At 40.5% G+C, this 127,577-nt stretch overlaps 9 protein-coding genes across 13 annotated transcripts; all 9 read right to left on the reverse strand.

Annotated features, from left to right (window-relative positions):
* Nucleotides 1–34,306: 34,306 nt before the first annotated feature.
* hoxc1a (homeobox C1a) lies at nucleotides 34,307–43,438 on the reverse strand. Its single transcript, XM_034208832.1, is given in 3 exon segments — nucleotides 34,307–39,458; nucleotides 42,758–43,393; nucleotides 43,396–43,438. Coding segments are annotated over 3 exon segments (1,074 nt in total). The 3' UTR covers nucleotides 34,307–39,063.
* A 9,086-nt stretch (nucleotides 43,439–52,524) lies between these two features.
* On the reverse strand, nucleotides 52,525–55,340 carry LOC117541732 (homeobox protein HOX3-like). Its single transcript, XM_034208881.1, has 2 exons — nucleotides 54,910–55,340; nucleotides 52,525–53,705 (listed from the first exon to the last, which is right to left on the reverse strand). The coding sequence occupies exons 1-2, from the start codon at nucleotides 55,244–55,246 to the stop codon at nucleotides 53,158–53,160; spliced, it is 885 nt and encodes a 294-aa protein (XP_034064772.1). The 5' UTR covers nucleotides 55,247–55,340; the 3' UTR covers nucleotides 52,525–53,157.
* Nucleotides 54,996–108,775, reverse strand: hoxc10a (homeobox C10a). Of its 4 annotated transcripts, none has more exons than XM_034208875.1 (6): nucleotides 107,935–108,775; nucleotides 104,937–106,215; nucleotides 84,826–85,099; nucleotides 70,177–70,222; nucleotides 55,406–55,555; nucleotides 54,996–55,076 (listed from the first exon to the last, which is right to left on the reverse strand). In XM_034208875.1, exons 1-2 carry the CDS (start codon nucleotides 108,635–108,637, stop codon nucleotides 105,938–105,940), a joined length of 981 nt encoding a protein of 326 aa, XP_034064766.1. In that variant the 5' UTR covers nucleotides 108,638–108,775; the 3' UTR covers nucleotides 54,996–55,076; nucleotides 55,406–55,555; nucleotides 70,177–70,222; nucleotides 84,826–85,099; nucleotides 104,937–105,937. The 4 variants fall into 4 exon arrangements, with proteins under 4 accessions (XP_034064766.1, XP_034064767.1, XP_034064768.1 ...); XM_034208876.1 differs by having other exon boundaries at nucleotides 55,018–55,082; XM_034208877.1 differs by lacking the exons at nucleotides 54,996–55,076; nucleotides 70,177–70,222 and having other exon boundaries at nucleotides 55,426–55,555.
* hoxc4a (homeobox C4a) lies at nucleotides 63,512–70,063 on the reverse strand. Its single transcript, XM_034208882.1, has 2 exons — nucleotides 64,995–70,063; nucleotides 63,512–64,489 (listed from the first exon to the last, which is right to left on the reverse strand). The coding sequence occupies exons 1-2, from the start codon at nucleotides 65,428–65,430 to the stop codon at nucleotides 64,131–64,133; spliced, it is 795 nt and encodes a 264-aa protein (XP_034064773.1). The 5' UTR covers nucleotides 65,431–70,063; the 3' UTR covers nucleotides 63,512–64,130.
* Nucleotides 73,981–77,121, reverse strand: hoxc5a (homeobox C5a). The gene is made up of 2 exons (XM_034208887.1): nucleotides 76,224–77,121; nucleotides 73,981–75,021 (listed from the first exon to the last, which is right to left on the reverse strand). The coding sequence occupies exons 1-2, from the start codon at nucleotides 76,699–76,701 to the stop codon at nucleotides 74,813–74,815; spliced, it is 687 nt and encodes a 228-aa protein (XP_034064778.1). The 5' UTR covers nucleotides 76,702–77,121; the 3' UTR covers nucleotides 73,981–74,812.
* hoxc6a (homeobox C6a) lies at nucleotides 77,595–80,230 on the reverse strand. 2 transcript variants are annotated; one of them, XM_034208886.1, is made up of 2 exons: nucleotides 79,151–80,230; nucleotides 77,595–78,691 (listed from the first exon to the last, which is right to left on the reverse strand). In XM_034208886.1, exons 1-2 carry the CDS (start codon nucleotides 79,545–79,547, stop codon nucleotides 78,387–78,389), a joined length of 702 nt encoding a protein of 233 aa, XP_034064777.1. In that variant the 5' UTR covers nucleotides 79,548–80,230; the 3' UTR covers nucleotides 77,595–78,386. The 2 variants fall into 2 exon arrangements, with proteins under 2 accessions (XP_034064777.1, XP_034064776.1); XM_034208885.1 differs by having other exon boundaries at nucleotides 77,595–78,694; nucleotides 79,151–80,224.
* On the reverse strand, nucleotides 88,757–92,441 carry hoxc8a (homeobox C8a). The gene is made up of 2 exons (XM_034208884.1): nucleotides 91,679–92,441; nucleotides 88,757–90,379 (listed from the first exon to the last, which is right to left on the reverse strand). The coding sequence occupies exons 1-2, from the start codon at nucleotides 92,112–92,114 to the stop codon at nucleotides 90,033–90,035; spliced, it is 783 nt and encodes a 260-aa protein (XP_034064775.1). The 5' UTR covers nucleotides 92,115–92,441; the 3' UTR covers nucleotides 88,757–90,032.
* Nucleotides 95,811–104,910, reverse strand: hoxc9a (homeobox C9a). Its single transcript, XM_034208883.1, is given in 3 exon segments — nucleotides 95,811–96,562; nucleotides 96,565–96,615; nucleotides 97,665–104,910. Coding segments are annotated over 3 exon segments (786 nt in total). The 5' UTR covers nucleotides 98,209–104,910; the 3' UTR covers nucleotides 95,811–96,371.
* Nucleotides 108,776–115,949: 7,174 nt separating the features above from the next.
* Nucleotides 115,950–119,004, reverse strand: hoxc11a (homeobox C11a). The gene is made up of 2 exons (XM_034208880.1): nucleotides 118,244–119,004; nucleotides 115,950–116,927 (listed from the first exon to the last, which is right to left on the reverse strand). The coding sequence occupies exons 1-2, from the start codon at nucleotides 118,959–118,961 to the stop codon at nucleotides 116,695–116,697; spliced, it is 951 nt and encodes a 316-aa protein (XP_034064771.1). The 5' UTR covers nucleotides 118,962–119,004; the 3' UTR covers nucleotides 115,950–116,694.
* Between the last annotated feature and the right edge of the window lie 8,573 nt (nucleotides 119,005–127,577).

A 127,577-nucleotide genomic window follows, 5' to 3' on the forward strand; every position in this document is an offset into this window, starting at 1 on the left:
AGAAAACTACACTAAGCCTTAGCTCTGCATCCTTTGCTGATAACAGACGGTAAAAATAACCATATGACATATAAGTTAAAGGTCACTCACATATGTAAGACTAAAGCTGTTTAAGGTGGTAGTGGTACTACTGCTGTAGTGAGACTAACATTTGAACTTGTTTTTTAGAGGAAAATGTTTCTGGAGCATCAGCTGCTATCACCCAGCAGATGGTGCCACTGATCAACACCAACGTAAGTCACAACTCCATTTTCATGCAAGTCATTCACAGTTCAAAAACTTGAGCACTACTCATTAGTAATTTTTTTCTCAACAGCTATTTTAAAAGTATGAATCTTTATGAGGGGTATGGCTTCATGTTGTGTTTACTGACTAAAATCATAGCTTTCTTCATGTCGTCAGTTGAGTCACCATGGTTCCTCTTAACATCTGCTGAACCCACCTGGTTCACAAACACATGTTGTGCAGTGAAGCATGCAGCGTTCAAACTCACACATTTATTTAAGATTCAATGTTTTTTTCCCCCTTTTTTGTTCATTTTCTTTCATAATCAGCAACAGATGTTCTAAATAGAAGTGAGGGGAGAGAGAGCGAGATAAATTGAGAATGACATGCAGTAAGGGTCCCAGGCCGGATATGAACAAAAAACATTATGGTTCATGCATGGTGGCGCCTTAAAGCCCCAGGACATAGGCACCCACTTCCGATTGATGTAATGATGCAGCCGTAAAAAACGTTGAAGCACCTCATAGGTTAAAACTTAAAAAACGCACAGAATGTAATACTGCATGCATATGTGAGGAAAAGGTTTTTGTCCACTGGAAAGTGACACAGCATATATAACAAAGGAGGGAGAAAAAGCACTAATGGTGGACTTAAAAATATAAGGACTAGATCCCACTTTGTCACATTCTGGCCATCATGACAAAAACAGGAAATGAGTTGGTCTGTTAGTTAGGCCCTTTAATGGGGATCCGCTGCAAAATCGGTAATAAACTGCAGTTAAGGTTGAGTCTAATCCGTGTTCTTCTCTCAACACCCTCTTTTTCATCTTGCTGCCTTTATAGTGACTCTCTCTCTTTCTTACGGACACACACACATGCACACAAAGTGCTGCTCAGCTACGTCTGAAGTGATGGAATTTTCCTAGCAAAAAGGCTTTTACACTCCAAATGGAATGCAAAGGTCACTAGTAAATTTCCAGCCCCTGGGACCATTAAGCTGGGCAAAGGGAGCGAGCAGCAGGCTGTTTTATGGAGCCTGGAGCTGTCTGCTGACAAACCCAAGCCAGTAGGTTTCTGTTGGGAAAGCCACAGTGGCACTCGTGGGAGCTCTGCCTGTGACATGTGTGGCAAATAGAGGCAGTTTTGGTACGTGGTCAATGGGTGTGCACTGTGTCTGTGAGTGAAAGTTACCGGAGCTAAAAATCAAAACAAGGAAAATCTGATTCAAGCCTCGAGCTAGAAATGAATATATGCAGTGTATTATGGGGTGAATGCTAAAGATGCTTTGTTTATCTAAAGAAAGTTTTTCAGGATGCATGTGGGTTTTAGGCATTGTGTTGAATCATTATTTGATTACAATATCAAATCTACACATTTGAGTGTAACTTGCAGTATATTATTTTTAAAGGAAACTAAAATACTTTTTTTTGGTTGGGTGTGTCTTGCAAAGTATTATCTGTGTCTCAATGGGAGTTAAAATGCAGTTACATTTTTGGTGCAAATTTATTTATTTATGCAGCAGCCTCCCCTGCACTTCAAACCCCTTACCAGTAACTCCTAGTCCAAATGAGTTCCTCGGGGTATTGCCCACAGCAGAGGTGGGTCGTCTTGCAGCACATAACAACAAAATGGGTGTCAGGGGAGCAGTGGTGAGGAAAAGGACTACTGCAGTGGGCCTCATCAGTGTTACACAGCTTGTTCAATGATACCACTAAAACAGAAAACAAATAAATGTGCACCCACACAGATAAAAACACATGTGCGGCACAAAGTACTATTATCTTCTATATGGAAGAAAAAAAGGATTTGTAGTCTTCAGTTAGTGCCCAAGAGGAACTGTGAAAAATGTCTCTTAAAGTGTTGTAAGTCACGAGTATCACAGAGGCCGATGTAATTTCATGTGGCCTTTCCTCATGCTGTGATCATGCAGGCGCAGCTGCCCAACAGCTGTGTCTCCATTTTCTTGTTGCAACCAGATAAAAAAAAGTCTGCAGTGATGACTGCTGCATAATTTCTCTGCACAGTGCACTGATCTGTGTGAAGGTGATTGCGGTGTGATGCTCTAATTTGGGTGGCTATCACACTTAATGTGCAGTAAAGCCCCATAGACAAAGCTTCTTCGTTCTAAATGCCCCCTCCACTGCGCCACTGCTCTCCCCGCCAACCCTCTGCTGGCTGTGTTTCCCCTTCACCCCCCACTCCTCCCTTCATCTCCTCTCCCCACCAGGGGAAAGAGTTATAGCTGCCATAAAAGGCAGGTAATGCATTGTTAACTAATTCTGTCTGCTCAGAGCTGATATATCCTCTGCTCTAAATCTCTGTGCTTCCAATAAAATGCAAATGCTAATGCTTGCCCTCCATGAGCTGATATCATTTTTAACAGTCCATAGGTAAATGCTAGAGGAGGGTGGTGTGGGCAAGAGGTATTCAGTGGCACCGTGAGGCTCTGAGCCTTCATGGTATATTCTGGTGGAAAGGGGACCTCCAGACCTAATCCACACACCCCTGGCCCACAGTATGCATGCGTGTCAGTTTGCACATGAGACCTCAGCGTAACATTTGTGTTAATCTTGGGTTGAATGGGAGTGGTTAACTTGAGATAAAGCAATTGTGTATCTTTGTTATTGAAAACCAGCAGAAGCATTTCAGTCAGCAGTCATTCAACATCAAATAATGCCAATATGCCTCTGGATGTAATGCATCGTATTTCCATGTTAATAGTATTGTCATACTCCGTGTAACCTTGGGCTTCTAAATATTGATCCACTTCTAGATTTTCAATTATCCTGTGCCGTTTTTATGCCATCTGGTAAGGACCAGTGATTTGTGTCCCTTCATATCTGGAGGCTTGTCCTGTAATTAGACCATAAATTAATTTGCAGAGAGGAGAGTGAGCAGAAAAGATTCAAGGCATTAAGTAAGTCCTCCGTGGTTGGAGACAGAAAATCATAGGAAACCACCGCACAATGTTTTATTCACTAGAATAAGATAATTGGATTACAAATTCCAACACCATAACTTTGCTGTCCCTGCATGTGTCACTTGTTTTTCTTTCAAGTATTTAAAACCATGCTGCTGCTAATGATTGCTTGTAAGTCAGTTCTTCAATAAATGGCTAGAAATCATCCTCTGACATAATTATACCTAATCACTTGCAGTGCAGCAGCAAAATCATTAGGAGAAATGAGCCATATTAGGGTCAATATGTGTGTGAAACTTTGCAGTGAAATGTGCTCTTAATCCATCAGTGGATGTGAAATGACCCCCCGTGCAGGCAGACAACCATTGTGCAATCCGAAGCTAGCTCTTATTTACAGCACAGCTCAAGTGGAGGTCCTAAAAATCCAAATGCATCTAGATTGATTTTAAATTGGGAGTATATGCTCTCCTGCAAGATTAGCTCATTGTCCCCTGCTGCTAAATTACACATAGTGATTGTGGCTGTCGCTGCACGGTGTCTTAGCAATTCAACTGCTGCTCTCTTTGCCATGTGGAAATGTGCATTAGACAAGCTTAAGTTACTCATTAAAGCAATTGAGATAAAACTGATATAACAGAAGGGGCTATACTTGGTGGGAAATGCTAAATCAGCTGGATCTGAGTTTAAAACACTGTATACAGACTACAAATGTTATAAAGTGAATGAGGGTGCATTTACAGTAAGACTAGCACAGTAGTCGGACAAGGGAAACTGCACTGGTGTACCTGCTTTAAATGATACCTTGGGTGTTATTTAGGCAAGGCCACAGCTGCCATCATATAGCTATATAGCTGATCATATCTTGTGGGGCTTGAGAGGCAAGGTCAGCCAATGCAAAGCCCACCTGCTCCCCCATTCTCCATCACACAGTCCCTCAGCCATGGCCTCCCGTAGGAAACACCCCTGCCTGCTGCAATGCTACAGACAGCATGTGTCCCTGAATTTATGATGGCGACTTATTGGCGGCCTTTCACGTTAAAAGTCATCTTAAGTTTCCCAGTCTAGCTGTATGTGTGGCGAGCGTTAATCCATTAACATTCAGAGCAGACACGTACAGAGTCTGGCTTCCTGCCAGCCCTGAGCCCTGACAGTATTTGACCCACCGCTGACCACAACATTCCCCTGTCCCTGCTTAGAGCCACAGCCAGCCACAACATAATACAGCGCCATAAACTATCTTATGTTACACTGTATATGAACGTTAGGTATTTTACGCTTGAGGTCCAATATACCAGGCTTATGACTGAGTGAGAAGAGTCCAGCTGGGACAGCCTCTTTTTGGCAGAGAAGGGGAAAGAAATCACATCTGTCGACAGAAATCTACACATCTTATATTTTAATCGTAGAATGTCAAATGAACATTGAGTTTCAGTCCTTTCTATTTCCATCAAGGATTAGAGTTCAGAGGGGCCATGAAATCCCTCGGATTTTCTGCAGTGGTATTTATTTCAACAGGAGATGTTGGAGTTCATATTAAGTGATCCACAAGGAATAGCTCTGGCAGAATTTAACATGCTGCAAGGCTTGCCCAGTCCTCGGAAAAGAGAGCTTTCAACAACATGGGCCGGTCTGCTGCCGGAGGTGGCTCCTGGACTGATTATAATTTTAGTGGCTTATAAAGCCTTGATAAATACTTTATGAAGCCACGTTGCATAACAAATCTAACACTGGATAAAGGGGCTCTTGACAGGTTCTTGAATAGGTTTTATAATTCAATATTACAACTACCATCCTTGTAAGAGCCCTGTCATCTCCCGAGGCCCACAGGATATATACGTTAAACACACATTCAAGCGCTCACAGTGTAGTCCATTACACTGATTAGCAGTAAACACATTTGTAATAAAACTTAGTGAAATAGGGGAGGATGGCCTGTGTGCTGATTCATGGTAAAATCTTGTTGAAATATAAAGTGTCTTAGGTGTCATACTTCCGAGGGCGTGGGAGTGATACAGGGCTTTCTGTAAGGCTAATCGAGCCAATTTAATCCAAACAGCTTAAGTCTACATTGAGTCCTTCATCTCAAATGTTGGCCAGAAATAAACCCAGGCAGAGCAGTTTGACAGGGTTTCAGTAAACGTGAGAGAATGTGGGAGGCACAGTCTCACGGCATTTCGTGTTATAGTCACAACATTTATCTATTGATTTGTGTTCACCAACACGATTTTCGCATTTTTTTCGTGTCACACAGAACGATTTTAAAAGCAATGTAAATAATAACAAATTAGAAGGAAAAATAGATAACCAAAAATACAGATTTCAGTATTCTGACACAGAACGATTTTAGAAGCAATGTATTTATATTGGTAGTATGCTTCGTGCCTGCACCAAATAATAACAAATTAGAAGGAAAAAAAGATTACAAAAAATACAGATTATTCTGAGGCTCTGAGCTCCACTTATTTTCCTCGTGGACGGCAAAAAAACTCTGACATTATACTATTTAAAATAAAAGGGTTAGGCTTAGGGTAAGATATTGAGTAAGACATTTTTTTATGAACCACACAGCTTCCGGTCTTCCAAGACCCGACTGGACAAAAAGACGTGCTGCAGTTACGAAACATAGGCCTACTACCAATAGAAATACATTGCTTTTAAAATCGTAATGTCGTGACTATAACACGAAATGCCGTGAGACTGGGTTGGAGAGGCAGAGCAGAGCAAACAGATGTCTTTCCACAACAAAGACCCCTCCTGCTCTCTGCTGTCTGTCCCTCACTTTACCTGACTGTCCATTTATCTAATTCCCTGTCTTCTCATTTAACTGCACTTGTAGGTTGTTTGCCCTTGTTGGAAATCTGTTCTCCATAAACTGAACCACACATTACATAAGCGTTGTTGGAAGGTTCAATGGTCTATTTTAGCACAGATTAGTTATTAAAGGAGGAAGAGAAAGATGAAGAAGAAAGGGTGGATCATGTGTTTCCACTTTTGACCTCCCCACTGCGGCAAGTACACACCTGGTTCAGTTTAGAATGCTGTTTCTGTGGAATAGCTGACGGAAAAGCGGCTGGTGGTTTCATCTGCGGGGAGCAGGGAAACATTTTTACACCACCAATTCTCTCCAGAAGACTATTCTGTGTGGATTCAGAAATGTGTTTTCATGTCAGCAGAGAAGTGCACACAAAAATCAAAGACGCACAGTTAGTCGTAAGCCAGGCAATCCTGAGTATCCAAGTTAAAACCTCAAAAAAACATTTTCACCTTAAGGCAACAATGTTGTTAAAAGAGAAAGTTTCTTGAAGATGTTAGCAGGCCAAGAAAAAATTACCTTTGATAATGTTTGTTAGCGAGGCTGCATTACTTAAAAATGACATCTTTAACAGGCATACTTAATGCCCAACTATGTGAAAATGCATTTCAGATGTGTTGCCTTGTTGACTTGAAGGGCAAAGCACGGTCACCTCAGACTTGGAGCTACTCATCTGTTTCCTATTGGAGGATTGAAGTGATTCTGGCAGGAAGGCAGGGGCAGTAGATGAAGGCAGGCTGGGATAGAAGGATGGTAAAAGGAGAGTAAAGGCTGGAGTAACAGGAAACGGCAGTGTAACCCACTGGGTCCACTTACCACCTTGCCAGAACCCCTTGGCCACAGCCAACCTACTAGGCCAGCAGTTTCCATCACCTGCCGCTTCTGGTTCCCTGAAAAACCCAGGTGCTCCTGCATAAAGCTCTCTTTCTCCAGGAGCCACAGGGTGCCGGAGGGGAGGCTGTGTGCTGGAGGGGCGGTGCTGTGCCTCCTTGTGAGAACATGTTATGGAAAATACTGCTCCAAATAACGCTAAACTAAAAGAGGCAGAGAGCTGGGGAGTTCCAACCAACCCCCCTGCTATTTCAAAGTTCCATTCTTTCATTTTATTAATGCTGTCTTCTAATTAAAATAACCTGGATCATTCAATATAAATTTGCTGCATCTTTTTATTACTGTTTCCTACCTGCGTGGGATTAATATAAACATTGTCCACTGGGAGGTAGACTGTCAGCCCTCCTCAGCTCCTCACTGCCGCCTGGCATCCTGAATGTGCGCAGCAGCCTCTGAGCTGATAAACCCTAGAAATCATTTCCGACTCCAGCCAGAGCTCTTTACAGTACCTTCAGCGCTCCCTGGTGATGGATTAATGCACTGTTGTTGTCATTTTATTGCCATTTTATTGCCCTGGTGCAATTTACCAGGCTTTATGTGCCTCGGCTGTCCGGCAGCGCGCAAGCGCATGAGTCCAGCATTCCTAGACAAAGGCTACCGCTCACCCGATCACTGCGCATGCGCATCACACAACCACCACTCAACAGAAGACACACACACACACACACACACACACACACACACACACACACACACACACACACACACACACACACACACACACACACACACACACACACACACACACACACACACACACACACACCTAAATCAAAACACGATTCTGTCAAGCATGAATGGGGTACTATTCACGCGAGCAGATGAAAGCATCAGTAGTGAATCTTTTAACTGGCTGATGGACTTCACATTCATTGCTGCTGTTCCCCACTCTCGCCACCGGAGGGCAACATCACCCATCATGCTTGCAGCTGCAGTCTGAAGCAACAACACGCTGTCATGAATATTGTGCAGTAGAATCACTGTGCTTATGCTGTTTGAATCCGGTCCGTGCGTAAGGTCATTTTGAGTTACTGTTTTTAAGCAGTAAAAAAACTTCATTATTGTGATTTTGCTTCGAATCTTGCCTTTTTCATAGTTCTTAGTTTCATGACAAAACCTTTAGTTTTTAGGCCTTCACATTTTTACGTTCAACAATTATAAAAAATAGAAGGTATGTTCAAATAACCTATTTACGCTTACAAACATAGAAAAACACATATGATGTTACTACTATATATACTTTGTAAACATCCCAGCACACACACACACACACACACACACCACACACACACACACACACACACACACACACACACACACACCACACACACACACACACACACACACACACACACACACACACACACACACACACACACACACACACACACACACACACACACACACACACACACACACACACACACACCACACACACACACACACACACACACACACACACCCCAACTGCTGATGTAAAGTTTGTTGTTATAACATGTGGAGAAGTTTTGTCACATCTCTTGCCAAACTTTGGTCTCCCTCATGCTGTAGGAAGACAGCCAACACTCACAGCCAAGTCCTGAGCTTGAAAAACACATTCTGTTTACCGGTCTTATTGCAATTAGTTTTTATAGTAGGCTATTTAAATCTATACACTTGCAATACACATGTATGATTGCCTTCTTTGGTTATTTTAATTGCTAATGGGATATAACATTTATGATTGATGCAGAAAATTCTCTTGTAGTCAATTTGAATTATTATTGCCTGAGACCAAATGAAGTGAACAGAGTAATAGCAGAACTAACTATCAGTTGACATACCGAGTGATCGTTGCGGGGAACAGCCACCAGAGGGAGCATAGATGCTGCTAAATCCAAAGGAATTACCTGACAATTAAAAACCACAAGGCTGCAACTAAAAGCATTAAAGAGATACATCATTGTCGGTACCCATTTGACAAAGAATTAACATTACAGGTGCTTATCAGCTTCAAGGAAATCATTTCAACATCAGACATCTCCAACAACTCCCCCCTCTAACCTAAATGTATTTCATGTCTCATGTTGCCTGTTTAGTTTAAGGGCGTATGTGGAAGTATGCCTGTGTGTATATTTCTTACACATTTGCAGTGTAAAGTACAATCTTTGCAAGGACCTGTAACCTCAGAGTCTCTTACGCCCTGAGAGGTGCTGATCCATCACTCTTAATGGAAGAGGATAAGTTTCAGCCAGTGAAAGAGAGAACAGACAAAGGCAGGACGATTTATGGCAGACGTAGAAGTGGAACTCCTGGCTGTGGGCCTTGATCTGAGCTGAGCTGTGGCTATGCTAGGTTAGGCTACGCCTCGGGCCAGGGGCATTCACATGAACGCTCACACACACACAAAAATGACTCCAGGCCCAGAGAACTTCAATCCTCGCACCACCTCCCAAAATCCAGTATACTTTCTCTCAAGCTTTTGAAGTTCCCCTGCCCCCTTCTTCTAGACGCTGCACTTCTATCTTTTCTATTTAATGGTGAGCTCTGGGTGGTGAAATATGGAGTGGATACCTGTTACATGTTAGCTTAGGAGATAACCAAGGTGTAAATTATGTGGGAGTGGCTGGCCAGTCTTATTTATGAGCAGCCTGTCAGGTGTTTAGGTGTTGGAGTGAGATGTGCGGCTTAAAGTGTTTACTTCGCTGTAAATCTGGGCATACAGGCCACGTCTGTTATGATGTGTGCCTGGGTTGGAGGCCTTGTTTTCTGTTTGAGGCCAGGTTGTGATTATGTCAAGGCATAGGTGTTACTGCTTTCTTGTGAATGTGAGGGCATGTGCATGGGTTTGTAGGTTTGTTTAGTCTGTAGGCCATCACAGCTGATACAGATGGGTTGAAACAGTTTTATGCTGTGTGACAAACTAAAATGTTTTTTAAAGATCCCCTCAAAACCTACATCTGCCGTCACCATTTTTGCATTATGTGCAAACCCGGAACCTACCCAAGACTTTCCTGTCTCTTTGTGATGTCCCTGTCTGTCTTTATCCCATACCTATCATGTAAAGGTGGATAGCTGTAAATGTAGCACATCTGAGGACCTAAGGTATCACTCAGCAGGTAGTTAGAGCTGTCACTGGATGATGGATACTGGCTCTCAGACAGAGGAACTGCAGCAAACGTTGCATAGAACCTGTATTTGTTACCATTATTCCCCCACAAGGTGCCACCTATAGTATGAGCCATGTCTCCGCTTCTGTTCGCCCTATTGTATGTCCTCTAGCTTGGCCTTGTCTTGGCACACAACAATGGCATGGGACTCTGCTGAAGCATTTTATTCCCCACAAGTGGTACAGTGTCAGTCCTTAAAGGGAGAGTGGAGGAGAGATGAGCCGAGTTAAGGTTGAAAGGGGTTAAGAACATAAGACAGGGAACTCTGGAGAGAGATCGAGAGGATAAAATGAAGGGGAGGAGAGGGGGAGAATGAGGGAAAGGAAGAGGGACAGAGGATGATGTGCTGGAGGCAGGTACATCTGCATTCTCTCCAAACACAGCATAGGCCTGTCTTAGGTGTCTCTCTCCCAGCAGCACTCAGTGGCAGATTTACGGCCTCTCTTTGTGCATGTGTGTCTATGCATGTGTGTGTAGGAGCAGTAGGGATAAATTGATAGTGGGAGACACAGGGTACTAGAGAAAGAGTGTATGTGAACAGAGGCGAAGGGCGGCAGGCAAATAGCAGCCATGTTGCATTCCATCGATATCACAGCACACCCCCCCAATCTCTGCCATATTTCATGCATCCTCTCTCCCTTTATCCTTCCCTTCTTCACTCTCCTCTCCCTCTCTGTCTCATCACCCTGCTCTTCACTTGGCGCTCGTGGCCCCTCCATTGCTCTGCCGGGTCCCAGGCTGTAAAGCCCTCTCAGAGGGAAGGGTGTAAATCTGTCTCCCTGTCTCAGGAGATTTCCTGCAGCTCAGCAGACTCAACAAAGCCTATAGCTGGTGTGGGGGACCAAATGTTACACACACACACACACACGCACACACACACACACATTGTATAGGCCTAAAATAAATTGTGCAGATTATAAATACAAACAGCATTCACTGCTAAACGCTTGGCCTTGTTTGGAAGCTTCTGTGAAAACAAACAGGTATGTCTCTTCTGTGTCTAGCCGTTTGCTTGGGAAACCAGTGTTTGTATTTGTGTGTGTGTGTATCCACAAGACACCCTACCCCCAAACCTTTTGTCAAGGGGGGCTGTCCAGACGAGCTTGTTGTCTGTCTTTATTTTCCCTCTTCCCCCCTTCTTTTTCTCCACTTCCCTCTCTGCTTTATTGCACTTGATTCTAAGCGCGTCCATTCCTGAGATGGCTCAGATAGCAGCTGAAGCTAAATTGCCCGTCATAAAGCATCTGCAATAGCAATGGAGCTCTCAGGGTGGGACTGCTGCAAGGGGGTACAAGGCGGTTAGGGCTCACTATGAAAATACAAGGTCCTCTTTTTAATCTTTAAATGTGGAATATGAACTCTGTTTCAACATCCACAAATCATAAGGCCCTTCCTCAAACATTAAACGATTCTGTTGCATGATCGATTTCCTGAGTGCCTCCTAAATCAGTTTTATGCATATAATTTTCAGGAACATTTGGCTATTTGAGCGTGTGGGTTTTGTAGAAAAGTGACTGAAAATCAAAAGTAAAATGATCTAATGGTATTTCGGGACGCCAAAATGCTTCTGCATGATACTACTAATTACTCATACAAGACAGGCTAGTTAGAGTGAGATGCTGTGATTTATGTGGGAGTCATATATTTGGCTGTGCTATGTTCCTGTCAAATGGTTGACGGATAGATGACTGCTGGGCTGTAATTGGCCTTCCTGTTTGTATCTTTTCTCATTTAAAAACATAGACACTTCCCAGCCTTGACTGTAGAGGGTGCACATGTGAAAGTGCAGCCCTGTGACAGTGTGACAACCACAGATTATACACAGGAAGAAGAAACAAAGGATAAAGTAAAGGTTGAGGAATTAATAGTTTTGCGGGAAAGAAACCAAAAGGTATCAGAGTGCAACAACAAGGGTTAAGCAAATGTGCACAGAAGAAAGAGAGAGAGACAGAGAGCAGGTTGGATCAGTTATGTTCCTGCAGGGCTCTGTATTGACTCATCTCTGAAACAGAGCAGCTGCGTGTGGCATTTCTAGAGAGTAATGTCTCATCATCCAGCCAAAACAATCCCCTGAGCTGCCAAATGTTTCTCAACAGTGATTTGGAGTAGTCAACACAGCACTGGTGCCAAAAGATGGAGAGATAGAGACATAGAGCCGTAGTGTATTAATAAGTGGGAAAATCCCTCTCTGCCTCACACTGCTGTCTCGTGTTTTCCTTTAAAGAGGTAATATTTTTGCTTTGGAACTGACTAAGAAGGAGAAAAATTCCAGGGGACCACAGGAGCAAGACAGGGCCAGCAGCCTGCTTGGCAGGAGCCCCGGTGTGATCATCATCTGTGGGAGGAGTGACGCCCCTCGCTCCTGCCTCCCAGCTAGCCTTGCCCTATGACAGATGAGCCCAATGACAGCAGGACGTACCAACCTGCAATTGAACATTCCCCTGTGATCTGTCAATGTCCTAGTGTCGTTTCACTCTCAGTAAAACACACAGGGACACGCGTACCTTTACACACACCCTCACATTAAGTCATTCCCCAAATATTAGAAGAATCATGGCCTAAAACGCCTTCTCATACCTGGGAAATGCTTCAGATGCCTATTGCAGGTGTCCTTTGAGGTTTGTGAGGTGGTGTGCGTGCCTTGCTCTTGTTTCGCATTAGGCTCCTTCTTTAAGTTCAACATTGCTGATAATTGAAGGCCATCTCTCTGGTGGAGTTTTTGCATTGTGTCAGCTGGACCCCCTTTTTGTTTTTGCTGGGTTTCAGCTGGAGCCGCGGTTCTCTGCTTTGACCACAAGGTGTCACCTTGTTCACAAAGAGCAGATGGCTTCAAGCATGATAGGTGCTTTATTTTCCGCTTTGGTGGCAGTGCTGTGGCGTATCACACAAAAATGAAATAGGACAAATCAAAATAGGACATAAATGTGTTTGCCACATGCAGGGCTTAATGAAGTCAGCCTTGCCAGTACATTAGGAACAAAGGCAGCAGAGAAAAAGGCATTGAAGGACAACTCACAAACAGTTTCAAAATAAAAAAAGGGAGATAAAGTATGAATGGTGAGCCTCTTCAATGAAAAGCAGTTCATCTGTTGTCAAAGTGGAGATTTATTTTCCAAGCAACTGGCTTTTTATGGTCAAGCTCCTCCACACTGGAGAACAGCAGTGCGTTGTAATATGGCATGTAAAGAATGGGATTCAATAGAAGCGGTCCTCCACTTGTCATATTTAAGAGGATAGAATAATGACTATAGGCTGCCTTGTGCTTTAATCGCTCAAAGTGGCTTATTTTTGTGTAAAATTGTGGATGAAGACAGATGGATTTCATAGGCCTCCATGACTTTGAACAGTCCAAGCTTTCATATCATGTCATATAACTTAAACCAATAGCTGGTAGCTTATCATTACCCTAAGCCTGGAGCAGTAGCTGTGCTTTGCTATGTTTCAGTGGAAATTATAAAACAATCCGGCTGTCTTCGCTTGGTTGTTGCAAACTAATGATCGCTTGGCTTCTCAGCCATAAAAGCATGGTGCAAAATTAATTGTTCCAATCAATCAATTGGTCAATTTCATAGCCATCAAGCCTTGCCCAAGATCATGTGCATTCTCTACCCTTCTCCTTCAGGATGAGCCTGGAGAATGCCAGATGATTTATGGCCTCTGTGTGTGCTGCATACATATACAAATACTATACACACATGCTGGCAAGAATACAAACTCAAGAGGCAAACACATACAAACATGCACATAGACATGCACGTAAGCACATATATTCACACATTCCAAGTGGATGACACTCAGCAGGGGGCAGATCACGTGAGGAAGCAAGATAAGCAGAGGGAACTCTTCATGCTAAGCATGCCGGTGACACATGCAGCTAAACATAGCAGCACATGAAACACGACCAGCAGTGATAAACTCTCTACAACCTTTTTACTGTGTGAGTCCAACATTCAACATGCACACATTTAAAGTGCAATACATGCACACTATCATGCATTCAAAAACATGCACAAACATATGCATGCCTGTGCATACATGCACACATATACATACACTGAGAGCCAAGTGCAAAGGCTTGTTGTTAGCGTGTTGTTCCTGTGCTGTGGCTTGTGGGCCTGTCTGCAGGGCTGATCGATGATCTTTTACTGCTTCCCCAGGATTATCGGTCGAGTTCACCGGGAGGGGAAGGCAATTCATCAGAGCAGCGGAGAGAGAGAGAGAGAGAGAGAGAGCGGAGAGGGGACAGAGAGAAAAGGAGAGAGGGATGGAGGGAGAGAGAGGCGTCGGGGGCGTTAGTATGAAAATGGAAGGAAAGATATGAGGAGGCAGGTGGGAGGAAAAACAGAAGGAGAGGAAAGAGGGAACGAGACTGGTAGAATAAGAAGAGCAAGATGGAGACAGAGGGGAGAAGGAGGAGATTTGTGCAGATGTGGAAATGTATGAAAATGATAGAGGAGTAGACATAGATGAATATCACCAGATAGACCGATGGAGTGTTAGGGCAACCCCAGGTTGAACCCTCTTTATACTGTATATTCAACATCAAACAAATAGTTGTCAGTTCATTGTAGAAATGGTAGGAGCAATGCTGTTTTTATTGCAGTCAGATGTTGTGTTTTGCATTTAGATTCATTTATTTGACAGCTGAGCAGAAACATAGCTGTCATTTGAAACCTCACTCTTACAGATGGCAGGGTAGAATCTCCAGAATTATTGTTCACTTACTGCTGGGTGTTAACTTTGAAAAACCCTTAAGAGTGTATAATCACACATCACAATTTAAATTAAATCATTAACTTATAATTTGTCAAACATGATTACAATTGTCTTAACCGACATGCAAAATGCATTAAAAAAAAGCAAGGCAAATTCTGAGGTAAATATCACACATTTCAGCTTTTGTTTGCAGACTTTGTTGAATTGTTTTTGCCAGACTGGAACACCTGCAGAATAAAATGCAAATAGCCAACTGTTAGCTCAGCTCCCAGAGGTCTTAACTATAGTAGTAACACATTTTACAGGGGCCATAACACACGTGTTCCAGTTCATTCAGCCCACAGAATGGAAGTGGGGGGAAATGGAGAGGTGATTCAGCATCACTAGCTTCACCTTCAGTGGGAGACGGATGATGAGAGGACAGAGACAAACAGATGAAGTAAAACACTGACTTTCACTTTTCAGGGAAAGGGCAGCGACCAGTCCACCTCTCAACAGGAGTACATTATCACTAATCACATTACTGACCAATAACAATGATAGGAAACATGGATCCAGGCATGGTGCTGCATAGAGAGTATTCTTTTTCCTAAATATACATTGCATGTGTTGTGTAAACATATTACTTTGAATGTGTTTATGCTTGCATTCTCCTTTCCAATTCCTCACCTTCTCCTCACGTCTCTATCTCTCTCTTCGCAGATAGACATCCACTTCTTACTCTCTCTCTCTCTCTCTCTCTCTCTCTCTCTCTTTCTCTCTCCCTCTCTTTATTGATGGATGGACAGATCATGTATATCCAATCTAGCAGTGCTCCTGATGCGGTTAGGGGCTGTGACAAGTCTCCGGGCGGGGGAACTGAGCGTAGCGGAGGAACGGGGTGAGGAAGAGGACACGACATCTGGAGAACATGCAGAGAAAAAAAAGATGCAGCAGAGAGAGTGTAAAGTGTCTGCAGAGTGCCGTGAGCGAGCGTGTGTGTGTGTGTCTGTGTGTGTTCATCTGTCTTTGTGAGGACCAATTTGTGTTTTAGACATCAGACATTTCAAATTATTTTGGAAAGACAGAACGTCTTTGGCTGCTCCTCATTCCTTCAACTGCATTTTTGAGGGTTCAGACTTAGGTTCAGGATAGTGTGTGTTTGTGTTTAATGTGTTGAAAGGAATACACTCCCTGCCATGCCCTTGGCTACTGTGTGGGTCTCTTGTTGACAGTCCTGACAGTCCTGACCCCTGTAGTCCACACCAGCCAATGATAATGGATGAAAATTATATAGTTACGTCTGATAGCGCTGACATATTGTGTGTATCAGATGAAATAGGCAGTCCAAGAGTCTCCCTCTTCCAAAGCTACTGTAAGAACCACAGAGTGTTAGGGATGGAGATTGATTATATGGTTGGCTGTTGACATTCACTCATACCCCTGAGTTTCAGGGTGCAGTTATTAACATTAGCCACTAGGGGGTAATGTTCCTCACAGTATTCAAATAAGCCACTGTGCTCTCCAATGAAACTGGTGCTTATCTCAGGCAGTAGTGGGTGATTCCCTGGTCCATGTTGGCAGCAGGGTTGATGATAATGTATTATCACAGGTTGTATCATTGCAGGTGGTGGTGTTTGTCTGTAGGTGGGGGTTGTCTTCTCTGCCCCTCCTTCCTGGCTCCTAACTCCCAGTGGATCCGTTTTCTTTCTTGATTTCTCTGTTACATTTTTTACCAAACCAGTCATATGATCCGAAGCACATTCAAATGGAAAAAGATTTGAAAATAATTCAACCTCACGCACGTTCAGGTAAAATCAGCTAAATTAAAACCACATTTCATCTCTAAGTGTAAAGAAATTGATGTCAAATCTTTGCTCTGGGATATTGTGTCTGAACAACGATAGTGATCAACTGCATACTTTTAAAGGCCTCAAGATATGAAAGCACACTTATCTTCAGGTGAGGAAGTTGTGTTCTGAGCTTACCTAAGACTGTCTGACCTCTCAAAGGCAGAGAGGTCAGAGGTCAACTCACTTGACCCCCTCGACGATATCAACTCCTTTCACTTTGTACTAAACACACAGATAACAGATGCCTTCATACATACCTTTACTCTCCCCAGCCGAGTTGTGCACAGTTTAGGAGAGGAACACTTTCCCTTGTGTCCACACAATCAATAAACAAAATGTAAACAAATTGTGGAAGTGATTGTATATCCATCCCCCCCTCCCCCCATCTCAAACTTCCCTTTGCCCCCTTCCCAATAACCCCCCTCAGCTCAAAACTCACAAATAAAACAACACACAATAACCAAATACTAAAATAATGGAACAAAAAAAAAAGACAATCGGCATTCCACCTCCATTTTAAAGACAACGGGCAAAAGCGCAGCCATTTTCTAAAATGCGGAATGGCCACCCATCCACCCCCCCCACCTCTTGATAGTAATCAAATTTGGTCTCATCTTTTCATTTTCTCATCTCTCCTCCCCATCTGTGTGGTGTAACTCCTCTCTTTCTCATTCTCTCCCTCATCATCCCTCACTGTCACTCGGCAGCTCTGAGCCATTGACCTCCGACCCCCAGGCAGGTTCACCAGCGGGTCAGGAGCCTGGCGGGGGAGAGAGGAGGGGTGGAAGGTCTGTTATTGGGGGATGCCAGCTTCCTCCTTTGGCCATGGATACAGCCTTCACTGCTGCTGCCATAGCAACTGGACGAGACGGCAGAGAGAGCAGACTGTGGAGAGCTGCTGGGATGGAGCTCTCTCTTCTGTGATCTGGCTGTAACCTCCATGGGCACTCGCACATGTTCACACACACACAGTCACACTCATATGCACACATAATGACAAAGTGGCACACAGGCTCACACACAATCCCATACGTGCTTGCAAAATCTAATCAAATTTCTTATTTGGTCTGCCAGGCTGTGCTGGAAAAGACTTTTTCAAGTTACAAGATTGATGGGCATTGCATGTTGGCTGCAATTAATTGCTGCATAATTAGACTTACAAGTTATTTATTGAAGCAATTTGGAGAATACAAGAGCCTGGGGATATATAAAAACCATTTGATCACGCACCGCATAAACTTTAAAAATGTCCTCTTACAAGCATTATTTGGATAGAAATTAGCAATGCAATCTACCCCCAAAATGTTTCCCATGTTAATAAAATTATAAATGATAATAAATCTGGACCAAAGTGAGTGATGTGCTGGAAGCCTCACAGGGTCAAATAAAGGTGAGAGTGAGCGATGCAGATAATAAAAATGATACGATGAAGAGAGAGATAGTGTTTTGTGCACATATTTGGTGCATGCAGGTGTGTGAAGCTCTGAACCAGCATGCTTTGCTTGGAGAGCCTCAGGGGTAAGGGCTCAGTCCAGGTGGCCTCCCACTTCAAATGTGATGTTTGAAAACTCTGTTGCTGCTTGCTATTAATACTCAATCTTTTGACTCAACTACTTTTCTAATCACACACTTTTTATATTTGTCCTGTTTGTGTTTTGTCAATCTCAATTCAAAGGATTTATTGGCATATGCACAACTGTGTCAATTACAATCTTAAGTTCCAGGCTCTTCCAACAGTGCACCATGCAATATACTAAATACGCAGTTGCAGTTGCTTCACTCTCATTGCTCAAACAAATATGATAAATGAGGCTATTGGTGTCTCTTAAGAATGAGCTGTGATCAGAGAGGCTTTGATGTTTGACAGCTGAAATGATGTATCTTGATGAATCGATGTACAGTAATGTTCACTTCATGTGACACACTGTTTAGCTATTGAGCACATTCTTTTTTTTGATCCTGTGAATGACACATGCTATTGAACTGGGTGTGTGTGTTTCTCCCTATTTATCGTCCTGCAAAGCCATGCACGTTTGGTGACAATGTCAGCACACTTAAGCTAGCAGGCTTATCTCAAGTGTTTCAAGAGGCTCTTATCAGGCTTCTTTCTAATAATGGGATAAACTACTTTAAGAGGCACATACAAACTTACTGACACACAGGCTAGCACATGTTTGCTCGCCCACACACCAAAATCTGCGTGCAGGTCATTGTGTATGTCTGTATCTATAAACACATACACGGGTTTACATACATCTGGAGAAGTATACATATACAAATGTATAATATTACATTTTTGTTTGATTATGTATATTTAATATGATATTTCAATCATTTCCAAATGTACCATGAAACCCCACTCCTGTAGGTATGATCTTGTATCATTCATTACTTAAGGTGTGTGGGAAAGCGGCGGTCTTGCTTGTGAAATATTCTTGGATTTGGCCCTGTGGCTAAATTCCGAACACAATGTGAGTCAGACCACTCAGGCTTGTTCTGCTGTGTGTGCTGTTGCCTGACTTCCCCAATAGGTGGAGCTCTGTACATGAAACAGACGATGAGGTTGCAATGGCCAAATGCCCTTAAGCAGCAGGAAGAGCTAATCAAATTGCCAGTGTGTCTGTGTCAATTACAGAGGGTCAACTTCATAAGAGGAAAATGACCAAATCATATTTGCACCTGTATCCCCTCTGTAGTTCCTGGACCAGAAGCAGAATAGAGATAGGGAGAAGCCTCTTAGTATATGGCAGCAGATATTCAGGCCGATAATGATATGGAAATGATAGTTTTCACAAGCACACATTCTTATGAGATATTAGCCCTTCTTTATATTCTGTAGATAAAGGCTGTGTGTGTCTGCCTTGAGGGATGAGCTTTGCCATTTGTAGATCTTGGTGAGATGAATAGCAGAGTGAGGCTGATACTCTTAGTGCCGAGCCACTATCTTATCACTTCCTTCTATCAGACTGATAAAGTAAATGACTTAGCTATAGGTGTGAAACTCTTCAAATTCATTATGAGCCTGCTCAGCCGACTATCGACATGGTTGTGTGTGTGATGAATGCATGGCTGATTGCCAAGATGCGCGGGGATTGCATGGTCGGGACACACTCCAATGTGAGACAAATTGGACATGAAGATGTTATTGGAGGTGTAAAGTGGAGCAGAGACTCTTGGCTGTATAGCTGTAGGATCCCTGAGCCTCATTGAATCAAATGAAAATGCAAATTGTAAAGGCTTGTTTAGGTTAATATAATGCTCAGGGAAGCTGGGAACTTAGACCAGTTATCTACATTCTTTTAATCAATGCACTTGGAAGGAAACATGCATAAATGAGCAACGGGACTTATTTGTGCAGAATCTAATGAGGGAGAGCCTCGCTTGTAGTTTAAAGTTAGAGGGGGAAAATATATCTTGCAGGTTCTCTAACTCTGTACAGACTGTTAGCAGGCCCCATGAGGGTGTTTTACTAATGCTGCGGGACTGGGAATTGTGGTCACTGTTTGGCACCAAAATGAACACACAAACCTCTCCAAGAGCACACACACTCACCTCAGCGTTGTGTTCAAAGGTAGTTAGATCAGCAAAACAAATGACTCAATGAAGGAGGTTTGGAATTGTCCCAGGAGGAGCATCCATCTTCGTGGTGAGTGGCAGTTTTGTCAATGAGCGCCAGGGCAGTAATGCACTGGTATTTGGAGGGCAGGGTGTGTGTGTGTGTCTCTGTGTATGTGTGTGTCTGTGCATCGTCCAGCATCCAGACAGTTGGCTCTCCGAACCAAGCGATGCTGTTATGGAGGATGCTGTTAAGTGTAGCTGAATGGGACTGTGTTGCACCCATATCAGAGTTCTGTCTCCTGTATGAACATTAGATGGAGACTGGATCCCTCTTTCCTGCCCCTCCACTTTGCCTGCTCTTCATCTGCTAGTGAAGGTATCTCTGTCTCTGTCTCCACTCCGCTCATAATGGTCCATAATCCCTACCGAGCCAACCTGGCAGTACTGCAGAATTTACAGTTATAATGACGACTAATAGGGGCAATATCAATCCATTTGATCACTAAATCAGAACTGTTGCTGAGGTGGGTGATGGATGTAGCCCCCCTCCTCAATTTTCTGAAACATCAGTGTTGGAATATGTCTTTGAGATCCAGATTAAGCTCCACTTTGAGCTCAAACGCATGTCCATGTGGAATCCCATTTGAAAAACAGTCTTGAGTTATTCAGTTTTCCTCCGGTCTAGGGATTCTGCTGATGATGGTAAATATTGTACAATTTAAGCGCAAGGAGCAGAATTCACCACTATCTCAAAGCTTACCACCACAGACAGTAAAGAAGACATAGTGATAATACAAATTTGATACTTTTAAAGTCATATGAGAAAATTCTCTTTTCGCTGACAGGGTATTGAGCACACGGATAGTAGGGATTCAGGGCATTCTTATTTGACACAAAGCCTGAATCCATGTTCTCTGCTATGTGCTTCAGTAGAGGAAAGTAAATGCTGTTCTCAAGGGCTGTAACTCATGATTATTTGTATTGGTATTATTGATTATTACAATTTCTTATGGCCCAAGGTTCAACTTTAAAATGCTTGTTTTCTCAGACCAGCGGTCTAAACCTAGTTTTTTCAGCAGTCCAAAACTTGTTTTATTTGTGTCTCTTAGATCCAGATTTTAGCTTTAAAAAATCAAACCAATGGTCAAAAAGTTGTCAATTAATATTCTGTCATTCATCATATCGGTTTTTACTGTTCATGTACAATTTCAGGTCTTTGTACTAACCATTTATTCTACTAAATATTTTTCCTACACTTAGTTCATCTGACATCTAAACTTACTGTCACTTTGCAGATTCAAACTTTCTAATCATACAAAATATGATACTATACTTAACAATAAACGAACACACATCATACCATTTGTACAAATATGTAACCTACCTCCAGCTACAACACCTAAAGTCAGCTTTGTGTTAATGCAAAATAAATAAATAATAATAATAATACATTTGATTTCTAAGCGCTTTTTCAGGTGCTCAAAGACACTTTACAGTGGTGATAAAAAGAAAATAAAACACACTTAAAACATTAAAACAGCAACACACCATCATTCACACATTAAAAGCCAGTCTGAAGAGGTGTGTTTTGGTCAGTGTTGTGAAGGTGGGGGGGGTCAGTGCAGTCTCTGAAATAATAAACTCTAATGCTAAAACATATAGCAAATTCCACTTGAGGGGTACTTTGGTATCTAAGGTCATATACCAAGGTCATATACCTTAGATACCAAAGGGAATTCGGAATACAGGGTGTTGAAATAGAGCATTTCTTTGTATTACTGTATCTGTATTCGGATCTGAATACTTCTACCACTACTAGTGTGCCATTATGTCATCTTGTTGCCCACGACTAGTGCCATCAAGACCTGATTCCGATTAAACCTGTACTAAAAGAATCCCATTCTGTATGTATTGGAGACATTTGTAAAACTCTTCAGGAAAGTCTTGCTGATTATTGTCTTGGCCAGCACTCAGACAGCAAAAGCCCCATGCCTGCTGCAGAATTTGCCCTGCAGAGAGGAAGTCCTTGCCAGCCTCCTGCATTAGTGATGCCCCTCTGCCATGCAGTTCCACTCAGGAAGAGAGAGGAGACACACATGGCTGTGGCTTCTCCACGGCTGTCTGCAGGACGCAGCCACATGGTCGCACCGTAGACGCTGATGCTTCCCAATGAGTGAGTGAGTAGGAGACATTAGTGCACAAGCAGACACATAAATGGCACCAAGATGAGATCAATTAGACTGAGAGGAAGGTTGTTAGGCCCCTGTATGGCCAGTGGTCGGAGTGCAATGTTTGTATGCTGTGTGGTGTCAGCTGTCAATGTGAGAGTCTGTTTGTCAGTGCTGAATTGAATGTTCCTGTGGCTGTATGAGTATGTGCACATTTGAACACCACTGTGGTACAGTAAAGCAGCATTTCCCGTGGTGACTGTAAGCTCGGTAGGGTCAAACCTGCTACAATACCTTGTCGTGTTTGAGTCCCCGGGGCTGTGACGCAGGGTTTTGAGTAATCGTGCTGTGTCTGTGCATGCGTTGCCATTGATTTTGTCTCGGCTCCTAGCTCCCCCAATTACCTCCTACTCCAGGCTGCCAGTCCCTTTGCTGTCAGGGGGGAGGCTGGAGACTGGGGCCTCAGCGAGCTGTTTGTTTACACTGCTAATTGCTCCTGTTGTTTCCTTTCATTAGCCCAGGCTGAGCTATTGGGCTGCCTCACACAACTAAGTGCTTTTAGCCTTCTGGTCCCCCAGTCTATAGTAAATATTGGCGATGTATACAGCGCCTCCTAACATATGGCTTCAGACTGGGAATGATAGGCTCTGCTGGTGCAGTAGAGTGTTTTATACAGAGCCTGGTGGAGCACTGCTCTGGTTGTGTCTGAGTTACAGTGTGGTCCAAACTGAAGTAACACACAGAATTGACTTCAGTGATACAAAGAGAAATCCTGCCCAGCTGCACTCTGGCTGACCCTCGCACGATTCCGACTGAGTCGAAATGAAGTTTCACAGTTTACAGTTAATGGTGTTAAGTCTACAAATCTGAGTTGTGTGCATGCATTTATATCCATGATGAATGTGTGTTTGCATATGTGTCTATATAATGGTGTGCTTTCATGTTTGCTTGGCCTCTGTGAATTATGAATCAAAGGGTTGCAAGTCCCTGTGTCTGCAGTGCCCCCTCCCTACATCCACCCGTACTTCCATCCGCACCCCCCTAACACTCACATGCGAAAGCTAACCAATGCAGAAGCCCACAGCATCTCAGCACACACAGCCGTGGCTCCTTAATGACTGCCATCCCTCTCTGTGCCACATTATTAATTAGCTCAATGATCCTTGCCGATGGGACCTGCACCGCGGATTAGAGCCCTCAACACCCGCACCCCTGGCTGCTGCCTGGCCAGGATAGTTGGGGTAAGACTGGGTGGGGGTTGTGAAGTGTAAGGTGTGTTTGAAGGTACTGTATGTGCTTATAAAATGCAATTGTTTGGTTTTTTGTAGTTCTGAATGTGTGTGACCCGCAGGGCCTCTTGTTCATCCCTCTGTCTGTAAACGTGCCTGTATGTGTGAGCAGAAGGGGTCAGGAAAAGGACTGTGGATTGTAAAGAGCACAGGGATGAATAATCTGACCGTGAAAGAGGAAGAAGGGTGAGTGCCACCTGGCCCAGCGCAGTGTGCAGCATGTTCAGCGCCCCAGTGCACCACAACTCCCAGCACCACTCAGCAGCATCACATGATTCATGGACTGGTGCAAGTTCACTGCGCCACTGATCCTTACTATGTTCTGAGTTACCACACACAGTGCAATGTATATAAAACAACAGACACCGAAATCATAATCCTCAGTCTTTTGCCCTGTATAATTAAAAGCCACGCTGGTATTGTGTTTCACATTGTGAGGCGGTTGTAGTTACTTTGCTATGTGTTTATATGTCTTTCTTTCTGTGGACAGATATTGTGAACTTGATTGCATCGCAACCAATCAGGAGGCAGTCTCTCAACTCAACAGGTGAGTAGTTTAATTCAAAACTCAAGTTGAGTTAGAAGATGAGGGTGGTCTGCGTAAGGGGGACTATGGGGTAAATTACTTTTTTTTGGACTATATAACATATATTTTTGGTATTTTCTTAATTACGTTTTACGTCATCCTATATTATGTCCTATTATATGTTTGTTATATTGTACTATACTATGACTTTCAAAACATGCTCTTTTGTGATGTTTTAGTACTTTTGTAATGGAGTAAACTAAGACTTTCTATGACATACTATACTTTGACATTTTGTGAGTCTGTCTGTCTGTCTGCGGACAGATGTGTTAATTGTTTAACATGCTTTCTCAAAACTTTACAGGTATATAGTTTAGTTCAAAATGAAGGTCGAGCTTGGATAAGTATGTGGTCCGAGCTTGATTTGGTGATGCATTTGTGGTTGTAGTTTTGATCCCATTACAAGGTTTCTGGTTTCAGAGGTGTCTTTCCTCTGGGTTCCCAAAAATCGAATTGTTCATCAAGGGCTTAGTCACTGTGGCATGCAAATCTGCGTTAATATTTCTGTCAGGAGAGAAAAAAGGAAAGAGGTGAGGGAGGAGGAGGGGAAAAAAGAAAACCGCCCCTCCAGATGCCTCACAATTGCACTGAGCAAATGAACATAAATGTCACTGTCAAGCTCAAATGAAGAAAAAATGTATCACGGTGGCAAACTGTGCTGGAGTTGGAGGACAGCAGGACATGTTTTGCATATGAAGAGGTGAATGCCCAAGGAGAGAGAGGGAGACGTTTCACCTGTAAATGACTGTAGCCCCCCCTCCAAAACCTTCTCCTTCAAAATCCAAGTGTGAGAGCAAAGTGTAAATTTGATGTTGTATATGACAGAGACCTACTCGAGAAAAAACACAATGCGGGGGATTACAGTCAATCTTTTTGACATTGTAGGACTGGAATAATCCACCTCTGTTTAATGGACCAGAGTACATGATCACATATTTTGATCACTAGTGGAGCAACATCAACACATCCTCTGCTCTGCATGTCTCCTGTGGTGCTGCTCTAACTCTACCCATGGCTTCTGACACCATAACAAATGTGCACGTTGCTGGGTACTAAGCAGAAAAGTCAATGAGGAGCGTGGGCATGCACGAGGAGGATAGATATGCAGGGCATGCAGTCGCTCCAAGGTGACAGTGAGGTGTGTTGTGATTATTGACTGTGTGACCTCGCGCTGACCCCGGCTGTGAGCGAGTAAAGGGCAGGGAGTTAGTGTGTGCCGCACCGCCTGTCATGCCCGTCAATACACTGATGAATGGAGCTGGCGGTTATTAAAGCAGAATTAGAGCGGGGAGGGGGAGCGGGATAAATGATGGCGCAAATGGTTGTGCAGTGGAGACTGTGGAGCCGGATGGCACAGCATCACTGTCATCAGTCTTTATTACCCTCCAGGGAACAGAGGGGGAGAGACAGGGAGCGGTCAGCACCACGCACCCCTCCACCCTCAGCCTCCACCAACACCTAGGTTGCACCTCCACATCCCTCTGCTGGTAAGACATCCAACTAATTCTGACTTATTATGACTGGATACATACCTGCATGTCGGCTCAAGGCATGCACAGACTGTACTTTATCTTCATTCCTACACAAATGCATTGTACATAAGCATGCACCATACCAATAGATGGAGACATACATGTGAGCAGACACGTACATATACAAATACTGCCTCTATTTTACTCTATTTTATTCTACCCATCATGCGCTCTCTCTCTCCAGGTTTTTCTGCTTTGCCCATTCCCCTCTCACCCCGTATCCTGTTTTACGTCCTCCATTTTCTCTCTCACCAAGGGAGTGGAGGACCCCCACCACTATCAATCATGCTGAAGTCACAGAGCACAGCGGCACTCTCAGGGCATAGCGCAGATAAGCTGGTTACAGAAGAGAAGAGAAGATAAAGGAAAAGACAAGAGAAGAGGAAAGAAGAGAAGAGAAGAGAAAGAAAAAGAGAAGAGAAGAGAAGAGAAAAGAAGAGAAGAGAAAATAAGGACATTTGGAGAAACTGGGGGCAACAGTAGCTGGGAGGCTTGGGTGAGGGGGAAGGGTGCTCTGGGTTCACTGCACAGTCAAAGAGTGGGCATGCTCTCCGCCAGGGCGGGTTGGGAATGGATGGGTGAGCTAATACCATTGGTGAAGCCCCTGTGAGGCCCAGCCCCTCACCAGAGAGCTGTGCCTGCATACAGATGTGAGCGTGCCATTGATATTCTCCCCCTGTGCTTCTGCTGCTGCTCCGCTTCGCTTCTTTTTTCCTAATTAGAGGTTTATTTATTGATACCCCAGTTAATGTCTCTCCTAATTTTGCAATAGTTCTGTCTCCATTACCCTGGAGAATAATTTGCTGCAGTGTTCGGAGCAATGCCTCTACTAGTTTGTGTGCACCTCCTAGCTCACCTTCCTTCTAAATGTGGCCCCTGCCCCATCACCTCCCACTTGGGTTTGCCTCTTACCTTAGTACAGCACCTGCCTGGGACAAATTCAGTGGTATTGTGAGAAGATTTAGAGGCAAGGAGCTCGAGTCAGTAGATGGTTACTTGCTCCTATTTCCAATATTTCCAATAATCCACAAACAACAAGAAATGTCAGCAATACGGTATGTTTCAATTTTGCACAACATACTTTCAATAACTTCCAGTGTGTTTCACTGGGACAAATGTTGATGAATGAGGTCCAGTACCAGCCGTAGAGTGATGCAATTGCAGACACGCTGGGTATATAATGCATTTAAGTATACCCAACATTTAATCAAATAAGTTTATTGTATTACTTATGCAGTGTCAGACAAACTCATCTGTAATAATCCCATCTCTTTGCATTCTGTTGAAAAATAGCTGTCCCACTGCTGCTAACTCTCTAGCATATTAAGAGGGGAGCTACACTAAGAGCCACTAGCATCTCTATAGTGAGGATAAGGTATTTCCAGCAACTTCAAGGTTGGGTAGTCAGTCATCAATTTTCATTAGAGGGCCTTACATGTTATGCATCAATAATGAATTACATTTTGAATCCTAGATATTGATTTGAAGGGTGCACCATGGTCTATTTATTTTTGCTGTTGACATTGTTGTGTATTTGGTTGAATTAAACATTCCTTGCTTATAGCAGAATATTCCATCATATGTTAATAACAACAATAATAATAATTGGATATATTTTGTTCTTGGAAGAAACCCCTAAAGTTTTATGAAAAGCAGTTTATCAGGGGCTCTGAGCAACAGATACAACCAGGGGTTAGAGGGCCTGTGTCGGAGATGTTTTTTTAAATATCACAGGAAAGTAATATAAAAGCATGTCGAAAAAGTCACAGTATATTTTGTCAAAGAATTCATGAAAAGTCATACTATAATATCTCTAAAATATAATGAAAAAAGTAATAGTATAGCATGTATAAAAAGTCATAGTATTTTTATGTCGGAAAAGGTCATGGTATAATCTATTGAAAAGTTCATGAAGAAGGTCATAATATAGTCTGTTGTGTCATAGTATAATATTTACAAAATATATTAAAAAATACATAGTATAGCATGTAGAAAAGTCAACATATAGTTTGTCAATAATATAATGAAACAAGTCACAGTATAGTATGTCTTAAACATCATGAAAATACTATAGTGTCAAAACCGTCATCATATTGTATGTTGAAGAATATGAAAAAAGTCATATTTTATGTCTAAAATATCATCAAAAAAGTCAGTTTGTTGAAAAAGTCATATGCCGAAAAAAGTCATAGAAAACATGTCAAAATATCATGAAAAAGGTCAAGGTACAGCATGTAGAAAAAGTGAAAGTATAGTTTGTTAAAAAATATCATGTAAAAGTCATAATAGAGTTTGTGAAAAAAAATCATGAAAAGTGACATTATTATATATATCTTAAAATATGAAAAAAAGAACATAGCATTGAAAAAATGACATAGCATTGTCTGTCTAAAAAAATTGAAAGTGTTTTGAAAGATTCACTTTATAGTATGTCAAAAGAGATGGGAAAAAGTCAGTATGTCGAAAAAGTCATAGTATAATCTGTTGAAATATGAATGAAAAAGGTCATAGTATAGCATGTTGTGTCATAGTATAATATTTCCAAAATATAAGGAAAAAAGTCATACTATAGGATGTGGAAAGAATGTATAAAAAATACACGTTGAATAAGTCATAGAATGGTATGTCAAAAATACGCTTTTACTTTTACTTTAGTGTAATATGGCGAAAAAGTCATTAAAAAGTCACAGTACAATATGTTGAAAATATTCATTGATTGATGAAAAAGGTCAAAGTATAGTTTGCTGTGTCATAGTTTAATATTTCATTTAAAATATAATGGGAAAAGTAATATTAGAGCATGTCAAAACATATGAGAGAAACATCATAGTATAGTATGTCTAAAAATGGCCTAGTATAGAGTCAAACATTTGAAAAAAGTCACAGTAGAGTATGTCAACATTTTACCAAAAGTCATTGTCTCGTTTGTTGAAGAATTTGAAAAAAGTCAAATCAAAGTATGTTAAACTATAATTGTAAAATGTATGATTAAAGTAAAACAAATATTTAAAGAATCATCGTAAAGTATAGGATAAGAGGTCATAGTATTATGTTATTGTAGTTTTTGTTGATGGACTTGCTGAAGGTGCCTCTCGGCCCCCTCCCCTTACCTGAGTGATGCAATGACTCCACTGCGGTTTCTTGACCCTTCTTGATACACGGAGCCTGTCTGGTTTTAAATGGTTTGGAAATGTCTGCTTTATGTTGAGTCATGAATCAAAACTTATGACCTTTCATTTCGAACATATTTGTAATAATAATAATGGGTTTAATTTATAACGCACTTCATATCTGAGTTCAGATCCCGAAGTGCTACAAGCATTTAGCATGGAACAAAATAAAAACAGTACACAATACAGTAGAATGAATAAAAAGCAGTACAAAAAAAAAAAAAAAAATTAAAATAAAAGGGTAGTAATAAATAAGATAAAAGGTCTAGGAAAAGGCTCTATTGAACAGATGGGTTTTTAGGCCTTTTTTAAAAGCCTCCACGGTCTGTGGTGCTCTCATGTGCACAGTCGAGCAGAAAGCCGAGGAGGTTGGTATTGCTGGAGCGAGAGGTCCGCAAGGAAGTATGAGGGGTGAGGAGTTCCTTGAGGTAGGGGGGTGGGGGGCAGTTCCATGGATACACTGGTGGGTGAGGAGGGAGACCTTGTATTCAATCCTCAGTTCTACGGGGATGATCGTATTTGCGCACCCTCATCAGGATCCTAGCAGCGCTGTTTTGAATGTACTGGAGCTTCTGGATACTTTTGTTAGGGATCCCGATGAGGAGTGCATTGCAATAGTCCAGCCTGGAGGAGATAAATTAGTGGACTAGCTTTTCGGCGTCAGACAGAGTGAGTGTGGGGCTGAGTTTGGCGATATTCCTGAGGTGATAGAAGGAGTTCTTGCACAGCTGTTTAATATGGGCCTCAAAGGTCAGATGGGCGTCCATTTTCACATCCATGTTGGTGACTATTGAGGAGAGGATAATGTCCTGGCCGGAGAAGGTGATGGTGGTGATGGTGATGGTGGATGACCGAACCTGGTGTGGGGTGCCAACTATAATGGCTTCGGTCTTGGAGCTGTTCAGTTTCAGGAAGTTTTGCTTCATCCACGCCTGTATCTCCTCCAGGCAGGCAGTAAGTGTGGGTGAAGGCAGGGCTGCAGAGGAGGTAGGGTTGATCCTGAGGTACAGTTGGGTGTCATCAGCGTAACAATGGAATGATACTCCATGTCGGCTGATGATAGAGCCAAGGGGGAGCATGTAGAATGTGAATAGAGTGGGGCCAATAACTGATCCTTGAGGGACACCACAGGTGACATCATGGATACCCGACTCTGCATCACCCAAGGAGACGTACTCTGTTCTCCCGATTATTATTATTATTATTATAGAACATATTTGTAATTACATTGTTTACAAGTGCTAGCCTAATCATGCCTCTTATTGTTGATCTCAAAGTGTGGTGAACATGTGTGTATATTAAGATAAGCTAAAGAGAAGGGAGAGTAGCAGTAACAGAGTAAGAATAGAACACAGGATAGTACAGATAAGAGTTCACAAATGGATAATAAAATGAAAAAGAACATTAGACATGTAAGTAACGGTTTGAATATAAAAATCACAATAACAAGTTAAAACATTGATCAGTTGAATATACATATATGACTTGGATTGTTAATTTCCTTTACATGTGTGTGTGCAGGTGTGAGGAAGTTACATCAGTGTAGTATTGTAAGATGCAACACCCTCCATATCAAGAACCCAATTTAACTAACACATTTAGCATTCACCTGCAAAATCTGCCAAATTGTTGCTTCAAAATTATACTTTGGTTATTTGTCTTTTCTTTGTTCTGCTTCTGATTTGTTTTCTTCTATGCCCCACATCCCTTCTTTTGAAGTAAACTTTCTTGCACACTTAATTTTTGTGAAGACCTGCCAATTTCATGTTTTGGTAAATACCATTGTGTTTCTATTTTTCATTTGGCTCATTAGTTATAATCTGTTACATCATTACCAGACCATGATAATAAAAGTCCTGTCCAAAGACAGTGCATTTATTTTTAATCATTTCATTTATAGTCTTATTTGTAGTTCACACACACGTATAGCATTACATATTGGAATCTAACTGGATGGTAATATGCCTCAAAGTTATCTGAGGTAAGTTCTGATTCTGGAAAGCTTAGCCATAATGAATTAGCGCAACGGTCTCTAACTCCATTATGTTTATTTAGTGTTATAATAAAAGCTCAAGTAAAAGAGTCTAAATATCTCCCAGATGATCTATATTAACCTCAGCATTTCACACAAAACATGTAAAGGAATATCAATTAGCAGGAATTTCTGTCCTATTTGGTGAATTGCCTGTTCTTGGGGCTAAATCTGGCCTGACTAAATGTGTGCAGAGTAAACACTCATACAACATCCAAAGCACCCACTGCACGTCACCATGTGTGTCAATATAAGCTGATTGGCTCATCCCTCTCATTTTGAACCAACTCTGTGTCGTCCTGCCCATCTCTCCCAGCTGCTGCTCCAAGCCCAGGTGCTGCTGCGCTGACTAACTCATGGATCACAATCAGGCCCCTCGTTCAACCCGGCAACATCCCTGTCAGTCTCTCCTGTCTCCCCAGGGCTCAGTCTGATCCCTTTCCAGCCATCACACTGACTACAGCTGCCCGTGGCGCCACACTGGAATTGGATGGGCTGATGACTAGTGTGAATGGTCGATAACTGTCTCTACAATGTGCACAAAACAATGAAACTTACATCCCTGGATATCATTCTGTGGTGGCATCATAAGGTTGGTTTTGCAAATGTGTCAAAGGATTAAGAAGAGGCGTTAACAACATACAGAAGCAGTTCATTTGGGAGTGTCTTTATCATAATGCTCTAATGCCCTTCAAATAGGGAGGATGAGCTTTTGTGCAGCAGGCCTCGGCACCAATGGGTTAACTAATGATGGCATTAGTGTGTGTGGGTGTGTGTGTGTGTGTGTGAATGAGTGTCCCTACGTGCACATGTGCTTCTGTCTGTGTGCTATCATTTGTGTGTATATGTGTGTATGTGCCTTTCACAGGTGATCAGTCAAGGCTATCCACTCAGCCCTTCTCTTGCAGCCCCCTCATTACAGCCCACTATCTCCTCTAAACACCTGCAGTCCCACAGCCCACCTTCAGCTCTCAGGCCCACACGCTGCCTCTTTTTGTCCCAGTGCAGAAAGAGCCTGCCCATCACATCAATCTACTGCACTGTTTATATTTATGTACAGGAGAGAGGCTAAAAAAGGCCCCTCTTACTGTGGGCTTTATTGACTAAGCATTAAGCGGACATTATCAGGCGATAGCCTAGTTATTTATGAGGCGGTGATAAAGGCTGCAGGACTGAGTTATGTGAGAACCAGGGGCAGGATGAAAGCTGCTCATACAGCAGCACTGATACTCGACACTTGCCTCTCTCTGTTTGGCTGGAGAAGCACAGCAAATGCGCCAAACGGAGCTGAAACACCCAAGGATTTATGGGCGGTAAATTTATGCTCTCTATAGGTCAAACGAGGGGCTGTTTATCTGGGTTTCATTGTCACTGTCCCTGTGGCATGCGCCACAGGTACTGAAATGTTCATATTTGCCTTAGGCCTGTAGCCAAAAAAAAAGGGGGGGGGGGGATTCAGGTGCAGTATTCCATTGACCTTCTGAACTTTGTTTTGAATTTTCAGAGCAACACAGCAACATTATTTGAAGATACTGACATCAATTATGCATGACAGGGTACACCCCTCCTTAACTGTTATGTTGAATACTTGTGTATTCCAGTGATATGCTGTACCCTTGCACAAGAGGTCTGTGGCTGTCTTTCACCTTAGGTGGGAGGGTTGCATGTCTTACAGCTTCCTGACTGCCATTTGTTAGCTGCATACCACAACTCTTGAATCCTTTACATGGATTTTTTGCACGGTGCCCAAAGCACATTTGCATCTTGTCACTTGTATCTCCTCTAAACACACCTTCCTGATCACAGTTTTGCAGCTCACATTGATTTGAAACACACACTGCCAACCACATTTTTAACATACATGCATCACCTCTCACCTCTGTGTACAGTAGTACCATCTTTGCCTTGCCAAGACCATCTTTCTCCTCAATAAACCAGGTCAACAAACAAAAAGCAATTATGTTGGGCAGCTGCCGCCTGGGAGTAGGTAATTACAGTGCGGTGTGGACAGCTTCATTCTAAACAGGTACTAAAATCATCATTAATCATCCTCCCTCTGATGCCTCGCCCTGGTCATGTGACACAGGCTGCTGATGAGTTGGGGAGGGGGATCCGCCTAAGGGGGGAAGGAACAAGACCTGATTGGCTCCTTCCAGAAGTCCTTTTAGAGGTCAGCCAGTCAGCAGTGATGACCCGCCAATGACCTTGTATCACTTGACCCCCGAGGGCCCAAGGGTCACTCTCTCATATCAGTTGGAGAGCAGAGGCAGGAGGGAAGACGAATGACATGCAGAGAGGGAAGAACAGTAGAAGAAACGGAGCGAGGGAAGACACACAGAAGGTTTGTGCAGAGGAGCATTGGGAGGGGTGAAGATGAAAAATAAAACAGTAGGCGTGAGGTTTGATTGAGCACCTGGTCTACTCCTTTTGCATAAAATGGCTGATGAAAAAAATATGTTTTTATAGCAGGGAGGCCAGCCTGATGGCTGCTTCATTGCTACCCCCCTCCCTTTCTCTCACATCTCTTCCTTTCCCTCTCTCCTTTTCTCCTGGTCCATTGTCAAGCTGTCCTCAGGTTGGCTGAAAGGTTGATTACATCATCTGAATTTAATTAGTGAGTAGCAAAAACATCTGTATGTGTGTTTATCGTTCATCAGTGTAAAGACAAAATGGCCAGAGATTGCAAAATATGAACACAGCCTTCCAAATCAATTTATTAATACACTTTTCCACTGAACTATTTGCCTATATGGCACCACTGCACATATTGTGTTTTTAAAACTGTGAAGCTGGCACGAGAATCAATCCTTTCTCTGATGAAATATAGACAAGATGGCGCCTGACAGAGACTTGATTGAGAAAAGTTCATGAACTGTTCGCTCACTGAGCGCAGACTGACACGGATGGCTGATTGACAGATGAAACACAAAGGCACATCTGAAAGACAGAGCGCCAACGTCCTCAAACTGTAACCCATCCCCTTCTCCTCTGTCCCCCCTCTACCTCACCCCTGCAGCCCCGCCCCTTCAACTCGGCTTTCCCTCTCCTCTCTCTCCATATGTCTATGAATCTGTCACTATGGCAACCTCACCCCAGGGGCAGAGGAGGAGGGTGTAGTCGTCGTTCAGACAAATAAGCATCGCTGGGCTCATTTATGATGGTTTGTTTAGGGATTATAATACACTGATGAGGTCAAAATGTGTCTACTTGCACATGTTTGGACATGAGCGTTTGTTTTAACCCATTCATGAGACTGTGCAGCATATTTCCGAGCACGTGGTAAAGCTGCAATGTAAACCTATTGGAAGCAAAAAGGAATCAAAATCATGTATTTATTTAAGTCTTTTAATATGCTTATGTTTCATGATATTTGAGTAACACAACGAACATTTTGACAGACAGAATTCTTTTTTTTAAATGTAAAACAAATGCTAAAATGTAGACTGAAGGGAGTACATGCAGCATGCCACCACAAGACTGGTGCCATTAAATCAGTGGATCATATTAATGGCATCATTAGCATCACTGGTTCTAGGTTATGGCTGATGTCTCAGATGCAGTATCAGCAAACTCTGTTAAGGCTCATTCCAATGCTTCCCCATTGTTTCCCTTCACTTTTTGCTTGTCTGCAACTTTTGAAAGGACAATTCAAACTAGTGAGCAAACAGGGCTTCATGGAAGAGGTCAGAGACTCCACACAATCAGATATGTAGTAGGGCCACCTTGGTTGATTTTACTGATGCGGCAGGATGCCACTGGGAGATACTGTGTGTACACTGAACATAATGCTCTCACACACTGCTACGACACAGCACCAGTCGGAAACAGGGAATTATCCTATGCAACACACTAGCAACCTTGACACAGTTTCACCTCTACATGCACCCCTTCTCACTCTATTCTCCCTACCATCCTCATAATACCTTACAATGACTTAAAGCCCCCCACCCCCCCCTTTTCAAGAGCACATTTCTCTTTGCAGCCAGAAGTGCTGAGTGCTGCTGTTTGCTCTGTACACAGAAATTCGCTGAGGCTGTAAGCTGTCCCCAAACATCTGCTCCCTGGAGTGGAGTAGGAGAGGAGAGGCAAGGACTGGATTGGTGTGTAGCTTGTTCAGTGTAGCTCTGTCACAATGTGTTATGTATGGATTTGTAATTCAGTGTGTGTGTGTGTGTGTGTGTGAGCATGAATGCACGTGAGAGTGAACAATTATTTAAAATAGCTGCTTTGTATTTTTTTTAACGCTTTATTAGTAGCACCTCGGAAACAAAACACATATTTGAGTAATTGTACACGCAGGGCACCCAAATATGCATTGGCACACACACACAGTGACACACACACTCACATAGAAACAGGTGCACTTCATTTCAACTTTCTTGATGCACAAATTGTTTGGTAGTCAAATATGTGAATGAGCTCGATCAAAAAGACTAATAGTGCATGAAAGTCTTTGCAAATAAATAAAAACAGTCAAATCAGACGAGCAGAAAAAACTAAAAAGGGAGGTGAACATTCAAATGGTCTGTAATTACAACAACAACTGAACTATCTATAAGTGCTTCACATAGAGTGAGAAAGAGCTTAACTTGATACATTGATTGTATTCCCCTGAGCACTGGTGAGGATATGACATGCATATTATGCATTAAGTTAATTTTAGGTCAACTTAGCATTAATTACAATGAGTTAAGAAGGAACCCACAGCATATGTGTTAATTGAAAAAAGTGTTTAAGATATTCTCTAAACCGTATATGTTCTCTCATTCCTCATGCCATGCACTCCTCAGGAGATTTGAAAAAGCTGCCTTTGAAATAGAAGACAATACCGAATATGGTCAATATTCTTCTCATGATGAACCATCCCATGATTTAATTTAATATCTCAATTAGAGTGTTTTACCAGAAGAAGACAAATTAACAGGTAACTTCACTGTTATAAATAATGTTGAGCTATTGTATTTCATTATAAAAATATTCCTTATGGATTAATTAAAGGAGTTTAATAAAGTACATTTTGTAAGGAATTTCATACAAGACATTATTTCTGCAGGAAGGAAAAAAATAAAAGGGGAAAGAAATGTGTTCAACTTGTTCAATGTCACCATTGTTTCTACCTGTGGCAGTAATACATTTACAGCTGAGTTATTTTGGTTTTATTTTCCTTCCATTTACCATGTGTTTGGCCCCGTATAAGCAAAGCACAGCTGTCAGTCTCGTGAACAAACCATACATCTTCAGGAAGAAATTACAGAAGAGCACAAATTCATCAGAGTAGAGTCACACTCAAATGCTTTCGAACTAAATGTCAGGTCTGAACAAACAATGCGGTTCGCCTTTCATCAATTGAGAGGCAAATGCTGAAGCTGCCATGGAATGAAATTAAAGTGATAGTTCACGCAAAATAAATCAGCTCTTCTTTTCACCTTCACCTCAACCCTATAACTCAGATTACGTTTTCTTTCCCTCCACACATTTTCTCCACTATTTTAAATGAATGTGTATTTCTAAGTGAATCTATTATACAGTAGAGTCTCTGATTAAGTAAGGTAAGATTTTTTTTCAAGTCTGACTGCACACCTGCTGCAAGCATCCTCTACACATTAAAACCTGTAACTTGAAGCCCTGTGGCAAGGTAACATATTTGCACCAGATGATTAAAGAGTTTACAATAAGGTCAACCAAACATACTTCTCAGTAGGAAGGGAACATGAGGGACCATTACTACAAACTTTTCCTCACATTGTTTCATCATCCTTGTCATCATACTAACCTTCACAAGTGCACACTCATTTGCATTAAAAAAGGACACATTTGATGGTTTTGTTAAACATTCCACTTTGTGCTATTTTGTTTATAGTAAAGCGACCTTAATGGTGTGTATTTTGTTTATATGCAAATACTAAATATATTGGGCTTACATTATTCGTCTGGCTTGCATGTAAAATCATTCATATCAATTACAAATAAAACTTGCAAAAAATGTTTGCACTGTCAAAATATCCTCTGCAGACCTTTAAGTGTATTCCTTTCTACCTTTCAGTTACTATTAATGAGAAGAACATTATAAGCTATATTGTTTGTAGAGGATTAATGTCTAAATTCATCAGAAATTATTTAAGCGGATATGCATGAAATATATAACCAGCGAGGGTGTTATGAATAGTTGTTCTAAATCGTGTTTATAGTGGCTGAGACATGGAATCATATTAGGTATTCAGCATGCTCAAGTAACTTTAATTTGTCAACTTTGTTATTAACAATAGGTCTGTAGTTTATATCCAAAAACATATTGGGTGAAAAGACTCTTTCTTCCAGTTCATAAAGTGAGCCAAGAGCATATTTTTTGGCTTATTAAAATAAGAGATTGGGCAAAAATTAGGTTAGCTCTAGGTGTAGAAATAATGCATTATGTGGACGTATGAAATTATAATATGAACAATTATCATGGCCCAGTCGCCCCTCTATTCAGCTGGATGAAATATCGTGTGTAGACACAGACACCCAGAACAAAAGCGTTCCGAGTTTTTTTTGGGGGGGGGGGGGAAAGAGAAACATATATAAAGAAAAAAGTAATCTCAGACTTCGAGGTCATCCAAATGAATGGTGCATCTTTCTCTCTCCGAGCCGCTGACCGGGTCATCGTTATCCCGAGGCAAGACAAAGGTCAATAGGTGAGAGGTGAACTCCGGTGTAACTGCATATTTTAGCTTCGTGTCTACTCCTGCGCATTGCAGAGGAGCAACTGTCTAATAATTATCTTATTAGTATTTTTTACACGCCAAATTTTAATGAGGACGCGTAAAAAGGGGGTTGAAACGGACCTAATTTATTCATTTTGTTTCTCCCTACTTATTTCTAAGCGACACCCAACTGGTTTACGGTTTAATTCCTTTGTTGTCATTAACATCCGCGGTGGATCTACTAACGTTCATATCCCGAGCAACACCGCTAATTGAAAGCTAAACAAAAAATATTCCCACATATAGAATTAATGTGGCTGATGGCCTCATATCTTGATATTTGAATAGACATTAACATGACAGAAACGCATTGCGATCCGGGAACATAACAGTGTTTAAGGGCCGAGTTTACAATCATTTACTTTATATGAGATGAGATGTGAATCCGGAAGGAATATTTAGCAGCCCGAGCTGCTGGGGCAACACAATTTATTGGTTGATCTGCAAAACAGCACAGACAGCGTTTTATTGTCTGCTCTCCCGCATGAGTGTTCAGGCTAAATTATCATTTTCTGATGCATGTATATAGAGGTAATAAAAGACGCAACAACTCCCGATCGTGATGTTTCTACATCCCATTAACATGCAGTTACAGATGCATGCAAATGCTCGCATGTTTGTGCCTCGAATAGATGGATCACCACCACGGATCAATAGTTCGAATACGAGCGATCAATAAATCTATCAGTCAATTATGGTTTTAATCTTTCCGTGGAGGAAAACCTTAAAACCTGTCAAAATACACAACATTAAAGCTCTTTTAAATTAGAATGATAATTATTGTCTAACATGTTGAGGATGTGATTTTTCTACAACAGGTGCATCTGACTTTTTCCTCAAATGTGTCAGAGACAAACGAATTTCAAAGCAATGGAAAAAGAAAGCTCCATTAAGCTGCAACTTAAATTGATTGAGAAAGCAGTGTGCGATCTGGTGAAATAAATAGTAGCCTACAACTGACTTAATATATAGTTCCTGTCTTAGGAAACTGAAAAAAACATGATCAAATGAAGACCTTAAATAAATAAAAATAATATACATTTTAAACAAAACTAGGAGCAACGTGTTGTTGATCATATATAGCCTATATACGTAAATTCAGTTCCTGGACAAATTGTCCAAAATAAATAAACAAATAGTCTGCCACAGTTTCTATGGGCAATTAATATAATTTTGTTTCCTTGTTTACATTGTCTAGAGAGGATGCAATGACTCGAATTTTAATATTCAAATCAGAGCGCCAGACTGAAGCCGGGGGAGGAAGACAAATTGTTTTGACCCGTTCTTGCATGAAGAAACTTGGCATTGCGCTTCTTGCGATAAGCATCCATCGTGGTAAGCAAATAAAGGTGAAGCCTGATTGAAACTGATGCAAACTGGAATCAAAACATCTGCAGGCAGGCGCCCGTGCATGTGTGACGCGCTGTGCAGCTCCTGCGGTTCAGGAGTTCAGGGGCAGGTGTTTTGGCGGGGTCGGTCCAGGAGAGGGGCAGGTGTCCAACAAGTCGGCGTTTGAATGCGCAGCCGCTGGCCCCGGGTCGGAGAGCAACCCGTCTCTCTGTAATTTCTTCTGCTTCATGCGTCTGTTCTGAAACCAAACTTTCACCTGCGTCTCGCTGAGCTGCAGGGCGCCGGCCACCTCCACCCGCCTGGCCCGACTCAGGTACTTGTTGAAGTGGAACTCCTTCTCCAGCTCGGTCAGCTGCTTGGTGCTGAAGCTGGTCCTCGGGGCCCCGTTCACCGTGGGCTGGCCATCCGTGCACATGCTGCTGCTTCCAGCCTCAACAGCACCGAGGCACGAGCCAATACTGAACCCACGGGTCATGTGCATCCTGACTGTGAACAGAACACATGAAAAGAGTCGTCAGCGCAAGATCAATGAGGTTACACAAAAGAAGCACAAAACCCTTTTGAATACAATTATATACGCACTTTTCCAGGAAATAAAATGAACAATTATTCCAGGGCTGAAACAGAAACCAGTCATTTAAGTCAAAGCCATTTATAGTTTTAACTTTTGTATAAATCCTCAGAAATGTTATTAAATGTTTATTATGTCTAGACTGCTCTCGTAATTTGCGTTATAATACAAATACAAAATACAAAAATAATATTAAAACGTTTTTTGATATTGAAGAAATTAGTTCAAACATCCATATATTTTCCAAGATTTTGATTTGTAGGAATTGGCGCAGCCAGTTGGTTGATTTAAAGTTGTACCCATAAGTCATTTTTCTGTCTGTGTAGTCGTATTTCACCGAACTATCAACTTTAGCAGAAACCTATGGCACATTGTAAAATATTTTGCTGCTATCAAATAGGAATTGTGTGTTATCTAACAACAGAGAAGAAACAAGTTGCAGACAAGATGAGATTTGAATCAACACCTCTGACTTGGAAACATTTTAAAGGGTTCACATTTATATTCTTAAGGTATTGCTTTTATAGCGGGTGCAAGACAAGATCACCAAATAGTTGAACAAAGTATGTCGCTATATTGCAGATAAAAATTGTCGAGTCAAAACAACTTTGTATCGTTTCCAGTCCATTAACTGTATTCATCAGAATCATTAATAATTTGCCTTTAGGCCTTTCTGTCAATGACAGTTTAACAGTTTACAAATCCTTTCAAACACTGCATTAATGACAAATGTCTCCACTTTTTCCTTTGAGGTTTCTGGGTCACACATTAAAGTATCATCTGTGCTACTTATGTGCAATGAATGACAGGAACCGCAGCTATATCTTGATTTTTCATTGCTGACATTGTGGCTAAGTCGCCAGTGTATCTTTGCCTCTGAGAAAATGTGCTGCTGCTGCATAATGGAGTCAGTGTGCCAGGTGTAGAGCAATGTCTCCCACCACAATTCATAGGGAGGAAGGTTAACAGGCCTCTAGCCACTTGGAAAAGCATAGCAGATGGAAAGGTCAGTTATAGGATAAATGTCAACATCTGTGTTTTAAGAAAATGAATGTCAAGGTAACCAAGCCTGAGAATTAGAGGGCAGTGTATATGAAGAACCAATACAGACAAACTGTAATTAAGAACTTCAGCTTTCAGGAGTGCAAATCACATGCACATTCTGATTAATGGCGCCAAAGATAATAGAATTGATGCCGCCAGAAGGCATAAAAGAATCAAACTAAATATTTGAGAAATGACTTGCATGGTTAAAAATAGCCAGGCTGCAAAGGGAATGGAAGGGCCTTCCAAGGCAAGGAGAGGGAAGAAGAAAAGGGATAGATCGATACACATTGCCTCAGTCATCTGGGCATCCAGCCCACAGTAATTCAGGTGCTGTCAAAGCATAATTGAAGAATGACGCACTGGGAGTATATACACTGAGGTTACTGCAGGTCTGTGGAGGCCTTTCAACGTGGAAAGATACGTGAGACTTTCTTTGGTGCCAAAGCCAATATAACCTCAGAGGAAAGCGTACTTTCACTAATGACTCTTTTACAAGTTACACAGTAGCTCTAATGAGTTACTCCTACAGATGATCCCCTTCAGAGACATAGAGAAAGAGGTTAAACAGATACTAACAGTACCGAGAGGAAATGTGTGTGCGTGGGTGGTTGTTAGCAAATGGCTCGGATTTGGATCAGATGAGTGGCTAATGTGTTTTATGAATAAAATGACTCCTCGGCCAGTGAAATGTGTTATTGTAACCTTTTCCTCCCTCACAGTGGCATCATCAGAGTTTGTTGCATGTTACAACATTGCAATTTACAGTTCATGATTTCTCCATCAGATAATATTGATATACTCAAATGAAAGGCAATGTCTTCTTTTGCCTCTATACTCCTGCCTTGATATGAAATGATGTTTCACAAGTTATATGAATGTATCATACATGACCATGCAAGAAAGGGTTATCAAAAGGCTAAAAATCGCTTTATGAAGCCACATCAAATGTTGTGAGGTCACATTTTGGGCACACTGACTTAAATATGAATCATTATCAAAAACAATGCGTTTAGTCCACATCATTCAAAATATTAATGTGAATTTGGCTGCAGTGTTTGTTTATTGCTTCCCTCACAGAGAGGCATGGCCTTTTCTGCATGGCCTCAGTCTAGTGCTAATGACCCGCCTGTATCTTTGGTCACTGAACATTTGGGTCAGCAGCACCCTTCAGCAGACAGATAATGTGCAATGGGAAAAGAAAAAACTGGACCACCACTGTAGTAAATCTTTTCACATAAAATGAATGAAACCCAACCCAGGTCCAGTGGCAAGTCAGTCAACTGACATTATTGATCGATTGAGTGATCTATATAAGATGCTATTACTCATATAACATTGATGATTGATAGGCATTTTTTACATTAGCAAGCTATTGGTAATTTTTAAGCCTGGGATATGTATTCTTCTGTGGGCTCTGTGCCCAGGACTCATCAGTCAGGGAAATGATGATCTGTGACAGCAATTATGTTAAAAAGGTGGACACATGTAAAGGTGCTGCAAACTGAAATCAATACGCAAGAGCTTTCATTACAAACAGACAACTAATCAATACTCAGGGAGCACTCCAGATTACAGGAGTAAGTTTTACTCAACTTCCTGTGAGTCTCGACAGGCAGTGCTCTGTTGCATTATTCAAAGTCTACTGGTTAGTAAGGGCAAGGGTAAATAATTGATCCTTTTCAAGGGTTGAATATACAGTGAGGCTAAGCAGGCCTTTGACTATACTCCTCCCTCCTTGTGTGCACAGTCTAACTCCTGCTTGTAACAGCAGATGGAGCGACAATGTTAAAGAACACATGACTCACATTAACATGGAACCGTTAAGGAAATAGTGACCGACTCCTCATGTGCATATTCAAATGTGTCCTCGACTAAACAGCTAGTGCAGCCTCTCAAACGTTTTGATATGCCTTCAAACGTTTTACATTATTTATTTTCAATGTACCTTCAATGTTGTGGACGGAGGAAATTGTGGACGATGACGCACAAAACACGTCAGCTATTCATTCTCTCTCTCTCTCTCTCTCTCAAAGAAAACTTCGACCAAAGTTTCCCCAACTATGAATTGAAGTTAACCAAAGCTAAATATTAAACATAAACTCAATCCTAAACATGAATATCCTGAATACATTTAGTAACTTTATTCCTCCTCTTGACAAAAACGTACCCGCTCGGTGCTGACTCCTCTTCACTCTCATCCACTCAAAAGTTTTACCGCTTACATCCATATGAGCTACGTTACAGTCCGAGCCAGCTGATCTCCCCATAGCGACGTGAATCTCGGGGCCATTACGGGAGCAGCTTTGAATTGTCTCAGTAAGTGACCCAAAGCCGGATTGTGGCGTTTCGTTGTTATTTGACGCGCAGTATGATCCGCGTCCTGCAGAGCCCTGCCCCTGCGCCCTGCACCGCCAGGGGACACGGGACGAGTGGGGGCAGGCCGGTGTCGAGAAGCCCTCGAGAGCCTCACACGGTGGTGGAGGAGGAGGAGGAGGAGGAGGAGGAGGAGGAGGAGGAGGAGGAGGAGGAGGAGGAGGAGGAGGAGGAGGAGGAGGGCTGTCCAAAGAGGTGCACAGAGTCAAACTGTTGGAGAGAGTTAAGTACCGGGGATGCGGAGTATTAAATCCTGAGGCTACTTCCACCTCCAGGTTCCCCTCCACATCATGACTGTCGAGTTCAGGGAGAGTCCTGCCGTTCAGGTCCCGGTTTATGACCTCTTTTGCTCGGCAGCAGCCCGTGAACAGAGGGCTACTCTTCCCTTCGGCCGTTAACTCTTGATAGGAAGTCATTATCACCTCTCCCCTGCATAATCATTGGACGGGGTTGCACTTCATGCCCGGCCTCTCATGCATCCAAGTAACGCATGGTCAGGCGGCTGGACAACCGTGGGGACATTCCTCAGAGGAGCAACAGCAGTCCCTGATTGATGGAGATGACGTGCCCTCCTGGTCTCGGCCAATAGCCGGACATCTCTGTCATCAGAGAGGACAACACTGATTAAACCGAGTTGAGAAACTCACTTCAGGTCGTCATTTTAATTGTGTCCGAGCACAAAGAGTGGCAGGCCATAGCTAACACTACAAAACATCCTTAAACAGCGAGGAAGTTCTCCAACAGCAGCAGCAGCAGCAGACGCTAGGGCCTTCATGGGCCTCACCTGCGTTCAGGTAGGAAATTACGTCAGGAGTGTTTATTTCACACACAAAGAACGAGATACATTTTCAAGACAATAAAGAACATTTATTTGATCCCAAAACTAGATTAGCATACTATAGGCCTACATTGATGCAGCTAATGGATTATGCTAATGTGTAAGGTTTATTGAAAACCCGAGGCCCTATTTAGCGAAGGGTTTAGGTCATGTGAAAGGCACACTTAATGGGTTCAGAGGTCGTGACAGCTGCTATTTAGAAGTTCAGTGGCAGCAGATTTGTAATTAGCCTCGAACAAATACAAAAATGGCTTCGAGCAGAGATCAAGATGTTGTAACGACAGAAAGAACGTTCATATCGAGGTTAAAGTAGCTCCTCCGCTGGATTAGCTTGTCCATGCGCTAAAAACATAGAGCCCCGAATCTGTTTTAGTCCTGTGCCTTTTTTCTTCTTCTTCTTCTCAATACAATTGCGTGTTTACTCGGTCCTGAATCGCCGTGTGATACTTTTCATGCATGTGCAAATAACGCTACATGCGGCTATTCAAACTTGAGTGACATAAACAAACACAACAAAAAACTCTCCCTAACTACATACACAAGAAGAATACACCAAGCCCACGACTTCACCTGCACTGCCCTGAAACACATGCAAATAATAAAAACTGGCCTGTGCTGCAGCACACAGGAACACAGCAGCCCAGTGTTATCACCTCCAGCCCAGAAGTGAAAATGTCAATGAGCTCCACAGCAGCAGAAGTTTTTTGTTTTTTGTTCACGGAAATCTGGTGACCTACTTTCCAATATACACATGTGTCGTAGAGCCTCCAAGCATTCATTGAAAACATACGGAATTAATGGAGCTATAACATGTCAATGTTTAATCCACAAACCTTTTAAACTGTTTTGCTTTCAGTCCAAACTGAAGAGACTTTGTTTTATATTTTCAGAAATGTGTATACCTTAACCATTTTTTTTACAACCATTTATTGTGGTTGGAATACAAATGATCACTAAAGCCGTAGCCATTTGAAATTAATTTTACTCAAAGTAAATGTGTGTTATTTAGATATTTTTTCTGAATGTTTCCTGTCCCAATCAATTAAAAACAATACATACAGCCAATTAATTAATTAATTATTTTTAAATAATTACATTTGAATTGTAATCATTGTTATTTTCTCAAACTGAGATAACCATACAACACTCCCACCCATAGCATTTAACAACAACCTAAATATTAAACAATGACAGGTTACTGATCTTATAGTTTTATTTGAACAATATCACCTATTTATTTTAAGTCTGCAGTAATTACAAAATAATTCAGCGTAATGAACAACTTCTAACTGCATTCTTACCACACAGAAATATGGTCCCAGCTGTGGGAGTTAATGGGATTCTACAGGCAGCGATGTGCTGAATGACTGAGTGCAATATATCCCTTCTCTCCATGCATTTGCAGGGCGCACTGATCCATCTTCATGTCAGCTCGGAGGTTACTCAGGGTTCACACGCTAGCTTGTTTCTCTCCTCCACACTCAATAAATAAATCTCTGCAGCTTTCTGTTTACCGCCTGAATATAAATTTGTTTGCAGTCGATCGAAGACCTGTGCGGAGGTATTAGAAATGGTATTTCTGTAATGGCTTTCTGCAGAGGGAGGGGGGTTGCAGATAGGGGAAAGAAGAAGAAGAAGAAGAATGAAAAAAAAACTGAACAATGTCTGTTTTCCCCAACGCAAACAAATTGTGTGTTTTAAAATGCAGCAGCCTCAGCCCATTGCAGCCCTCGGACATATTCAAATTACATTTAAAACCAAGTAACCTTTTTATCATGTAGGAAGACAACAGCAATCCGTGTTTGTTCCCTAGAAGTGCCATATGTTTGATTAGCATATTTGAAGTGTTTTTCCACATCACTTCCCAACACCTTTTATGCAACAGAAGTTATATGATCACATTTAGCACACAAAAACAAGACATCTATAGCTGAGGCTCATTCCTCTGGACAGCTTGTATCCCTTAAACCACAAATTCTGCATGAAAAATAAGAAATAGAATATTCCTACAATTAAGTGAAGTAGATCCAATTCTAAAGGAAATCCCCCTCAAACCAAAGTTTGCATGCTATCAACACACAGACCAGAATTGTGAACATTCTGCCCCCAACCCTGAAAACATCACTTAAGAAGTCAGCGCAGGTGTTTTCCATCATGATCACTATTGTCTCTTTTGTTTTGACTGGAGGTGAAGCAAACACGGCAGCGGGTGGCTGTGTCAGGAGGCAGGAGGAGGGAGAGAATATTGACTGATGCTAATTTGTTTTGCGTCCATGCTCTGATGTGTGTCAATAGGCAGTTGAGGCCCTGGGATAAAGCAGCCATGCTCGGATTACCTCCGTGGTTTGAATTAAACCCCTCATCCTTCTGCTGCTGACATGATGCTACTGGCCGCCATTGACACCAGACCCTTGTCCCTCCAACACTGTCAAGCCTCATTATATGTCAGCTCTTGACCCTCACAAGACTGGGAATTAACCAGCGCTGACAGACGACTGTCACCAGCACCCGGAGAGGTCACTGCCGTTAATGCAGTTCCAGGAGGGGAAGATGACAGCCATCTTTGCCATGTTTATGGAGCTCAGGCTCATCAATGTGGCATCATGATAGAGCTGTAATGTGGCAAAAAGAAATAAAGAGAGGGAAAGGGTCAGAGCACTGCTGAGGCAGAGGCAGACAGATATTCAAGTGTGGCACATTGACCGGTTGAAAGATGGCTATCTGTATGATTGATAGAGCATGTCTGTGTTTTTCAAATATTGACATTTTTGAGAAATAGTGGTGTCAGGAGTGAGGTTTGGCTCAGTGTATACCCAGCCCACACACAATTTAGGGAATAACATCTGAAAACAAAAAAATCCATCCAGTCACATTGTAAAATTCTAATAAGTGTCCTTGCTACGTTGTTGAATGGTTGGAAATATGTCCCGGTTCAGGAAGTGTAATCATAAATCCAATGCAACTACAGTGTAAATGGCTAGGGACAGATAACTGCATTCTGCACAGGCTCAACAGTGTGACAATGAAGCAATACCTTGCTAATACCGGGACTTTTCAAACAATAGCCTGTAGTATGCACTGCAGTGCTTCACAGCTTCAGTGAGCCAAGAGGCTTCGAGTCGGCTGAATCCCAAACATCATGACAACAAGCCATCAGTCATCCTCCCTCCACACTTGTGTGTTTCCGGAGTTCTTACTGTGGGAAATGAGCGGGGTTAAACATGAAACAGGAGGAAATGTTCATCATTGCAGCACACTGTGTACAATTCTCCCTCATGCAGCATAGTTTTCGCTGCAGGGAAAGAGTAGGAGCGGTTTTTATTTTTTTGTATTCAAACATCCCCTGCTTGTTCACAATGCAGATCAGTAGTCTCCTGTGCATGCTAATCATGGTTGATAGCAAAAATGCTGATATCAAAATGACACTGTATTAATAAAGCACTAATCTTCTATTTAGGCTCAGGAAGGATTATTCCTGCAGTCATAAGAGGAGAGATGTCAACCTTATAACATATATAGATGTCTATCTAGATGAATGAAGTACTGGATATTTACAATATCAAAATATTATTTTAATGTCTGGTTGAGTAGCTTTACAGTTGCGCATTTATCACTGTCTGACAGTGTCATATAATCTGTCTCAGCATGCCCTTCACTGACGCTATATGATGTTTACATTGAAGAACATTTTCAAACTCAAGACTCCATGAATTTTAGGTGGAAATATTTGATGTCTTGTGCATCATTTCTACATGCTAACCAAAGATGCAGACTGAAATATTTTGTATGAAACTTAATGTTTGGCTTCACAGCATAGGTTTGTAACAACCACTGTCGAACACTAATATGATACTTTGACGTCGCAATATTATTCTTTCAAAAGTTTAGTTTTAACATTTGAGGTTCAATAGGGATTCAAAATGTATTCAAAATAACAAAATGTCGATCTGGATTTCTTGACAACGAATTTCTAGATCCACCTGCTGTATGTGTAAAAAAGTCATTTCCAAATGTATTTTTTTTTTTTCATATTTGTTGTTCCATATTTTATGATTTGACAAATATACAAAGGCTATGCAACACTCAAAAAGAGACAAATGTTATGTGTCATATGTTATTCTAATATTGGTCATATTTTAAATGTATTAGACCCCAGACACTTGTTGCTGTTTGGAAGATCCATGAAAAGAACTGTCAACACCAATCTCAGATTTAGAGCAGATGAAATTCAAAGTATTTCGACATACATAGAGCTGGGTTTCTGTGGCCCAAAAGTTGGTTAACAGCCAAATACCATTTTACTGTTTTTTGAGCTGCAAGAGGGTCAAGCTCTCAAGGACCTCAAACAAAAAACATACACTGGACATATTTTAAATGGAATATCAGTATTCTAAAACTGTTGATATTTGCACATTTTATTATGTGAGATTTTTTCACAAATATTTTATGAGAGAACAACCAAAATAAAGCGTACATTGATTAGATTCTTTGTGATGAAGCCGTTCGGTGTTAAATAATTCCTGGGTGATCGATAACGGTCAACATGTGACATTTAGCGGGGTGACTGTTGTGATTACAAGTTCATTCATTTAACCGAAGCCCATCAGAGGGAGAAGTGATCTCCAGCAGGTGACTCGCTCCCTGTGCACACTGCCGCTCACCACAGCTGAGACAGTTTCATCACCAACTTACCTTTTTATTGTCACCGATCATCCTTAACTGGGAAGCATTTAAAACGTCATTGATCTTGATAATGCTGTGCCGTAATATGACAGTAACAGTTGTATGAGATTCAGGAAGTCAAATTTCCAAGATTGATGAGTCGTAGCAGTTGAGTTATAATCCATCTACCTGAGTAATGCTCAGGCTCTGTTTCACATGAAGGGGCAGACAAATAAATAAAACCCATAAAGGTGACACAGGAAATTGATACTTAACAATCATCTTGAGCAACAAGCACCTGGAGAGACTGGTGGGCAGCCGTAACTGCTGTGGAGGGAAAAGGCTGAGAAGGTTAATAGGTCATAAAAAGAACAAAACCTCCTAAAGGCCGGGCATTAAAGTTCAGGGTTTTGCTCAACAATGTAGCAAAGTATCCCATGTAACAGTCACACTGTAGTAAGGTTTATTACTATTATTTTCATCTTACAAATCATTTAACTATCAAACATAATGATTATTAAAAACTATATTTACAAACTAGTCACCAAATATATTGAGATTGTAGCTATTGAGGTCTTGCCCATGGTTGTGTTAATACTGTCAAAGAACAAGAATTATATTATTTGAAGGATTTTTTTATTTACAAAAGGAGTCTCTGTTGTCATGAACTTAAACAGGCTCGGACCAATGTGGTAATAGATTATGGCAGCATTAAGTGATTTTTATAATACTTCGGTCATGTTTCATTGTAAATGTAAACTCTTCGGACACAGTGAGAGCTAGCAGTTAGTTCTTTCATCAAACTTTTCTTTGTAAGGATAGTGTGAGTTATTTTACAATTCTGGTTTGTATATATAAAGTCCCTTCATCGGTCATCTATAAATCACCATGAATGATTGATACAAGACAGCACCCGCATCTTTTTAGAGTACCTTGTACAAAATACCATATCGCATTTTATACGATGTAAATTACCACAAATACAAAAAACATACAATATTATATTAAACCTTAATCATCTTAAGTTGTTGAATATTTAATTATTACAATCTTCAGGACTAAACTGTTGAATTGTTTTTATTAATTTGCTGCTTTCTATATAATATTTTAGGCTGAAATGAGACGTAAAAGTAGGAATTGAGTGTTTTCATTTGAACATTTGTGCATTTTATATGTTTGTACATATTCGGTGATATATTGAGAGAATAAATCAAAGTTACGTGAGCGTAACAGGTTCATTTAGTGATAAATATTCAGTCAAATTGATTCTCTTGTTTGCCATGGGCTATCTCAACCTTATATCCTGTTCTGAATGTGTTTTCTCTCTGTGTTTCAGGAGCCTCGGCCCTCTCTCAGCGCCCAGATGACCTGAAGTTTATTCAACAATCAGTGAAGCTGAATACCAGTCTATCCCCCAGACCCATTGCACTGAGCTGTCTGTTTCTGGTGTTGCCGTTATTGAAAAACTCTGATGTTTTTTTTGCTTCGATTTCTGCATTAGTTGATTTTCTCTGTCAACTATTTTCTTATAAATAAATCACATTGAATGTTACTGTAAGTGATTCAGCAGCTTTTTCTTTTTTATCTTTTTTTCTTTTGCAAAGGTTGGGTCAATGTGGTATGTTGCTCATTGCGTCCCCAGACATAAAGTAAAAGTGGAAACAGCAGTGCTTTCAAAATGCTTTAGAAATGTGTAAATCCTGGCAATAATTAGTGACGTTGGGATTGTAATGATGAAGATATAAAAATAAAAACAGAGACTAAAGCATTCCCAAAGTACTGTTCAAGTGATGAGAGAAAGAGGTGTCAATGTTGCATGGATGAATCTTTGGGGACTCAGCTCAACAGTCTATGAGAATATAAACAGGCAGAGCAAACACACACATAGATGATTTGCATTTATTATTATTATTATTATTATTATAATGTTTTACTCTAATAGTGATCTCCAAATAAAGGTTGGAATACCTACATCATAACATTAGACTACAGTTGACACCAGCAGCTTATGGTTATAGTTTTCAGGCTTTACATTTGTTTAGTACAGGGGCAAATGCTTTGAGAGATACTTAAAGCTGCACGCCGATGTTAAAGACACAGCCGTTTTCTTTTCATGGCAGCTTAAGAGAGTCTTGATGCATAGAACATGTTTCAAGTCTTACCCCAAAATCAGTTTCACAACAGCTGCAGATTGGACAGTGGTACATCAGTCACTGTAAAGGACATCACGCAAAATCTTGAAATTAATGATGGACCGTAACCAAAGCTGGTTTCATGGCACCATGACTGGCATAATTTATCACTTCAAATAACCTCTTAATGCAATGCTCCAGTCTGATCAAAGCCCAGAATTTTTCTAACAAAATAACAAGGATTTTTGGCTTTCAAGCTCTGCCCTCATGAAAACAGATGTCATCACACTGGGGTCAAGTGAGCAAAAAGGAAATAATGAGTTTAGTTGCTAAGTGGGAGCGAGCCAATGTGAGAACAACTGGCTAACTTAATGTTCAAATGGAAGTAGACTGTTCCCCCTCGCACTGGGGCCCTTGGGGGGGCGGGGGGCTTTCCTTGACCCTTGGGGATCCCCCATGACCCCCAGGAGGATCCATGCACTGAAGTGCAGTAATTCAGTGGACGGGGGTCCACTGAATTACTGCACTTCAGTGCATGGATCCTCCTGGCTTCAGCGTCTGGAAAGAGAATGTGGTGAGGAACCAGAGGTAAAGTTCCTATTGAGCCTCGGCTCCATTAACACCATAAATCACACCAAGAATCTCAGGAATCCAACACTGTGCGCTTCTCCTTCTTCACAATCCCCCCCCCCCCCCCCCCCCTCTCTCTCTCTCTCTCTCTCTCTCTCTCTCTCTCTCTCTCTCTCTCTCTCTCTGTAGGCGACTTATTTAAAAGGGATAACTTTTTCTTCGTCTATTTCTCTTGCCTTTATTGCTTTTCTCTAAAATTACGCCACTGTCACGATCTCTCTGATACAGTTAAAGTGTAGACCTCATTTTATTTTATTCAAAATGTCCACAGAGTTATAGCAATGTATAGCTCCCATGATACCTACTGAGTAAGGCTGAAATGGTGTCAAATATTTACCAAAATGACAGCTGATCCACGGGCTGATTAGCTAATGAATTAGGAGCGAGAGGTAATTCTATCCAGGACCACCCGGGGATCAGCTTTCTCATTTCATTGCTGTCAGTAGTTCTCTGTGACAGCTCATTTACTGTACAGCCACTGATATAAAAGTGTCAGCATGTCCAAAAAATGTGTGATGTTGTGTTAGGAGTATTAACACTCCTGCTCACATTATCAAGTGTAAGAGGAGTTTCACTCCATCATGAAAGTTGTTGTCTGTGTTTGACGTGTAAAGCTGTCGAGTCCCAAGAGAACCTGTGGCCTACTTCTGTCAAATAAACGCACAATTCCCTGTGTGAGTAATTTAGCTGAGTGGAAATCATGAAGTCAGATAAAGCAAGAACATTTTTTTCTCTGTGACATCATTTACATGTGAGAATCCCCTTGTCTCAACGGCACAGTGGATGCTGTTAAAAAACAACGTCTGATTTTTCGCTAAGATAATATGTTGTCATTAGTGATTGAACCTCATTGGTCTGTTGTGGCCTATGGGCTGCTGGAAGGACGTCTAAGCTACACAACTAACATGGCCCCTGAGACGGAGGCCAGCCCCGACTTGCAGCACTACAATTTGGCTATTGAAAAGGCAAGCCTTGGGAAGGAGGAGGCAACAGATCTTGTCATGGTGCCCAGTGGGTTCAGACTTGTGGTTGGAGTGCTGGAAAGACTGCCTTGTCTCAGTGATTAATGGTGGGGAACTTGGAGGCAGGAGCGAGGGAGAGGCTTATGTGGCAAGATTGTGCAACTTGAATGCACAATACTGTAGAGTTTTCAATGAATCTAAAGCATGCTTTAATTTGATTACTTTCCGATTTTTTTTTCCCCCTTTGGGATGTAGTCCAGGAATCCTTAATCATGAAATACTGCTAGAAAAATGTAACTCTAATCAGCGATGAATAGGGTAAACATTGCACAAGAGCTACAGTTTTCCCAAATGCATTTATTAAGCATGTACAGTATATGACATCTCAATGAATCAAGAGCTGTATCAAAGACTTGCTGTACCCTTTAATGGCTTTAACAAAATATAACATTGGTCGATATGAACATTTTATCACAGTTAAAACATTTTACACAAATTACCTTTTATTAACAGTAGATAATAAAAAAGGAGCCAAATGTGACACTTAGAAAATATGACAACCACTTAGCTATTCTCTGACAACAGAGGGAAATAGAAAAAAAATACTGTTAATATGATTCACACATGCATTTAACATGCAACGACAATATAAATGAAACAACGACAAAATTACAGCAAAGGGTGTCATTTGAAAAGCTTGAATGTCTTGTTCATGCAGTGTACGTACAAAACGAGCAGCAAGTTTAACCTGCAGTCTTCCACGCCTGAGAAACACAAATGATATCACTGTAGCTCTGCTTTAATTAAGATATGTTCATAGTTTAATTAAAATGTTTCATGAATGGCGAACGTTAAGGGGATTTCAACCCAGGGATGCTAATAAGACATACCCCAGTCTTTCATAAGTAAGTGAAAGTGGATGTATCATTGAGATTTGGATGAGCACAGGAGGGATGGCCATTATGGGGCCCTAGGGCCAGTTTAAAATGCCAGCATAGTGATGATTATCTACAGCTGTACAGGAAGGAGGTGGACCATTTGCAACAGATGGAAGTATGCCGCATTGATGGGACAGGTATGCGGGGTGAACACACTGACCACTGCCGACCTCACTGTAAGGGCCATAAAGAGAGGAGGACGTAGGAGCGTGATCCATGAAGTGCAGCTCTGAGGAGGAGGAAGTTCTTACAACACATGCACCCGGAAACCCCAAGTGATCCCCACATGAGCTCGAGCTGAAGGAAGGTTTGCAGGGAGACCCCTGTGAGGAACCTGTCACCTCTCCATCCTTGTGCTCCTTCTTGTACCTCATCCTGCGGTTCTGAAACCAGATCTTGACTTGCCGATCGGTGAGCTGCAGCCCGGCGGCCATCTCCAGCCTCCGAGGACGACACAGGTAGGGACTAAAGTGGAACTCCTTCTCCAGCTCCAGCAGCTGGCTGTTGGTGAAAGCCGTTCTTTCCCTCCTGACACCCAGCCTTCCTCCGCCTGTCAGACCCACCGCCACATTGCCACTGACTGATGCAGGAGGGAGCACATAAAGAAGAGAGGGTGTTAAAAGCCACATTTCTAACAAGTCTATCAACCTCCACAGAAGGACTTCAAGTGCCAGTAAGGTCCACGTTAATCCTCAGCCAATCAACCTGGGACAAAGTAGGGCCCTCAGCTCTTCCTGTGTATTCAGTCATGCTTGAGACGCTATACAAGACTGGCTGTCTACTGTGTCATGTGTTCAGGGAAAGTTACCTCCCGAAGAAACAGTCTGGGGGAAACATCTGACGCCACTACGGCTGCCTGACAGGCCACATTAATCACAGCTACACACAGAAGCAGACCTGTCAAATCCCCATCTCAGTCACTTAAAAGGTACCTTGAGACCACCACTGAAAATAACCACAATTAGAGATTTTATTTGACATGTATATGAGCAATACCAGGGTCCTGTTGATAACAACATAACACACTGGGGTTAATGGATACTTAATAAGGCCTGTGGTGACCTTAGATTGTAAAGTGCTGTCCTTATCACCAGATAATATCACCAGTCTGTAGCTTCCTGGTTGTATGCTAGCTAATGATGTTTATATATATCTCTGAAAAAAGCATATTGGGGAATCATATACAGTTTTCTTTTATCCATTTAAATCAATTTTTGTAAATATAACCATTTGTCGTAAAAATAACTGACATTTTACACTCAAAATAAACATATTTTAGATTTTTACAAGACGCAATATAATAGAATTAGGGTATTTGCAGATACAGGTTTATAGTTTTATTTAACAATAATTCTTTACTGCAGCTTGTGATCATTACTTTGCCTATACCGACCCCGAAGTACAAACAATGTGAGTAAGACTGATATTTATTTAATGCTGTAACATAAATACTTATTGATGTATTTAACTTAATAGGGAAGAAAGAGCCTTTACATCTGATAAATGTGTTTGTGTAAGACTTTTGCTTGCTCTGTGTGTAAATGTGTTAGTAGAAAGTTTTAACAACCAGGAGCTGACTGTGTAGTTTCAGCATGTGTCTTTGTGCAACAAAGAGTCTATAACAGCTAAGGTCAGATATCAGTTATGCACTCAATGAACAAATGATGGAAATGCTCATTAAATTCAAATGTATGGATTCACCCCATCAGAGCATCTAATGAAGATTATGTAGACTCATGTATAGCTTTAAAAAAGTAAATGACAATAAAGGAAAGCAGAGTTACCAGATTGTTCAGAGTCAGCTGTCCGTTGATTCATCCAGGGAAAGATAACTCCTGAGCGGCAGATGGTGAGTAGACTGCAGCTCCTGCTCTTCATGTCCTGCCTGCCCTTGGCATGGCAGTGAACCAGAGGCTCCAGTGGGCACCCGAACTGTTCACCTGGGTTCAACCTGCAACTGACACGAGCAGAGGAGGTCATGGTTTGCTGATGAAGAACAGCATCTTGGCCTCCTCCTCCTTCATTGTATCCAGCACTTAGTTTTGGCACTTGTCCAGAGCTCATAGCAAAACTGTTGCCATGCAGCTGCAGTGGGAGGGCAGACGGTTGGGGGTCCATCATGGACCCAGCTCATCAAACTGTCTCAAATAAATCCCTCAACAGTACTAAAGACTTGGACTTCTGTCTGTCTAATATCAGATCACAATTAACATGAATGTCTAAGCCCATGCAGGGTTGAGCACTTGGAGTAACCATGTGGAATATTTGAATAATATTTACCAGAAGGGTGCCGTATAGTCACGTGTGACCGTCCTCCAATGGCAGAGCTCTGGACTTCAAAAGTATTCCGCTGGCAATTTGGGGCGCCGAAAGAAGCTTTTGCGATATTTCTTCAGACAACATTGCTTTGAACAGCCTGCATTTCTTTACCTAGGGAGGGGAAAAAACAGAATATGAGTAGAGGCCAACAACTGTAATCCGTGTGAGAGAGAGAAAGAGGGAGAGTTGTTTATACGGAGAAAGAAAAATGGCAGAGGGTGGAGACAGAGATTACCATGTGTGGTGAGAATCGCCTCATTACAAACAGGGTTAGTTTCTTGTAACATTGTAAATCTTTTGACAGGACGCATTTTTTTAGAAGGAGCTATCGCTTGCAGCTGCACATCCTGAAGTTTTTGTGGTAGGATTTATCAACGCGACGACTTCCTGCTATAGTAGGCTGCTCGAGTAATATAGCCTACTGGATAATAACACATTATCCACTACAACTCATTATTCTGCTGTATTCTTTCAGATGTAAAATGGGTTTTAAATACATCGTGTTCCAGATTTATTTTTGGCCAATTAACTCTAATGATAAATAATATATTTATTATTTTCTTAGCTGCTCTATAAATGGGCACTCTGCAATACACCTCCTTTTTGCCTGTAAAATAAATCTTTGCGATTATAATGGATAATTTAGTTTGCATCTCATTTAACAGCCCAGTTTTTAAAAATCGGCGGGATTATTTTTATTTTCTTTAAATAACAATGCTTATAACTGTCTGAGTGGAAGTGTAGCTTTGGCTTTATAGGATTCACGGGGAGTGGTCAAACAAAGGCTTGACAGTCATTGCCACACAAAGACAAAGGAGGCAATCATTAGAGATTTCTTTTTTCATCACATTTGCATTAATCAGGCAACCCTGTACAGTATCAAGTGTCCCTGTCTATGGCTCTGTGAGGCAACAGTCAAACACTGCGGACGTTTTGGATGGTAAACATCCCGCTTGCTGCACGGCTGGTGGACAAAAGAGCAGAGGGAGATGTTCAGCAGTGCCCGTATGTGCGCCTGTTTACGCTCACCACACAGAGCACACAACACCAGGAACTTGGGAATACATTTATAAAGGTGCAAACCACTTAAATCAAATGGGATTTTTGTAACTTCATTTAAAAAACCCATAATAAATATTTGTAAGGGTAAATTATGTTGGCTAAATACTACATCAAGTGTGGCCTAACTGAGTTACACTTTGAAAAAAAAATCTCATAAAACATAATTGCTTAATTTTCACACATACAATGTATGCAAAGTGGATAAATAACTAGAATAATGAAGCCATCACATTTTTTTAAATTATGCACCCAAAAGTATCTTCCAAAACTATAGGGCTCTGTATATTTTGTGCGTATTAATCTTAGTTAAAGCAGGCTTTGGATATAAGTTCCATTTGGTGATTCTCTACAACAAAGCTGTCGAGAAAACCCTCTTTAGATGTCTCTCTGCGTGATGGATTATGCACTCAGGGTTGCATAGCTTGGAAGAAAAGGAGCCTTCCCCCTTTTTCGTTTCACCCCTGCTGCCACCGTCACTGAGGTTTTACCTGAACACATCCACAGTGGAGTCACGTCCTTGGATTTGTTTTTAAATAAATGAAATATTTTTGATTTGTATTTCCTTTCAGTTCAGTTTGGATCAAGGGCACAATACCACAAACATGCCCCACACTTTGGCGTATTATTGGTAACCATCGACATTAAAATGACTGCTACATGATGTTATTGTTGATCATAATTAAAGTTTAAACATAAAAAGGCTAGCTTGGAGACTTGGTTTTAATTTGGAAATAAAAACAGGTTTTATTTTTTAAGACTCTCCATTAAAATAGCAGTGAAGTGCTAAATGTCTCTTCTGTTAATCTTGGTATTGGATGAATGTAGGCCATTAGAGCTAAAATAAATATACATTTAAATATAATGGCATCTTCTTGTGTCTTGTTTTAACACCCCCCAATAAAAAATACAATAACAGTTATTATTATTATTATTATTTACAACAACAGGTGAATCAGGCCGTATCAGCGGTGACAGAAATGGAGGAAAGTAATTAAAGTCGTTTTGTTTTTCTTACCTCACACCCTTGAACACACTCTCTGAATTGGAGATAAGATCTATGATATACTAGCTCAGCAAGATCATAATTTAGCTCCTCCGCGCCTCCACCACAATTCTCCGTGAACTCTGTTTGAACCGCCTCAGTGGCAATAAATCATTTTTTCCTCTCTCACACAAAAGCGAGCCGGTCGCTCTGGGTGTCAACCCTTTTACAATTCCTCCTTACCTTCTGCGCTCTCTCGCCTGCTGACACAAACAACCGAGGAAATCGTCGATACACTTTTATTTTCCATACCAATAACTAACAGGGGAAACGGTACTGATAGGGAAGTAGGCTATATGCAACCGCAGGGGGAATCTGTGCAATTCAACACCATCTTGCATTTTCTACTCGTAAATTATATATTCCTTACACTCAAAAAACATAATTGTTTTTCAGAGCTTAAGAATCGCACGGATGATCAGTTAATGTATTTCCAGGGGATAGAGCTGTGCAGATAAAAGGAGACTGAGAGAGAGAAGGGGAGAAGACGTTAATGGGCAGAGGATGCTGTCGGTTAAAACGGTGCATACAAATGGCGCTGTCTTGGCAGAGCAAGGCGAAGATTTATGAGCCCGGTGCCCTATATTGCTGTAAACAATGCAGAGTGAAATGAAAGGACTAGAGTTTGCAGACTGCACTTCATACGTGAGGAAAAGACACACATTGTCAATTTCCCAGTCCTGACTCTGCATTAGCATGTGCATTAACATAGAGTATTAATTTGGGCCTGTTTAAAGCACAGCTCACTGTAAATCCTGGCCTGTCTCTGCAGAGTGCACACAGCATAAATCCTGCAGCTCTGGGCCAGGGAATATCTGAAAGTGTCACATTTTGATTTTTTTTCACTCAGGGAAAATATGTTTTATTCTGAATATTTAAATGTTTCGAATGAAATAATGCTGCAGCATAAAAACAAATATGTTATATATATTTTTCATATGAAATCTGATCATAAAAACATATGCTATCTGTCTTCCTAAACCTTTAATGTTATATATTAATATTAATATCTTGAATTTAGCAATCATTTTATCAAAAGGTTTATGCAAATCATTATGTGTGGGAAGGCAGATTGTGTTTAAAGAAATGGAAGGGAGTTTCCCCTTTTGTGTTTACATTCAGATGATGCACTTTGCCTTTAACATTGAATTATGCATGCTATTCAACAATATTTAACTATATGTTCAAATTGAATCCAAATGCTGCAGCATCTGTCTTCAGAGTGTGAGAAGACTGTTGTAGAAATGCAACTGGTGGTCACACAAATGCACAAGATAATCATTTGAGACAGCAAATAAAATAAAAAGAGCATTTTCACTTAGCTTATAATTGTGGATCTATAGTCTCAGGATCCCATATTCAGATCATTTTTGCTAATGAAAAGTGGGCCCCCAGTGACACCTTGAACTGAGGGGAAATTACTTTAATTTCTAAGGTCTTCAACGATGCAGCAAATAGGCTAATGACACATTTCTCAGAGGCGTTATGATGACATAAAGTATTACTGGCAAGTTTACACAGGCCATCATTTCCTATATGATGTGATGTTGGAGTGTACAGGATATCAGGGTGTTGATCCAAGCTGCTTTGTTGTCCCCCTGCTTGAAATGTTTGCCAGCTCTGACAGCAAATCATTGTAACATGTCTGATGGAGTTTTAAAATCTAGTTTTATGTAAATGCATTAAACAGACACTAAACCACACACACACACACACACACACACACGCACACGCACACGCACTACGCACACGCACACGCACACACACACACACACACACACACACACACACACACACACACACCACACACACACACACACACACACACACACACACACACACACACACACACACACACACACACACACACACACACACACACACACACACACAGACACAGACACCACAGACGCAAAGGAACAAAAAAAAAGAAAGACATGGTGCATCTGCTCTCTAGAGTGAACGGATGGGAGAGAGATTTACGGATTTATGACACACCCACTGCTGGTCAATGCGAGAGAGCCTCTCTGGCCCTGGAAAATAGCAGCGTGACCCCTGTTTCAACTCTCAGCCTTTATGCAACTGCCATGGCTGCCGTTTAAACACACTACACACTAACAATGCACTGGCCCCGGACCTTTCATCACACACCAGAGTGGCTAAAGAAGACACTCACCTGAGACGAGTGGAGAAAAAAAACACATTTGTACTCAGACAATACAAAACAGGTAATAAACCACACCAACGACACAACATCTGATCATATTGGTGTCATATTCGCCTCTTGTTCAAACATTTCGATTGCTGTTTGTGTAAAGTTTGTATATCTTCCAAGAGAGAGTCCTCGTCTGAGGTTCTCATAAATCACAGAGAGCCTGCAGCGGTGCAATGTGAGCTGAAAATCATGTGTGATTCAACAGTCTCTCTCCAGTCAGAAAATAAACCAGTAAGGACTGAGTAAGTGTTGAGGAATTTAAACACTGCATTTCAAACATATAAAGACCATATTCCGGTGCTGAGGTTAAGAACAACTACAGCCACTCAATTTTTTCAGATTAAACCGAGTGAAAGCGGCTGCAAAGCTACAGGACAAAACTAGAAATAAAACAAACTATTTTAAATTGTAAGTTTAAATAGATAGCCTACTATGCTGATACTTTTGTTGTGTTGATCTTCTAGGTTAGAATAACTTTGACGATAATGATTTAAGGTATTATTTGCTTAGTTAAATCATGTGTATATGGTGTGCACTTTCTATCATAGTGACGCATATCTGTGCAAATATTGAGTTTAACTAACTGCACATAATCTCAAAGTTTAGTATCATAAAGCGAAACAATCCTGATCTATGACTGACAAACGACACGAGCTTTTGTTTGAATAATAGCTTGAAATCACACGTTCTGTTTATTCTCGTAAACCAAACAATGCCTTATAAAGCCGTGTTAAGTAAATAATTTTCCTTGGCATGGAAAACAAAAACATAATACCGACAAAGTATGCCTAATATTTTTACTTCACAAAAAAAACGTTTTAAACAAAATAAAACTACATCCGGTCCGTGTTTAGAGTGCAATTTTAAATGTTCCAAGGGAAGTTGAACAATCACTATACTATCAGATGAGTTGTTTAGGTTTCAGTGACAGCTGTTTATCTTAAAAGGCATGTTGTCGAATATTTTTCTCTCAGCGTTGAATATTATTATCATGGCCACAGAAGTGACCAAACGTTTTCAAATAATCAAAATAAGAATATTTAAGTTTGCTTGCGAAAACAGTAAACATAGTTTATTATCTAAAGACAGTAGCATATATATTCTGTTTTTATTACAAACAATGATGCTGTTGAAGCGTAAGAAAACATCTTTCTATCTCATGTGCGTAAAAATGTGCATTTGGATTAAAAATGAAACTTTGGCTGAAGAGTGGGGTGTCAGTAGAAAGTTTGCAAGGTTTTTTAGTAACTACAGAGAGTTGAAGGTCCCTGTTCATAAACTAATCACAATGACCAACTGTCCCAGTACTGTCAGAAAGACGTGGCTATAATTGGCAGCTTGCTTTTGAGAGGAAGTACTGACCTGAGGCCAGTTATTCTCTTAAACCACACAGAAGTCAAGTGACTATTTATGGCCTAATGGTTTTGGAGACTTTTGGGGATTTAATTAATCGCTTGAAAATAGGACTTTTTTTAGAAGCTTTGTGCTAATTTGACTGGAATTGTAATTTATCAGTTTAAAATAAGTGTATGACTTAAAAATTCCTCTGCAAAAAAATGAATTATTATTATTTGTTTTAAGGTACCAAACACACACATCTGATTGCATGTACACTTCTGTGGTCACTGCATCAACTCCATGAAAGTCAGCCCACACGGTTGCCAGCTCGGTGTCAGATGCTCCAAAGAAGGTGCATGTTTGGAAGCCCGTCTGTTGGATGCAGAGAAGATGACTTGTCCGAGAGTTTAACACTGTCCTGGGTCACTCTGACTAACAAAGGGAGCAACACTTTCAGTGATGCCCCACCGCAGGCCTCCCTAAAGGCACCATGCAGAAAGTTCACAAAGAAAACCGAGGCCAAGGGGGACCAGTTAGGGTGCTCAAAGAAGGTATACGTATAGAGAGGGAGTCAGGTCACAGGGTGGGAGAGGTCGGCCATCCAGACTGAGATGAGCCTAATGGGACAGAAAATGTGTCCTCGAAGTGAACTCGGCCTTCTCCCACTTCGCCTCCTAACTTTAATAAAGTACCTTTTCAGCTTCGCGACATGGAGGCGACAGGGCCTATACGGGGTTGGAGGGATGCTGCGACTCTGGAGAGAACATTAATTTCTCTAATCTGTCCAGCAACATAAAGGCTTCTAGATTCATTTCTCAGAGCCGTCTCACCACCATTCTAGTGCCTTTCCAAAAGACACGTCCAGAAAGCAGATGTTAACCGCTCTGGTCCACTTAATGTGCTATATTTCAAAATCAATTTAAACTCTCACGTTTGGGAATAATGTTCAAGGATAAGGCCGTGTACATAATATTTGGTAAACTTAAAACTTGCTGCTGTCGGAGCTGTTTTGCAGAATAACACAAAGCTCTGTAGTGAAAGATTGATGATGGAGAATACCTCTTCCCTTTGTGCTCCTTTGCCCCCCACTACGAGAGGCATTTTATAAGCCCTATTCATGTCACAATTCAATAATTCATCAAATTCTTGCGTGTCTTTGGGTTTAGTCATGTTAAAACGGAAAACCTTCTGTCCAGAAAGAACGACAAAAAATGAATGCATCTCTGTGAGAAAAATAACATCTTAAGACACTTTAGTGGAGGAGTTCAGATTAAGAAGTATTTCGTCAAAATGTTGTATGAGTCCAGCAGATCTAGTCGTAAACAGTTCTGCAGTGTTTTGGTCCTCCTAGACGATGACGTTGCAGTGAGACGCTTCGTGTTTTGTTTTTTTATTGTAGTTTTTATGAATTCTCGCGAGCTGCTGCACACTCTGGAGGCAAAGTGCCCACATGGGAGACAGGAGAATATGTTACAGAGTTTACACAAGCACAAGTCAAAGAGTGAACATACAAATAAACATCAGCATTCCTTTCTTTTGGCCAAGGCAATGCTACAGAGCCTGATAACAAAGGTCAGCCAGTTTACTCCCAACACCACATGACGCATTACATTGAGTCTATCTGCACGACTTAATTTTTTTAAATTTCTTTACATTTGAAAACTCAGCCGCATGAAGCAGTGCACTATAGAAAAGTTGGGAAGCTACTCATGTAACAAAATGAATAAGAATATTTTCACAACAATAATCTCTAACAAATGTCCTATAAATTAAACGCATGCAGCTTTGTGTTCAAGTCAGAACGAAGGGAGCAGAGGCAGTGCAGAAGGCCTCAGTGCTTCTCCATGGAGCTAATTAATGCCCTTCAGACTGATGAGGTTGCACATAATGCACAGCAAAAACTATTTCACTTTTTAGAAATAACTTCAGTCATAACTTAGGCTTTAAAATACACACGCACACTCACAGACATACACACACTCTCTCTCTCTCTCTCACTCACTCACTCACTCACTCACTCACTCACTCACTCACTCACTCACTCACTCACTCACTCACTCACTCACTCACTCACTCACTCACTCACTCACTCACTCACTCACACACACACACACACACACACACACACACACACACACACACACACACACACACACACACACACACACACACACACACACACACACAACACAAACAAACAAACAAACATACACTGCCTGTACACATTGCTAATTCAAAGACGCAAGAATGAGCTGCAGGATTTACAAACACAGTTTGAAAACACAGTGATTCTTGTTACCCTCATGAAATGTTCTAGTATTCATCTGTACATTTTTTAGGGCAATCTCACAAAAAGAGAATCCAAAACAATAGCAGACCTCATCTTGCCTAAAATGAAGTTCGACCAAACCTATTTAAAACTAGTAGACACTCACTGTTTTATTGACCAATATGATTATCACAAGTACACTACACTCCGTTTATTGCATTTCACAATAATCTGCTTTTTAACGGTCTAATAAACACAACATCAACACCACAAAACTAAATTGTAAATCAAAATCCTGTTTCTGAAATACACGAGGTAATTCACACATTGGTTTTATCCAAAACATACAAGTTCAAGATCAATGGTGTGTTCCAGCATTTTTATACCAAAAATAACTATTATTATATTGATTTCCTTCCAGTGTTGTTTGAAATAAATAGATTGTGCATTTCACATTGGGCAGCAGGGCAAAACAATGGCCCACAATAACATTTTGATAAAATGTATATTTTTTTCTACTTTTTCATCCTTCATTCAAAACATTTTTTAATAAAAAACATCATTTTAATTCAGCTTCAAATAAATTAAACCCTGTGTCACGTAAAAATAATTCATCGGTATTCGCAGTAATCCATGCTATATAACATGCATTTTATATAACTGTGGACTTAAAGGAAACCGCACAAGATAGCTACGAAAACAAAATATATAATTGTTCTATAAATAACAAGTTCTTTTTCTACCCCCGATCTTCTTGGTTTTATAACCTGGTAATATCCTCGCTTTGCTGTGCTCCGGAGAGTTCGTCGGGGGCCCCAGTGTTAGCGGCCGAGGCAGCGGCAACAGCGCCGGCTGCTGAGCTTGTGTTGGACCCGGAGGAGGAGGAAGAGGATCTCACTTTGGTGTTGGGGAGCCTGTGGTCCTTTTTCCATTTCATCCTGCGGTTTTGAAACCAGATTTTAATCTGTCGCTCGGAGAGAACCAGGGTGTGGGCGATCTCGATGCGCCTCCGCCGAGTTAAATATCGGTTATAGTGGAATTCCTTCTCCAATTCTAAGACTTGCTGCCGGGTGTATGCTGTCCTAGACCGCTTGGTCTCCGTCCCATTGTAACCCGAAACTGGAAAAAGGATAAGTCGAGAGAAAGGAAGACAGAGAAGGGAGGAAAGGAGGGGTAAACAAGAATGGCCTGAACTGAGATATGGCTAGAAAGATTTATTGGATATGAATGTTTAGCTGTTTGAGAAATGTAAATGGGAAGTTAAGAACTTCTCAGGGTAATGAGAGGACACTCACATCCAACTATGAGCTAAATTATTAATGCAAGATTACAAAGCTCAATTTTTTCTTATTCATTTCTCCCCCTCTCTCTATCGGGCAATACATAACAGCAGAAGCCACATGGTGATACGGCTGCCCTGAGTATACCTCGGCTATAAAATTTATGGTGGGTGTAATTACCAATGCCGAGTCGTAAATCCGCCTCAATTGTGCCATTTCAAAGGCTTCCCTGCTATCGGAGCAGGGGCTGGCAACGAGATGGGAGTCAGAGGGACTGATAAAGGGAGGGAAAGGGAGAGAGGAGCATGAGGAGTGCAGGGAACATAAACACACAAGTTGCCTACCATTGCTGGCGTGAATTTTCTTCATCCATGGGTACACCACAGGCTGCTTGGAGGAGGCTGTGCTGTTTGGATGCTCCGGGGTAGCTTGGTTGCAGGCGGAGGTTGCGGCCGGTGGGGTGGCGGGGGACATGGACAACTGTGGGGTTTCACAGGAAGCAGGTTGCCCTTTCCCTACCACCAGGTGCGCAGATTGGGGTACTCCATGTCCCCTTGGCGAGTCAGGTTCAGGGATGCTTGCACAGTTAAACTGGCGGTCCTGGTAGCTCGCCCGCGGAGGATATAACTCCTGATGGTGATGCTGGAAGCCAGACTCCCTTGCGCGGCTGTAATATTCTGGACTATGCTCAGGGATGTAGTTATTTTGCGAATATTCCTCGCATGGAGGAAATTTCGGATCAATGTAGTTAGACTCCATCAAATACGAGCTCATGATCATTAATTTCTAGAGTGGAAAATAATTTTTCTAGCTTTGTCGTTTTTCTGCTCCATAAAGCCCTCCTACTTGCGAGCAGCCCTGTAAAGTTACTTTTACCACGTGACCCAATGGCCCAATAGCAGAGTAAGAGGTAGTTCCCGGATAAGGAACCAGAGGTATTTAGCATACCTACAGTCGCCATTGTGGGAACAAATCTCTCTCTCTTCCCCTCTCTCTCTATCTCACTCACTCCCTCCTCTCTCTCGTTGTCTTACCAAGGCAATTGATCTTGGGGACAAAACTAGTCGCTAGTTGCTGACCAAGGAAAAAATAAAATAGGCAACATCTACTGGTCTCAATTATTCAAAGGTAGAATGGGTGATCCGCCAAGGATAAGGCACAACAATAGCAAACCAATCATGTTGTTAGCCTGCTCCCTATATAAAGGTTATCTTCTAATTAATGAAGGCACATGCTTTACCAACAGCTCTTTAGCTGTGAAACTTACAGTCCATTAATACACGTAGGCATTACAGCTGCATCAGTTTTGTAAGATTATATAAGCATTTCAGCACTAATATTGAATAGTGAATCTAAATGTCATAAAAGACTGGAGTGTTGAGATGCTCATGGTGTGGTTGATTTTTTTTAAGTAGGGCTGGTAATTAATAATGTTGCAAAAAGGTGGACAGGAAGAGTCAGGCTGCTTAAACAAAAGCCTTCATTCAATTATGAGAGATTTGTCTATTTTGAAATGATGTCCATTTTCTTCCCAGGCTATCAATTAAAAGTCTCAGCCTTCAACTTTTAATTGGAATTTGGTGAGAATAACGAAAAAAAAAGTGCCTGATTGAAAGTGTCAGGCATGTACTTTCAGTATAGCTGCTTTGAATGTCAAAGCAGCATACATCAGCTGGAACCAAAGGGGTTGGCTGATTTACAAAAAAAACAAATAAGGTGATAAGAATTAAGAAAAGCCATGTTCTAGAATATGGTATAAAAGGATACAAATAGAAGAAAAGCCAAAGTGTAAGATGCACCTTTAACTTTGAATGATATTGTTATTCTGTAAGATACAACAATTATTAAACAAAAGCTTTGAATAATTACATTTAAATATGAATATGGTAATTGTGATGACACCATCAAAACAGTGTAGAAAAGCTCACAATACAATTATAACATCAGACTCCAGTGGATCAGCCAACAGGCCAAACTTACTCTATATGCTGTGAAATCACACCGTTCATAAAACAGCAGCCCCACTGCAGTGTCACAAACCTGACAACTGTTCAGAGCATCATGATGTCACAGACCAGCCAGCATGGGAACACAGGGTGTCTCAGAACCAATATCATAATAGAGAGTGTCAATTATCTGCTGATTTAACTGCAAGGGAGTCGTATTGTGTCACAGAGAAGTTAAATGTGGTCGCTGCAGACCGGTTAAAGCCATTGAACTCCCTCACTTTTAACTAAAGAGCTCACTACATGCAGCAAGTCCTGCTTAAAGATACATATGAAAAAATACCAAACACCATTAAAAATCATTTAAATTCTGAGGCTTTTTCTAACAAAAGTGCTGCTCTTGTCTGTATTATGTTCATCTTCTCCCGGCCTTCTGTTTTAACAACATTGGAATGTCATTACCTTTTACTAGCAAGACTTGTTTGACCTTTGTTATGGCCTACAATAAAAACATGTGGCTACAATGTAATTCAGCTGACTGTGTGTGGACCTGCTACAACCCATATTATCTGAAAGAAAATGCTGAGAGGAAGTATTTGAAAAATTCCATACAGAAATACATGCAACTGATTTGTTTACTCTTTAGTTTTCTTTAAACTATATAGTCCTACTTATTTCAACTTTGTAAAAAGAGGGAAAAAACCGATTAGAAAATTAGCATAATATATGAGTCTTGCTGCCTTCAAATGTTACATGCTATTCCTGGCTGAAGCCCTGACCACATTACTGGAGGTCTGCTGGTAAATGTAAACTGATCCTGCCTGGCTGTGTAAACTTGTCATGTGCTGTATGCTTCCCATTCTTATCTCAGAGTCAGCTGTGGTTGAAGAGAGTAAGGTTTACTCCCTTTATTAGCAGCTTCCCAACAACATCTAGATTATAATATATTTGTAATGCTTTTTAAAAAAATGTTATTGTGGTTGTTTTCGCATCAGCAGCGAAAATAACAAGGAAAATATAATGATAATAATAATACTAATAATAATACTAATAATAATGATAATAATGATAATAATAAAAATAAAAATAATAAAAAATAAATAATAATAATAATAATAATACTAATAATAAAGAAAGTCATAGGCTCCCACTTGGAGAAACATTAAGCCTGAGCAGAAGTAACACTTAATCTATATGGGTCAGTTAATATGGGTTTCAGTATGGCCAGTTAACCGATGTATCTATTTTCACAGCAATAACTAGCCTACATAATATGGTTAAAAACGAGACGTGAAATGACATTTCTGGCTGTCCTGTTTGTACAGAATGCACACGACATTTCTATTACCCATAGCGAGGATGTTAGAGGCGTTTTATAGAGCAATAAAAGCCGTAAATCAGTCACTTTTAAACGACCCCTGGTTCCTACCGTGTTTTACAGGGTCTGAGACAGTAGCCGCACACTGCACACATGGGTTTGCTCTCTGTGGCGTACCTACGCAATCTACGGCTGTCTGGACTATGAATACACTTTGTGACAATGTTATTGCATTGCTAGTGCCTGGATATAGGCGGTATGTGTATGATGCTTGTGGTTTCAATAGCAGGGAAAAGGAAGCCAGAAGAGACGTGAAGAGGAGCAGAAGCAGAAGAGTCCATGGCGTGGTATTTCAGTTGCCCATGTATTCCTGTAGAGACGTATTTGCGATTGTTTGTACTTCACACAAATTCGGTTCTACAGGGTACATATAGACAACTAATGTGTTGTAGGGTACACACTGCAAAGGAGATATCTCAGGCAAACCTCTATGCAAGCAGGGTCTGAAAAAAGTAGTGTCAGAAGAAATATTCAGGCTGCGAGAAATACTGCACATGAGATGTTGTTTATAAAAGAAATCATATAAATGGTGCTTTTCTGTCCAATAAAATGTGATTTTAACATGTGTTGCCCTATACAAAAAAACGCATATGCCTGCACACGCACACACAAGCGCGTCGTGTGCAAAAGGGACAAGGGGGTCTCTTTTCTTAACGTCCAACCTCTGCCTTTGAGGTAGCTCCTATATATGAATATTCAGTCACAAACACGGCGGATACAAAGGGACGGCGTGACAGCACAGATGAAAAATAAGTTTCCATTGTTCCCAACCATTCCTTCTGCCCTCCATTACCATACTGACCGCTCGGTAACCTTTCTTCCTGCCACTCTGGAAGCTAATGAGAAAAGCCTCGGATGAAAAATGCAATATCAGACATGTGACCTGTTTCGGGGTTATTAAAAACAGCAAACATGCTCAGATTGTGAATCAATGGAATTGATTACAGTGGAAATGCACAGGGGGCTTCAAACACCGTCAGAAATGATCTCAATCTACATATTTCTCCGAGTGTGTATCAATTTCACAGATTGCTTGGATTGAAGAACAAATAATTTTTAGCCATATAACAGTGAACAAACGAACATTGTCACAAAAAAACAAACCCATGTTAATTTGACTTTGTCATATGCTCATCTAAATGCATGCAGTTTGTTGTGCACGCAGTCAGTGTGAAGGAGCTGCACGCACACCACATACTCCCTCTCGCTCGCGCCGGCGCACGCATTTTAATATTAGTTAGACAGCCTGACCTGCGTTTCACCCCTCGCGTTTGACTGATTCTAATAGTTCACTGCCAAGGATTATTGATGGGGGGACAGCAATGCATTCTTTCTCCCCACAAATGGCTTTCAGATCGTGCACCTAGTTCAATAACTAGTTATAATGTAGAAGTACAAAAAATGGGGCCCTCAGGCGAACTAATTTGATGTTTCATTTGTTCATCTGAGAAATTGTTAAACTCTGTTTTTCTCCCCTTTGTAAAATAACAGCAGTAGTATCGTGTTCACACATGTTCATATGTAAACAAAATAAATCTGTGCAAAACTATGAGGAGGTCGTGGTTGTGTCCATGTATGGCACGTTTTTCATTTGGTGGCTCAGCAGCAACTGACCTGGATGCAGACAGTGCAATAATCTGCTCCCTGATGAACATTGTTACGATGCGCTTTTAATCAAACCCTTAACCTAATAGCCTTTACTCTCCCCAGGTGTAATAATGTTAAACTGGATCGTCCAGTTAAAATAAAAAGTTTTAATGAAGTGCAGACAGACTGGAGACTAGTTGGATATGAATACCCTCTAACAGCAGCCGCCAGGGGAGCAGAGGTGCTTTCAGATACCGGATGCTCACAGAAAACATGGGTAGGTTTGCAGTTCATTAGAGCAATGCTGTGGTTCATTAGACTCACACTGCAGACTTAAATCCAGTTCACCTGTGCAACTAGAGTGCAACTTTTGGCTGGCTATTAAAGTAAAAGTACTCTGCAGGAGGACAGTAATTCAATTTTTAGAGTTTGAAATAAAAGCAAAAAAAAACAATGTGATTTTTAAAACCGCTGTCTAACCAGTTCGCTAAGAGTGCAGACACCAGTACCCGGGGTTAAGCCAGCTGTTTATCAGACAAATAACAACCTCCACAAAGTGTCACTTCTCTTGACTAAAGCCAGGTGGAAAGGCGTGGGGAGATTGAAAACACTTACTGATAAATCCACGGTCCCATGCATTCAATTTGACCCGATGGACTGCCTGAAAAAAAGAAAAAAGAAAACGAAAATCAGGAGCAGTCTTTTTTTTTGTGAACATGAATTTTTTTATCCAACCTGCACAATTAAAATGTGTGACAAAGAGCCCAACATTCAACACATTTTAAAATGTATATTTACATTTAAACAAATACATTTTGAATATCTACTGACCATTCCTGAATGAATCGAGCAAGTAGGTCAAATAAATCATGCTTACAACGTTGAACTGAATGAATGCATTGTGGTCCATATTTCGTTTTTGCTACATTTAAAATGGCCACAATATCATACAAAGGTACTATTTCACAAGAAGGGATTTAAATCAAATCATGAGCAACAGATGATATAAACTAATCGAAAACTCTATATTTACATTTCCCCTACAACTTGACTAAAGTTCACCTTGCAGTGAGAAAACACAAGGAACTTTTTTTTTTTATGTTTCGTTATAATTTCATTTGAATGATGCTTCAGTTTGTCCCTCTGCGCCTGGTCTCTGTCATCTATCCTAATTGAAGGGAGGCTGCCCTAGAAAAGCTTTGACATGTGTGGGCTCGTGCAGAACTGGGACCGAGGACAGAACAATTTAGAATGGGTCATATTCAGACAGTAAAAGTTAATTTACAAGCATTTTGGTATTTCCTTGGGCAAATGTTCTATGAATAGAAATCCCTGGACTTCAATGGTGCTGAATTATTGCGCACAGTCCATAAAAAACTCACGACTTTGTCTTCACATTGTAAATACATTTAGGCTGTGTTGGAAAACGATGTAATGAGACTTTATGATTCCTTTTTGGACTGAGACAAAGGGAAGTCTGTGCCTACCCGGAAATGACCTCTGTGGATTGAATGATGACAGTGTCAGCTCCACAGGTCAAATAAAGGAATACAACAGTACAGAACATAGCAGTGAAAACGGATGTTTAGACTGTTACACTTTTACTGAAGTGCTATCATTGTTTTAGGCTGGAGTGACTTTGATTCAGAAGCTTGATTCAAGCTTCCTCTGAAGATGCAAGGACTGAAAGTCATTAGAAAAAACACAACATCGGTTATAATAAAAGGTCCTCTAAGGTTTCATATCGCATAATACATTTGTTCCTTGGTATTGTGGCAGAACTACTATTTTACGTTGTTCTGAAGGAAACAACTCTTTAAATATTATATTATTCTTTTAGTTTGGGAGTTTGATAATATTGTTTCCTTCTGATAACAGTAAAGAGTACAACGCAACTGCTAAAAAAATAGGCCAATATAAAAATAAAATGATGCAATGGACAGAGCACTAATCCATGCTTTTACGTGGACACATTACCCCCACAGTATGTCACCCACACAGGAGCGTGTTACACAGTGCCCCCTATTGGCGGTGTATAATTCATTATCCTGCACACTTGAAAACATACTGAATAGTTATCCTATTGTTTTAGTTTAAACAATAAAGAAAATAAGGTTAATCAGGGTTTACAGATTCTAAAACATCTGAACCTGAAGCCTGGACACCCATCATTTGATTAAGAGTCAAATCTGCTGCACCTTGCTCTGCCAGCTTAACTAACATACAAAACGTAATACCAAAATGAGCAATTTGCAATTCCACACATTGATTAATAAAATGGAGGTATTTCCCGTCTGAACAGCTTTATAAGACACATTGAAAAGTAAATAGTGTAGCTACAATAGAGCAACAGAAAGATTATAGAGATTAAAATCACATCGCCTCATCAGTCTCCAAACTGATCAAACTAGTGATATGCAAAGAAGACAACAAGTCAGAAGGGGTATGCGGATGGAGAACACATTTGCGTTGCGTTTGTAAAACATGCAATAGTCACACTCACATCCTCACTGTGTGTTTCACACGCTCTGAGTTTAAACATGCCATCATTACACTGCAAAGTGCCTTTGAATCAAACCTGACTGTTGGCCCAGACATGACCCTAAAACAACAGATGCTCACCAGGACAAACACGAACCTCAAGGTGACACAGTGAGATTAAGCAGTTTAATAAGGAGCGTATGTACTTTATAGCTTTTATGGTGCAGTATTTCAACTAGAACAACATTTTAGCATTACACACGGAACAAAAGTCACATTATATTTTAAATAAACTGTGTCGGTTGCACTATATGCACCCTTGAAAATAAAGGAATTAAAACAAGAATTACTCAAAAAGTGCATTGGTAAAAAAAGTGTCCGTAAGTCTATGTTGAGAGAGAAGGAGAGGTACAGTGGACCGTGAAGCTGATGAAGATTTTTAATAGTCCTGTCTGACTTTTATTTCCCTCGGTCACCTCTCAAATATGTGGCTTGTTATTTTACGCCAAGCAAACTGTTGAATCAAACCGACTGCCACTGTGTCTCATATCTTTTGAGATGCATTAAAATACCCTTTTTTGCATTTAATAATTTAACTAGCATGTGCAAATATAAAGAGGATTCTGCACAAACAATCATCCTCATTACAAAACAATAACCATGAGCGGCATTAATTCCGTTTCTTCCAGACTAAATATGCGACAACAAATCTCCTTAAAAATGCCTCAAAACAACAGTTTCACCAACCTTTAAAAGACAAAAATAATAACATAATAAAACGCATATTCACCATCAATTAATACAGTTAATTTGGACGGTAATGGTATAAAACGTACCCAGTATTTCCCCATTTAAATAACGGCAGAGTCGCAGGCCTGTGAAAGCGAAGTTAAAAGCAACTTACTGCAGTAGCTCGCAGTCATCCGCACCGCCGACTACACAGTCCGGAGAAAGGTACTGCATCCTCACTGCCACAAAGCCCTTTCTTCCTCAGATAAGGGGAAGCCAGCAGCTGCGATTCCGGACAGTTAAGATTATATATGATGTGTATATATCGAAGGTTTGTCAGCTCTTCCAGGCCATAAAACCCACTTAAATGACACCACGTGCTTCCTGCGCACCATTCACAGGCCCTGCTTGGGGCAATTGGCATGTGTAACCTTGTAAACTTTAAAATACCCAAAAAGAAAGACATTCAAAAAGGGATTCAATACATTGTCCATATATAGTTATAGGCCCAACAGAGCGCAGAGAAAGTGGACGCTGTGCTGACCGGTTCTCATAACCGTCAAGGGAGTTTAATATGAAGCTATTAGTTGAGAGGTGAGTTGATTTTTATTTTCTTTAAGTAGTAGCTTATAGAGAAATTACCTCACAACCTTGGGCTATGCTGCGTCATACTACTACTAATTCGACGAAAGCTGTTGGATACAGACACCAGGCAAAAGCATGATAGGCTACAAGGTCACTATAGTGTTGTTTTAACTTCAGTGTAATGATGCCAGAATTAAAGAGCATGGCGATATCATAAAGTTGCCATATGGCCTCAGCATTGATGACGCGTTTCTCTGCGGCCACAGGAAACCAAAGTTTTGCATCCATGTCGTGGGCTAGTGTTATCACAGGCAAGTGTCCCTTCCTTCCCTTGCAAAACAGGAAACGGCAGTCTGCCTATAGTTGAGTGCTGGAAAAAGGGGCAATAAAGTTTTATGAGGGCCTTAAACTTCAGAGCGCGTTTGTCAGTCAATGAAATTGACGCAAAGAAAACGTGATCTGTGGAATAAAACACAATAATATTTAAAAAGCGTAGTCTCCTTTTTTTAGGGTACATTTAGTTAAATTCAGTAAAACTTATAGCACACAAGTCATTAAATATACGCGAGCTTTGAGATTCGAATACCTATCCCTGATATGAGAAAAATAATGAGACAAAAGTGCATACTGACCATAGGAAAATTTAATTTAATTTGATGAGACTTTATTGGTTACAATCGACAATCGAGCCATCTATCAGTTATTCCAGGCACCGTAAGTTTACAGAGGGCAAAATAAATGGCTTCATTGCACATCACAATATTATCACAGTGACTGAATAATACACAATGATTCAAATTCACAAGGATATAACAAACAACAGGGAAGATGCCTTCACAGAAACCCACTCACAACGATATTATCTCACAGGACATTATCTCACCTTCAACCGCTGCAACATGGTAGAGTGAGTTCCAAAAGTAGAAAGAAAAAGTATTTTTACTGGAGATAAACTATCTGTTTATTATTTTGGAAAGATTGCAGCCAGAAATATTTGTGTCTTTCTATATTGATTCACTGACCTTAACGTTTTATCACATGATGATGATATTTGAAATGATACAGGCCTTTGCCCAGCCTCCTCCACTATTATCCTAATTAAAAACATATATTAGTAGCATTGTGCCTTTCAGTGCACTGCAGACCACACAGCCTTGCAGCGTGAAGGACCCCAGCTCCCCTCAACCTCTTGTCCCCTTCGTGCAGCAAAGTGAGGTTATCATCGCATGGGCTGCAAATTAATTTAGAAATGTAAACCGATTGATCAAAGAGAGTGATATTCAATACATTAGGTCCCAAACTCCAGCAAGTGACACATAATTGGTGATGAAGCACACAGAGCGGTGTCATGATGTCATTGCTCCTAGCAGTTCATCCGGAGGTCAGGCGGCACTCCAGCACTGTGCAGTGTGGGGCTGAAAACGTGCTGCATGCACCCGGGTCTCTCCTGCACTTTTTACTCCTTCACTTTGATCTTTGAGTCCTTCTTCCACTTCATACGTCTGTTCTGGAACCAGATTTTGATCTGCCTCTCGTTTAGACACAGGGTGTGGGCGATCTCTACGCGCCTGCGGCGGCTCAGGTACCGGTTGAAGTGAAACTCTTTCTCCAGCTCCAGAGTCTGGTAGCGGGTGTAACTCGTCCTGGAGCGTTTACCCTCCGATTCTGAAGTGGTATTAAAATCAGTTAGGAGCATTATACTGTTTAATAAATATAATAATAGCAGGCTTATAGTATTACATTTATTTTTAAAATATTGACTATCCATACAAAAATAACATTACAAGCATACATCTATTAATTTATGACGAAACCCCCTTCACTTGTTTAAAATACGCATATGTATTTAACATAATTTAACCTGATATCGACTCACTGTAGATATGTGTATTAAAAGCGTATGTCAGCCTCATGAAGATGTTAGGATGCAATACATAAACTCAGTTTTAAGAAAGGAGGCCCCTCTTTCTTTCCTGGCATTAACACAGTACAAAAAATAATAATATATATATTAGACTTAAGACATTTTATGTTATTGTGATATGTAAAACAGGATAACTAATAATGTGCTGGTCTCCCTGTAAACACTGGCCTTGGACTAATACGCAGCAGGAGTATAACATCGTGGGAGGAAAAACGGATGTGTAATATTTAAAGAAGTGGGATTAGAAAATGGAATCTGATGATTTCCAGATATGGTTCCCTATTTATAGACTTGTTCAGCGTGCTAAGTAAAGCAACAGGCCTTTTTCTGCAAATGGACTTTTTTTTGTACGTCCATGCTGTGTGCTCCAGGATGTTTGCATATGGAGCACAACACAAAAGTATTATTTTCGCAGCTAATGTGTTCACTGTCCATCTGCAGCATAAATTGTCAAGCAGAAGGCATATTCAAATTGTTTAGAGGTGAAAAGTTCATGATTGGGTCAGGGCATTGGTGTTTCCCAGAGTTCAATTTAAGGCTAAAGCACCCCCCCCACACACACACACACAAACACACACACACACACATACACAGTGAGTCTGATAATGTAAAACATTAACTAATAATATAAACTCAGCAGGGCAAAAACTAATACTTGGAGCTGAATTTGTGAATATTATTTCATAGTTTTATCAGTTTTGTTCTCTTATCCAATTATACCTCCATAAATCAGCCCACAGATCACCTCTCCACCGTAACAGAGCAGGTTTACGAGCAATGGATGCCTTTGTCATAAAATTTATGACCGAGTTTTTATTATTTCCTGCGTTTGGCCTATAAAACTCAAGAGGGAAACTGGATTGGGCGAAAAGAAGTGTTGCAGCGTAAAGAGTGAATAAGGGAAAGCATCTTAGTCGCACTTTAGAAAATAGACAAACTTTACCGTGGCTCATGTGCAGTTTTGTCATCCATGGATAAATCTGTGGCCGCTGCTCACTGTCCTGACGCTGGTTCACATTTGTGTGTCGTTTCACCGTTTGCGTGTTCTCCGCGTTTCTCTCGCTGTCGTGGTTCTTGTTGCCGACGGATTTTGCGCTCCTTTCCGGGTCTCTGTCCACCCCTCGTCCAAGCAGAGTGCTGCTGCCATAGTTCAGCCCGCTTGAGTCCATGGACGAGCTGCTGGAGACCATGGTTATCTGTGGTCCTGACGGGAGAGGAGTATCCGTAATGCCACGCAGGCTAGTTTTCATCTCCTCCCGTTCAACAGAGGTCGTGGGGACGGGACAAGTGAATATCCCGTTCACATTAACACCTTCATAGTGGCTGGACGGGCGCCCGGAAAGATCGAAACTAAACATGGTGTTAGGAGAAGTTGTCTCGCTTGTTTGCCTGAGATTGCAGCTGTCAACATAAGAGCTCATTTTTTTCAAACTATCACCGACAATTTCTTTTCTAAACTAGCGATAGTTGCGGGATGCAAGTTGCGGTTATTTCCCTGTTTTTGTTGATCATTGCGTTTCTTTGTAGCCGCTTTTGGAAAATTCAGAGCTGTCTTCCCTTAAAAAATAATCCACGATTTATAGGTGGAGTAGGCTTTGGTATCTTTTTTTTAATTCTTGATCCGACGTGCGCTGCCCAAATATGGGGTATTTGTATGGGATCACGTGCACATGTTGGCCAGTCATAAATTGGCTTTGATACTCAATGGGGATATTGATGAATAGCAGAAACGTGTCCAGTAAACTTTGAGCTGTTGTTGAGGACCAGGCAGGGATTTTTAGCGCAAAAAGGGCAGGACAGTAAGACAAGAGCGTCATCTGGTGTCTGGTATGGGGCAGGACGGTCAGAACCGGCCAGAGATCTCTGTCCTGACACACTGCGAGTGCACCAACAGCCCCATATCATACTAATAAGAACAATGACAACAATAATACAAATAATAATAATGACGATTACACTTTAAAGTGCTCATTTGGTAGAAACATATTTACGCATATGGAAGTGAACATTTTACGTGTCTGGAAGTTATGTTATAGGAGCACAACTAGAAAAATGTAGAGATATTGGAACATAGCTCATTCTCGGGCTCCTATGAAGCCAATTAAGCTGCATTTTTCATATTAAAGAGGCCAGCATTTGCTTAAAAATCACTTAATTAGCTTATTTGTTTCCCAATTGCCTTAACAGCCTCAATTCCCCATAAAGGTAATGATGATATTAAAATGTAATAACAAACCAGATTCACGCTCTGAGTTTGGTGCATAAGGAGTCTTAATATGTCATCTGAAGTGCAATGTTCCATCACAAGACAATGTTTAAGTTTTTACAAATATTTTATTGCATGATACACAGTTATGACAAAACATGAATTCGTAACTCCCAAACAAATGTGAAGAATTACTAGTGTACAAATCTATCTCACAAGGAAAGCCTACTGTGTCAATTATCAAACAAAAGAGGGATAAGCGCAGTTTTATGTTATGCAGCGTCTATCAAAGCGGCTAAATGCAGTCTTCATTGGATTTACATAGTATACTGTTACTTTGATTATATACAGGCATTTCAGTTGTGTGTGGACTGTAGTCTATATCCGTGCAACTTTCATGTTTATGCAGGACACTTTTCAACAGATGATTCAAGTACTAGTTATACTAGGATCAAATAAAGTGTCCGTCCAGTCCTTTGCTTTGCTTCCGTGGAATGTGCATGTACAACATTGAGTTAAGTCTGACCAACACTGTATTTTATGAGGTGATCAAAGAGTTCACAGTGATGGATAGGGTGTTGGGGGATAAATACATAGATTTTACTGGCATGAGAAACAACGTATAAATGAACACTTCTTTTTATTTTCACAATACAAGTGAGACATTGCAATAAAAAAATCAGCGCTCCAAATGTCAAAGGGGGCCATATATGGCTGAAATAATCTTGATATCTAAGGCTCAACACTCTTGTGGTCAGCATGGGATATAAGTGGGAGAGCTGCGGGCTAGCCATCATGCAGTGAAGTCGCTCTCAAGTCCATGTCAATTTTTTTTTAGGTAGTTATGTTGGGTTTTAATGGTCATCAGGTGTTCTTTCCCATCATCTTTAAAAAAAACTATTATTTCTTCTTGTCCTCATCCTTTTCTTCTTCAATTACGCCACTGCGTTCCTCTTCCGGAGAGGCTGCTGTCTGTTCACTTCCAGTCACCGTGGATGTCAGGTTGCTCTCTTTCTTCCATTTCATGCGTCGGTTCTGAAACCAGATTTTGATCTGCCGCTCTGTTAAACAAAGCGCATTGGCGATTTCGATGCGTCTGCGCCGGGTCAGGTAGCGGTTGAAATGGAACTCCTTCTCCAGCTCAAGTGTTTGGTAACGAGAGTATATTTGACGTCCTCTGCGTCTGTCTGTCCCGTAGCCCACTCCTGCTGAAATACAAAGTGAATTCACTGATTTAATTGTTTATAAAGTTAAGAACATTTTAAATAAAAAAACGCATGCTTCTGTCTGTGATCTAATAATACTTTAATGCAGTTAGGAATAAGTGTTATCTCATTTTTATCATCGTAATTGTTATTCAAATCCACTAAGAAAACCAAACACATTTTAACTGATAGAGAAATCCTATCCCAAAGGGCATCTTTGCTTTATTATCTAAAATAATGAAAGCATCATAATGTATTCTCTCTGTCTCACGCTACTGATTATATCTACTATATCTCTCTTAATATGAAAGCTGTTTGTTTGCACATGTAAAGGCCCATCTACAAGTCTAGGGGATACAGTAATGTTTTATGGGGCCATAAAAAGTAACTTACTCTCTTGGTAAGACATATCGTAAAACTGGCCCATTTCCTTAATTTATTTGTCGTAGTAAAACTCACCGCTGTGTGAGTTCATTCGCTGCATCCACGGGTAGATCGGGATGTTGGTTTTCTGATCCTGCGCTCCTGCTCTTCCTTGATCCAAACTATACTCTTGAGCAATGTGGCTTTGTGAATTGAGTCCCATGTTTGTTTGCCGGCAACTAGGGAGCACGTCCTTGTCTTGAAGAAACACGTTTGATCCATATTCATATTGTGCCCTGCCAGAGCCAAAAACGACATTGTCTTGAGGAGAGTAGAAAGGTGCATATATCCGATTCTGGGTCACAGCAGCACCGTACGACGAAAAATGTCTGACTGTGTCATAGGTGGTGGAGTTCAGGGGTACGTTAGGCAAAACATCTTGACCACCGGATAAATGGCAGGAGAGCGAAGGGTTTGCGAAATAAGAATTCATACCTTGCCTGTATCCCTCTCTCCAACTCTCCCCACTTCTTTATCGGTCGCTTTTCAATCTCCTTCTCAGTAAATCTCCTTCCCGTCTGTGTCAACCAACCACACCTTTCTCCAATGTCTTCTTTTCCCCCCTCGACTTTCTTCTTCTCTAACTGGACGTGGACTAGTTTGAGGATTCTATATTATTAATTTCCAATCTCCGGTTAAGACGCACAAACCCGAGTGTTATAGCCGAGGCTTGGCTCGGTGAGAGACAATATGACAACGTCAGCTGACCGTTCTCAACCAATTGAGAGGCAGGAGTTAAGGAGAAACTGTAGCTTTTAGCTCAGAGCTTGAACATTAGTGCTAAATGCCGATAAACACAACGTAGAGTTGGATTGGCACTCTGTGAGCGAGGCTGGATGAGAAATGTTTGACTTGAAGTTTAAGAATATTTGCTATTTGAGGAGTAAGAATATGCTAAATGTGGGCAATGTCAGTCAGTAGCATATGATCACATTCAAAGCAAGGCACAACATTTGCATAAAAACACATGTGAGCACAACTCCAACGGTGTGTTAAAGGGTTTATTTCAGAAAATCAGCAATTACACACATTTACTCAAATATAAGTCAGAACCCTTCCCTGCGATTTAGAATTTTCGAGATTTCTGGAATAGATGTAGTGTGTGTGTGTGTGTGTGTGTGTGTGTGTGTGTGTGTGTGTGTGTGGGTGTGTGCGTGTGTGTGTGTGTGTGTGTGCGTGTGCGTGCGTGTGTGTGTGTGTGTGTGTGTGTGTGTGTGAACAAAAATGCTGTTTTAATTTCACAACACCATTGCAGCGATGGGCTGCATCTACATGCCCTCATCCCGCAGGACGGACAGGCTTTGTGTGGATACTGAAATTAATATTGGCATTTATTGTTTATCTTGGTCATATCGACGAGTTTCTAACACTGTTAATGTTTCCGTATGAATTATCTGGCATGTGAGCAATTGCAATGCTTTTGCAGTGAACTGGGGGAGGGTGTAGGTGGTAAGAATGCGTTTATGGTCTCTCTTCTGTGAAGGCAATAAAACAAGTGACGTTCCACAGCACACCATGCAACAACTATCTCTGCAGCAAAGCCCTGCAACACGAGCAGCAATCTCCCAGATCCAGAAATGAACGCACTGCACAGCACGTGGAGGCATAAAGTAAAGGCAAACAGCGTGTGTAGGTCCGAATTACTAGTAAAGAGCTGCGTTTCAGAAGATCATTTTTGCATTTTGAAAATCTAATCAGTTATGCGACTGTCCAGCAAACGTCAAACCAACTGTGCCCGGCGATAGCCCTCAGGTACAGTCTCTTTAACTCATAACAATAAATCATCCTTTCCTTTTTACGCATCAAAATAGGAGTAAAATGCAACGTGTTAAAATGCTTATGCATGTTCCAGTCTTTTTCCACTGTTCTGATCATACTTCGACATTCCTCAGACACACACAGGGGGAAGGGGAACCGATAATTATCTCAGTAGCAAATTATGGGTTACAAAATGACTTCAGAGGTGTTCTGCAAAAATTTAACAAGACGCCTGACATAGAGAAATTTGCTACCTCTAAATGCGTAAAATTCCACATTAATAATATAAAAGAGACCAGCTTCAACCACTCTGTTTTTGTGTTCAATATAATTAAATTACTTTGTGTACACCTAATAAAAACGCAGGTTTCCACCATCGGCATTTAAAAAAAAATAAAATAAAACAAGCGCGTTTAGACAGGATAAAACAATGCAGCTCCACATATTAATTTAAAACAATATCATTCACATTATCTTCTTTTTTCCGCAACAGGCAATAATAGATAACAATAAAAAGAATCAATACAGTTATTGAATAATGTCTGTTCAAACGCAGCAGTCTATTGGTCCACATCATTGATTTCTTCAATAGGGTGAATACTTGCAGCCTAAACGTGCAACACTGTTTGGTCTGTTGTTTGGGATCCTGAATAGCCCATAAAAGAGACAAGAACAAAGAGAAGGAAGTAGCTGGTGCAATAAAAGTTTCCCTTCACCTTATTCGTGGGCATATGTGACATCCTCGTCGCACACATTGTAGACAAATAAAGCACTAAAGTTGCTTTCCTGGCATTATTTTTTTCATCCTCCCTTTCATAATAAGTAACGAATCAGTTTAAGATGGGACGCACAATCACTCATACATGGCAGAATACAACTTCTGGGAACCCAATTTGTCTAAATACACTTTTAACCCACAGTGTTGCTAAATGTTACTAAACAACAATTTACAGAAAACTAAAAAAAAGTAAATTCGAATTTAATTGTCCACAATTCAAATGAAGCTCAGAATGTGATTCATTTGATGAATGGCAGTCAGTGTTACTTTCTTGATTTGTCATACTCACTGCGCCAGAAACAGCATGAGAACACGATGATTATTTGGTTTATTATAACACTTTCTGTTGTCGTTACTAAGCAATTGGTGTAATTTAATCAATATAAAACGAGTTTACTTTTTTAATTAATATACCTGTTAAGCTTTATCTAAACTATATATAGAACATATTTGGATTTCAAAACACAGATCTTCCCTAATTGTTATTCACAGCCCCACTGGTCCATAAAGTTTAGGTTGTAAATAAAGGCTGAACACTAAAGTCAATGTGTGGACTGGAGAGGCAGGAATGCAGCAGAGGCTGTGGCAGTGTGCAGAATTAGAAAGGTCATTCTTCCCCTCGTGTTTTAGTGTTTTATTGCGGCCCGTGAGGCAAATCACATGCACGGCTTTTGATGCAGGAAGGAAAGGAGCCGTTTGGTCCACGTTTCCACGATCTTTAAAAGGATCTTAAGAGCGGCGATGAACGAAAGTAGGAAGGACTGAGACAAAACATATAAATTATTAATAATAGCCTGGTACTAAGTACTAACCATGGATATTATTAATTGGAATTAATAATTCAATAATGAATAGTGTATCCTCTTCATTTGTAGTAGCCTAGGTGAATGCGCAAGGAAGGCTATACGCATGATGGAAATAGATCATTGGCAACAGGGCTATTATTATGAATATTATAATCATTTATATTATTATTGTTATATCTTTGAGGGATATTCGACTACTATCATGCTGGATTGGTTTTAACGTGGCTCTTAATTGGTTATTCAGCCGAAGGCCTTACTTTATCAGCCTGCTCCCCATACAACACAACAGGGCCCATCCACGTCCATGAACCTCTAACTTCTCTTTTGCATTCTTATACATCAATATCCCACAGCACAACATCACTCAGAATTAGTTATATGGGACCTGTAACATTTCTACATTATCGGCCATGATTAAAAACACAGCAAGGAAGGCAAAGCGTGGTCTGCCCCTGATGCTTTTTCCTCTCCCCCGCTTCTAACCTTACTAATAAGGAGTAATTCACATACTAACAATGTAAAGCCCTCTATAAGCACTTTACCATCGCTGGCTAGCCCAATTAATGTCCGGAAGTGTTCGACTTTATGCTCGTTAAGCACTCAGGAAGCTGTTGCCCAATGAGCGCATGTTGATCCACACATCATAAATTATGACCATTAGAAGGCAAAAAATTTGCCCTGTCGGGATTTGTAAGTGAGGTTCTAAATGTGGTGATGCGGACAGATTCATGACTTCATGGAGTTTTATGCGAAGCTATCTCTGGTTTTTAAAACGCTGCAGGGCAAAACAATAGTCTGTTTCCCCTCTTATATTTAAACTAAGATTTACCTAACAATCCAAATGTCATGTATTAAATGGACTCTCTCTCTCCCTTTCCTTGTTTCTCCTCTCTCTCTTTCTCTCTGCAGGCATATTGGGCAGCAGCGACACGATCCATTGCAACAGCAATGTTTCATAAGGAAAAGCAAACAACGTTTGTAACAGTAGGTTATAAGACTTTAAAGGCTTCCAGAACGAGGCTTGCCAATGAGTGTGTTTTACAACATTGAAACACAGAGACTGTTGAGCTTCAGCAGGGGACACAGACGCATGAAATGACTTTACGACACTAAAAATATTTGGTTTCTGCACAGACAATAATAAAACCCAGAGGGCGCTTTTCAGCAAGCTGAGCTTTGAAAAAACAAACGCTTTCAACTTCAAATGCACACAAAAATGTACTACTGCCACACACACACACACACACACACACACACACACACACACACACACACACACACACACACACACACACACACACACACACACACACACACACACACACACACACACACACACACACACACACACACACACACACACACACACACATAGCGAAAAACATCTGACATTTTTAATAACATTTATTTCAGTCAAAAATAAATCAACGAACTGCAGTGCATTTGATCACAATCTAATTTGGTGTACTACAATATGCTGTTCAATGATATCACCCTGTCCCTGTCCACTAATGTTAAATTGTGTGTCGTTATTGCTGGTGGTTTGGATGATAATGAAGATGATATTTGTGATGCTTTTATGCAATGGGGTGAATACAATCATAATGTCGTCAGTGGTTATGTCACAGCATCTAATAACACATCGCTGCATCTCGTTATATCAGAACAAAACCATAGAGCAGACCAATCTCTCATACTTCGAGGTGACAACAACAAATCAGACACAGGAACCCTCCTCGGTGGCAGCATTGTAACAGCTGGGTCAGCTGACATCCGCAGTGAAACGCCGCCGAAAACCAGCAGCCATAAACAACAAGCCTCAACATCCGCCCACTTCCACATGCCACGCTTCTGATCGCTAGGGGGCACTGCCGGGATCTGTGTTTCAGTGGGTGCATATGTGTGTCTGCGTGCATGTGCGTGCGTAAAAAAGCATGTTATATCCAGGCCCTTGGCACAGACTAAATATAACAAGTGACAACAACTATGGGAACCAGATCTAATAAGAGCAATTGACTGCAATTTGTCACTGCCTGGTCAGCAGGGCCTGTGAGTGATGACAACGTGTACTGTCATTAGACAATTCATCACCACACATTGGCACAGCATCTCTTAAATGCCTCGCTAATGTAGGCTTAAGCGGCCAGTACACACATGCAGGTGCTTCCACATCAGCCAGTAAAGCACAATGCAAATTGCCGTGGGCATCAGCAGCCTCCCAGGCTACAGGTCAGGTCACAACTACACAGAATAGACATCTCACTCACTCTTCTACATCATTCATCATTTCAACCCGGCCAACACCGAAGGATTGCCAAACACAACATGAAAACATTAAGAAAGAGTGATAGAGATATGTGTAATCTTACCCCAGATAGGCTCGCCGTAGTTTGTGGCTTCGCTGTGGTCCAACAGAGCAGCTGAGGGGTCACGATGGTGAGAGGGAAATATCAACAGAGTGCACATCTCCCGCGTACTGTCTTCACACCCTGGCGATAAGGAGCCCGTGGAGGCAGGCTGTCTGTTTGCCGAGAAAAGTCTTTTCTAGCATGGCTCCTTTTTTCCTTCCCAGTCGCGGCTTTATTGCCTCCGGGGGGGATACACGCAGCGGCTGGAGAGGCGGTGACTGTCCCGAAGATCCCTCTGTCAGGAAGTCGGAGAACGGATGAATATCACACGAATCAGCGCCAAAATGTCTGTGCAGTGATTATATATGAGAATAAAGAAAAAAATACGTTTCTACGCCCCAGCTTAGTCTGCTGCTGATACAAGGGAAGGACCAGAGAATAGACAACAGCATAAAGTTCATGTTCATAGAGCGTGGGCCACGTGGCTCGCTGCAGCCAATCGCAGAAAGGATTCAGTCGTAAACTTTTATTACTCAGCTGTAAATTTCTCCCTTTAACAACCAGGAATGTTTGCACCCATCTCTTCCCCTTTCTTTTTGTCGATTGCACAAAACTAAAAATGGCCACACGCTAGCACGATGCTGAGATTTCCCATAAATCACATATCAGACGTGCGTCAAAAAAATATGACAGTTCCCCTGGTGGACAAGCAGTATGCTATAGTGTACCTATCCAAAGGGAAATGGGAAATAAAGTGTGTGAGAAACAATCATAGGGAGGGAAGACGGGAAGAGAGAGAGAGAAGAAGAGAGAGAGAGGAGAGAGAGAGAGAGAGATAGAGAGAGAGAGAGAGAGAGAGAGAGAGAGAGAGAGATAGAGAGAGAGAGAGAGAAGAGAAGAAAAGAAAATCTACTCTCATCTCTTCTCCTCTCTTCTCTTCAACTCTCCTCTACTCTTCTCATCTCTCTCTCCTTCTCCCTCTCTTCTCTTAACTCTTCAATTAACTAAACACTTTCCTATCAGGGCCTCTGTGTACCTGACTGACTCTCAGGATGGATATGTCAGAAAGCAGATATCATGTTACCTTCTTCACATCAAACATTAACTACATGCCCGATCTACATGCGTGATTACATGAAGAGTATATGTCAATGTGAGTGGCTGCAGGGTATTATCAGTTTAAACTTGAAAAGCAAGACATGTAGAGATTGTAAACCTGCAGAGAACACACACACACACACACACACACACACACACACACACACACACACACACACACACACGCACGCACGCACGCACGCGCACACACACACACACACACACACACACACACACACACACACACACACACACACACACACACACACACACTCATAACAGCAGCTTCCAACCTTCTGAAAACAACATATATATTGTAAATCCGGTTCGGATTTACAACAGGATCAAAGACCGACACCGACAAGGACAAAATACGTACATTTGTACATTTTAGAAACAAGGACAACATAAGGTGGCCACAGGGTTTACAGACAAATGTCTTCACCTTCAACAAATATATTGCAATGAAATTTTTTTATTCGAAAAATAGAAAAGAAAGAAGATTCCAGATGAAAAAACAATAGAGGAGAAATAATTTAAGCGCAGTTGTTGTCTTATAAATCCACTATAGAGCAGGAGCTTTTAGTTTTAAAAAGAAAAATGAAATGATGACATTTAGTCTGCGTAACTCATAAAATAAATGTTCTACATCCAAATATTAAAAAATATATGAGTTACCTACTCGGATGAGCGGTGCATCTTGTCCTTGCAGGCCGTGATCTCCACACTGAGCCTCGGCACACATCAGACAAAAGATGCAGAGCCATCCAAGCCGAGCCTTTACACCGCCAATAAAGTTTACAGCAGGTACACTAAAGTTTATTGGTTATGTCAGCCCTGTGGTAAAAGTACACACACACACACACACACACACACACACACACACACACACACACGCACGCGCACGCACGCACGCACGCACACACACACACACACACACACACACACACACACACACACACACACACACACACACACACACACACACACACACACAATGGTGCAGAATAGCTGTTACTTGGGGGACACATCCGGAATTTTCTAAAGACTACACGCACCTAAATAGAGCTATAAACACCCTGGGTAAAAAGGCTGCGTTTTGACGCAACATTGTTTCATTCAGAAGACACAATTGAAGGGAAAAGCCATTTTCAGCTTGGATTTAAATCTAGAAAAAAATAATGAAATTAAAAAGCAGCTTGCTGGCAATCTGCCTTTTATTACAGAGACAAAATGCAATCGAAAAGCCTGTTGGTAACACGGGGTTTTCGTTGCGATATTGTTTGTTCGACTACACTTCAAAACTCACCCAGATTAAATGTTTTACCTTCTATATTTATCTAGATGTTCGTTTTGATTAAAAATTATTAAACTATTAAGAATCAATTGTTTATTGAAGAAAATGCATGGCTTTGTTCATATTTGTCCTGTGTCTAAACAATATGATTCCGTTTTGGTCTTACTTTTTCAATTCTCCTAATCTACCTTTAATTATAAAAAATATACAACTTTGTAAAACATGCTAAGAACCCAATAAATAAATAATTGAATAATGTTTCAATGTATTTGTATTAAGTATTTGCTTTCCCAATGTCTCAGCCTACAGTTTATTCAGCTATTCTCTAACTGAGCGGATAAAAAGCAGACAGGCAGATGCACCAGGAGTGTTAAATAATTTAGCTTCATGAAACTGAAACCACCACAAGAGACGTCCATAATCAAGAAGAAAAACTAATATTACATTAAAGTAAAACAAATATATATTTTATAAGCCTTCAAAATAAAAATAAATAGAGCTCGTCTTTCAGTTAAAAGTGGGTAAAATGATGTTGCAAACATGGAGGAAAGGTCCAATTACTATTGCAAAAGAACGATTACATTTATGTGTATAACAATAATAAAGCTAGTAGCCTATTGTATCTGGTCAATTCGTATAAGAAGACTTTAGGTGACCTACATTTCTACACCGTCTGTGCTTCAATGATATTGGGATTTTATGTTGACTCCTCATTTCCTCCGTTAATCCTAAAGCGTCATAATAAACGCAGCAGCAGCTGGGCAGGAGTGGAGGAAACACAAGGTGTTACCTGCACTTGGCCTCTTATTTCCGCTTTGATTTTAACGCTCCGATGCGTTCCGGAGGTTTGTCTGGACACCATGGATTCACACAACACATTGCATGGTATAGACAGATAAAGTCTCCCTTATGCATTGAAATTATTTAGTCTCATCATTAATATCGCGCCAGATGTTTGTTCATCTAATCTCAAACAGCCATTATTCATCCCAAGATTCATTAAGAAAAGCTTCGTGTTCTCCCTGAGGAGAGGAAGTGTGTTATTAAGAGGATGAATCAAACACGACTGGCTTTGGAGAGTATGCATGCTGTGAACCGACGGGATTCGCAAACTTTCCTTAAAAGGTAAAAGGATACGTTTGCAAACGCACGTCTGCCGTGTTATTTTTATCGAATAAGTTCTAAAGTTTAAATTAGTCAATATTTAGCTTCCTCTTCCCTCCTGTCGCCGAGAGTAAATGTTTTGAGCACGCTAAATATCAAGTGATCATCAAAGCATCAACATGGTTGCACGTTAAGCCACCTCCTCGTTGAGTTGTTGGGATTGTCTGCATCAAAAGACTTCTGGATATGAAAACTAAGGCGCATATTTGCCTCTACAGCCTTCCAAAGAGCATACTTCGAGAGAAAAGCAAAGAAGAGGCAAAAGAATGACATGTAAACTGCATATTAGATTGTACTCTTTGTAAATGTATGTGTGTGCACTATACATGACATTGCGTGGGGGGGAAAGATCATGACAGTAAACGAGGCTGTAATATCAATAAAAAACAGAAATGGTAGTGAGCCATCTTGTTTATTTGTGATTTTACATCAACAATGGTGGGGACACACAATTCTGTCTTTCACAGGAGAAACACCAGGAAACGAGCATATTGTTAACATCAATATATAACAAGACGTACATAAAGATTATATTCAGTGCAAAACAACTACGCTATGTCACCAGCACATTAAAATAAAATAAAAAATCCCTTACTTTAAAATCATTGTAATTGTATGGTTTTATCTTACACAGTTCATGTGCGTTATAGGCAGTTTTAGTTGTTGGGGAAATAGCTTGCAATCAAGTCAGAGCAATGCCACAAGTGAAGAATATAAATTCAGCAAAGGCAAGGCTCTGAGTTTAGGTAGTGCCGTAGTACAATCTCAAAATTGTTTGCTTGGCTTTGAGCTAATTGTCTTTCCCAAGACTCACAAATTGTCTTCAACAAGTGTAATATTGTATATTGGGTAAATGCTACATACATAACTTAATAATATAATGTTGATATAGAACACTTTTAAAACCATATGAAATCTCTATATTTAGAAATCTCTATTGCAATTCCCCCAGGTTTAGGTAGCATCAAAGGATTTCAAACGATTGCAATTCCCTGGTAAATCCTAGAAAAAGATGTCTGAGGAGCTAATGGCTATCTTTGTCTAGGCCATTCACATGAAAACGAGTAAAACAGTAACAGTAACAATTATAATAATAAAACTTGTGGTTTCTACACAGGCCGTTAGCCGATGCAACTGCTGCGATGATGTTTGAACACTTAATACTAAGTTATAGGCCTACATTTCGCTTACATTTTCGGAAAGGCTCTGAAATGACGTCCATGTTCTTTTAAATGTAAGCTATAATCTATTTACAACAAAGGTCGGCGTTGGTCATGTTTTGATATTAATTATCTCAATTGGCTATGCTTTTGACGCAGTTATTCAAAGCAAATTGAAAAAAATAGCGAAGCCATTTTCCATCACATGCGATTTAATTTACCCTTTTTTTGCAAGGGCGACTGTTCTATCAAATAAAGTATGCTAAAGCTTTGAACGTTTGAAGCTTCTACAGAAAAATCGAAATGCAACTCATTTTAGAATAATCGCGAGAAGGGATAATTGTGTCTATTTATGACAGCAATATTAAGAGGGATTCCTGTTGCCTCTTGACAAAATGAAAGGGTGGTCATAAAGTGGACGCTCTCTGCCTCCTTGTGACTCTTCGTCTGTTTATGGGACCTCTTTTTTTCTCTTTTTCAGCCATATAGCCATAAAAAGGATCATAAAATCACTCCTTGGTCTCTTCTTTCTCTTCCACATCTTTCTCTTCTGCCTCTTCCACTTCACCGTCCTCGTTGCCCTCTTCTTCCGCCTCAGCCTCAGCCTCGGCTTCAGCTTCAGCTTCAGTTTCAGCTTCTCCTCTCTGACCCGGAAACTTGTCTTTGTTGTTCTCTTTTTTCCACTTCATCCTCCTGTTCTGAAACCAAATCTTCACCTGCCGTTCGGTGAGGCTCAGGGCGTGAGACACCTCGATCCTTCTCTTGCGAGTCAGGTAAGGGTTGAAGAGAAACTCCTTCTCCAGTTCAAGAGTTTGGTAACGACTGTAGGTTTGCCTTCCATTCCGTCTTCCTGGGGCTTGAATAAAATAAAGCCAAAAGGTTAGCTGGGCTGACCACGGTCCCCCATAAAAAATATATTCAGATGACTTGTAATTAATTCTCCATTTGCTTCCCCTCAGCATAAATTCTAGTCGTTCAGCTTTCACATTCACTCATACAGAGCGGGGGAAGTCCTTATTCAAAGTGTGAGATTGCACTACTACTACTACTCAACAAATATAAGTCATATTGTACAAAATGTGTGTAAATATCTCAAATTAATGTTATGTTTATACCATTTACAGATCTATCTGCAGGAGCTGCGATTTTCACTTCACTAAGGGGTTTGTGTGTAAGTGATTAAGCTACTGTGTTTATGTAAAATGCTATCAATTATTAATTCATATACCTGTAAGTTTGGGTCAAAGTGTCCTTAATTGCCATCTGTTTGTTGATGCTAATACAAACAAAATCAATATATTGTATTTTAAATAAGTAGTCAAACTACATGTAGGGGCACATAAGAGTATGATTTTCCTCACAAGGGCCTATACAAGCCTGGATGAGATTTTAAGTCTCACACACAGTGACACACAGAGGGAGGACACGAGAAGAGGGGGGAAAAGTATGCGAAAAGAGGCAGATTAAGCTGCCTTGTAACAACAGATGGGAGCAGGCTGAGGATAAATATATCTGTGAGCAGATAAAAACGAAGCTTACACCTGTGTGGAGTTAATGTAGCCTGATAGCCTGAACATGTGATCCATGAATGGAGGAGGTAATATCTACAAAGCCCTCATGATTATGGCTAATGTCCGGGGCACATTGGGCCTGTGGGTCAAATTACCCCCAAACCCCTAAAACCCGGATTCTGTTTAATCGTGGCATGTTGTGTTTCAGCTAACCCTCCTGTCACTCTGCATGCTGGTGTGTGTGGCAACACCATATTTTAAACTATGACTTATTTATCCTTCCCCTAGTGCGTTTACAGTTTGTGAAATATCTTATGTCAACGATAATTGACTTCAAAGAGCCTGTGTTATGAGCTGTGATCAGCAATTCAGTGTTTAAAGGCACTTTTGAAAGCAAAAATTCAGCCCTGTATGGACATGTACTGCAGAGTAACAGCAGCCTGCATTACAGGTTGTATGTGCCCCATCATGTTCCCTGACTTATTTCGTTTTATAGTTAAGAGATACACTGACTGTATACTTAAGCATATTTAGAACACGTGCACACATACTTACAGACACACACACTGACGCTCACACACACACACGCGCCCGCGCACACACAGTAACACAGAAAGAATAGGAAATAATTGTATGATTCTGACCGTGGGGTCTCATCCAAGGAAACATAAGAGTGGGAGAGGTGTTTTGATTTAAGTGGCCTTGTCCTTCTCCGGGGTTAGAGCTGCTCGACGATTTACAGTCTGGGTATTGCGCTAGGCTTGCGTCTTGCTGGGTACCATAAAGCGTTTGCCTCGGAAGGGCTTCATATCCATAAAATTTCGTTGCGTCTCCATGGCAAGCCAAAGCGCACGGGTTCTGCTGGTATCCGGGGTTGGAGATCCCGGTGGTCCCGTGGTGGAAAAAGTCCTGCACATGATGGGACGGGTGCTGAAAGCCCGGTGCGGCTGCTCCGGGTCCGTAAACCAGCGTGTGGCTGCGGGCAACGCTTTGTGGAAACCTGCAGTCGTAGTAAGTTGGCTCCAGTGACTCGCCGCCTTTGTACTTAGAAAAAAGAGGGTTAACAAAATAGGAGCTCATGTTTAGTTAGCATCAAGCAGACGGGCTTCTCGCAGTAGAATATCTCCTTTAGGATGATGGCAGCCTTTTGTTTAGGGTCCCAACTCGCACAGCGCGCACAGGCAGACAAACCGGAACTAGGAGAAACGCTGCCCCTTTGGACAATCTACGGCAGCTCACTCTCTCTGAGCCGTTCCTCTCATGGATTTCGCTCGCAGTCGTGAGTGTTTTTTTCAGGTTTGCAGGCTCAAACCCGGCTCATGGCATGTGCTTTAGATGTGTGTTAGCTTGGGTTAAAGCTTGCTTGCTCAAAGCGGCACAGTCACAGTCGCTGCTCTTTTCTTTCTTTTTCCTTTTTTTAGCTTCCCACCGAACCACCCCCACCACAAGCGCCCCCCATCCTCCTCCACCCCCACCCCTTCATCTTCATACGACCGGTCAGACGTGGGCCCTACGTATATCCACCTTGAGAGGAGCTGCACTAATCATAAGCAACAACCCAATAGGCTTTAAATATGATCAATGATATGTTTATCACAAAAAATGCTTTGTTGTAAGATAATCAATGGAGTTATGGAGTGGTTAAAATATGAAGAGACACATGGTAGAACATTTCACAGTCTGACTTGAGCTAGTTGTCTTTGCATGGAGGTTATGAGGTGTTTAAAGCAAGGAAGGTCCCCTCTTTAAAAACGGATAAAGCTGTTATGAGTTGCTGTTTGTCATGTCAGGCCCTAATGATGTTTTACACTAATTTCCAGAAACTAGTTTATATGTTATGGGCACTAGGGGGTCAACATAGCATTTCATGTTCTTGAAACCCAAAATGTTGCATTAAGCACTACACATATAAAGCAAGATGCAATTCTAGCCATCACACAATAGTAAATAATGTATGAGAATAAAACAAACACATCCTTCTCGTGTAATCGAGTAAAGGCTATAGGGCGACACACTTGCACCATGCGCTGTAAAACACCGACACACGCAAATATAAACACGACCTGTGAATACTATGGTGCCACTTACTGACCCCGTAAAAACCGACGAGGATACGCAGTAAATCTCCCACGTGGAGGAGTTCATAAAATTGTACATCGGATGTTTAGCTACAATGAGCACCCGCACAATTCCCAGCTCAATAGTTGTATGGGCTCTCGCTCCAAATATGCCAGTGCGGTTTTTGTGGGGTTACTGACGTTTTATACACATCATCGTAAAATATGAAGGCGCACTGGGTGAATTTATAGACCTTTCACACTCTATAAATATGCAGATTGCCAATCATTGTTGCATACTTCTTGGGGACTTTGAGCTACACACGTCACAACCAACACATATTAGGATATACAAAATAAGCAGTTAGATGTTTTTTTGTGTTTAACAAACAATGCAGAAGACACTTGAATTGTTGTTATTATTTTTGGTATTATGATATTTATTATTGTACATATTCGTATTATTAAGTATTATTATGGTTAACATGTCAGTGTATTATGTAATTGTTTATTTCATTTAGCTGTTTATGCTGTTGTGACTTCTCTCAGTTTTGATTCTTTGGTATTGATGTAACTGATGCAATTTTCATTAAAGTCTTTATATATTTAAATATTTTTTTCTGGCTTTTCATTTAATATTTTATGATGTTATTATGTCAATTATGTATTTATTTTTTCCCCACTAATATTATTTTAATGAATTTCATGACCATTAAATCCTTAAATACAAAATTGAAAAACAAATAAAGACACAGGATACAAACGCATAATGCCAAATTACTAATACTACTACTAAATGCAGATATTATTGACTTTTGTCAAAACTAAAACATGTCGGAGAAAATTGTTGCTATATTAATGGGAACGAAATTCTTACAAGAAAAACTACATTTTCACATCTCCAGTAACTTATGAATTCAAGGACATTAAAGACGTTTCAAAGTCTAAAAAATGGTGCACAATGAAAATGTAGCTCACAAGACAAAGGAAAATAAATAAATGAGAAATAAGTAGAAAATAAAAATCATGTTTATGCAAAAACTCTGTATTTGGAGTACTGCTTTGTGGCCTATTACATATAATGCGGTGAGGGACCATATCTGTCATTTTGTCATCGATAGGTTACTCTTCATTTTTCAGCCAAGCCACAGAGCTGTAAAGAAGCCCTTCAACACACAGATCCTGCTCAAAACATGGACCAACAGCGTCATCTAGTGTTCAGATGTGGGCCTAAACCTGAATGAATCCACCAATCAGAAACTACTGCGATGTGGACCTAAAGGGTCTCCCCATTTATCCAAACCTTGTATATATCACGTTGTTTTCCTTAAATATGGTAGAGTTAAAGAAGCAGTTAACCCGATCTGTAACCAAGTGCCTTCAGTCTGTTTTACAGCAGTATTGAATTCGTTGTTTTGCTTTTTTTGTTTTTTTGTTCGTATCATGGCTGCTCTTCTATAAGAGAGATAGCAGTGCTCTGCAGCACTCATATTTATGCACAATAACTATCGACGTTTCCTCATCTAATTGTAGGCTAATAGACCACTCATGTGATGAAGTGCGGGGGGGGGTTGAGGCAGGCCTATCAGGCAAAAGTCCCCTGAACGGTACGCATGACTCTCCTTTGAAGGAGTCCACCACCAACGTCCATTAAAACCATAAAGTAATTTAGCCCAGACGTCTAGCCAGTTAGTCGAGTTTGCTTTGTTCGTTTGCATTTGAGACAAACAGCCGAGCTCCAACAGGGGCTGTAAAACTGGCATTTTTGTCCGAGCAGAGCGGAAATGCACTGGATTAGGCTTTGAAATTACAGCATCCTGTCCGTATTGTTTGCCACCACAAAAAGGCAATTTAGGCCTATCCCAGGAAACAAATGGGAGACTTGGGAAATTGTCTCTCACTTCGACACTCAAATGTTCAAATTTAGACCCAGATTTTGAGACCGCCATGTGGGCCTGGCGAAAGGATACAACTATAAATCTAACAATATTTTCTAGAAGGTTATTTATGAAGAAATATACTTATTATATACCAACGCGTTCTCTGAAATGGGACTAACGCACACACAGCTTTAAACACAAAGGCATATATGGCATGGAGCAATAAAACAAATCGCACATGCCTGATCCAGAAGGTGTTGTGTACGATTGAAGTAAACTAGTTGTTATGGCTGCAGATTAATTGTGTCTGAAAAAACGTACACAAAACAGCAGAAATTAACTTTTAACTCGTTTTCCCATTAAAAGACCAGACACGGCTATTTGTGCCTTTATTTCGTAGTGGGTGCACTTTTACCTAAATATATGTTCAACTTTAAATGTACGTGGCTGGGGATTAAATAAGGATAATTAAGCCCCAGTTTAAAGCTACATTAAGACAGTGTAGCCTTTTTAAAGCCTCGCTGACAACATATGTTAGACCTCACCATTATTTTCGGTGGCAGATCTCTTATAGGCCTTAGCTGTATTTGGAGCAATGATCGTCGGGCAAAACATGTTAGACGAATAATTGCGATGGCATACTTATTTAGCATACTCTCTGTTTGCAATATCTCGCTTAACCAATTAGTGATTTGGTAATTAGATTTTCTGCAGTTTTTTAATCAGGAACACATTTAAACTGATATTGAATGAGATTCAGTTTGTTCTTAAAAAGGCCCAACCAATATGCGTTTACATGCATGATATCATTAAGTCACAATGAACACAGCATACAACAATTTAGTGATTAAGTTTATATTTGCAGAGGTCTGTATCTACACTCTATAGTTAAACTCGTTAGCTACAATAAAAAAAGAGATGCACAAATACAACAACTATCACAAAATACAAGACAAACAAGTCCGGTCGCAGATGCTCTGTGTCTGTACAAAATACTACACTTGCACAACAAAGTACAAAGGAAATAAACAAGAGAGAAAACATTTACATCATAAATTATGGATTTGTGAAATTCAAAAGAATTCAAGTATTCTCTTTCTTCAGACAGTTGTAACGTGTCTAAACTGCACTAATTTCTCTTACAAAAAACACAAAGGTATTTCGAAGTGAAAGCAAAATGTAATTATCTCTTCAGAAGTTTTTCTTTTCTTTTTTCTTATACGGTGGACATGTAAATGTAAACTGGAAAATAACATAATCAGCATCAAACAGTTTCGAAGATTAAGGTTAATAAAACAATCCAACTATAAATATGAAGAGATTGGGAAGGTTGATTTGGTAAATCTGTGCTGTCCATGTGACTAGTGGTTATTATTGTTGTGTTGTGACTGCAGTCCACATTATTGTTCTTTTCTGTCGTTCCTTTCTTTGTTCATTTTCTTCATCTTCATTCGCCGGTTCTGAAACCAGATTTTGACCTGCCTTTCGGTCAGATTCAGGACCCTAGCGACCTCAAAACGGCGGTCTCTAGTAAGGTACATATTGAACAAAAACTCCTTTTCCAGTTCGAGAGTCTGGTACTTTGTGTAGGGCATCGCTTCTTCCTCGTGGAGCGTGCGTGTATCCAATTTGCCACAGGGTTATCTGCAATTAAAACCATAATATAATATTAATAATAACAAAGACAGAACAACAACGTGGGACATTTAAAACACGTAAGCAATGACTAATGAACACCACATTATGCTGAGCATTTGAAAATGTGCCTCTGCATTTACAGCATTCATGTGGGCTAATTCCAATGTGCAATCATTAAAAACCATGTCAAATCAAACATAGCTTTGATGTTTACCATTGTAGCTTAGCTGATAGTAAACATTTTAAGGAAGTATTCTAGCTTCAGACTATCCAACCTTACACTGATTTGCTTCCTTGTCCCCTTGACTTGTGAGTAACACCGTCGTAAAATACTCAATGCGCTTATTCACTTTATTGGCCCATAAAATGGCCCGTGGTTCAAGCCTTTACAGGTCCGTGGTGAAAGTCCTCCAATATGTCCCTACATTCCTCAAGTTGGCTGGAAGAGTCATGTGAATTAGTTTTGGACCCATAAGAATATGCAACTATATGTAGTCGAGCATCTTATTATCATTATTATGTGGGGGAATAATGCACATCATTACTGGGGATAAAATAGAGCCTAACAGTGTCTTTCACTTAGAAGACGGGCCTTTAATATAAGGACTGAAAGTCATCTTGTAGGGCTGCATGTGCCTTGTGTAATGGCACTGGGTCAAAATATGGTCGTAAAACTGCATCATAAAGCATTTACTGATGAATATTATTTCATATGTCAGTGTATGTCGCTCGCTTAAAGAGAGCACCTTGTATGTTTTTAACATCATGCAATAGCCTTCCAAATTCAACGTCTTCCTGTAGGTTTGAGTCCATGTTTACAACCCCGTCTGGTTTTATAGCCCCAATATTAGCCTAGTAGCGTTTGTCTTTTATAGTTCCTAAAGCTTTCCCCCTAGCAGAGGTTACTCTGGGCTGAGATTAAAAGGGGGGATGAAACAGATTATAATTTTACTTTATGCATGCCGTTAAAATGCTTCACGTCAAAAGCAGATTGACAGATTTTCAAACCAAAACTCCCACCCGGTTGTAAAAGACCGTATGGAGCTTGAACTTACTCGGATCTAGCTCCGGCTTCTCTTCTTTATGTTTCCCTGAAGCCATGAGCTCCGACTCGGGAGAAGGGATACTCTGCAGCGCCTTGTCTCGCATGTCAGTGGATGAGCAGTACAGATAATCCGTGTAGGTACGTCCACTGGAGCCGAGACACTCCGCGGCTCTGTGCTCCTGAAAGGCGTCGGGCTTCAGCCCAAAGTGCCTGCTGTTCCCCGGATAGGCATGGAAAGGCAGGGCGCCTGATATCGGCTCCAGCCATGACCGCATATACCTCGAGTCTGTGCTTAAGTGAGGCTGGTGACTGTATGGATGGTAAACCACTGAGGACTGGGAGTGTACAGGGGTCCATGAGGTGGAGAAGACGGGAGGCTTGGGTGCGAAGCTGCAGGAAGGATAGTCGGCACACTCCGCTACTAGGGACGTCGTGCGAGAGCCGGCTGGGTGAGAACCGGGAGCCGAAAACCGAGCTGCAGCAAGGACATCCTCGTTTTCATGGTTGATCAAGGAGTCCACATAATAATTACTTATGGGACCCGTGGTCGACATGTCGAAGCTTCCCCGACTCTTTTACATGCATCCGATTATTATATGGAGTGTATGTGTACTTTTTTTATCTAGCCATAGAACAATCAAGGCAGGTAATTATTTCTCAACGCTTGTCTGGCTGCGATTGGCTGCCTCACCGACACGTGATTATATTTACCCCCACAAAAATTGTACAGTGGATCAATGCGCCACTTATCCTCGGATCCAATGCACATAAATCGGATTAAAGAATGTGCTCTTTTGCTCTCTCTCGGACGTATTAGAGGTAACTTTAACAACCATGCTTCTTTATAAGGAAATGTACCTCTGTAGAGCTAATAGTGGACCTTTATCTAGTCGCAGCACAGACCTGCGCACATTACGTCTAAACCCGAGCAAGGCACTATTTGATGGTGTAATCAATCTCTGTCTGGTGAAATCCGTAGCCCCGTGTTATTCCAATGGATAGTATTACAACATTAAAGTGTTTATTGAATCGTTTGCGCCTTTTATCTTTATCAAAGCAGCACATTTTATACAGTGAAGGGTTTATAACTTCCGGTGGAATGCTGTGTACTTCTTAATAGAGAGAGAAGGCTTCACAGTAGCTACATATAGACTCGACAGACGGGAGTGGTAATCATAATACGGGATGCAGGATAAACCAACAATTAAGTTTGCTCCGTTTTAACGAGGACGCAACAGACCAACCATGTTCTAAATGGGATCTGCGGAGATAGGAGAGGAGGGGATTTGGATTCCTGACAAGCAGCCCACTACAGCGGGTTATATTCGGCGAGTGACCGTCCATGTTTTTATGCCTATCAATAAATTTTAACGAGGACCATTTGATTGTTCATAAACGTGTCGTTAAGGTTGCATCCGAGTTCCTCGCTTAACATAAAACCACCACCACGTTATGCATGTGAAACGATTCTTATGAAACAGAGGCCGAAGACAGGAAACAGAAGACTGCAGAGAGCAGAGGAGGTAAAAAGGTTCGTTAAAGGGCTAACTATGAATGTTTTCATAACAGGGATAATGTTACTATTGTATCTAATGGCAGGAATTTACTGTTTTTCCCTGCGATACAGTGTAGCTTGTCAGTCAGTCTGTGAAACATCCAACATTGCAACATGTAACATTGGGTTGCAGCGGCAAGGCAACAAAAGACCAATATAATTTATACTAATGTCACAGGTAATACAAATCAGACTAATTGTGGTTTAATGCACATTTGAATTAAGGATGAGGTCCAAAACAAAATAGTTGATGCATTATAAATACAAAAAGATGCACAAATCATATTTTTGTGACGTGGTGACTTTGGTGAATTTGCACATTTTAAGAAACTGTGATGCTGACGTTCTTGCGGATCTTATCTGGTTTATGTGTGTTTTAGGCCATTTGTTTTTGTGATGTAGCCTATAGATGTGCGTAATTGCCATTAGAGTACCATTAATTGCCATTAGATGTGTTTTTGGATTAGTAGTAGTACAAAAACGGAATTTAATGATTGTAAACTTTAAATTTAGCTAAATATGGAGCTAAATATGAATGTGTAGACCTCCAAAAGTGAAATCAGTAGCTGCCTAACAAACTACAATTCGCTACGTTCACATTAACTGAAACTGAGTGCACTGAGTTCCATAAATAAGAAATGACAGTTAAGTCAGGGACCTAATTTCAAAAATAAACCCTAATTTACGAGTGATAATTACTTGCTTTGTAGGAAAATAAAAACTGTAAAGTCAGGATTTGAAAACAAATCTCCCCTTTGTCATCGCCAAGCTACAAGGGTCACATGACATTACAATTTATTGCAGACTAAATTGAACTTCAGTTCAAATTCATACTTACACATGGAAATTATCATAATACTTAATATTTCGAATCCATTATGCTTAATGGTATCAGTATACGCGTTAGGATGTGCGATGTTTGTCATGGCTGCTGAGTTCAGATTCAACCATGAAATGTAAAAGGCCAGACGCCAGACCTTAACCCGGTTAACACCAAACGGCGTCCTGGTGAGCGTTGATGAATGCGCAAGTCTGCGGCTAGTCCAACATTTCCCCAAATGTTCAAAGAAAAACAGCCGTTCAGTATAAGCAAATCTTACAATCGATTTTTCAAGAGTCCATTTATTCTGCAGCTGCCATAAAAAAAGAACACAAATGTGCATGGTGGCCATTTATTACTATAACATATGGTCATATAAAAACGTTATATAGCTCGTATCTATGTCCAAAGTAATCCATTTAATAATCCTTTGTGTGACTCTGGTGTGTGTGTGTGTGTGTGTGTGTGTGTGTGTGTGTGTGTGTGTGTGTGTGTGTGTGTGTGTGTGTGTGTGTGTGTGTGTGTGTGTGAGAGAGAGAGAGATATATAACAAGTGAGAATGTTTGTTTCTTACAATGTCTTACAACTCTTTTATCCATATGTGATATGTGTTGTGCTACAATAAAAAAATGCATAATTAAATATTCCTTTGTTGTTGGTTCTTATCTCTGATAGGTCTGCCTTTTACTGTTGTTCTCCGTAAATACAAGTGAACTTGCAACATTTCTTCGGCAGTAAAATCTTTTTTGCATCGCTACATTTGTGTATTTAATATCTAAGTATCTAACTTCTTCTTTAACATTTCCCCGACACACCAGCCTTATTTGGCAAACAAAAGCACTGTTCAGACAATTTTGTTTTAAACATTTATAATCCAGTATCAGTTATGTATGAAAATAAATCATGTAAATTGAGAAATAAAGCAACAGTGCTCGTTTAGAATAAGACAAACCATACAAAGTTGGGATGATTTGCATTTAGATGAGGTGTTTGATCGTATAGTCAATGCAAGTCCATTTCTAACATACATTACCAAATCACAAATGTGCCTATAGGCTTTTTTAATCTCAAAAAGTATATGTAGCACTTTGTGTTTTCATATTCACGTATGGCTTCTGGTTTTAATGTACGGGATCAGGGATGAGCTGGATTTGATCAAATGCAAATTCATTCATAAGCTTATAACCAACTAATCAATTGATGCCAATAACAATGCTTGAAACTGGCTCTCATATTACTCAGCTATACCATTCGGTTTTTCTCTTGATATACACACATACACACATTTTAATATAGACAACTCTTCTTGTGCAATATAACGTAAAATATATTAGTATAGGCTACTTATCGCATGATCACAGCTTTACTGAGGTTGACAATGTTTTTTCTGTTTAAACTTAAATTAAGTTATAAAGCTTTTTGCCTATATACATATGGTCGACGCTAACGGGCAAAAACATTTAAAGTAAGACTAAGTCTTTTTGCATGAGCGCCGCCGTAGTGCAGTGGTGTTTGAATTTGGATGTATTGGCAAAAAGTAGTGTTTTAGGACATATGCCGTTAGATCTACATATTAAATATAATTTCGGTTTAATTGCTTATTTCACCTACATCGGTTTATAGGGTGAACATGCAAACAAATATAATTATTGAAAATTGTAGCTTCAATTGAGATGATTAATCTGAAAATAGATTAAACAACAAGTCCCATTCCTCAGACCAGCCCAGTAGCATATGCATGTTCAAATGTGACATTATCACATGCTTCAGATTTCTCTTTGTAGGCCTACTATTATAATCATAAAACAGATAAAGAAACAGCTCGACATGCTGTTAAAGACCAACACACCTGTTAAGGTATCTATCTTCATTGCCATGGGAGTCTGAGCATTGTTTGTTTTCACCTCCGTCCTCACAACACGTTTGTGTGATTGCTGGTTACATGAACAACAAACAAAGAATGTAAGCTCTTAGTTCGTTGCAACATGACTTCAGACACGTGCGGTCATATTTGCTAGCTTGACGACATGCAGGGCGGAGGCGTATTATTTAGCTACTGTCAATAATGAAGATATTAAGTGTAATTTCCTCCGAGAAATAGTCACAGCATTTTCCCATTAAAGCACACAAGAAACAAATAGTCTCTTAAAACAAGCTCACGGTGCAATTTAACCAAATAAATAAATACAAATGTGTGCAGCATTTGGATCATATTATACGCGCTGAAACTCTACATATAAAAAATTCAAAGTCGATATGAAAAGTTATTTATAAAGACCCATGTGCTCAGCAGAACCTTGTAATCCAAACTGAAGCATCAATGTCCTCGATAACCGCTGCATTTAACAGTTTCATCATAACACTGCTCCTAGTTTATTTATTGAGATTGTCCTAAAAAGCAAACCCCTCCCTCTTCAACACATGTGCTGAGAAATAATGCTGATCAATAGGCCTGAAGATATCCTCATGGTGATGACTGCCGCACATTTTGCATTTTGGTCCTAAAGTTTTTCTTAATTAAAGAGGCGAAGTAAGTCAAACCGGCAAGTGATAATAATCCATTGATTTAGAATTTTAAAAAATGGCTAAGTATTGTTTCTGCTGCACAACTGATCGCCAGTTTCAACTAACAATAACTTCCTCATATATCCTAAAATAAAGTTAATAATAATAATGTCAAAATAGAGAAAAAAAAGTAAAGCGGTTAGAATATTTGGCTCATGTCTGATCAGTGACAGTAACACATCTTCAGCTGTCCGGAGGAAGTGGCTGACTAAAGCCTTTAGTTCCTGTGCGCCACTACAAAGTGAAATAAATGGCTTTATGTGTATATGGTTTTAGGGTGAATCTGCGCAGCTCTCGGGGCTGTTTCCAGCGCTGTAAAGTCTTTGTCAGTGATGCATTCCAAGGGAGACCCTCATTCACTGAGCTGAATGAAAGTGACTTTGGATTCCAGACTGTCTCTTCCAGTTGCACTACGGGGAGGGGGGCTGAGAAAACAAGGGGAAATTGTGACCAGGATAAACACTGGACTGCCTTAGGAAAAATGCTGACTGCGACACACAAACAGACCTTTTACGTTTTCTTCCTTTTAAAAATAAACTCATCACTTTCTGAGGACTTTTATTTCACATAATGGCCGATATTAATCCACTCCTGGTTAGTAGGCCTACATCAATTATCTTAATAATCAAATGGAAATATGAGGCGAGGCTTAAATAAAGTTAGGCCTATACTTGTATTGGTTGGTGGCTCACTGACGTGCTATCGATAACAATATATATGTTATTTTCCGTTAATCAATTAAGTTAGTGCTATTGGACTACAATATCAGTGATGCTATTCTAATCAAAAGAAGATAGAAGTATTATTATCTATACACTCCGCCAAAATCTTAAAACTGTTGTTTCTTTATTGATAAGAATCAGGGTAATATAATATATTTAACTAAATACAAAATAAACGCAGCATCAGCCCGATAAAGGTTCGTGCAAAAGCAATATAAAAAGAGAAAGTTTAAATGCAAACATTAAACAAGGTAAAGGACACCTAAAGCATGACACGTCGACTTAAACTGCTTGATGTGCAAAAATAATGTTTGCAGGAATTTTCCTGAAGAGAAATCCAATAGGCCTCAATTATCAAAATGTGACTTCTAATGGGACGATTGTTGCGAGTGTAAGTGTTGTTATGTGTGTTGACATTTGTGAGAAAAAAATACGTTCAAAGTAAAAATTATTTTAAAATAATAAAGTATCAAATATTTTTTAATTGTACACCACCTCACACTGCAACAAAGTGAAACATTTAATTGCACGACATTTTGGAATAAAACATTTAAAGCAGCAGAGTAGCATTAACAGGAACAAGACATGCTCAAACACATACAATGATGGAAATGTCAATACGCATCCATTTCCTGTTGTGGAGTCTAATTAATTTGTCAGATAATTGAAAGAGTCAAATATGTGGCATCTATCTACTGGTATCAACCCATCTCTCTATTCAGATCATCATAAAGCAGCTGAAACCACTAAACCACAGCAGACAGCCAGTGATGACAGATGCAATACAACGCAGTCTAAAACTTTACCCCATGTTGTTTACAACCTATTCTCCTTCTGAGAGCCTCGGAAGGGTTTACAGCCCGCCACAAAATAACAGCAAAGAAAGAAAGCGTCTCTGTCCAAGGTATTGCAGCTCAGTTCATTTACAATGCTATTTGCGGGGACATGGGTGAGGGGTAATTCAGCGGAAATTGTGCCCTTGATGAAGACGAACTGACGTAATCAAGGCAGTTTCTTGTTGCCGAGCCAGGAAGCCAACCCCAACAACATGAAACTACCTAAACCACGCTTCAGCTTCGCGTAAAGGGGTTTAAAATCCATGGAAAGGACAATATGCAAAATCCAAGAGAGGATTAACACTATTCAGCACAAAGAGAAAGGCGAGTACCAACACAATAAAACATAACATGATCCACAAGCGCTAGATATCATACTTTCTAATAACAATTTGTATAGCTCGGCATGCCTTTACTCGTTTGCTCATAAAAACAGCATCAGTTTTAAAGTGTTTTTGTTCTAAACCCATAACTAGCGCAGTAGCAGCACACCACAGCAAGTAATTCGGCAGTTACAAAATATGAGAAAATACAATGTTTTTGTATACCCAGAAACATAAAGCAAAAATATGAATCAACCAGCATTGTAAAAGCAGAATAGAGGAGAGGAGAAGAGAAATAAAACGGAGATCAGCAGCGCTGATTGATCAACAACTTATAAACTATCGACATGTGAAGGCGTGCACCATGCGTGCACAAGAGCTGTCAAGCAAGCTCCCCGTGACAGATGTGGCATACTTTCCAAAACAGGAAACAACAATATTACATCAAATGTGAGTCCTACCTTCACTCGCTTCCTACAGACGCTTTCCCGGTGTGTTTAGTTATCCACGTGTTTGCCGTGATGCCTGTTGTTATTGTTCCTGCAGCCGTCGCGGTCCCTTTTATCCACCATCTTTCTTATCTCCTGCTCCCATGAAGATCCATTATCCTGGGTGGAGGCAGCTGCTTCTTCCAGCCCAGCGCCCCGGCTGGATCCTGCACATTGCAGTCTCTGCTGTGTGAATTAGCCTTCCTCCACACACCTTTACACGCATCTTTACTGCTGCAGCACATTATATTTGCAGATCATAAAATCCACCCCCAACGCTTTCCAGGGCGAACCTGACATTATAATTTTATGACCTTGACTTACTGTGGTCACCTGGATAATATTTAAATCAACGTTATGGTCTCTCTCTTCTATTAAAACTGCCATGATCTACCTTTTCTCATCCGCAGTGTCTCTCCCTCCCTCTCATTTGCACCACTATGCCAGGGGAAGGACAAAGTTGGTAATACCTTTCCATTTCCCCCTCCTTTTATTGTTTTTGAATGGTTTGCCATGAGCTTCATATCGTCTTGTGCATGCACATTACATTGCACGGCTATGCCAGAGCAACAGACGCCAACGAAGAAGCGGCACAAGTGGCTTAACATTCATTATATCTCAGCGAAATAAAACTGCTTAAATGCCAAGAGTTATTTATAGACTGATTGGTATTGCCTCCTCCTTTCGTTTGCTTCATGTTATATTATAATTATCATCGGAAGGTAATTGCACCTCATCGTTCCAACGCTGTTGCAAGTGTTCACTCTGCAGCGAGTTCAAGGTATACGCTGTGGATATGTGAATGTGTGTTCGGTGTATGTTTAGCGTGTAAGTGTGCATATAAATTAGATAGATAGCATATGATAGCCTACTGAATGCATAAGATTACACATGCATGTCTGTATATACCTGTCATGTAAATGCATATGTGTGGGTAGTGTATGTGTGTGAGTGTATGTGTGGTTTAAATGTCCTCAGGAATAGTTAAAAACTGCATTGTGCCCCCTTTCTCGGCTCTCCCTGCTAAGCTTCTTCAGCTTCATGCGTCTGTTTTGGAACCAGATCTTGACCTGTCTGTCGGTCAGGTTGATACTCCGGCTGATCTCCAGGCGGCGCTCCCGAGACAGATACATGTTGAACAAGAACTCCTTCTCCAGCTCCAGCGTCTGGTGCTTTGTGTAGGGGCAGCGCTTCTTCCTTCCACTTTTGGCTTTTAACCAGCTTCCCGGTGTCTTTTCCGCGGATAAATCATCTACCGGAGCAAAAAAAAAGACAACGATGAACAAATGTGGCCAAATCCGGAGAGTAATTTTGTGCAGAAATCATGCAGCCTCCATGAGTACGCTAGATGCTATGTCCACGCCCATATCTCACATGCCCATTCACTAACGTTGATCTGGATCAAAATAGTTTAGAAGACCAGACTAACCAGTGTGGACCCTCCGACACTCTCCCTTGAACAAATGAACAACGTCGAACATCCCAGCTTTTGCTTCAACTCCTACTGCTTTCAAATTGCCTTTGTGTGATGTACAGCTATAATTAGATCAAATCAAGCTAGGGTGTGTAAGCACTTCTTTTGTCTGTGTTGGACCTCAGACTCCCATAAAATGTTATTACCTTTGCACGCCGGAGTCAATTTTTTTTTTGGAGGTTCATCCCAAACAAAACAAAGTCTCTGTAGCATAATATCAGATTGAGCAAAACAGTTATGTCGGTATTAGCAGGTAATTTCTTGATTAGGTTGCAGGCTCAAGGGAATAACGCCCCTTTTGCGTACACAAGCAGAGGCGTACACACAGAAACAGAAACAGAAACACACACACACAATGCAGGTTGCAGTAATAATTATACTAATGTGAAAACTCAGTGTGTGGCCCAAACATAATCATTAACAAACATTTAATTCGGTAATATAACACACGCACGCACGCACACACGCACGCACGCACACACGCACGCACGCACACACACACACACACACACACACACACACACACACACACACACACACACACACACAGATCCTATTGCATGCATGTCTTTTTCGCAAATTACACATGAAATTGGAACTCATTTTTAAAAAGAGTTAAAGAAAGGTAGCAGAAGGGTGAACTTATTTCATAGCATAGATTACTAGCATCCATTATAAGGGCAGTCTAATGGCAACAATTATTCTAACGGTTAAATGTGTGTGTGAGGTGTGTGTGGGTTTTAATTATTATCAACCAATCGTTGCAGTTTACTAAAAAAAACTATTTAAAAAAGTTAATAAAGTTATTATTGCTAAAGTACATATTCGTAATTTTTTCAAATGGAAGAAGACAAATGTGCCCGAATCTTATTGAGCCGCTGTTAGCATGAAGGAAATGATCATGAAAGAAAATGTCTCAGACGTGGACAATTATGTTTTAAAAATGGGACTGATTTATCGTTAATTATCCGTACAGCGAATTACAAATGTATTTCTGATGAATAAAATAAGGGAGAATTGTTCTCTGCGGTTTTAAAAAAAACAAGGTCATTTTTACAAAGATTTTTTTCTGATGGAGTTAAGCTGTATAGTTTTACGTTAGCTAAATACCACAATTTTGATGGGTAAAATTGGAAATGTTAAAATAGTTAAGTTTCACAATGTAATTGGCCAATGTAACAGAAACAAATAATGTGATAACGTGTGTGCGTGCGTGTGAGCGTGTTTATTTCGACGATAACTGCGCATCTCACATTCTCAAATGAAAGGAAAGGTGTTAAATGCCACGGGAACCATAACCCCTGCCAAGCAGGCCTGTCAAATGCCCATACAGCCAATATGACTGATTTTAAACACAAGTCTGCATGGTCATGACACAACACAGCATGCACAGCACTGATACAATTAATGCAAGTGTGAAAATTGTTTTTGGACGTTTTGTATGTGTGTGAGAGTGTACGTAAGGTAGGAGGAAGAGGAGGGGGTAAAGTCGTCTACCTTTTAATTCCCCGTCCGAGTTATCTGAGCAGCTGTCACTCTTGGTCTTCTCTTCCTTCCTGCTCTGACTCTCATCTGTGTTTAAAACCTCTCTCGCTGTATCCTGCGCCGATTTACTGCAATTTAGTGTCGATTCTGAGTCAACAGATGTCGCCAAGTGGGTAAGAGAGAAGCCGGAGAACTGCTGCTCGTCTTGCTGCGGCCTCTCTCCGTTGAACACCTGGAAACAGCCACTGGACGAGGCGGTTTGCTCAGGCCGGGAGCTATTGTCTCCGAGCCGGATGTAAGTGGCCGAGTCTGTTGTCTCTTTGGCCTTATTGCTGTCATCCTGATAGAGGCAACAACACGCCTCCTCTTTGACGTTGCCCGCTGGAAACAAGCAGGGTTGTAAACACTGGGCAACAGGTTGTTCGTCCCTACTGGTTTTTGAGCCTGGGGTCCATGTGGCCAGCTGTGTTGACAGGTAGGACGCATCCTGGAAGCCGCTGAGCGACACACCGCCCGGAGGAACCTCGTCTCTTTTGGGGAGTGAAGATGGTCCAACCTTCCCAATGTTTCTCATCACTGAATATCCGTACTCTGCAGCTGTGTGGATGTACATCCCGGGGTTGCTGGAATAACCCTCACCTCTGAAGGAAGATGATCCTCCCATTAAGGAATCCATCAGGAAGTTACCGGGAGCTATGTTATTCGGACATGACATTTTTGCATTTGGCAACACGGTATCGTTAAGTGTGTTCCACTGAGTCTGAACTACGGGATTTCTCCTGGAGAATAAGGACAGTAGGATGCTGACATCTTTTGGAGGGGGGTGCAAAAATATCAGTAAGATAATTATGGATGCTGGGAGACATGTCATGTGAATTCTAGGCCAATAGCGTCGTGGAAGTGGCCTTGATGCTCCAGACTGACGTGACGTCAGCTCGGTCAAGTTGGAGAAGCTGGAGGGTTTTTAATGGAGCAAGAGCGCCACCCAGCGACCAAACGCTGGCCAAGACAGCAGGCCAACACCAGGGGAACAAAGGGCGACTGCTAGGATTTTTCTAAGGCATTTCCTACGTGGCTTTTGCTAACAAAAATATATTCGGTTTAAGTTAATTAAGAACTTATTTTGATTTGAAAGAAAACGTGTCTTTTCTTCACTGCGCTAGCGACGTGGAGAAGCCATCGAGGAGTATTCATTTGAGAGTGCATTTCGTGTCTGTTTTTGTATGTTTTGGTCGATTTGCTCTGTTGTTGACACCGATTTAGAAAGGTAAGTTGCACGCAGGTGTGTTATTAAAACAAATATTAACAGAAATACCAGAAATGCGAAGTACTTTATGAATTTTTAATTGAAAAAAGTCGTTGCAGACTAGGTTTAACCCTTGACATTGTGGAGTAGCTTCTAAATAAAAAAGGTTCGCTTTTGCCTAACCAGTTAAAATAGGATTATATTATCTTTTGAAATGTGTTACTGTCTTCCTTTTTAATATTTACAACAATTGATTTGATTAATTATTACGAAAACCGTTTACTTCGGTCAGGTGTTTTCTTTTGACTTTCGGATTATTTATATTTTATTCATATGACTTTACTACTCCGACAGAATTACACCATAGAATTCGTTAACAAGCAAACATATTAGATCTTGGTAGACCAATTAGTTAACTTTAACTAGACTGGGCTGGGCTTACTCAAGAAGCCGCAAACGGTTGTTAAACTGCTTTTCTTCTTGAAATGAGCAACACAATATTAACTAGACTGTGGAATCTGTGCGCCAGTGGATGAAGGGCCTATAAGGATATTTGTTATTGTGGTGTAAAAGGAAAACCATACAGATCTACGTCAAGAGTAATGCTTCCCTTTTCTTTTTTTTACAGTTCACACAAAATATCTTACAGGCTTATAAATAATTCATTGCATACCTGAGCTATTGTTATATACAATTATGTATTGTTTTCAGGATGTTTTCTCAGTATGTGCTTTCATTTTGGTAAAGATATGAAATGGTGTTTACTGTTTATTTTTGTTATTTTTTTTAATTAGGTTTGTACCAGAACAGCTGGTATGTCGATTAAGTGCGGCTCTCATTTAAATGAATGCGTATTCATGCACTGAGACTTTATTTAAACACGCCCTGTGGATTAGTAGGCCTATCTATTGTACTTCTCCTTAAAACTATTTAGACGTTGCCAACATTACCGTTTGAGTTGTTCTGAATGTGTCCTGTTCAGTTGAATGTTTTTTAAAATAGTTGTCAGTAGCAAAAGGTTAACAAATGTGCTGTGCGGCAGTCAGTGGACGATATTTAAGAGGTAGACTGTTGCGAAATGTGAATACGACGAAATGAGAAAACTATAAACTTATCTCGAATACGCGTATATTGAAACACCTAAACTAAAACTCACGAAATTACAATAACGTGTGTGTAATATTTAATTAATTTGGACAAACATTAAAGGTTTTATTGAATATACCATGGAAGTGTGAATTGTTAATCTTCTTCTGTCAATGTTGCAGGTTAAAACTATGAAGTGCGTGTCTAACCTCCATTATTTTTCTCACCCAGTGTTGTGTTGGCTATCTTTGTTTCGTGTGTGTTGCTTTGTGCCAGGCCTGTTTTCTGTATTGCAATCAGTACGTTTTAAGGACGTCCAAACAAACCCACAGAATTGAACGATAATCACACTGCTGCAAAAACCTCACAGCCTTATAATTGTTGTTTTAGTTTGATAACGTGATACAAATCTCTACCGCACAAATACAACAATGAATGATGATAGAAGCGGACACTGTTGGATTATTTTTCGTATTTGACATAAAAACGACATTTTATAAAACTAATCTCATATCTTGTAGATATTATCTAAAATGTTCCATTTGAAAAAGTCCTCCAAACGGCCATTGAGGCTGCAGTAATGTAACATGTCTAACACGTATACGGTTTTAGGACTGAGTCTCAAAAGCATTTTGGTCTTTAAATAATATATTACTAACAGTTCTCAAGCAAACACTTCCAGACGGATGCAGGCAGATAATGATGGCATGCGTAGCCAGTTTTAAATATGCTGCTGTCCTAGTTGTGTTTTGTTTGCACGCTCGCCTGTCTGTCAGTCCGTCTGTCTGTGTTCAGTTCACAATCATTTCCAAAGGCAAGGGCAGGATAGGCCGAATACAATTAAAATTGTATTTCTTTACATATTTGTTATATATGTGTGTGTAACGTTTCCACATGAAATAAAAGCTGTTTTTGCATGTTGTACTTTAAATGTAATTGAAATAAATAATAAGCAAAAACCGATAAAGAGTGTATTTCATGTTATCTCAATGACCAACATCCTACAGATTTATGAAATAAATAGGGCCATTCATAGCTAAATATGAAAAAGCGTTTTATATAGAGGGATGTATAACTTTGAGTGTGCAGAACATGTTCCTCTTGAACCATTTTAAAACTAAAAATATAACACTATAAAACTGGCGTGTTCCGATGCCTTATATTCCTTACAAATATTATTTGGAGAAGGACGTTTTCCCTCCAAATAACATAAAAATCCTGAAATAAAGGATTATTAAATAATTCTGACATATTTTGTAATCCACAGACGTTCTGATTTGTGTGGGATTAATTAATAAAACACACCCAATATAGTATACAAACTCTTTCACACACAAAATCTGCTTTATGACACATTCACACTTCGACTATAGCACGAAAAAGGCATGCACATAAAACAAATTATATACAACTTTTCAAGAAGCACAGAGCTCGAAATAACAACTATAGGCCTACATTTCAAATGAGACGCAGAGAACATGCCCTGCTATTATAATCCTGCATGGCGGGGCAGGTAAATAGGTATTATTATACCATGCCTGTAATGACGAGTGGGACAGTATTCTTGTTGGAATTTCACACACATGAGAGAATTAGAGAATAAATATGGCGATGTCGCAGTAGAGTGTGTGTTGTGACGGCACAGTTAGTTTAGTTTCAGAATGTCCGTGGCAATTACATAATATTGTGATGTCACTGACCGAACTATTGGCATTGTGAGGCCTCAGACGTAGTAGGCGAGTTTGTTATCAGTATTGCCAGTATAGAATAACTATTATCATGGCACATGCATAATAAAAGAAGGTCTGAGACTGTAACACGCACACGAGATTGTGTATCGGCAATACACAAAGTATTATGACACAGGGTTGAGAATAGCTAACAGTTGCTTAAAAAAACGACTTTGATGTTGTATGCTCAATAGCGGGCAATTCGTGAATATATATTTGAGTAGATTGGGCTTGTTAGCTCTACAGTTGTATATGATGAGTTATAAAAACAACACGGCTCTTCCCAAACTATAGAAAGATTTTGACTGAGCACACAGCTTTTTTCTCCATACAGTTGTACTTCAATCATTGAAACACAAACGCAACCATGTATACCACAAGTCCATTCCTACACAATTCGTAATGTGTTTTCCTTGCAGATGTGGTGTTCAGTAAGCGTTAAGTAAAGTTTAACACACACACACGACTGTATTTTACCACGGTCTTTACACTTGTCTAAACTAGAGCCAACACTTTCGCCACTAAATTGTCGACCAATTGATTGCAAACCTGGAGGCTGTTCTTATATTGCAAACAGGTATGGGTGTTGAATGCTGCAGGGCAGAAGGATGTTGTACTAATCAGGATCCACTGCGACACAACTAATTTGCTCCTGCATGGCAGCCACTTTGAGATATATTTGCAGTTGGACGTGAGGAGGTTTTGCTTTGTGTCCTTTTTCATGCTGCTGTCCACTCCATGCGCAACTGCAAATGTATGGTGCCAGAATCATGTAAGTTCTTAATTAAAACCCAGAGTGGTAACCGCCTTTAAAGTAGAGCATAGCCTACTACATTATTGCCACTGACGACCACACCAGATACACACACCAGCCGCCATATCTGACTTAAAACTTACACAAATTACAGTCACACTAAACTTGGTAGCATCCATAAATAAATAGAAGCGTACACATGCACCAATGTAAATTCAAGCGTTTTGAGTTATTTGGTTGCAGCAATAGCAGGAGCTCGTTTTACAGCGTCGAACTGTTTTATGGCCCTATAGAACAGGATAGGTGCTGAGATGCGAATAGTGTATAAAACCATTCAATAGCCTATAACCCTTTTGATTAGGACGCGTAGAGAAAAATAAAGGAACACCCCTACATTTACAACACAATAACATTTTTTTGAAATTATAACCGATGAATAGTTTCCTCAAATCAACAACAAAGAAATAGAAATGTTACAAAAACGAAAACACTTCACATTTTTGCAGATTCCCCCTATAATCTAACGTCTTTTGTATTTATTTTCGAGGTATTTTTTACATTTTAATATTTATATATGTGTATAGTTTATATTTTGTATGTATATTTAAACATTTGTTTTTTTCTATTGCTATGGAAACAAATTCGTTTTTTATATTCAGTTAGTAGGCCTACACGTTTATAATTCTTAATGTTGCCATACCATTTTTGTTATATTGTAAATTATCTTACACATTTCAATATAAATACACACCTTTCCCTTGACTCAAAAAGCACATATGTTTTGTTTATAGCCTAGTTAAATTCCCAAAAATAAAATAAAGTCTTATTGATAGTTTATAGCATCATATCGAAAACTGAGATTCTTTCAAACTATTCCTCAGATTTTATGGAGCTGAATCAATCAATTTCCCTTTTGCATTTTAATGGCACCAGGCTTCATCTTTCCCTCCTGGCTCGCCTCATCTACATAAAACACACCGCCATTTTCCTTCACCACCACAACAACTAAACAGGAGTGATCTCAGGAGCTGCATTCCAGCAGAGTGGACTGTACTTCTGTCACAAAACACACCTCGAAGTGAGTGTTTCGAGGACTAATAATACTACTGTGATGTCACCGAGGCATCCATCTCAGGAAACGCTTTCAAGATCCCGTTGAGGAAACAAAACAGTGCAGAGGCCGGGATACTCCTGGCCCTCATGTGGTTGATAGACAACATTTGCAGGAGCCTCTAGCCTTATACATTAGTGACGTTGTGTGTTGCTGACACCTATAGGCTACAAATTACCCACGTCACCGTCCCAGGGCCAAGGTTGGTGGAAGTGGCGAAATGGGGGCTCCTATAGCCTTGATCTCTGCTAGTGTGCATCGCCTTTCTTTTGTCAGAACAGCCACCTGTCCTTCCTGATATTACACCGACATATGCAAATTGAGCCTAACCTTAATTCCTGTAACATTTCTGCCAGGTGTTCATTAATACATGCACTAAAAAGTGTGTATTACGTGGATATCCACCAGTTTTCTTTCCCTTTTATCTTTTCTTTATTTGCATTCAAATAATGTAAAACCCTTGGCCAGAACCTTGACCGAGACAGATCTAATTAAACACTCGGAAGTAAATAGAAAGCCATGCAACAGTCTGCGCTGTAAAATGAGCAGGTTTCACATCTAAAGACAGATATCAAAGGATAGACTGACTCACGTATACCCACGCACGCACACACCGTCATGTTTGCCTAGGAACCACCCATTATGACTTAACACGGTGCGACAGGCACACAACAACAACAAATTGTCTTTAGAAAAACAAATATCTGTTTACCAACATGTTTTAAAACGTCTCATGCGTGAAAACGTATACATTTTACAAGGACAATAAAGTGTATTTACTGGGCGTGTTAAAGCTGGCCAAGTTACCTGCTGTAGTTTAATGCGAGGGGTCAAAGTTGGGCTCTGTACACATTCCATTTTCTGTTCCCACTCACTCCCATTGGCCCATTCCGCTGCTGCACACATTTCCGGGCTAAAGGGGCTCCTTGATTCCACTTTATTGCAGCGGGTTAAAGGTGAAGGCCTTGACATTATTGAAGTTCAAAGACTACATTTAATTATAAATTGTAGTTAGTGCACACGTGCAATCATCATGCACATATGTTGGGGAACACATAGGCTACATGCGCTCAACCCAAGGGACACACGCACACATATTGCATAAAAAGGACATGCTAATTTTGATTTCCTTTCCCCTCGCTATCTCGTCTTAGAACTTTTACCAGTGTTCCAATTAGTCGACAATCATTTATTCATAGCTGAGGTTCGATGTCAGCTCAGACAAATAGGCTATATCTCAAATGCGTGGCTGAATCGGAGAAGCAAAACATTACAAGTACACGAGGTCTCTAGGCCAAATCCAGACAATTCAATAAATAAATAAAACTTACTCAATGGAAAATCTGTCCTCTGGAAACACTGGATTTGCCGCGGTTGTCCAATATTGAGATTAGAGGAATAGCGGACATGCATGGCGGTTGTGAGCAGAGGGGGTTGGGATGGTTTGACGTTACAGACTACACAGACCTAGTTCATGTCGAAACCTCTTTCCCCCCTCTTGGACATCCAGGGTTGCTTGTTTACTATTTACTGCGGAAGTGGACGCCATTCCCTCCGAACAGACGGTGCAATTAAGAGGAAAAAAAAGCCATTTAGTGCCTGTCTTTATGGCAGTGTCTAGACTACAAGAGTGGCGATTCCATTTAGTGGGCACTAAAAGAGGTTATCATTCAAGTCTATTTCTCTACATTTCTAAGATCTGAGCTCTATCTTCGTTTAACATGCTTGATTAAATATAAACATGATCTTCCAGAGTGTTGTTATCTTAAAATCGTCGAAAATCTGACAAGTGTATAGGCCCGCCGGACCTTTTCCTCAGTTTCACAACCGCCACCAAATCTGCCACAGCAAAATCGTCTATCGCCATGAACTATCCTGAACACAAGTTTAAAGTGTGCTAATGTTATGAGGGCCAGTTTTAAGTGAAACAGTTATGAGGCAGTTGCTTTTTCCAAAAAGCTCCGACTCACGAACGAGTAAAAGCAGCGAACATTTCGTGCTTTTATGAATACATACATATTGTAATTGCAATTATGATGGCACAAAAAGCACAAAGTCGTTGAGTTTTGCCTATATGTTTTTGTTTATTTCATAGGTATTATATTAATGATACACAGGCCAATAATCTGTTGCTCCTCTCTGAAATCCAAAGCACCAATGTTTAAGCAAATAATGTAACGAGTGTTGGCGTTAAAGCTGTTAAAGTTGTATGGGCAGTGTACTGAAAAATAGCAGCAGGGATAGGGGAAAGGAAATTCAACATATACGCCTATTTACAGTCACGAATGCACATAGGCTAATATGTACAGGGGGATATACTTTCACAGATTGGACGTCACAGTTGTTAAATGGTGAAACAAATGTAGCCAGTATATTTGCTATAACTTGTTCATACTCTGGTCAAGAAATAATTAGATAATGATATGCTATATACATATACCAGAGGGACGGCGAAGAGCTAAAAGTTGTCTGCGCAATAAGGATTTAAACTGTTTGTTACATTTGATATTTTAACAACAAATATGTCTATATGAACAATATAATAACACAATAAAGAATCGTGATAAATAGAGAGACATATTCAAGAACAGCATAGGTATAAATGATTATTCTAACCATGTAGGCCTTTCTGGGGACCAGCAAGAAATGCACCGCCGCCCATGGGGCAATAAGAAAATGGCGACTTTATCCCATGCAGGCCTATTACTCCCACTGTCCACTTTAACATTGCACTGTTGGTGATATGGGCTCCTTTATAAAATGGTTATGCCCACAATTACAATTCAACGAGATAAGAGTGGGCCTCAATGTCACTGACAAAGATTGTGACACGTTCTGCTCCTGCTCACAATAGGGGGTTTCCAGAGAAGTACTGGAGGCGATCTCTGCTCAGCTTCTTTTCTTTCATTCTTCTATTCTGAAACCAAATTTTAACCTGACGGTCGGAGAGGTTTAGCATTCGGGAAAGCTGAAGCCTTTTCTCTTTGTTGATGTAAACGTTAAAGAAGAATTCCCGCTCCAGCTCGCGAATCTGAAATTTAGAATAGGGACACCTCTTCTTCCTTGTGCGAGGAGTGCCTGAAAAAAAAACAACATTTAAAAATAAATTATTAATATTAATTGCAACACATCACAGGCATTAACGATAATAATATGTATACAACGTAGGGGACTTTAGTTCTGATGTGACTAGGCTCACCAGATGCATATAGAATTCAGTTTCAGTGACATTCGTAATGATAACATTTCAGTCAACATTCACAAGGCAAAGTGGCTGAGGCTATCACATAAACCAGCCATAAAGAGTGTTAAATATCCGAATCGCTTAGAGGAAATACTATCAACTTACTAAGTACGTGTTTATCTGTTATAAATATACAACAACAAAAGTATTTCACCGCATTATGTCCACCACATTCCTCTGGAGCTAAACTAACTATTTACACAATCTTTTGGCAGTGAGTTAAAATGCATCACCAATGGTTGCAATGGCCTATGTAGACCCCTGTGGCCTTATAACTTCGTATCAAACTGGTGACTTGGGAAATAGATGGAGTTTTTTATGTTTTCTGTGGGGAAGAGGGTCAGTCTCAGTTTGCTTGTGTCTGCAGCCTGGTTGGGCCAATGCAATGTCCATGAGACTGAACACCAATGTCTAACAGCTATTTAGGAATTTTTAAATTAAGCATAATTTTACTAAAATCTTGCCATTGAAGTTAACAGTGAACCCCGTTTACATCAAGGGAAGTCATATTGAATGGGGACATGGATTTGGAATTACGATTTTTTAAAGAGGCTAATAATGTAATAGCTTAAATTGGAGACACATGCATTCTTCTCATGGACGATGCAAAACTGGATTAACACTGATTCATTTAACCTAGGGCTACTGCCTGTTTGTAAACGGGGAAAACGGTTTCTAATCTGTCATTAGATAGATGGTTATCTAGATAGATGTCTATAAAAGGACGCATTTAACCGTAAAGTCAGTGATACACTGTGTAGCATGTATTTTGCGGGCAAACCCAGTGCTTAAAGAAAATTCACAAGACGCCAAAAGCAATGTTCTGCCCAATTGGTTTTTACTCTCGACAGCCCAACGAGAAAATCCTTTAAAATGCCCAACGCAAGTTCATGATCAAAGTTAACATTTGTCACAATAGCTCTCTCTTAAAAATTTCACAGACTCTCACCATAGAGGCGTCTGTGTATAACATCCTCTTTTTTTCAAAGCGCTTTCCCATCGTAAAAATTCTTCTCGTAGCAAGAAAGAGCTTTGTAGGGTTATAATAAAATCCTTTGAATGCTTATAAAACTCCACATAAAATCTGACCGACAAAACACCGGGCTAGTCCCCTTAACCTTCCCCCATTTTACAGCTTCGGTATACCTACTCGAGTGGCTGCTCTTGTTGGCGGTGCCGTCCTTGGTTGTTGCGGAGGAAGACCTGCATGAGCCTGAATTTGTATGTTCCTCCTCATCGTCTGGGTCCTTTTCCTGCTCCGGGGCTCCGGCTACAGAGGCTATTGGCTGCTCCTGCTGCTGCTGGGAGTCGCTTTCAAGCTTTCCCCCCTCGCCCTTTTGTAAACAATTGTCTGACTGATTGTCCGTGCTGCTGCAGTATGCGGTCTCAAAAAAGCGGTCGAAACCTTGCGGGAGGACGCTGTTTTTCCCCACGCCGGGGTAAAAACCCGTGGAGGGGTGATTGGAACCCGGATGGGTGTGATGGTGATGGTGGTGGCTGTACACACTCTCGTTCTTCATAAGCATTTCTGTCATGGTGGATGGTGGGAGACAATCCCTATGCACCAGATCCTCTCCCGAGTAGCACGATGCATAATTGCTTCTGTGGTGCCATTTACTAGCAGGGTCCAAGCCATATGAAACTTCCCGAACCGGCTGCACTTGAGACAGATTTGTGGAATAAGGGTAGCTGATTTGCCGGGACGGGGCCTGGGGAAGAAACGAGGAGACGGCTGAAAACTCGGGGACGTAGTAGGTGCAGCTGGGGAGGTAGATGTTGGACGCGCAGCCCGTCCTGTCCCCAAACTCGGATGTCCGGTCTTTGCGCGTCTGGGAGCAGAAGTTACCCAGATTCACCGAGTTAAACATCTTTCTCTCTCTCGTACTCCGTACTATAGATAGATGTTTTGGATACGAGCTGCAGCAGAAGGGGGAAATTTGGGAAGGCGAGATGACGCGCAATCCGTCTAAGTCGCCCCGCAGACACGTGATCGAAAGTAGATATTGTCATATATCAATTTGGAAGAGTTGGATGTGTAGGAGTGGTTGGCTTTAGGTAAGATCGAGGAGGTTCAAACGAATAATTTTCAAACACCACAGGCACACAGAAAACCAGTAACAGATTCCTGCTTGCTGGGTTATGACAATTAGAGAGATATGTGCTGTGTTTATGTTTATGGGCTGGAGGTAGGCTAGCTAAACAGCTACAGCTCCTTAAACAGGCATAGCACAAACTGCATGGTGCACTCAGTGGCATGCATTTCATAGTGTTATGGAATTTTGCAGGTAAGATAATTATTATTACTATTATTAAATGTGTTTTATTCATTAATATTATCATCATTAAGATACATTTCCAAATCACAAACTATTGTAATTTCAATATTTTAATAATAGAATGAGAAATGATATATGACACTGTTACGCATACAACATATGCAGTAAGAGAGTATGGATTGATTAGAAGAATCAATTAATGTACAGCCAATAAAGTATAAGCCTGTTAAAAAAAAAAATCCCAGGAGCCTCATCATAGTTTCACTTTTTACAAAAAGTTTAACAAATCACAGTGAATGTGTAAAAAGTCGTGTTCTTCTACAACTTTTTACACTGTGGTCTGTGAATATGCATGATATTTTTCACAAGGGTTATATATATTTTTTCTCCTATCTCCTGTTATTCCCTATACCACACGAGTCTGCTGTACACACGATTATCAATCAAATAATATGCAACATATTTATTAATCATCCGTTTTTCAGGGTCTTCTCTTTTACACTAAATGACACATCTTGCAACACTAGTTGTGTACAATTAGGCTGTGAAATTAAGTTGAACCAACGGTTGGGCAATGTAGGATGCACAGCATGCATGTTGACTGTAAATTAAAGTAATCGGCCAGTTTTCATTATTCCCTTTGACTTTGGATCATGACAGAGTCCATTGGAAACCACTGCGCAATTCAAGACCACATTGCAGGAGTTTCTGCCGGAGTACTACCATTGAAGCCCTGGGACCTTGAATCTCATCCAGTGGGGAAATGCACCCTGACGATATAAACACAAACTCAGAAAAACGTAATTACTCCCCTCAAATTGCTGGATTCAGCGTTATTCCCTTTGGAGTGGTTATTGACAACACCGCCCACAAAATCTCCACCCTCTTCTTCTGAAAATATTCAAATTGATATGTTGGGATATGTCGTCTCATTGGACTCACTAGTTGATCTAAATTAAATGTTTTGGGTTGCATCTTAAGTCGATAAGCTTCAAAGCAGAATAACAATTAGTCTTCTTGTAAACGGCTACTTATACGCCACTCAGAATAGGCCTATTGAACAAGCACAATGAATATCCGACATTTGCCTCTAAAATGAAATAAGTCCCAGCTGATATTCCAAGCTGATGTGAACATTTTATTTTCTATGGTATGTCCTTTGAACTTTTTTTTGTATAAATGTATTTATTTTAAATAAAATGTCATAAATTAACAGTTTGGTGAAAAGGTGCGCCTGCGTGTTCTTTCCTGCGTCATTGTAAACTTTTAATTGTACTGTTGAGGGCCATTTACGATTTTTTATAGACTAACTGATACTATCACAAGGTGAAATTAATATGATGGCCCATTGTTTATGATTATAGGCTATTTCCTAAATGTTGCATTAGAGTTTTGAATTATTATCCAATAGTTTAATAACACTATCGTGTTTTATTACAATCACTTGTGATACGTGTTGTTTTAATGAAAATGGAAACCAAAGTTTGTCGTCGGTGACTTCCAACAGCAAGGACAACAACAAGCAACATTATTAGACCTCAGGATTGGACATGAGAGTCCATTGCAGGCGTATTTGTGAAAAAGGTGGCATTGGCATTAGCTTGTTTACTACCTCTACAGACAAAAGGTTGTCTCACATGATGCATCCTGCATCCAAGTACAAAGAAAGCAGACAGCTGTCCAGACACAGCACTTGAATTTGACCACTAAAATCCTCTACGTCCACCATAAAACCCCGAATGGCTGTAGTAACGCTAAATCCTTTTGAATCCCTTAGAAAACCATAAACCTTGAGAATGAAAATCATTTGTATTTCAGCAACTAGATATTCTACAACTTTAATTTAAAAAAAAAACACTAGTCAGCTACATTTCCAGACCGAACAGAATAACGCTTTTCTGCAGCTTGGTTTTGAAACTATTAAAACTGTAGCGATTTCGGCTAAACTAATATAGCCTAGCCTCAAATTATGTGTTTTGACATGTTTTGCATTGATAAACATTTCAGTCGAATAAAATAAAGAGATCATGAATGTGACCAAGAATACGAAAAAAACAAGAAAATACAAGTGTGTGCAGTGAAGCGCAGCTACTGGTGTAATTTTAAGCAGATTAATTACCGCAGCTATATACATATTTGTATAAACATTCTGGCCTGTGGCCTTTATGGACACATGCTCGACACATGCTGCGGCATTCGCGTTGCATAACAATAATAATTGGCACATCAAAATGTCAGTTCCTTCTAACATTATAAAAGATAAAGTGCACTTTGTAATTTAAACAAAATAAACGTGAGGCATGCATTTGCAGTTGAATTGCTTAAAATTGAAAGGCCGCCATAATAATTGGCTTATAATTAAGGTTTTGAATAATGACATTTAAACGTATCAGTATGTCAACATTGCTCTGATCACAATCTCATTTGTAGAATGAAATACAAATAAAACATAACAATAAACATAAATTACAAACTTTTCTTCCAGCAGACAGATAGTCCAAAACCATTTTGTCAAATCATTTCCTCATCCTAATCATTCCAATGATGCGTATTAGCACTGTATAAATAAGTAATGTGAAGATATGAATAAGTGATAAACTAATAACATTTAAAAGTGTGGGCTTCTAATCAAGACAACTGAAAAATGCTATAGAGAAGTTTAAAGGCTACGTACACAAGACGAAATAAAGCCTTTAAACGAATGGGAAATACCTGGCTGCCTTAAAGTTGCAGGGTTTGTCATAATGTGACAAAATATGACCAGACCAACGGCCATCACTTGGAAATATCCGCATTCCGCTGGTTTAAACACTGGCTATTTTTGTCTTGGTGCGCTCAGACCGAGTCAATAAATAAGGTTTACCATGTGTTAATTTCCTGAGATGGACTCGCAGCAGCTGATATTCTACTAGCAGTAGGACCCAGGAAAGTTCAATTTGGTTGCACCAAATAAGCCGGCTAAGTATGCAGAGTTTGCACGCAAAAGTGACTGCATCTAAGTTAGAAGTCCTCTACTTATTATATTTTTAAATGACTCATACAATGATAAATACTATTGTAAATGTATGTCCTGGCTATTCTAAGTAATAGACAAAACGTTCTGTGTTGTGCTCCAAAAAGAAGGTGTTGCAAACATTTGCCATTCTTTGCTTGAATATCACTGTTGGAGCTCTAACTTTACGACTGTGTCTGTGGAATTCAAGCTATGGATTATCTAGAAACATAATTACAATGGTTAACCTAGGTGTCACCATCTTGTTTAAAAAAACCTCTGTTAAAAAATGGCGCTCCTTAATATTGCAGGGTTTTGGCTCCATCGATAAATCCTGTGCCAAACGATACAACACTCAGCACACACACAAACACAGCAACACAAACACAACGACACACACACACACACACACACACACACACACACACACACACACACACACACACACACACACACACACACACACAATGGGTGCAGTTCACAAAGACACTGCTTCACAGTTAGCTGAAGTCAAGGCTAAATGCAGGAAGCCCGTGTAATCATATTACTGTCCCCTCATGGCCTAGATAAGTTTAATTGGATGTAAGTCGGGCAGTTAAACTTGGCTGTATGAGCTGCGAACAGTTTCAAGCAACACTAAAGAGCCCTGTTTTTTTTTTACTGAGGTCTCAGTGAATGCACCGTGCAGCGACTGAGGTGGCAACAATAGCTTATAAGATAAGGATGTGTGTTGCTGTTACATTTAGAGCAATCTCTAGAGTGTATTTATCTTTCAACCACCAGGACATAAAGCTTTCACAACAATGTGTTAACTTTTTTATTAGAAGTATTAAATGATTTCACATCTCAAGAAATTGCCCAATAGTGCTGCATGGCTCCAGCTCCTGTGTGTTATTTAGATGTCCTGGAAAAACCTGGAAATCCTGGGCAAAGGGACCGTAAACACGGAATTCATGTTTGAACACGTTCTAGTTAACTACAAATAAGCTTGTGTGTGATATTTCTCTCCAGGGGTTCTTAGTTCATGCTTAATACCACTGTGCAAAAGTCAAATAAAGAGCATTTTGTGCAGAATGTACTTCAGGCTATTGCTTGTCACATGCCGATATATTAAAACATATATTTGCGCTGCCTGTTTTAGACCTCTTTTATTTGCACAATTAATCTTCTAAAATATCGGAATCACGTTTAAAATCAGCAGGGATAATATTCCTAGTGTTTGAAAACAATTCAGGGTCGACTAACTATCTAAATTAAACAGTTTTTCCAATGCTTTGGAAATTACGCGTAAGAAGGCACAGCATTACGCACGAGCTGCAAACTATTACCCAATGTTTTTTTTCTTATGTGTTAACATACAAGTGATATAATTAGTTTAGTTACAATAAAAAAAGATCACAACTATACTTTGATCATATTTTGAAAGTATTTTGTATGTGCAGCAATTCTACAAAGAGATTTTTGACGGGATCAAGCCTTCGCACCTTAATGGTATTTTTCTCCTTATTTGGTCAAATCTTGTTGAGGACTGATCAGGGTGCTTAAACTACTATAACGTGTTTTTATCAATGTGTATTATGAAAATATATTTAATTTGAGCCAAAGCGCTCACTGGTTGGTCTTTCACGCACTGGGGGTCAAAATGCATTATTTTAGTTTGCGCTGGTCTTGCAGTGATGTGGACCCAAAATAGATCTCTGAGCCTCACGGTACAGACTCAGGCGGTTAAACACACTGGGAAACTACATACAAAATGTTGGTATTCTTTTAGATCAGATAAACTGAAAGGGCAATGAACCGATACAGGATAAACTTGAACAGGTGGCAGAGAGTTTTTCATCTTTGTAAATAGTAAGAGCTTTTAGCAGGCAGCGCCAGTTGTGCTGCTGTGCTGCATACTTGACCTTCAGCGTCGGCCTGGAGGGGATAGCCCACTTCCAAAATACTACACATTAAATAAAAAGTCCTATGTGCAGCAGAGGGAAAGGGAATTCTCTAAGAAACTAAGAATAAATTAATACTCTGCATAATAAGTACATTATTTACACTCACTGACGAATGTCTTATACACGTTGTCAAAATGTGGCCACATGATTTCAAAAAATGCTACAAAAACAAACACAAATGGAAATGGACTGATGTGCAACCTCAATCCATTTGAATCGATTCTGGACTCGATTCTAAAAAACGGATCTGAGAGAAGTCCGGCTCTTCAAAGGCATAAATGAAACATTTACGCCCTGTATTAAGGGGTTGTTTGACGTGCGATGCTAAAACAAATTGATAAGATAGTACATTTCACAAAAATGGATCGCATAGAGAGCGCATTTCAAATCATGTCAAAATCAATATATAACAGTTCTGAAAGAGAGAAACTATCTTTCATGTTAAGCTGCCTTCTTCTATCTTTCTATATCACATTAGCATTTTCCTTCAAAGCACACACACTCTACCCCAGACTCTCACGCACATCAACACACTCTACACTGCCCGACACAACACACTCACACTGACTTTAATAACATTGCTTTCTATTTCCCCAGCCAGCTTCACCATAAACGGCAGAGGGGTGGCGAGGGACGCAGACCACATGCCACACAAGTTCTCTGCGAAGGGCACTGTGAAGCTCACTGACCTTTGGGACGCGGCGACAGGCCGCCATAAACAGATTTAGCCAGTCTCAAAGTCAAAAGTGCTCAAGAGCAGTGAAAGACCTATTGTAATGACCTGCAAAGCCAACAGAGATTTGAATCCTGTTTTACAATCCAAATATCTCGAGGTTCTTGGCAATGGTTTCTTTGAGGTTATTTTTGTATTCCCTCCTGTATCCTGTATAGAGTGAATTATACCGTTTATAATTAATATAATGCAGACAAGGCAAACAACTGAAACATTATATTAGCTTTTACACAGGATTATTTCTAGATTTTGAAGAGAAGGGGTGGTATATGGAAAGACGCATGTGTGTTGTATATAATGCAGTTGTATTGTTTGTTGGACGTCTTTAAAAACGTTTCCAGCAGAAGAGTATTTGTCCTAAGCAACATGAAAGAGTATACATATTTCAATAAATAGGATCCAGCATAAAGTTTTCCGTAACATAGGAAGATAAATCTAGTTTGAAGTTCAAGTTAAAACTACTTGTTTAAAGGCCAGACCGCCATGTTGTTCAATCCAAATAATCTCACAGTTTTACACAACAATAACCTAACTAGCCAGTAAAAGCACAACGAAAGTTTGTATCATGAAATGTAGGACGCGGTTCACGCTGTGTTCATTGTTGTGAGTGGTTAAGATGATTAAACTAATTTCCGCGTTGTCAAAATACACGTGTATTAACACATTATGCACATTATTGCTGCTGTGTTTTTATGTTAACACTTTCCTCAGTGAACGAAACGCTAGAATTGTATAATAATATACATAAATATAGAAACAAACAAATTATGGATCCTGGATAATATCTATCTCCCGCTCTGTTGTTGCACATCGCCAGATTGTTTGGGCATGTTGATAAGCACACAGGCGTATACAACTAGAAATATAAATAATTGAACCTAATTAAGTTATTACACATATTGATGTTTACATTACAATAGCGTGTAAACGGAAGAGTTTCTTGAAGTCTTTTAAAGTTTTTTTGACAATATTATAAAACGTTGACCTTGGAGATTTATTTTAATGGCTGCGTTACAGGACAGCGTCATGGAGCATTTTGCATCCATTATTCTTCTCTTACCCATTTAACAAGGCAATACACAAACATAACACACTAGTCTATCTTTTTATAGTCAACAGTGCGTTTGATAGGCTAAAAAGATTGGTGTTGTTATGAATGATGTCATCTGGATGGTCTAATTCAACACATGCAATTAAATATGTCCTCAATATTATTTCATAGTCTTGGTAATTATCATACGGTAGATAATACTTTGTACACTTACTGGCTATGCTTTTCATTAGCCGAACACTACTTTAAAACAAATGCATAGTCTTTTCCTCGAATTAAAAACATTCAGACATATGTTGACATCGGTGCGTAAAAGGGTTAATATCCAAACATTACGCATGTATTTCGCTTATAATGCAGAGGAAACACCTGTAGATCCAATGCCTTATTTCCTCTGATATTCATGTTCAAATTCCAGGATTTCATTTAGTAGAATGAATCTTCAAACCACCTTTAATCAGATGCGTAAATGCACATAGCGTTTTCCAAAACATATAACCAGCGGATGTCATTATTATATTTCATTTTGACTATACGTACATTGTATGTTCAGAAATAATTTGACTTATTGCCATGATTTGTTTGGTATATTTCCATACATTTTACAGCAATTTATAATGATTACTTTTCGGTATCTGCAAACTAAGGCATTTTGCATGTTCGAAAAGCCGCGCGTCCAGGCGGATTTTTCTCTGTCATGAAGGGTATTACGCAGTTTTATATTAATTCCATACATATGCTGTTCACAAATAACTATAAGGCATTATGTTGATGGATGGAGGACATGTGTAGCCTATTTGGGGAAGCTGCAGGTTTGGAGTAAGGCAAACAGTCACATATCAGAGGCCACTTATGTTACCATCAGTATGAGAGCACACTCAGCTAAAAGCCTCGCCATAAAAACATTGAATCTACAAAAAATATATAATTGACAAACGTTCAATCCATTGGTTAATACAGCACCAAGAGGACTGTGTTAAGTAATGAGCTCACGTTGTCTTACATGTGTGCATTTGTCTTGAAGATCAGACAGACCAACCAAGGAAGGCCGGTTGCAGGAGCAGCCGTTCACAGTTCACTGAAAAGGCAACATCTGATCTCAACATTGAGACAGCACAAGAGTTTCCAGTTGGACCTATACTTTATCTAACTGAGAGTGGAAGCTGTTGAGGACAAACGCATTCATGGATTTTAAATCATATGATATGAAAACACCGCATAGCCCTGCATGACTTTACACTTCCTTGCCAGTAGGGAGCGCTTTGCGGATTAATGAAAATAATCTGAGTCATGTGTACAGATGAATTAGTGTGAAAGCATTTAATTCAAGTGTGTTAAATGACTGAGTTTTGATGTGCAATTATAACGTGTTTAAATCCCTAGTGCGAACCATAAGACACAGGCTGTAAAGCCAGTCCAAGAGGGCTGACTATATGGAGCATGGTGTAGCCTTTACAGAGCTATTGCGTGTTTAGCTAAACCGTAT

The sequence above is a fragment of the Gymnodraco acuticeps genome, unplaced genomic scaffold (genome assembly GCF_902827175.1).
Source record: "Gymnodraco acuticeps unplaced genomic scaffold, fGymAcu1.1, whole genome shotgun sequence".
Taxonomy (NCBI): domain Eukaryota; kingdom Metazoa; phylum Chordata; class Actinopteri; order Perciformes; family Bathydraconidae; genus Gymnodraco; species Gymnodraco acuticeps.

What these genes read in the sequence shown, in the direction of transcription:
- hoxc6a (XM_034208885.1), bottom strand. Translation starts at nt 79,547, where the DNA reads ATGAATTCTTATTTCGCAAACCCTTCGCTCTCCTGCCATTTATCCGGT. An exon ending in GCGAATGAACTCACACAGCG is followed by an intron (nt 78,695 to 79,150) that starts GTGAGTTTTACT and finishes TTTGTATTTCAG; the next exon opens with CAGGAGTGGGCTACGGGACA.
- LOC117541732 (XM_034208881.1), bottom strand. Translation starts at nt 55,246, where the DNA reads ATGATGGACCCCCAACCGTCTGCCCTCCCACTGCAGCTGCATGGCAAC. An exon ending in AGCTGACTCTGAACAATCTG is followed by an intron (nt 53,706 to 54,909) that starts GTAACTCTGCTT and finishes CTCCTGCATCAG; the next exon opens with TCAGTGGCAATGTGGCGGTG.
- hoxc10a (XM_034208875.1), bottom strand. Translation starts at nt 108,637, where the DNA reads ATGTCATGTCCGAATAACATAGCTCCCGGTAACTTCCTGATGGATTCC. An exon ending in CTCGGACGGGGAATTAAAAG is followed by an intron (nt 106,216 to 107,934) that starts GTAGACGACTTT and finishes TTGCTCCGGTAG; the next exon opens with ATGATTTATCCGCGGAAAAG.
- hoxc5a (XM_034208887.1), bottom strand. Translation starts at nt 76,701, where the DNA reads ATGAGCTCTTATGTTGACAGCTGCAATCTCAGGCAAACAAGCGAGACA. An exon ending in AAAACTGCACATGAGCCACG is followed by an intron (nt 75,022 to 76,223) that starts GTAAAGTTTGTC and finishes ATACCACTTCAG; the next exon opens with AATCGGAGGGTAAACGCTCC.
- hoxc8a (XM_034208884.1), bottom strand. Translation starts at nt 92,114, where the DNA reads ATGAGCTCCTATTTTGTTAACCCTCTTTTTTCTAAGTACAAAGGCGGC. An exon ending in TCCTTGGATGAGACCCCACG is followed by an intron (nt 90,380 to 91,678) that starts GTCAGAATCATA and finishes ATTTTATTCAAG; the next exon opens with CCCCAGGAAGACGGAATGGA.
- hoxc11a (XM_034208880.1), bottom strand. Translation starts at nt 118,961, where the DNA reads ATGTTTAACTCGGTGAATCTGGGTAACTTCTGCTCCCAGACGCGCAAA. An exon ending in CAACAAGAGCAGCCACTCGA is followed by an intron (nt 116,928 to 118,243) that starts GTAGGTATACCG and finishes TTTTTTTTTCAG; the next exon opens with GCACTCCTCGCACAAGGAAG.
- hoxc4a (XM_034208882.1), bottom strand. Translation starts at nt 65,430, where the DNA reads ATGATCATGAGCTCGTATTTGATGGAGTCTAACTACATTGATCCGAAA. An exon ending in GAAAATTCACGCCAGCAATG is followed by an intron (nt 64,490 to 64,994) that starts GTAGGCAACTTG and finishes TCCTTTTTCCAG; the next exon opens with TTTCGGGTTACAATGGGACG.